The sequence below is a fragment of the Mobula birostris genome, chromosome 5 (genome assembly GCF_030028105.1).
Source record: "Mobula birostris isolate sMobBir1 chromosome 5, sMobBir1.hap1, whole genome shotgun sequence".
NCBI lineage: Eukaryota > Metazoa > Chordata > Chondrichthyes > Myliobatiformes > Myliobatidae > Mobula > Mobula birostris.
The window spans coordinates 102,611,192-102,755,370 of NC_092374.1; the positions used below are offsets into that span (position 1 = coordinate 102,611,192).

Genomic DNA, 144,179 nt, shown 5'->3' on the forward strand with positions numbered 1-144,179 from the left:
AGCATGTGCAACACCACCTTCCTGAAGTCACTGACCAGCTCTTTGGTTTTGCTGACACTGAAGGAAAATTTATTGTCATGACACCATGTCACTAGGCTCTATCACCTTCCTGTATTTGTCATACTGCCTACTACCATGGTAATATCTGCAAATTTACAGATGGAGTTAGGGCAGAACCTGGCCACAGTCATTAGGTACAGGGAGTAGAGGGCTGAGGAAACAACTTTCTGGGACACCAGTGTTGGGAAGATGATGCTGTCTGTCCTTACTGGTCAGGAAGAAGAGGACCAAGTTGCAGAGAGAGGCATTGACCAGGGTCCAAAATTTGGTTGAAATTATAATAGTGAGGCAGAGTTGTAGTCAGTAAATAATAGTCTGATGTAGGTGCCTTTACTGCCCAGGTGATCCAGAGACGAGTGCAGGGCCAGGGAGATGGCATCTGCCAAAGACCTGTTTTAACAGTAGGCAAATTGCAGTGAGCCAGAGTTGTCTGGGAGGCTGGATCTAAAGTGTGTCATGACCAACCTTTTGAAGCACTTCATGATTGAGGAGTGCCATTCAGAGCACCTAGCAGAGGCCACAGCAAGTCCACATTTCACTCATTACTACCTGCCCAATAGTACATGTAGATAAATAGTCACAGATCACTACAGAACAGAAACAGGCCCTTTGGCCCATCTAGTCCATGTCGTCTTTTATTGTGGCAAGTCCTATCATGTATATCTCAACTATATCCTTCCCATCCATGTACTTATCCAAACTTCTCTTAAATGTTGCAATCAAACCCATATCAACCACTTCTACTGGCAGCTCTTTCCACACTCTCACCACCCTCTGAGTGAAGTTCCCCTTAAATATTTCACCTTTCACCATTAACCCACGACTCACCCAACCTCAGTGGCAAAAGCCTATCTTTTACTCTAACAAATTTCCACTCATTTCCTATGCTCCATGAAATAAAGTCCTAATTTATTAAACCTTTCCTTATAACTCAGATCCTTAAATCCCAGCAACATCCTTCAAAACTTTCTCTGTACTTTCAATCTTATGGATCTTTCTCCTATAGAAATGGTTCACCAGCAGGAAGCCTGCCCCACTCAGAACAAAACCCTAGGATTCTTCCCTCCTGGAGGCAGCTGAGGCTCAGTGGGCAGCACCCTTGCCCTAGAGAACTACCATTGTCTCCAAATAGTTTAGACAGAGCTCGACAAGATATCAACAACTGGGAACTCAAACAAAATCTATGGCTCTTAAAATTTCAGACTTTTATCCAGAATGTTCAAATCTGAAGTTCATTTCTCTCTCAAGAACCAAGCAACCTCTTGAAAAAACAGCCTGGTTCAGTATTGATGCCACCGCCACAGCAGGATATTTGGTCATGAGTAGCACACAAAAAACGTTGGAGGAACTCAGCAGGTCAGGCAGCATCTATAGAGGGAAATAAATGGCCAACTTTTCAGGCCTGACTTGCTAAGTTCCACTAGACTTTGTATTGCTAGGCACATTTCCTTGCACTGCAGAGCAAACAAAAACTATCTTTTTCCATTGGTGGTCTTTATCTGTTTTTGCTCTAACTATCCCATACACTCTGCCCCACTTCTGGCTTCTGCCACCTTCCCTTTCCAGTCCTGATGGAGGTCTGGGCCCAAAATGTCAACTGTAGTCGCGGAGGCAGATACAATAGAGGCATTTAGGAGGCTCTTAGAATATGCAGAGAATGGAAGAAATATGGATGTAATTTAGACATAAGAATTAGCTAAACTACACATTTAATTACTCAGTTTAAACACTGGAGATCATGCAGAACCAGAACCGGAGTGAAGGGATTCAGGATAGGGAAATGGTTTTTAAAAAAAAGCAAAGATAGTGTGCAACTAGACTGTCAGGAAGGACAGGCAGATGATAGAACAGAATTGTAGCCAGCAGGGCGAGTATTAGTGCATTAGGGATGGAGAATCAAAAAGGGTCGCAAATATAGTACTCAAAGTGTAATATTTCAACACAGATATCTATAAGAAATAAGGTGGATCTTTCTGCACTATTACAGATTGTTAGGTATGATGTTATGGCCATCACTAAATTCTAGTTGAAGGATGGTTGTATTTGGGAGCTGAATGTCCAATGTTACACGTTGTATTGGAGGGACAGGAAGGTCGGCAGAGAGGGTGGTTTGGCTCTGCAGGTAAAGAATGGCATCAAATCAATGGAAAGATGTGACATAGGATTGAAAGATGTTGAATCCTTGCAGATTGAATTAAGAAACTGCAAAAGGACCCTGATGGCAGTCATATACAGGCCTCCCAAAAGTAGCTGGGATGTTGACGATGGGATGATGTCAAAAGGGCAATGTTATGATAATCATGGGAGGTTTCAACATGCAGGTCAATTGGGGAAAATCAGACTGGTCATGGATCTCAAGAGTGAATTTGTTGAATGCCTACAAGATGGCTTTTTAGAGCAGTTTGTCATTGAGCCTACCTGGGGATCAGCTATACTGGATTGGGTGTTATGTAACGAACCGGAGGCAATTAGGAAGCTTAAGGTTAAGGAAATCTTAGGGGACAGTGATCACAAGGTGACTTGAGTTCAACTTGAAATTTGATTGGGAGAAAGTAAAGTCTGATGTAGCAGTAAGGAAATCATAGAGGTATGAGAGAGGAGTTGGCCAAAGTAAATTGGAAGGAGATGCTGGCAGGGATGACAGCAGAGCTCGAGTTTCTGGGGAAAATGAGGAAGGTGCAGGATTGATGTATTACAAAAACCAAAGAAATACTCAAATGGCAAAATAGTACAACTGTGGCTGACAAAGGAAGTCAAAGCTAATGTAAAAGCAAAAGAGAGAGCATTCACCTAAGCAAAAGTTACCAGAAAAAGAGGATTGGGAAGCTTTTAAAAACAGAAAGCAATTAAAAGAATCATTGGGAGTGAAGACACTAAATATGAAAGCAAGCTAGCAAACAAATATTAAGGTAAATAGAAAAAGGTTTTTCAAGTATATAAAAAATAAAAGTGGATATAGGACCGCAAGAAAATGAGGCCAGAGAAATAATAACAAGGGACAAGGAGATGGCAGATGAACTAAATGAGTATTTTGCATCAGTCTTCACTGTGGAAGACACTAGCAGTATGGCAGATGTTGAAGGGTGTCAGGGAAAAGAAGTGAATGCAGTTACTATTGAAAGGTAGAAGGTGCTCAAAAAACTGAAAGACCTAAGAATACACAAGTCACCCAGACCAGATGAACTACACCCAAGGGTTCTGAAAGAGGTAGCAATAGAGATTGTGAAGGCATTAGTAATGATCTTTCAAGAATCACTAGACCCTGGCATGGTTCTAGAGGACTGAAAAATTGCAAATGTCACTCCACTCTTTAAGAAAGGAGGAAGGCAGCAGAAAGGAAATTATAGACCAGCTAGCCTGATCTCAGTGGTTGGGAAGGTGTTGGATTTAATTGTTAAGGACAAGATTTTGAAGTACTTGGTGACACAGGACAAGATAGGACAAAGTCAGCATGGCTTCCTTAAGGGAAAATCTTGTCTGACAAACCTGTTGGAATTCTTTAAGTAGATTACAAGTAGGATAGATAAAGGGGATGCAGTGAATGTTGTATATTTGGACTTTCAGAAGGCTTTTGACAAGGTGCCACATGAGGCTGCTTACGAAGTTAAGAACTCATGGCATTACAGGAAATTTACTAACATGGTTAGAGCAATGGCTGATTGGTCGGAGACAGTGAATGGGAATAAAACAGCCCTTTTCTAGTTGGCTCCAATGATGTGGTGTTCTGCAGGGGTCAGTTTTGGGACTACTTCTGTTTATCAGTGATTTAGATGATGGAATAGATAGCTTTGTTGCCAAGTTTGCAGATGATACAAAGATTGGAGCAGGGCAGGTAGTGTTGAGGAAAAAGGAAGACTTTAGAAGGACTTAGAATAGGAGAATGAGCAAGAAAATGGCAAATGAAATACAATGTTGGAAAATTATTGTCATGCACTTTGGTAGAAGAAATTGCGAGACAGAGAGGAAATCCAAAAATCTGAGATGCGAAGAAAAAGCATTTCAGGATGTATATTGTATACATTTCTCTGACATTAAATGTACCTTTGAAACTTGGGAGTTGCTGTGCAGAACACCCTAAAGGTTAACTTGCAGGTTAAGTCAGCGGTGAACAAGAGCAGGGATATGATGCCGAGGCTTTATAAGGCACTGGTGAGGCCTCAGCGTGAGTATTGTGAACAGTTTTGGGCTCTTCATCTAAGAAAGCGTGCTGGCCTTGGAGAGGGTTGAGAGGAGGCTCACAAGGGTGAGACTGGGGATGAGAAATGTTTGAAAGCTTTGGACTTGTACTCACCCGAATTTAAAAGGATGGGGGGAGGCATCTCATTGAAACCTTTCGAAAGTTAAAAGGCCCATACCGAGTAGATGTGGAAAGGATGCTTCCCATGTCCGAGAGGGCACAGCCTCAGGACAGAGGGGCGTCCATTCAAAACAGATGTGGAGAAATTTCATCAGCTAGAGGGTGGTGAATTTGTGGAACTTGTTACCACAAGCAGCTGTGGAGGCCAGGTCTTTGGCTGTATTTAAGGCGGGGATTAATAGGTTCTTGATTGGCCATGGTATCAAAGGATACAACGGGAAGGCTGGGGACTGAGAAGGGGAAAAAAAAGGATCAACCATGATTGAATGTGGAGCAGACTTGATGGGCCAAATGGCCTAATTCTGTTCTTATGTCTTATGGTCAGATTTTGAAATCCTGAGCAGCATACACAAAATGCTGGAAGAACTCAGCAGGTCAGGCAGTACCTATGGAGGGAAATAAACAGTTGACATTTTGAAGCAAGACCCTTCATCAGAACGGGAAAGGAAGGGGGTTGAAGCCAGGAAAAGGTAGGGGAGGGGTACAAGCTGGCTGGTGATACATGAGACCAAGTGAGGGAAGTTTCTTTTAAACTCAGTGGATGACAACACGAAGAAAGCTGGGCAACAACAGGATACCGGATGCAATAGCTAGGTGCTAAAACAGAAGGATCAGATTTAGGAAGAATGGGAAGAGAGAAAATATTTCTGATGAAGCACCTTGGTCCAAAACATCGACCGTTTATTCCTCTCTATAGATGCTGCCCGACCTGCCTGCCTGAGTTCCTCCAGCATTTGCTGCTGTTGTTGTTCTTCGTCCTTCATAGTCGAAGATGACCATGGCTTCAAAGTCAAGTGGGATATTGGTGGCTGTGGGTCCAGAGGGGACTGATGAGGCCAATCCGGGCCCTGAAGGCTCGCCCACATGTGAGACACAAGTGGGTGGGTGCTGTCATGGCAGTGGATGCTGCTCAGGCCTTGAGCACAGCACGCTTTCGTTGCACCTGACTTCAGCTGCATGGGCTCCTGTGGTGATCTTGCTGCGCCAAGCTGGACGGTCGAGGGCAAGCGTCTCCCACGTGTTGATGTCGACACCCAGGCCTTTGAGGGACGCTTTCAGGCAGTCTTTGTAACGTTTCTTCTGCCCCCCCGACTGAGCGCTTGCCCTGACACAGTTCTCCGTACAGCAGCTGCTTAGGCAATCAGCTGTCTGGCATTCTGACCACCTGTCCAGCCCACCTGGCTTGGGCTTTCAGCAGGAGGGTGTAGACGCTGCAGAGCCCAGCTCGTTCCAGGATTTCCGTGTCGGAGACTTTGTCCTGCCACCTGATGTGGAGGAGTCTGCGGAGACAGCTCAGGTGATAGTGGTTGAGCTGTTTGGCGTGTCTGCTGTAGACAGTCCAGGTCTCGCTGGCGTAAAGGAGGGTGGTAAGGACCACTGCACATTGGACCTTCAGCTTGGTGGTAAGGCTGAGTCCTCTCCGCTCCCAGACGTTCTCACGGAGTCTCCTAAAGGCGGCGCTGGCTTTGGCAATCCTGTTGTTGACCTCAGCGTCTATGTTCACTGCGCGAGAGAGTATGCTGCCCAGGTAGGTGAAGTTGTTGGCTGCCTGGAGGTTCTGGCCCTTCACCGTGATGCGTGGCTCCTGGTATGGCTTTCCTGGGGCAGGCTGGTAGATAACTTTGGTCTTTTTGGTGCTGATAGTGAGACCGAAGTTGTCGCAGGCTTGTGAGAAGCAGTCCATTTCACGCTGCATCTCCTGCTCTGTGCTTGCATTGAGCGCACAGTCATCAGCAAACAACAAGTCTCTGATGACAGTCTCTCGCACCTTTGTAACTGCCTGCAGGCGCCTAAGGTTGAACAACCTGCCGTCAGTCCAGTATCTGATGTGGATTCCTTCTTCGTAGTTATGGAAGGCATCTGTCAGCATGGCAGAGAATACCATACTGAACAGAGTCGGGGCAAGAACGCAGCCTTGTTTGACGCTATTTGTCACTGGGAAGGCCTCCGACTCGTCGCCATCATCCAGAACTTTCACCATCATACCGTCATGGAACTGCCGGACGATTGTGATGAACTTGCTGGGGCAGCCAAACTTCTCCATGATCTTCCACAAGCCTTCTTTGCTGACCGTATCGAAAGCCTCGGTTAGATCGACAAAGGTCACGAAGAGGTCGCTGTGTTGCTCCTGGCATTTTTCCTGGAGTTGGCGCGCAGCAAAAATCATGTCCGCGGTCCCATGTTCAGCACGGAAGCCGCACTGGCTTTCTGGGAGCAGACCTTGCTCAAGATGTTGGAGAAGGCGGTTGAGCAGGACGCAGGCCAGAATCTTCCCCGCAATGGACAAGAGGGAGATGTCTCAGTGGTTGTCGCAAGACTGGTGGTTGCCTTTCCTCTTGTAGATGTGGACTATGCTGGCATCTTTCAGCTGTTGCGGGACCTGTCCCTTTTTCCACATGGACTGGAAAAGTACAGTCAGCTTTTGCATCATGACAGGGCCTCCTGCTTTGTATACCTCAGCAGGGATTGCATTGGGTCCTGGCGCTTTGCCACAGGAGAGTTGTTTCACTGCCTTCCTGACTTCATCTACTGTGGGGAGGGTGTTGAGGTTCTTGTTGATCTCTACCTGGGGCAGGCGGGCAATGGCCTCGTCGTTGATGTCGGCAGGGTGTTAAAGTGCTCAGCCCACCGATCCAGAATCTGCTTCTCTGTCAGCAGCTGCGTCTCATCTGCATTGAGGAGGGGTGAGCAGCCGGAGGACTGGGGTCCGTATACAGCCTTAAGCGCATCGTAGAAGCGCTTTGTGTCATGGCTGTCTGTACAGCCCTGGATTTCATCGGCCTTCTTGCTGAACCAGCTGTCCTGCATCTCGCGAAGTTTTTTCTGCACCTTTCTCCTTGCGTTGGTAAAGGCATCTTTCTTGGCTAGCGACGTGGGGTCGTTCTGATGCGCTCTGTAATGTTGATGTTTCTCCGTTAGTAGTGCCTGTATTTCTTCATCATTCTCATCGAACCAGTCTTGGTTTCTTCGGGTTGCTGGTCCGAGATGTTCGAGGGTGGTAGTGTAGACAGCGTCTCTGAAGGCCGTCCACTGTTTCTCAACGCTGGTCCCGTCTTCCTGTGGTGTGTCTGGCAGTCTGCCTTCAAGGTCATCGACGAATTCTTCTGCAACCCTGTGCTTTTCAGCTTGGAGACATTCAATCTCTTTGCAGTCTTCTCATGGGCAGAATGCGAAGCCTGAACTTGGACACAATGAGGCGGTGGTCGGTCCAGCAGTCGGCACCACACATGGCTCTCGTCACTCTGACATCCATCCTGTCCCTCTTCCTGGTGATGATGTAGTCAATCAGATGCCAGTGCTTCGAGCGTGGGTGCATCCATGACGTCTTCTTACGGGTGGGTAAGCGGAACAGGGTGTTGGTGATGACCAGGTCATGTGTGGCACACATTTTGAGGAGCAGAAGGCCGTTGCTGTTACATTTGCCAGTGCCATGTCTTCCAATAATCCCTTCCCAGGTTTGGTAGTCTGTCTCTACTCTGCATTGAAGTCCCCGAGAACGATGAGCTTCTCTGACTGTGGGATTGCTGAGATGAGGGCGTTGAGTTCTTCATAGAACTTGTCTTTAATGTCATCTGGGCTGGTCATGGTGGGAGCGTAGGCACTAATCAGCGTAGCACTCTTCTTGTTTGCAAGTGGGAGCTGAAGTGTCATTAGGCGGTCGTTGATGCTCTCTGGGTGCTTGGTGAGTCTACGGGCGAGGTTACAATTGATGGCAAATCCCACGCCTGCTTCTCGTCGTTCAGCACTGCTGCGACTGCTCCAGAAGAACGTGTATCCACCACTACGTTCTGTCAGCTGGCCCTTGTCTGCTAGGCGTGTTTCGCTGGGAGCTGCTATGTCCACGTTGTAGCGAGCTAGCTCTTTTGCAACCAGTGCAGTTCTTCTCTCTGGTCTGTCTACCTTGATGTTATCTCGCAGAGTTCTCACGTTCCATGTGCCAAGGTTGAGCACCATCACTTTCTTCCGCGTTGGGTTTGAAGTCATGACTTGCGCTTGACTTGGATTAAAGTGAGGGAGAGTTGCGCAGGTCGTCAGCCTCACTCTCTCGTCCCGGCCTATCTGGACCCAGTGGCAAGACATAGTCGAGACGGCTGGAGATAGGTCAGGATGCAGTGGATGGCCAGCAGTGTTCTGTGTGTCTCACTGTGCCCTCTTAGCCCTCCACGACGCATTGCTGAGAATCGCCTTTCTGCCCGTTGAACCATTGATGGTTTCTTCCGCGCAGTCCGCCAAATCCAGGCTTCACACGCTAGGTAGACAAGCCCTGAGTGTTGTGGGTCTACGGCAGTTCTTGCGGCATGCTCGCAAGCCTCCCTACCCATTGTTGGACATCCTTATCCGCCTTTGCAGCCGTTGGGAGATGTCTCCTCTTCCGCCTGCTCCGCCGTTGGGATGATCACCTAGTGGTGTGGTAATGACACCACCTCACTTGTTTTCGCCCGTTAGCTGCTCCACCTTCGCTGGGTCCTGCAGCTGCTCCCGACCGCACCAGGCGGTGGCGGTCGCGACGAGTGGCAGGCCAGCTCCAGCATTTAGTGTGTTGCTGCTCTGGATTTCCAGCATCTGCAGAATCTCGTGTTTAAAACAGACTTCACCAGTTTGCTTTCCCAAATGTCTGTTGACCCACTATGGAAAGACACTATCAGTTACTCTATCTGCCATAGTACAGCCAAGCTCTGGTCTGTAACATAGTCACAGCTACACTGCTAATATCTCAGTTGAGCACAGCAGAAACTCTGATTCTTTGCCAACTGGTACTGGGCTGTCTTCATTGTAGAGGAAGTGGATAAATCTATTAAATGCAGGCAGGCTACAACATGCACTTGATTATAACACCTCACATTCACCTCTGGGACTGGACTCATTAGGAGTTCAGAACAAAGGTACAAAATATCACAGCTCTGAACTGCAAAGAGATTTCATCCAGTGCCAATCAAACGGTGCAGTCTAACAGCAAAGTTAGTAAATGGTTCAGTCCAGTTGCAGTTAAACCAGCAGGAACTGGTGGGGAAATGTAAACATTAGCCTCGTGCACTTAGGGATACTTCCTGCAAATCAGGCTGAACAGCTTTCTGTTACATGGTAGAGGAACCCAGACTTGCACCCAGCGGTTCATCAAAGGAACCACCCCCTCAAACAACAGTCAGACTCCCACCTACACCCAGCGGGGAGAGAGATACTGTTCACCCACACCTGACAGAGACATGGAGACAGAGACTCACATTCACCATAACCCTGTGGGAGACTGAGATCCCTCGCTCACACCCAGTGGGGGGGTGGGGGGGAGAGAGACCCCTCGCCCACGCCCAGCGGTGGGACAGAGAGACCCTTCGCCCACACTCAGCGGGGGGGGGGGGGCAGAGAGACTCCTCTCCCACGCCCAGTGGGGGGGGGGGGGAAACAGAGTGACTCCTCTCCCACGCCCAGTGGGGGGGGGGGAACAGAGTGACCCCTCGCCCATGCCCAGCTGGGGGGGGGGGGGCAGAGAGACTCCTCACTCACGCCCAGTGGGGGGTGGGGGGGAGAGAGACCCCTTGCCCACTCTCAGCGGGGGGGGGGGGGGCAGAGAGACTCCTCACACGCCCAGCGGGGGAGCAGAGTGACCCCTCGCCCATGCCCAGCGGGGGGGGGGGGGAGCAGAAAGACCCCTCTCCCACGCCCAGTGGGGGGGGGGAGAACAGAGTGACCCCTCTCCCACGCCCAACGGGGGGGGGGGAACAGAGTGACCCCTCGTCCACACTCAGTGTGGGGTGAGGGGAGAGAGTGACCCCTCACCCACACCCAGTGGGGGGAATAGAGAGACCCCTCGCCCACACCCAGTGGGGGGAACAGAGAGACCCCTCTCACCAGCCAGGGAGGGAAGAGAGAGACCCTGCACTCACACTAGGTGGGGGTGGTAACAGAAAGGAGACATAGATCCCAAGTGGGGGCAGAAGTGTGGGAACTCTCACTGACACCCAGTGGGGAGGGGGGGGATGCAGAGAGACCCCTCACCCACATCCAGTGGGAGGGTCAGGGAGACCCTCACTCATACCCAGTAAGGGGACAGATGGAACTAATCTTCAGCTGGCAGGGACACAGACAGGTCCCCACCTACATCTTTTCAGAGACAAAAGAGAACACCTCCCCACCCTCACCCGGCTGTCCGACAGAGAGACCCTCACCCCTGCAGCTAACTCATATTATAGTTGGGCTGTCCAGCTCACTCCACCACTCAAGCAGGAACTTCTATACTGCCCACCATTTCACACAGACTTTGCGTTTCAATCCCTTGAAATCTGTTCTTAAACTCAGTTCATACCCCAAGACACAAACACGCAAACTACAGGAAAGCAAAATATGATCCGGAATATGCCAATGGTGCAATTATCCTGATGCAGGACTTTGACCCATAATATTGACAATCCCTTCCCCCATCCCCACAACCACTTTTCTACCCACTCAGCTCCTCCAGCAGTTCCTTTGCTGCTGACAATTGTGCAGACCAATGCAACAATTCCCCCTGCCCTCCCCCACAAACCCCAACTGAGCAAAATGTGTCTGAAAGTCAAGACCCGAGGAGGAAACAGGGAAGCGGGTGATTTCCTGTCAGATCCCAGAACATAAAGCTGCTGCTCCAACAGCACAAGGGAGAGTCAATAATCAATGGAAGGATGCTGGGGTGGGGGATGGGGGCTATTCACAAAGTCACCCAGTCAGTTACACTCTTGGGCCCTCAATCCAGGTCACTGAAGCCTGCTAGCCAATACAAAACCCCACAGGATTCCTCCGCCTCCCCCCTCCCTTTCCAAGGCACTTAGTGAAAAGGAAAGAAGCAAGCAGAAATTTCTGCTGCCATTTCTTAGATTTGGCCCTGTGGTCAGACACTGAAGCGCCTCTGGGGAGGCAAGTTTGAGGAAAGGGAAAGCGGGTAAACTAAGGAATTCACCACTTGGAGTAGTGAGGGCAGGAAGGGGGTGAAAATAGTAGGGGTAGAGAGAGAGACAGAGCAAAAGCACAAAGCTTGGAGACAAAACAGATCCCGAGCCAGAATCCCAGACAGAAAGCCAGAAATTCAGATTCCAAGGAAAAGTTACAAGAGAAACCGGAATGTTACTTGTCAGCAAGATAGAAAAACTACAGTTGGAACCCAGGACACACAACTTCAGCTCACATCAGACCTGAAACAATCTCCACAGGGGTAGAGTGGGACTCAACAGCATTCTGCTTTTTTTAATCTTTTGGAGAGGGGTTTGTTGGGAGGGAGGTTTAAGTGGATCCAGCCTGAAAAAGATATTTCACTCAGAGTTTAAATATTTGCAGATTTATGAGAGCTGTTGAGAGCATGAAACCGGGCCACACCAGGCTGGGAATGGGAAAGCTCATTCCCCAAAATGGGCAAGAGAGGGCTGTGGAGGTGACATATCGGTTCACTATTGCCCCAGATTCCTGGATACAGTGAGAAGCTTGTGTTTGCTTTTCAGATCATCCAAAACACAAGTCCGCTAGGTATTAATTAGGAAAATAGCATCTTACAGAGAAAGTGCAGTGCAAGCAGACAAATAAAATACAAGGGCCAAGTTGTTGGAGACTGGGAGATGATTGGGGATGGGGTAAGGGCAGTGGTGGGAGTGGGGGTCTGTGAGCAGGCAGAGGACGATGATCGGGAACCAGGAGGGTGACAGTAAGGCTTCTTGATACAAGCCAGGAAACAGAACCAATGCAAACTGTTAACTTCCCTTTAAAATCCCAATGGGTCAGCGGGAGGGAACCCAAACCAGAAAAGTGGAGGTAGTGAGAGATGGGGATAAGTGCAGACAGGAGACAGCGGGTCGGGTAGAAAGGAGGGAGGACCAATTGGGGGGGGGGGGGTGAGGACACCAAGAAAAGGAGAAAGTGCGTGGGTGTCTGTGAGCGGCTTGGAGGGATGGAGGGAAGGAAAGGAGCTTCTTGAGCTATTTGGTTCTGATGTTGTCTTGCCGCTGCTACAGGTGTTGTTCTACTGACCATGGTGGGAATGCTATGCTGGGGCCAGAATGTGCGTCGACACCTGTGGACTGCTCCAGAAGAGCCCTCAGGCCTGTTGACCATTGGCGCAAACAACACACTTCACTCTATGCTCTGACATACACGTAACAAATAAATGAATGGGAACTCTGAGTGTATCGGATAAGGGAGATAGCCAGCTGACGAGGAAGTGGAGAAATGGGTGGGCCAGAAGGAGAGGGCTTGGGGAGGTGGGGGGGAGTAGGCCAGGGACAGGAGGGTGATTTCAGCAGGGAACTGGAGGTAGTCAGGCAGAACTCCAAATGGTGGGGAGAGAGACCAGTCAGGATGGGCACTGGAACTAGACTGTGGATGCTGGGTTATGGAATTACACACTATCTGCCGGAGGGACAGGCAGTCAAGCAAAATCTTGTGGTGGAAGAACTGTCAACATTCTGGGTCGAGACCCTGCAAGTTTGGCACCTCTCCCCCAGCCCTCACCTACACCACACCCACACATGCTACACCCTCAACAGCCCCTCCCTAGGTGCTCCCTTCGATCCCACTCACTCGCCACCCACTCCAATCCCACTTCATCATCCCTCACTGCCCCCTCCAGTCCCACTCCCTCAAAATCCTCACTTCACTGCCCCTCCAGTCCCACTCCCTTATTCCTCCTCCCTCGCTGCCTCCTTTAGCCCACTCCATCATCTCTCACTGCCTCCTCCAGTCCCACTCCCTCAAAGTCCTTCCCTCACTGTCTTCTCCAGTCCCACTCCCTCAACCCTCAGTATCCCCTCGTCCCACTCCCTCATTCCTCCTTCAGTCCCACTCCATCGTCCCTCATTGCCCCCTCCAGTCCCACTCCCTCATTCCTTGTCCTTTCGAGCATTCCCTCACACCCTCCCCTACCCCACCCCCAGCCCCGCTCCCTACCCGAAGTCCTGGTCCATGGATTTGAAGAAGAATTTGTAGTTGGGCTTGTTGAGCACCAGCTTGAAGTCGGCCAGCGTGACCCTGTCGGCGGGCAGCTGCAGCTTCACCAGGTACGGAGTCTCCTCCTCGTCCATGTGGTAGATGATCTTGGTCTCGGCCATGACGGCAAGCGGCCCGAAATCGCGCTCCAGCTGCTCCTGCGGCGGGCGGGCACTCCGGCTCGGGCTCGAGTGCGACCACCCCCCCCCTCCTCCTCCTTCTCCCCCTCCTCCCCTCCCACCCACCGGCCGCCGCCTGACGTCACCACGCTCCACGTCCTCCGACAGAAAGAGGGGCGCGTGGCGTCATCGCGCACCACGTACACAGCTTGCGGCTTCTCCATGACGTCACGGGAATTCCTGAATATCAAATGAGGGCCGAGCATCCCAGACTATGCGGCGGGGCGGAGTTGTTTCCCTTGCGCGTACACCAAACCGTGCGTTGTTCCAACTCATTTTAGTTTAAGGTGTTGAAAATGAAGCTGTGAACAAGAAGATTTCCAACAACAGCAAATTGACAAAAGATAAGTTATTCCAATGCTTAAAGAAGAATGTGGACTATCAAATCACAAACAAAAGAAAATCTGTAGATGCTGTAAATCAAAGCAATACACAAAATGCAGGAGGAACTCAGCAGGACAGGCAGCATCCATGGAAAAGAGCACAGCTGAAGTTTCTTCTCGCCCCTCCTCCCCCTGGTTTCAACTATCGCCTAGTATTTCTTCTCCCCCCCCTCCCCCACCTTTTACTCCTCATCTTTTTCCTCCAGCCGTGATGAAGGGTCTCGGCCGGAAAAGTCGACTGTACTCTTTTCCATAGAATCTGCCTGGCCTGTGGAGTTCCTTTTGTGTGTGTTATGTGGACAGTCAATGTCATTTTCCCAGGGTCGAAACGTCTAATACTAGAGGTTAAATTGTTAAATTGGAGATGCGCGAGGCGCTTTATTTTTAAAGAGAGAGTTGTGGGTGTGTGGAATCAGCTGCCAAGGGCGGTAGAGGAAAACAAGGGTGTTGAAAGGGACTTAGAGCAGTACAGTACAGGAGCATACACTTCGACCTGCCTGGACCACATTTCGGGAAATGTGATCACTTGCCTGCTCTCCTCACTGCAGACAGGCAGAGGCTAAAGAGCAAGGCCCCAGAGGTGGTTGAGGGAGGCAGAGGACCAGCTATAGGATTGCTTTGAGTCAGTGTGGTCAAAGAGGCATGGGATCCAAGGGAAAATTGCTTTGTGGATCCAGAACTGGTTTGCCCACAGAAGGCAAAGAGTGGTTGTAGATGGGTCATAGTCTGCATGGAGGTTGGTGACCAGTGGTGTGCCTCAGGGATCTGTTCTGGGAACCCTTTCTCTTTGTGATTTTTAGATGACCTGGATGAGGAAGTGGAGGGATGGGTTAGTAAGTTTGCTGATGGCACAAAGGTTGGGGGTATTGTGGATAGTGTGGAGGGCTGTCAGAGGTTACAGTGGGATATCAATAGATTGCAAAGCTGGGCTGAGAAGTGGTAGATGCAGTTCAACCCAAATAAGTGTGAGGTGGTTCATTTTGTTAGGTCAAATATGATGGCAGAATACAGTATTGACAAGTGCATCCCCAGAAAATCATCCAGAGGTTTCCCTAGCTGGATGAACCATCAGCTCCGCAATAAGCCAGATCAGAGGCATTCATCTCTGGCGACCAAGGGATTCAGGTACAATCTCCAGAAAGCCTTCTCACGTACTAAGTGGCAATTCTGGACAAAACTTGAATCGCTGAGGGATGCTCGACAGCTGTGACAGGGTTTGAATGGTGTTACCTCTTATAAAGAGAAACCAAGTGACAAAAGTGATGACTGGGCTTTACTCCCGATGAGCTCAATAACATCTGTGCTTGATTTGAACGTCAAAACATGGAGGAGCCAACACCAACTCCCAGAGCCACCGGTGACCCTGTGATTCCAGTAGCAGCATCCTTAAAGAGGATGAATCCATGGCATGCATCTACCTTCCTGGCCGAGTACTAAAGACCTGTGGTGATCAGCTGGATGCAGTATTCACTGTATCTATAACCTCCACAAAACAACCAATCTCATGAGCAATGCCAGTGAGAGAAAACCCAATTATGAGCATGCGAAGAATGAGGGGGTTGGACAATGTGTAGGTAGAATGTTTAGGTGGACATTCAGTTACTGTTCAGGTTCTGGCTCCTGCTCTGGACTTTCCACTGAGAGGTGGCAGCCTCCTTGTTCTCCACCGATTTTCCTCAGAATGTTACATAATGCACTGAGATTACCTCACTTTGTTTTAAATCTCCAGTAAAAGTGTTGGTCCACATCCACCATATGACAACTGGCTAACACCATGTCCAACAGAAGGCACATCTGGCAGTGGCACATTCCCATGGTGTTGCTACTGGCAGGTAACTCTGTTGTGGAGCAAACATCAGCTGTGTGATAGATATAGCAGAATGATACCCATGTGGAGGGTGGTGACCATGGTGTTCTGGGATCCTGGTTGTTGCGATTTTTATAAATGACTTGGATGAGGAAGTGAAAGGTGGGTTAGTAAGTTTGCAGATGAGATGAAAGTTGGGGTGTTGTGGATAGTGTAGAAGGTTGTCGCAGGTTACAATAGGACATTGACAGGATTCAGAGCTGGGCTGAGAAGTGGCAGATGGAGTTCAACTCAAAATGTGAAGTGATTCATTTGGAAGGTCAAATGTGAAGGCAGAGTAGCGGAGTTAATGGCAGAGTTCTTAGCAGCATGGAGGAACAGAGGGATCTTCAGGTCCTCGTCCATTGATCTTCAAAGGTGTCACACAAGTTGATAGGGTGGTTAATGAAGGTGTATGGTGTGTTGGTCTTCATTAGTTCAAAAGCCGTGAGGTAGTGTTGCAGCTCTATAAAATTCTGGTTAGGCCACACTGGGAGTGTTCTGTTCTGATCTGATCACCTCCTCCTCATTAGAGGAAGGATGTAGAAACTTTAGAGACAGTGCAGAGGAGATTTACCAGGATGCTGCTTTGATTAGAGAGCATGTCTTATGAGGAAAAGTTGAGCTGGGACTTTTTGTCTTTGGAGAGAAGGGGGTTGACAGTTGACTTGATAGAGGTGTACAAGATGATAAGATCAAGTGGACAGAGAGAGACCTTTTCTCAGAGTGGAAATAGATAATGCAAAGCTAGAGATGCTTGGCAGGACACACTGGGTGAACCAGAATCAGAAATAGGTTTAGTATCACTGGCACTGGCATGAAATTTGTTGTTTAGCAGCAACAGGACAGTGGAATACATAATAATAACTATAATTTACAATACGTTTATCTAAAAAAGAAAGTGCTACACATGCCCTTACACTTCTTCCTTCACCACCATTCAGGGCCCCAAACAGTCCTTCCAGGTGAGGCGACACTTCACCTGTAAGTCAGCTGGGGTGATATACTGCGTCCGGTGCTCCCGATGAGGCTTTCGATATATTGGCGAGACCCAGCGCAGACTGGGAGATCATTTTGCTGAACACCTATGCTCTGTCCGCCAGAGAAAGCAGGATCTCCCAGTGGCCACACATTTTAATTCCACGTCCCATTCCCATTCTGACATGTCTATCCATGGCCTTCTCTACTGTAAAGATGAAGCCACACTCAGGTTGGAGGAACAACACCTTATATTCCGTCTGGGTAGCCTCCAACCTGATGGCATAAACATTAACTTCTCTAACTTCTGCTAATGCCCCACCTCCCCCTCATACCCCATCCGGTATTTATTTATTTATATCCACACATTCTTTTTCTCTCTCTCATTTTTCTCCCTCTGTCCCTCTCACTATACTCCTTGCCCATCCTCTGGGCTTCCCCACTTTTCTTTCTCCCTGGGCCTCCTGTCCCATGATCCTCTCATATCCCTTTTGCCAATCACCTGTCCAGCTCTTGGCTCCATCCCTCCCCCTCCTGTCTTCTCCTATCATTTTGGATCTCCCCCTCCCCCTCCCACTTTCAAATCTCGTACTAGCTCTTCTTTCAGTTAGTCCTGACGAAGGGTCTCAGCCCGAAACGTCGACTGTACCTCTTCCTAGAGATTCTGCCTGGCCTGCTGTGTCCACCAGCAATTTTTATGTGTGTTGCTTGAAATTCTAGCATCTGCAGATTTCCTCGTGTTTGCCCTTGTGATATAGATTAGCTTTACTTATCACATGCACATCAAAACATTGAAACATACAGTGAGATGCAATGTTTTTGTGTTGATGACCAACACAGACTGAAGGTGTGCTGGGGGCAGCCTGCAAGTGTCACCATGCTTCTAGTGCCAACATAGCATGCCCACAACTCATCAACCCTAACCTCCATGAGTCTGGATCGTGGGGGAAACGGGAGCACCTGAGGGAAACTGGAGCACCCAGGGGAAATCCACATGGTCTCGTGGTCGTGGGGGAAACTCCTTACAGATAGAGGAGAGAATTGAATCCTAATTACTGATTGCTGCTGCTGATATTCATTCCCTCTTCTCTGCCTATCGAAGAATCTCTATTATATTTGTCTCCACCACTACCCAAGGCAGTGCATTCAGGACACCCACACTGTGTAAAAAACTTGCCTTGTATATCTCCCTTGAACTCAAATGCATACCCTCTGGTATTAGGCATTTCAACCCTGGGATAAAGATACTGGCTGCCTACCATGTCTATACCTCTCATGATTTTGTAAAGCTCCAGCAAGTCTCCGCTACTCCAGAGAGAACCCAAGTTCATCCAACCTTTCCTTTAATCCAGGTTTAGAACCTGGTGAGCATCGTGGTTAGCGTGACGCCATTACAGATCGGAGCATTCCAGAGTTCAAGGTTCAATTCCAGCGCTATGCCATAAGGAGTCCCTGTACATCCTTCTCGTGCAATGCATGGTGCTCTGGTTTCCTCCCACAGTTAAAGGACATACTGGGTAAGTTAACTGTCACTGTGTTTTGGTTAGGGTGAACGGAGCAGTGTGGCTGGAAGGCTGGGAGGACCGACTCTGTGCTGTATTGCTAAATCAGTAATAAAGAAATAAACCTCTGTCTGTACTGTGGGACCTGCCCTTCTCTCACCCCACGCAATCCAGCCTCACCAGAGCAAATGCTCAGAACTGGGATCCGAATGATAGTTTCTATCCCCGGCTCTTAGAAGAATTGGCTGCCGGAGTGGGCATACTTCATAAAAAGGTTTATTTGTCACATGTGAAATACGTTATTTGCATCAATGACCAAAACAGTCTGAGGATGTGGTGGGGCAGCCCACAAGTGTTGTCCTGCCTGTAGCCTACTAACCTATGAACCCATGCATCTCCTGTAGCCTACTAACCTATGACAGCCATGCGTTGCCTGTAGCCTACTAACTCTGGCTAAAGAAATTCCTCCTCATCTTTGTTTTAAATGGACACCACTCCATTCTGAGGCTGTGTCCTCTGGTCCTAGACTCCCCCACCACAGGAAATCCCTTCACATTGAGTCCTTTCAACATTTAATAGGTTTCAATGAGATGCCCCCTCATTCTTCTGAATTCCAGTGTGTGCAGGGCTAGAGCCATCAACTGGTCCTCACATGGTAAACCTTCAGTTCCCAGAATCATTCTCATGAACTTCTCCAAAATCAGCTCTTTCTTTCTGAGATAAGGGGCCCAAAACTGCTCACAATATTCCACGAGACGCCTTACCAGCCTTATTAAGCCTCAGCATTACATCCCTTCTTTTCTTTTCTAGTCCTTTAAAAATGAATGCCAACATTGCATTTGCCTTTCTCATCACCGACTCAACCTGCAAATTTACCTTTAAGGAATCCTGCATGAGGATTCTCAAGTCCCGTTGTGCCTTGGATTTTTGAATTTTCTCTCCATTTAGAAAATAGCTACACTTCTATTTCTTAAACCAAAGTGCATGACCAGACACTTTTAACTGTGGTGTCGTTGCAACTACATATCAATGAAATAAAAGCACGCTTGTGGGAGATGGCTTTAACTGGTGTATTCACATTGCAGCGAGAGAACATGAGAGAGAGAGAGAGTGAGATAGAAAGGGTGAGAGAGAGAAAGAGCGAGAGAGAGAGAGCAAGAGTGTGTGTCTGAGAGGGAGATTAATGCACATGCATAGACAACAGATCATACTTTATGCTAAGGGGAGTCATTGCTCTAAAAGAAATAGATCCATACATTACATTTCCTCCCCCTTTACATTAATATAATATAAAACTCTATATGTACAAAACATTCAATTTCCCCTCCACAAACCATATCCAAATAAACATGCTTTCATAATAACAGCCCATAACTAACTTCACTACACTAAAGGTTCAGTCTTTCGGGTGGCACTCTGTGTCTTTCAGGATAGCACCTCTGGACCTGTGGAGTGGCATCAGGTCATGCAGGTGTCTTGTCTAAGACAACGTTCTCAGTTTCCGGTGTCACTTTGCTGTCAGTGACATGATCATTACTGAGTTGCAAGTCTGGTGGCTGTAGTGGGTCTGTCTTGTTGGACGCAGTCGACTCAGGTCTGTTCTTCGGTTGAGCATCCAGTATCTGGTCCACATGACGTCTCCTTGTCTGATCTCCAACATCCACTGTGTACGTCAGCGGTTCAGTTCTTGGCATCCTGAACAGCTTTTGGCCAAGTCTTCAATCTGTGCATCTATTCTCAGCCACCATAGGCTCCAGGTAAGGCTCTTCATCTTGACTAAACCTAAGTGTCCATCGTGCAGATTTTCTAACACTCTGGTGTGCAGGTTAGAGGGAACCACAACATGAGATCCACACATCAGTGTTCTTTGACATACCGACAGTTAAAACATAGAAACATAGAAAACCTACACCAGAATACAGGCCCTTCAGCCCACAAAGCTGTGCCGAACATGCCCTTACCTGAGAAATTACCTAAGATTACCCATAGCCCTCTATTTTTCTAAGCTCCATGTACCTGTCCAGGAGTCTCTTAAAAGACCCTATCATATCTGCTTCCACTACCGCCACTGGCAGCCCATTCCACTGTGTTGCTGTGTTGTTTGATACCCTTGAACTCTGCATCACAAGAGTGGGCTCCTCGGAACAGTGCCAATGTTATAACTGGATAGCAGACATCACTGCAATTCCCTTCCTGGACTGAAAATGGACGCAAGGGGCTGGTGATCTGTCACTAGCGTAAACTTTTGTCCGTAGAGGTAGTGGTGAAACTTCTTTATTCCTCTTACTAGACTAAGGGCCTCTTGTTGATCTGTGTGTAGTTGCGTTCTGGGCTCATCAGTGATCATGAAGCAAACACAATTGGACATCCAGATCCATCTTTCATAATGTGTGACAAAACCTCTCCAATGCCATAAAAGGACATATTTCACAGTCTGATGCGCAGACATGGGTCATAATGAAATGAGTGAGCAGTTCTTTGGATGTTATTAGCCTCTTTGTTTCCTTGCATGCTCTGTCACATCTGTCTGACCATTCCCGCTTTGCTCTTGCCTGTAACAGTGCATTCGATGGATGCAGTACTGTAGCAATGTTTGGGAGAAACCGGTTGTAGTGGTTTACAAGGCCTAAGAGTGACGTGAATTGTGTCACATTTTCCAGTTTGAGTGTCTGCAGCACTGCTTCAATCTTCTCTGGTGACTTATGTAAGCTGTGCTTGTCAATGACATGTCTACAATATGAGATTTTACTCTTGAGAAGCTCGCATTTCTCTCTCTTTGTGCACAGACCATACTCACTCAGCCTGGTAAGCACTTTACTGAGGTTCTGGAGGTGCTCTTCATCACTCTTGCCATTCGTGATGATGTCATTGTGTTCTTGGGCTGTGTACTTGGTCCATTGATCTTTGCCAAGTTGCTGGAAATGAAAAAATGCCAAAGACGAGACAATTATACTGGAACAGTCCCTTGTGAGTGTTGATTGTGAGGAATTTCCTGCTTGACTCCTCAATCTCCATTTGCAGATAGCCTTGTGACAAGTCAATCTTTGAAAACCTCTCTCTGCCTGCCAAGGTGCAAAAACCTGTTCTGTTTATGGCAGGGATACTGCATGGTAGGCAGCACTGGGTTGATGCTCACCTTGAAATCCCCACATATGCAAATGGCTCCAGCCCTCCCTTTCTTGATCACTGGGACAATGGGCATGGCCCAATCGCTCAACATTGAGAGAATTTCAGATATCTCCAAGCTTTCAAGTTCAGCATCCACTTTAGGAGATAGTGTGTAAGGCTCTAGATGCACTTTATGGAATCTTGGTGGTGCTGTTTCATCCAGTTCAACTCTGGCCTTCATGCCTTTGAGCTTACCAATCCCCTTCTCAAGCACCTTATTAGTGTTAAGCAGCTGTGCCAGTTTCTGGTTATTGCTCCGATTTGGGCTGCCATTGCCTGTTGATGACACATTGAGAGATTTGATTGTGTGCCAGTCTAGTTGCATTTTTCTCAACCATTCAGCTTTCAGTACATAAAGCTCGAACTGCTGTCTTTGGCCTCCATATGTCACATTCACTTTCAGTTTGCCTTTGGGAGATACTTTTTCACTTGTGTAAGTCTTTAGCATCACTGAGGTCTCTGTAACAGAATCTTAGAGAAGTGTGTTGTAGTCAGCCTCTGGAATTATTGACAAAGCTGGCCCTGTATCCAGCTCCATTTTCAGTTTGACACCAGACACACTGATTGTCATCCAGGTGATTTTGTGATCTACTTCAGTAATACTATGCAGTTCTGGGCATGACAGCTCACCTTTGTCAGCATCTGCATTGTCTGACTCTGTTTCACATTCAGTCATTTTGTGCATTTGCTTAGTTTTGTGTTTGAAACTTTTCACTCAGTTGTGCTTTTCATCTGCCATTCTACCTGTATGACCTTGTCTCTGGCACCTTTTGCAAACGTATTCTTTGAACCAACAGTAATTTGCACCATGGGAGGATTTGCCATATCGATAGCATATTTGGCTTTTTGCACCATTCAGGGACATTTTGTGCATTTCCCATTGCAACCCTCTTTCTGTAGTTCTGCTGTCCCCTTTGCTGCAATCTCTAATGATATTACAATTGTCAGTGCCTATTCTAAGGTTAGGTTTCTTTTGGACAGTAGCCTGATTTGAGAGCTTTGACTGTGCATGCCACTTACAAGCCTGTCCCTTAATGCATCAGAAAGTCCATTTCTGAAGCCACAGTACTGGGAAAGTTTGTGTAGTTCTGCAATGTATTAAGAAATGTTTTCATCCTTTGACTGGTTTCTTTTATAAATCTAAATCTCTCAGCTATTACCAGTGGTTTAAGGCTCAAGTGATTTTGTAAAATTGTAACAATCTTGACAAACAATTTGCTTGTTTTTCAGGGAGGGTGGATGGAGGGAGAGGGAGAGGGGGGAGAGAGAGAGAGGGAGAAATAGATAGATATCAATGCACATGCGTACACGATAGATCACACGGAGTGCTAAGGGGAGTCTTTGCTCTAAAAGAAATAGATCCACACATTACATTAACGATCAATCTAACTCTTTCCCTCCAACACAGCCCATAACGCTCCATTTTTCTTTCATCTATTTGCCTATCTAAGAGTCTTTTAAATGTCCCTAATGTACCTGCCTCAAACACCACCCCGGCAGTGTGCTCAGCCACGCACCTTCCTGTGACATCTCCCCTAAATTTTTCTCCACTCAACCTAAACAGATGTCTTTTGGTATTGGCTGGGAAAAAGGTGCTGACTGTCTACCTTTGCCTCTCATATTAAACTATTTACTGTTAAACTTTTTACTATTTACTATCGATTTGTACTCCAGGGAGCGCGAAGCGCAGAATCAAGTATCACTGTGATGATTGTACATTCTAGTATCAATTGTTTTGTGACAATAAAGTAAACAACTCTATCAAGTTATCTTGCATACTGCTTTGCTACAAGGAAAACCCTAACTTGCTCAGCCTTTCCTCAGAAGCCATGCTCTCCTATCCAGGCAGCATCCTGGCAAATCTCCTCTGCACCTTCTTGAAAGGTTCCACATCCTTCCTCTAATAGGTGACCAGAACTGAACACAATAAACCAAGTGTAATCTAACCAGGGTTTATAGAGCTGCAACATTGCCTCATGACTCTTGAACTTAATCCCATGGCTAATGAAGACCAATGCAGCATACACCTTCTTAACCACCCTGACTACTTCTACTGCAACTTTGAAGGATCTATGGTCGTGGAGCCTAAGGTCCCTCTGTTCCTTCACACTATTAAGAATCCCACCCTGTACTCCACCCAGCTTGCCTGATCACTCGCCAGAGCAGGGAGGAAGGAGTTTAATTTTGGGGCTGCAATGAGTAGAACTGCTGCCTACTGTTGCCCTCCCATGCCCACTACTCTAGGCATTTCCCCTGCAGCCTTAAGAGGTATATTACCAGTGTTACGAGTCTTAACATTCAATATTAATGACCAGTTAGGCACAGAGAGAGTCTCTATTTACTGACAAGTGCCTTTATTGTCACAACTAAAAGCATGCAAATTTACAAACTAAGTACCTATGTGCACACCCACCAGGTTTCCTTGACCCTCCATGAGCAGTCAGAGAATAGCAAGGTGATGCCCGGGAATAGGAGTCTATGTTGGCCAGGCATTCTCTTGATCCTAATGTAATTTCCACATTCCGATGTGGGATCATCCACTTCCGTGATGGTTGGTCTCCATAGACATGTTGTTGTTGTTTGTGCTCCCGATGTTCTCCATTCTTATTCTTTTCCTTATCAATCCATGATGTTTCAATTTCATTGGCTGAAGGTCATCTGACTGACCTGTGTTGGCTTCTCATTGGATATGGCCCAAGGCTCTATGGCCCTTTCTTTTAGCCAAGAGCATTGGGTGATTTCTTTCCAATTAAGACTGATTCAAAGCAGTCTAGACAGGTAAGCCAAACACTGGAACTAGACCTGACAATCAGGTAACAGACTGTTCCTTCTGTCAGCCTGCACTTTCCATAATAAAGAGTTTCTTATCTGAAAGCGGTCTCAGTAGAATTCTCATTGTCTCCATGTTCAGTTGCTCTGCTTAAGTTATTTCAGAGCCAGGATCAATTCATCAAGGAGTTCACAAAATAGTGGCTGCAAGCACAGTTTAACAAAATGGCCACCACTATTCTTGCAACCACATGGCAAGAACAAATAATTTTATTTTGTCTGTTTCCACTGCCCTTGCCACATTGCTGTCCATATAGTGTAGTTCTTTATAGCCAACACCAGCCTCTACAACTTCTCCATCACCACCATCCAAGACCGAAACAGCCTTTTTCCTGTTCACCACTGTAGCCTCTAGCCCTTTGCTCCTTCTCATCTCTCAGCTCACCCTTGAGAGATGCAATGTTTACAGATTTCTGGGCTTTCACACTTTCACAGTGTTGCAGTGCAGCAGATGATGCAGTGGGTGTGATCCCAGCTTCCAGGCTGTGCAGTTTTCTCTGTAATTGTGTGGATTTCTTGTCAGTACTTTAGTTTGCATCCCCTCACAAAAGTGTTGATACTCGTAATATGAAGAGTTGGTAAGTTCAGTGGTTCAATGATCCATTTACTATCGGAGAACGTATACGGTATACAACCTGAAACTCTTACTCTTCGCAGACATCCATGAAACAGAAGAGAACCCTAAAGAATGAATGCAGAAAAAAACGTTGGAACCCCAACGCCCTCCCCCTCCCCCACATTTCAGCAGGAAGCATCAGCACCCTTCACCCACCAAACAAGCAATAGCAAATTCCCCAAAGAGAGACCATGATCTGCAATCCAACAAAAACTATTGTTTACCCGACAATTCGTCATGCCACAGGCTCTCTCTTTCTCACTAACAAGTGTCACCTTTTCCACAGGGAGAGGGGAGACCAACACACAAACAGTTGCTGTTTATTGATTGCTGTGGGTCAATGGTAGGAGTGTCAGAGTCTATTTGATGAAAGATAGTGGGTTGCAGGCAAACACACTAAGCCCCACTGTGTACCTGGCTGAAGTGTCCAAGAGCATCTTCAGCCTCTCACAGCTGCACTCTTAAGCTTCCAAGGGCAGCAATTGTACCAGCGTCCAAAAAACAGGCAATTTAAAAAGCAGTGCCTGTCAAGACTTTCTGCTCATTTTCAGGCAGCAGGAGCCTAAAGGAGGCACAACTGTGAAAGTTGTGTAAGTTGTAAGTTGATCAGATAAATAAGTCATTGGTAAGGGCCAATAAAATGAAGTTTGGGTTAAGCAGAGTAGCCATTGTGGAGTGGCTAGGATTACAGTAGAAGACTAAGGGTTTGGCTCAAGAGGCTTCAGCATGAAGAGTTGGAGGCTAGGGTAAAGTTTCTCGTTTCTTTTTTACTACATCATAAGTACAGCAGTTGGAATGGAAACAGCTCCTTTCTGACCATTTTATAGTCTATGTTCTTTCTATTTTTGCACTATTTTTGATCTTTTTAAAATACACATGTATATATACTTACTAACAAGAGAAAATACTGGAAATCCAAGCACCACACACAAAATGCTGGAGGAACTCAGCAGGTCAGGCAGCATCTATGGAAAAAAGTATAATTGGCAGGTTTGGCCTCCTGAGTTCCTCCAGCATTTTGTGTGCGTTGCTATATATACGTACTGTCATTTATTTATTTATTTCTCATTTCTATATTATTATGTCCTGCTGCTGCTAAGATAACAAATTTCATGACTCATGCTGATGATAGTAATTGTGATTCTGGTTCAGACCATGTTTGGGAGCCGGAGCTGGATGGCCTTACGATCATTCGGAATTCACGGGGGTTGGTTGACAAGAGTTACAGTGAGGCAGTTACTCCTAAGTTGCAGGGTTCAGCAGAGGGAAAGCGATCAGGAAGTCAGCGCAGGGTGGCCCTATGGCCACTCCCCTCAATAACAAGTATATTATTTTGGATACATGTGTGGGGAACCAAACAGAGGAATACACTGAGTCTGGTTCTGAATGGAATAGGAGAAGAAGCAAGCAGTAGTGACAGGGGATTGACTGGTTAGGGGAACAGACAGGAGAGTCTGTGGACGACAATGAGACTCATGGATGGTTTGTTGCCTTCCAGGTGCCAGGATCAGAGATGTCTCATATTGAGACTGTACCATTCTTAAGGAGGAGGGTGAGCAGCCAGTCCTTGGTCTGTGTTGCTACCAATGATGTGGGCAGGAAAGGTGACAAGGCCCTGGAAAGTGAGTTCAGGGAGTTGAATGCTAAGAACAGGACCTCCAGGTTGGTGATCTCAGGACTGCTACCGTGTCATGTGCTAGTGAAGCCAGAAGTAAGCAGTTTAATATATGACTAAGGAGTGGTGCAGGAAGGAGGCATTCAGTCTTTTGTATCTCTTCCAGGGAAGGCAGGACCTGTACGCATGAGACAGTTTACACCTGAACTGGAGGGAGAGCAGCATCCTTGCATCCTTGAAGGTTAGCTGTGCTTCTCCAGGGGTTTAAACTTGAGTTGTAGGGGCTTGGAAATGAGAGCGCCAGGTAAGATTGTGGAGTGCTTATGGGGAAAGTTAAACCTACATACAAAGACAGGAATAGAATCATAGAAACATAGGAAACCTACAGCAAAATACAGACCCTTCAGCCCACAATGCTGTGCCGAACATGTCCTTACTTTAGAAATTACCTCGGGTTACCCACAGCCCTCTATTTTTCTAAGCTCCATGTACCTATCCAGGAGTCTATTGTATCCACCTTCACCACCGTCGCCGGCAGCCCATTCCACGCACTCACCAATCTCTGCATAAAAAACTTACCTTGACACCTCCTCTGTACTTACTTCCAAGCACCTTAAAACTGTGCCCTCTCATGCTAGCCATTTCAGCCCTGGGAAAAAGCCTCTGACTATCCACACGATCAATGCCTCTCATCATCTCATACACCTCTATCAGGTCACCTCTCATCCTCCGTCGCTCCAAGGAAAAAAGGACGAGTTTACTCAACCTATTCTCATAAGGCATGCTCCCCAATCCAGGCAACATCCTCGTAAATCTCCTCTGCACCCTTTCTATAGTTTCCACATCCTTCCTGTAGTGAGGAATTGTAGGACAAATATTCTGGGTTGTGTCTATTTCAATGCAAGGAGTGTTGTAGGATATGTGTGTGGAATTACAGTGTTAGAGCCATGAGTGAGACTTGGTTGCAGAAGGGGTAGGGCTGGTAGCTCAATGTTCAAGGGTTCTGTTGTTTCAGACATGCTAGAGGGGGAGGTAATAAAGGTGAGGCATTAGTCATGAGGGAGAATGACACAGCAGTGATCAGAGAGGACATAAGACAAAGGAGCAGAATTAGGCCATTCAGCCCATCGAGTCTGCTCCACTATTCCATCATGGCTGATCCAGATCCCATTCAACCCCATAACCTCCCTTCTCGCCATATCCTTTGATGCCCTGACCAATCAGGAAACAGTAAACTTCCGCCTTAAATATACCCACAGACCTGGTGTTCACCGCAGTCTGTGGCAAAGCATTCCACAGATTTACTACTCTGGCTAAAAAAATTTCTCCTTACCTCTGTTCTAAAAGGTCGCCCCTCAATTTTGAGGCTGTGTTCTCTAGTTCTGAATATCCCCACCAGAGGAAACACCCTCTCCACATACACCCTATCTAGTCCTTTCAACATTCAGTAGGTTTCAATGTGATTTCCCCCCCCCCGCCCATTCTTATAAATTCCAGTGAATACAGGCCCAAAGCTACCAAACACTCCTCATATGTTAACCCTATTCATGCCTGGAATCATCCTTGTGAACCTCTTCCGGACTCTCCCAATAACAACACATCCTTTCTGAGATAAGGGGCCAAAACTGTACTCCAAGTGCTGCCTGACTAGTGTCTTGTAAAGCTTCAGCATTATCTCCTTGCTTTTATATTCTATTCCCCTTGAAGTAAATGTCAACATTGCATTTGCCTTCTTTACCACAGACTCAGCCTGTAAATTAACCTTCTGGGAATCTTGCATGAGGACTCCTAAGTCCCTCTGCGCCTCTGATGTTTCAATCTTCTCCCTATTTAGATAATAGTCTGCACTATTGTTTCTTTTACTTTAGTCCCCTAATGAGTAAGGAAGGATTACTTTAGACAGAGGGTGGTAAATCTGTGGAATTTGCAGCTGTGGAGGCTAAGCCATTGGGTGTATTTAAGGCAGAGATAGATAGGTTCTTGATTAGCCAGAAGGCAGGGGAGTTGGGATGACTGGGAGGATTGGATCAGCCCATGATTGAATGGTGGAGCAGACTTGATGGGCTGAATGGCCGAATTCTGCTTCTATATCTTATGGTCTTTTACCAAAATGCATTATCATAGATTTCCTAACAGTGTGTTCCAGACGGAGATGCATATCAGGCAGGGGAAAAATGAGGTGCTTCGGGAGTATAAAAATGCAAGATAACACTTGAGAGAGAAGTCAGGAGAGCTGGAAGAGGACATGACGTTGCCCTGGCAGAGAAGGTGAAAGAGAATCCTGAAAACCTCTTCAGATGTATTAAGAGCAAATGGATAGGAAGGGACAGAATTCCTGATCAGTGCGCTCACCTATGCATGGAGATAGAGGATACGGGGCAGACCAGCTGCATCACCACCTAATACAGGAATTGCAAGGCACATGGCTGCAGGGATTGTGAGGACTACTGAGAGCATCTCTGGGGTCTCTCTCCCACCCGTTTGAGATACTGATCAGGAGTGCTGCGTGCACAGGGCTCTTAGCATTGTCAAGGATCCCTCCCATTCATTCCACAATCTTTTTGATCCCCTACTATCAGGCAGGAGGTACCATAACATTAGGACAAGGACTTTTAGGATGGGAAACAGCATCTTCCCCCAGCCATAAAACTACTGAACTCCCTGCCACTACCCAGGTCTCATCACTTATGAAGTGCTAATAGTGTTATACTTTTTAACTTGTGTCTTAAATGCATCTTATGCTAATTATCAATCTTCTGGTATGTCTTTTATTATTTGTTAATTTATTTGTGGTAATATTACTTATGTGTAGTGTGTGAGTTATATGTACTGTGTTGTGCACCTTGGTGTGGAGAAATGTTTCGTTTGGTGGTATACATGTGGAGAGATGAATGACAGTAAACTAGAACTAAATTAATATTTTGCATATGTATTTACATGCAAAACAGATATAGGGTCTTTCGAACTCAGGCAAAGAGGTCTCTGGTTTACAGAAGAGGAGGTATTTGATGTCTTGAGGCATATTAGAGTGGATTTTCTCCAGGGTCTCTTGGATCTTGTGGGAGGCTCGTGCAGAAATTGCAGGGGCCCTGGCAGAGACATTTCAAATTTAAAATGCTCTAAGAATGAGCTGGGAAATTAGAGGCCAGTGAGCTTGATGTCAGTAATGGGTAAATTATTGGAAAGTATTCTCAGGGACAAGATACTGTATTGGAATAGACAGGGCCTGATTAGAGATAGTTAATATGGCCTTGTGCATGGTAGGTCGTGTCTATCCAATGTTAGAGGTCTTTGAGGCAGTTACGAGGAAGACTGATGAAGGAAAGGCATGGAAACAGGGGTCACCGGTGCCTTAGCCCTCCTCAGGTCCACCACAAGCTCCTTAGTCTTTTTCACATTAAGCTGCAGATAATTCTGCTCACACCATGTGACAAAGTTTCCTACCGTAGCCATGTACTCAGCCTCATCTCCCTTGCTGATGCATCCAACTATGGCAGAGTCATCAGAAAACTTCTGAAGATGGCAAGACTCTGTGCAGTAGTTGAAGTCCGAGGTGTAAATAGTGAACAGAAAGGGAGACAAGACAGTCCCCTGTGGAGCCTCAGTGCTGCTGATCAAAGGGATAGCAAGGGACAAAATTGTTCCTCTGGACATCAGAGTAATTTCTGATGGTTATCTACTGTATTCATGGAGCCGAAACAGATGGGAGATCTTTAACAAGAGAAAATTTGCAGATGCCGGAAATCCAAGCAATGCACACAAAATGTTGGAGGAACACCTATGAAAAACAGCTCAGTTGACGTTTCAGACCAAGACCCTTCACCAGGACTGGAGAAAAAAGTTGAGCAGTCAGGGTAAGAAAGTGGGGGAGGGGAGGGTGAAGTAAGGAGCTGGGAAGTTGATTGGTGAAAGAGATACAAGACTGGAGAAGGGGGAATCCAGAGAGGGGTAGTAGTTGGCTGTCTCTCTGACTGGAGGCCTGTGACTAGTGGAGTGCCCCAGGGACTGGTGGTGGGTCTGTTGTTGTCTGTCATTTATATCAATGATCCGATAAATAATGTGGTAAACTGGATCAGCTAATTTGCAGATGACAACAAGCTTGAAGGTGTAGTGGGCAGTGAGGTAGACTATCAGAGCTTGCAGTAGGATCAGAACAGCTGGAAAGTGGCAGATGGAATGCAGCAAGTGTGAGGTGTTGCATTTTGGGAGGACCAACCTTACACTGAGGAGTGTGGTAGAACAGAAAGATCTGGGAATTCCTTGAAAGTGGTGTTATGGGTGGATAGTGTTGTAAAGAAAGCTTTTCACACATTGGCCTTCATAAATCAAATTATTCAATACAGAAGTTGGGATGTTAGGTTGAAGTTGTATAAGACCTTGGTGAGGCCTAATTTGGAGTATTGGGAACAGTTTTGGTCACCTACCTACAGCAATGATGTCAATAAGATTGAAAAAGTGCAGCAATAATTTACAAGGATGTTGCAAGGACTTGAGGACCTGTGTTATAGGGAAAAAGTTGAATACGATAGGACTTTATTCCCTGGATTGGAGCAGAACGAGTGGAGATTTGATAGAAGTGTACAAAATTATGAGGAATATAGATAGGGTAAATGCAGGCTTTTCCCAGAGGATGTGTGAGGTGAAGGGTTAAGGGTGAAAGTTGAAATGTTTAAGGGGAACATGAGAGGGGCTTCTTAACTCAGAGAGTGGTGGGGTGTGGAATAAGCTGCCAGTGGTAGTGGATGCAGGCTCTACAGTATTACAAAATTTAAGAGAAGTTTGGATAGGGTAGGGTATAGCAGGTTATGGTCATTGTGCAGGTCAATGGGACTAGGCAGATTAATTATTTGACACATTAGATGGGCTGAATGGCCCTTTTCTGTGCTGTCGTATTCTATGACTGAGTGCAAAATCGCAAATGTCACTCCAATCTTTAAGGAGAGAGGGATGCAAAAGAAAGGAAATTATTGGCTAATTAGCCTGACTTCAGTGATTGGGAAGATGTTGGAGTCCATTATTAAGCAAGAGGTTTCAGAGCACTTGATTGAAATAGGCTAAAGTCAGAGTGATTTCCTTAAGGAGCAATCTTGTCTGACAAATCTGTTGGAATTCTTTAAGGAAATAACTGGCAGGATGGTTAAAGGAGAATCAGTGGATGTTATTTACTTGGATTTTCAGAAGGCCTTTGACAAGGTGCCAAACATGAGGCTGCTTAACAAAGTAAGAGCCCTTGATATTACAGGATATATGAAATTATTTATAACAGGGATTGATAGGTTCTTGATTAGTAAGGGTGTCAAGTGTTATGGGGAGAAGTCAGGAGAATGGGGTTGAGAGGGATAATAAATCAGCCATGACTGAATGGGAAGTAGACTCAAAAGGCCAATAGGCCTAATTTTGTTGCTATGTCTATGTCTATGCAATGACAAAGAAGGCAAACCAACAGTCTTACTTCATGAGGAGTCTGAGGAGATTTGGTATGTCACATAGACTCTTGCAAATTTCTATAGCTGTATAATAGAGGATATTCTGACTGACTTGTGTCGAGGCTCCAGTGCACAGGATGGCAGTAGGCTGCAAAGACTCAGCCGGCTCCATCACAGCACAACCCTCCCCCACCACCGAGGACATGTTGGAGTGCGGCATCCGTGCTTTATACAGCAACAAATTTCACAACAATGATAATAAACCTGATTCAGATTCATGATGATGAATTGGTCTGAGAAGCACTGATGATGATGAAAGGAAATGTTATAAACAATAGAGCCATATGGGAACAGAATGAAGTGAAGCTCCCTTTAATTTCACTGAATTCACTCACATCTTGATAAGTTTCTAACACTGACGTCCTCACCTCTGAGAATGTTTGGATGGAGAGGGAGCAGGGAGCTAGAGACCAGAGATGAATAGGAGTGTGGTCCAGCAGTGGGCAGCATAGAAAATGGCACTTGAGGCTAGAGGACAGAGGATTCTTCTTCTGGGATCTCATTCTCACCTGTACTACGTCACTTCATAAATCTAGACAGGATATTTGTAGATCAGGACTAATGTGTGACCAAAAGTCAATTTGTCTTCAGCAAATTTCCAGTTACATCAGGCTCAGCAGTATATTTCTGCAGAGAATCTGTTTGAAATATTTATAAATAAGTTTAACCATAACAGTGACTCTCGGAAGAAAAATTGTGGCAATTCTTGAACAAGATAAAAGCCTACAGAAAAATTAATGGTAGGCAAAATGGGATTAAATAACCTAATATTTATTTTTAAATTATATTTTTAATAAGCCACTTATGAGATTTTCCTGAACTATCAGCATTACGTCTGCAGAGCCAGGCCGAGGAAATGTAATAGGGTGCATTCCTCATCTGGGACCTCTCACCCTTGGTAACTCCATCAGTTGATGCAGGTGTATATTTTCGCAAAAATAAAATGGCAGAGGCATCTTAAGTTTAAAGGAAACCGTGACAACTCCTTTATTGTCCTCCAAGCACAGAACATAAAGCGCAGTTAAAAAAAACTCCATGTCATTACATCATCACGTCAGACCAGCCTCTTAAAATGAACCCCAACTCGATGTCAGTAGTTGTGAATTATGCATAATTTCCACCTATATTACATTACCCTACACAGGCAATTCCCTCCCCCCCCCGCCCACCAGAATTCATTTAAACCGGCTTTGTGAGCCTTTCCAGACCTCAGACCACTGGGGTCCTATGTTCCATGAGTGGAGGAACAGCAGATCCCTCTGGCTCATTCAGAGGTGTGTTGACATGCTCGTGGTCAAGTTGTGACAGCAGGGATTCAGTAGTGGAAGCCTCCAAATCTTGATGGGCTGGTTTAAGGCAATCTACTGAAATACATTTGTTTACCACCCCCCCCCCCAATAAGTCTTTTTTTCTCCATTCCAAGATGTGGAACGGGCCATCATAAGGGAGCCTAAGAGGATGTTGATGTGTATCATGGTGGACAAAAACAAACGAGGTGGAATGTAGGTTAACAGGAACCAGAGATGTTGTATGTCATGATGGGAGGTAGGAACAACAGGTGAAAAGGAATTCAATTTATGGAGGAGGGTGGAACGCTGTTGAGAGGCCAACTAGGCAGTCAGTCAGGGCGTCAGGAATAAAAATCACCCGGACTTGGGTCCTCTTTTGGAGCTGTTCTGAGCGCCAGCAGGACCCACAGGAGTCGATCATGCCAACACTCATCCATCAAGGAAGCCCTCACAGCAGATATTAAGGAGCAGTGAAACGGCTTGCATAGGCCATGGTGTGATGTAGCCTAAAGTTAAGGTTCTGGGCCATCGCTGCCCATAGGTCTGACATGAATTGGGGTCCGTGGTCAGAGGAAATATCAGATGGGGTGCCAAACCGAGTAACCCAGGATTTGTTGAATGCCCAAGCCACGTCTGCGGCCATCATTGATGCTAGAGGGTCAGCCTCTGGCCTCCTGGTGGTACTGTCCACCATGGTAAGGAGGTGCCTGAAACCACGGGAGGGGGAAGAGGAGCAACCAAGTCCACATTGATGTGGTCAAGCTGATGCTCAGGAACCTCAAAAGATGCCAGTGGCGCTTTGACACGACGGTTAATTTTTTTCCCTCTGGCTGCAGTCCAATCACGCACGTCCTTTCTGAGGCCGTACCACACAAACTTTAATGCAACCAGTTTCTGAAAGGCCTTCTGGCCCAGGTGTGAAAGGCAACAAATGGAGTCAAAAGCAGTCTGCTTCTAGATTGTGGGCACCATGGGGTGAGGACAACCGGTTAAGACATCGCTTCTCCAAACTTAATGTCAGCCAAATGCAAGCCCATGATTGCTGTTTGGTAAACCTGGACCTCTTGGTCAGTAGCTTGGTCAGCCCAGCATAGTCAACCCCTGTACGTATGGCCTCAAGGACTGGCCACGAGAGGCAATCAGCCACAGCATTATTTTTCTGTTGTTATGTTGTACATCAGTTGTGAACTCTGATGTGTAGGTCAGTTGGGGTTGCTGTTGTGCAGACCAAGAGTCTGATATTTTGACCATTGTGTGCACGAGGGGTTTGTGGTCAATGAACGCTGTGAAATGCCGACCCTCTAGAAGAAAACGAAAATGGAGGACAGCCAGACAGATACCAAGAAGATCGCAGACTAATGTGCTGTACTTTGTTTTGGAGGGAATGGAGCTGCTACTGAAGAAGGTGAGTTGGCCTTCGACCAACTGTTCATGCACAGCACCCACAGCATTGTCTGAAGTGTCAGTAGTGATGGCTATAAGTGCATTCGGGAGTCAGTGCGCCATTAGGGTCACGTTGGAAATAGCTCGTTAAATAGTCTGGTTGTGTCTGCTGACCAGTCACTCATCTAATTAAGGGCATTACCTTTAAGAGCACTTACGTGATTAAGGGCATTACCTTTAAGAGCACTCACATGAATAAGGGCATCACCTTTAAGAGCACTCACGTGATTAAGGGCATCACCTTTAAGAGCACTCACGTGAAAGGGTATTACCTTTAAGAGCACTCATGTGATTAAGGGCATCACCTTTAAGGGCACTCACGTGATTAAGGGCATCACCTTTAAGAGCACTCAAGTGATTAAGGGCATTACCTTTAAGAGCACTCACGTGATTAAGGGCATCACCTTTAAGAGCACTCTGAAGGGGGAGCATAAGCTCAGTGATAGAAATTCACCATACCTCAAAAACTCTAGTAGATTTTTAGTATTGTGGTGTGTTGGGAGAGGCAATGATTGCAGAAGTCAGTGGTTGACAACCAAACTGGCATTTAGCAGGGTTAAATAATCAACCCGTTTTGGCTTAAGTGCTCAAAAAGTGTGTGGAGATGAGATATGTGTTTGGATTTAGATGACAAGTATGTCATCCAGCTAAACAGGAAGAAAATCTAAGTCTTTTAATATCAGCTGTTGGAAAGTAAGTGCAACATTTTTCAGCCCAAATGGCACGTGCAGAAACTCAGAGGCCAAATGGGGTTATCACAGCTATTTTGGGAATGTCCTCTGAGAACACAGGAACCTGAGGATAGCCCCTAACTAAGTCATCTTTTGAAAAAATTAACTTTCCGGCTAAACATTATGAAAAATCTTGGATGTGTGGGATGGGTAACGATTGGGGGTGGGGGTGACTTGTTAAGGCATTCGTAATCGCCACAAGGGCAGCAACCACCATTGGACTTGGGGACCATACGAAGGGGTGAAGCCCAGAAGCTATTTGACTGGCATACAGTGCCAAGCCTTTCCATGTTAGCAAACTCAGCCTTCATGGTTGCCAGCTTTGCTGGGTCAAGTTGTGCATGGGCATGGACAGGTAGGCTAGTTGTAGAAATGTGGTGCTTGAGGCTATGTTTTGTGACTGTCATGGAGAATGTGGGCTTGGTGAGGTTTGGGAATTCGCCCATCAGTCAAGTAAACTCACATGTGGTACATTCGCTTGACTGATCCATTGTGGGGAACCTACTGGGGGAGCAGGGTAAGGGCCCAAAGTCCTTGACATCTACAAGTCGGCAGTTCTGAAGATTGACTAGCAGTCCTTGTGCACACAGGAAATCTGCACCGAGCAGAGGTCTAGCCACTTCAGCCAGGACAAAGTCCCATGTATAACGTCACCCACTGAAGCGCCTGTTGTGTCCCGTAGGTCTGGATCCTGCTGCCGTTGGCATCCTCCAGCAAGGTTTCGTCACTCTTTGCCTTCTGACCAATAGGTGATACTGGTGGCACACTCACTGGAGCACCATGTCATACAGGAAGCGTCACCCTGACAGGGTGTCTGCAATAAACAGTAGACGACCCTGGCAGCTGGAACCCATGGTGTTCACAGACCTCTGATGTCCCAATGTGCTGGCACTGTTGAAGTTGCAAGGTGGTCAGCACTTCCTAGCTATGAACCAATGCAAGCATGGTAAAAGCATGCATTGTCTGTTTTGCAGCCACGGTTGTGTGTGTGTTGGAGACCCTGCTTACTGAGTCAGAGAAAAGAGGAGGAATTGTGCACCTCTGCCCAGCTGAGTGTAGGCTATCAGCCATTTTATCAAGCTCCCTGAAGTCCATCAGTGCATTAGCCAGGGCTATGCAAACTGGATCAGGCTTTTGCTGCATGAAGAGTTCTTTAACAATAAAACAAGGATGGTGATTTCCCAGGAGAGACACCTTGTGGTCCATTAGCTCCGATGGCCTAGCACTGCTGAGGCCGGGCAAGGAGAGCAACTGTTTGGTGCGCTCAGACTCCGATAGTCCAAAAGTCTGTAAAAGAAGAGTTTTCAACAATTGATATTTATCGTGTTCAGGCGGGTGTTCAAGCAGACTCACCAGTCTCACCACCATGGAACTACTCAGCAATGCTACCACGTAGTCTAGTGTTGGCTGTGGAGATTTCACGCAGCGCAAATTGGGCCTTAACTTGTACCAACCCAACAACGAATAACTGCAATCGTCCTAGAGCATCGGGATCGTTGATGTAGGTTTTTGTAAATAAAATGGTAGAGGCATTTTAAGTTCAACGGAAACTGTAACAACTCCTTTATTGTCAACCCAACACAGAGCAAAAATGCGGTTTAAAAAAAAACTTCACGTTATTACTTCATCATGTTGGACCAGCCTCTTCAACTGAACCCCAACTCAATGTCGATGATTGTGAATTATGCACGCTTCCACCCTGCACAGGGTCCAGTATCACCCAGCGTCTCAATGCTTTGTGCATGTTGTGCAACTGTTTGAGGTTTGGATGTTTATTGGACCTTAAAATCAATTTATTGAGAGCGATGACTGACAATGTTTCCCCTTCTCATTAGCACACATCTGATTTGATGAAGTGCTTTGGGACTAGGGCAATTCCAGCATACCATGTTGTGCATACATGTGTTGTGTAATATTATAAACTCTCTCAATTGCATTGACAGAATTCCATAGCTTCACTCTGGTGTCCTTGTTGTCTTGCACACATAACATGTGGAGGAATTTTGCTCGGGATGGTAGGGCAAGGAAGGCAAAACCAGCAGCCTTTTGTATCAACCAGCTGTGATGTTTGGCAAGGGTCCTCTGGTAGGAATCAGCACATATATCAGATATTGAATTACTTTGTGAATCATATCTTAACTTATCAAGAAAAAGCTGGAGCCATTGCAGTGCTCGATGGAGACGCAGTAAAGTGCGACAGCCAGACACCAGGCCATCACTGTGAAGCCTACTGTTGTTGACCAAATCACTTCTCAGTTCATAATCAATCATGGACTTTATAGTGGCATATTCCTTCCCATGCACACCCTTTCGATGTTGGATGATTATCTCCATCTTACTGTTCACTTCCTCTGATATAAATCCAAAAACAGTGCCAAGTGCATTGATAATTCTGAAAAGACAAGCCCAGAGTCAGTTACCGAAACAAAGACCTGGCTACCTCTCAGCAAAATCAGGAGCTGTCTGGCTCTAGACCTTCAATAGAACCCAATGTAGAAAAACATCCATTTTGACATTCTGGCCAGCAAACTGCTAAAATATTACCAAATGTGTATCTTTAATCACTGGTTGTTAAACTTGTATTCTATCAAACATTGGCAGGGCATGCAACCAGGGTGAGATTGAGAATAAAATTTTCTCTACATTGTCCAACCAGAAAAATAGAGGGCTATGGGTAACCCTAGGTAATTTCTAAAGTAAGTACATCAGAATCAGAATCAGGTTTATTATCACCGGCACGTGACGTGAAATTAGCAGCAGGCAGTTCAATGCAATACATAATCTAGCAAAGAGAGAAAAAAAATAAATTAAATTAAACATAAGAATAAATAAACAAGTAAATCAATTACATGTATTGAATAGATTTTAAAGAATGTGCAAAAAACAAATACTGTATACTAAAAAAGTGAAGTGGTGTTCATGGGTTCAAAGTCCATTCAGGAATCTGATGGCAGAGGGGAAGAAGCTGTTCCTGAATCGCTGAGTGTGTGCCTTCAGGCTCCTGAGGGTAACAGTGAGAAAAGGGCATGCCTTGGGTGCTGGAGGTCCTTAATAATGGACGCTGCCTTTCTGAGACACTGCTCCCTAAAGATGTCCTGGGTATTTTGTAGGCTAGTGCCCAAGATGGAGCTGACTAGATTTACAACTAGATTTCTGCAGCATGTTTGGCACAGCATTGTGGGCTGAAGGGCCTGTATTTTGCTGTGGCTTTTCTATGTTTTTAGAACTCTTAGGGAGGCTATCCCTGGACAGAATATGAGGTGTTGTTCTCCCCTACTTCAGAGTGGTTTTATTTTGGCAAGAGAGGAGGCCATGGATTGACATGTCAGAATGGGAAGTACAATTAAAATGGGTGTTACTGGGAACTCTTGCCTGTTGTGGCAGATGGAGCAAAGTTGCTTGACTGAAGTCTTTTTTTTTTGCCTGCCATGCATGGATGTCCTAGCATGTAACACCAGGCTCTGTTCCTTTCCTGACTTCTCGTACTCCTTCCTTATCTAGTTAACTATTTCTGTCTAACTCCACTTTCTCTATCAAATGAAGATGATTTGGTCCATGCTTCTGCCTGCTCACTTACTTTTGGAGTTCTGTCCATCCTTCAAGATAACTTTCCAATGAAATATCTTCATCTTTGGTCACACAGGCCTGGAATGCAGCCAATAGCTGAGGGATCTGGAAATTGTTGTTGTCACATCGTTGTCCAGAAATTCTGTCCACAGGATTCATGGTTGCTGAAGCAGCAATGAGCTATTCGCAGGGATGAAAAGGTAGGAGAAAATTATTAAAGTTGAGTCATTTCTTTTGGATGGAAATTCTGAAAACAATGTGCCTATTCTATCACAATCTATTTTCTTTCATATAGCTCCAGTACATTTTTTGAGTGAGATGGAAATAAGTTGCACGTGCAATACTGTCTTTGAGATGGATCAATGTGTCTGGTCCATCACCTCACACAATTGATCATCAAGACAGATCAATGTGTCTGGCCATGACCTCACTCAGTTGGGATTCTAGATAATGTGCCTGATGATTTCCCTCAATTAGTCATTGCGATCGATCAATGTGTCTGGTCCATGACCCCGCTCAATTGGTCATCCAAACAGACCAATGTGTCTGCTTCATGCACTTACTTAATTGGAGATTGCGAAAGATCTATCTGTCTGGACTCAATTGATCACTGAGACAGATCAATGTGTCTGGTCCATGTCCTCTCTCAGCTGGTCATTTGGACAGATCAGTGTGTCTGGTCTATTAACTCACTCAATCGGTCTTTGACACAGATCAATGTGTCTGGTTGATGTCCAATTGAGGGAGGACATCGGGACAGATTGATGTGTCTGTTCCATGACCTCTCCCATTTGGTCGCCAGAATAAATTGATGCATCTGGACCATGAACTCACTCAATGTTTCCGGTCCAGGACCTCTCTCAATTGGTCATCAGGACAGATCATTTTGTCATGTTCATGACCTCAAAAAATTGGTCATCAAGACAGATGGATGTGTCCTGTCTATACTCATACTCAGTTGCTCATCCAGATGAATCAATGTGTCTGGTCTATGAAATCACTCAACTGGTCATCGGGAGAGATCAATGTACCTGATCCATAGTCACTTCTCATTGATATATCCAGATAGATCAATGTGTCTGATCCATAATCGCACTCAGTGGTCATTGTGACAGATCAATGCGTCTCGTCGATGATCGCACTCAATAGTCATTGTGACAGGTCAATGTGTCTGGTCCATAACCGTATTCAATGGTCATTGTGACAGATCAATGTGTCTGGTCCATGTTCGCACTCAATGGTTATTGAGATAGATCTATATGTCTGGTCCATGATCGCACTCAATGGCCATTGTAACAGATCAATGTGTATTGTCCATAATCGTACTCAATGGTCATTGTAACAGATCAGTGTGTCTGGTCCATAATCACACTCAATGGTCTTTATGATAGATCAATGTGTCTGGTTGATGATCGCACTAAATGGTCATTAACAGAGTTCGGTGTGTCTGGTCCATTACTTCACATGATTGGTCATCGAGAGTGTTCAATGTGTCTGGTCCATGATCTCACTCAGTTGGTCATCCGGATAGGTCGATGTGTCTAGTCCATGAACTCTCTCAATTGGTCGATGGAATAAGCTGATGCATTCATTATCGAGAGAGATCATGATCATGCGGCTAGAGTCAAGCTGCTCCTGCCATTGTCTGCACGAATTTTGTATGCTTTCCCTGTGACCACATTGGTTTCTTCTGGGTGCGCTGGTTTCCTCCCACATTCCAAAGACATGGTTAATTGACCACATGGGCAATGTGGCCCTGTTGGTCTGGTAGGGCCAGTTGGCGTGCTGTTTCTCTATGAAATTCTAAGAACTGAATGGGAAAACAGGGTCAGACACCCAAAGTTGCTGAGATGAAGCAGTGTGTATGGCAGTCTTAAGTTGCAGAGACAGTGAGTTGTAAATAGTTGCAAATGTGAATTGGTGTTCACTACACAGAAGTGGAAGATCATTTAGAGCTTGTGGGAAGAGAAATTTTATTTTCTTATTGCTGAGACACTAGGAGCTATGAAGGAGCAACAAGACTTGAAATCAACAATCAACCTGTTGAAATTTAGCATGGGTGTCTGGACTACAAGTTGTTTGGAGTATTAGGAGGAAGAAGGTGGACTCCAGTTATGTAATTATCCAGTTAAATTTCATCAGGAGTAACTGGATTTTGTTCTGGGGCCTGACCCCAATGATTGAGAGAATTGCAGAGAAGCGATTGTACAATAGCTTCAGCAGATTGATACTGGATCTGAAGTGCTGATGTCCAATCAGTTGATTTGAATTTCTTTAAATTTAGATGATTAAGGCAGGAGCTACAAGTTGTCTTCCATTGTATTAGAAGAAAAAGAATTTCAGGATGTATATCATATACATTTCTCTGACATTAAATGTACCTATTGAAACCTATTGTTTGTATGTGTGAAGGAATGCAGGAAGAGGTGAAATGCTTTGGCAGTTCTACAACAAAGTATTCAAGACAGATTTTAAAATATCTTAAAAGTCCTGGGCATCAAATGCATTGATATCATTATTCACAGGCCCCATTCTTTCCTGTGTAGTCTCCACCAATGCCAAAGGGGAGAAGAGGATCAAGAGGAACACCAAAGGTGGGGAGGGAGGATGGAGATGTAAAATGATCCCTGAAAGCCTGAGGAATCCATTGAAGGAGAGATCTAGAACTTCTTTCCATCCAAAGGGTAGTTTTGGTCTGGAACACACACTTGAAGTAATGGTAAATGCAAAAATCCTTAAATGCATATAAAATTATGTAAATGTGATGCAGAATAATCTTTGGGGATGTCAAGTCCCAGGAAGTGTGACTAGGATGGACAGATTGTGCACTTCACATGATGGACTGAATGGGCTCCTCCTTCCATAGTCTTGTCTCCCAAATACCCAATGATTGTTTGAAAATTCTGCACCAGGTTATCATTTCTCTGCTTTTCAATCACATCAATAAACCCCAGTTCTTTGTATGATTTTGTTCAGCTATAAATACAAATTATTTGTTACTGTAACCAACTTAAGGGACTGATTGGCCTTGTAAAAAAATCACCTCCAATGGGGTGGTTCTCCCGAACAGAGACATAGAACAAAATTTAGGGCAGAGCTCTATTACTATTGGGAGGATGATACTGACTGTGGGTAGTTGAGGAGAGTCTTACCTTGATTTTGTGATGACTTTGGTGTATTGATTCCTGAGGGTTTAACTGTTGAAACGGGGCTGTAGAAATAATGAACAACTGAGAGTAGTTGGGCCTTAGTTTAGAATCAGATCCTAGGTACAACTGGAGTGAAGTCCAGTGACACAAAGCAATGCATACTATTGATTCATTAACTTTGCCTCCAACTTTCACCCTGCCCTCAAGTTTACCTGGTCCATTTCCGACACCTCCCTCCCCTTTCTTGATCTTTCTGTCTCTATCTCTTGGAGACAGCTTATCTATTGATGTCTACTATAAGCCTACTGACTCTCACAGATATCTGGATTATTCCTCTTCTCACCCTGTCTCTTGCAAAAATGCCATCCCCTTCTCGCAATTCTTTCGTCTCTGCCGCATCTGCGCTCAGGATGAGGCTTTTCATTCCAGGACAAGGGAGATGTCCTCCTTTTTTAAAGAAAGGGGCTTCCCTTCCTCCACCATCAACTCTGCTCTCAACCGCATCTCCCCCATTTCACGCACATCTGCTCTCACTCCATCTTCCCGTCACCCCACTCGGAATAGGGTTCCCCTGGTCCTCACCTACCACCCCACCAGCCTCCGGGTCCAACATATTATTCTCCGTAACTTCCGTCACCTCCAACGGGATCCCACCACTAAGCACATCTTTCCCTCCCCCGCCCCCCCCCCCCGCTTTCCACAGGGATTGCTCCCTGCGTGACTCCCTTGTCCATTCGTCCCCCCCATCCCTCCCCACTGATCCCCCTCCTGGCACTTATCCTTGTAAGTGGAACAAATGCTACACATGCCCTTACACTTCCTCCCTTACCACCATTCAGGGCCCCAGACAGTCCTTCCAGGTGAGGCGACACTTCACCTGTGAGTCGGCTGGGGTAATATACTGTGTCCGGTGCTCCCGATGAGGCTTTCGATATATTGGCGAGACCCAGCGCAGACTGGGAGATCATTTTGCTGAACACCTATGCTCTGTCCGCCAGAGAAAGCAGGATCTCCCAGTGGCCACACATTTTAATTCCACATCCCATTCCCATTCTGACATGTCTATCCACGGCTTCCTCTACTGTAAGGATGAAGCCACACTCAGGTTGGAGGAACAACATCTTATATTCCGTCTGGGTAGCCTCCAACCTGATGGCATGAACATCGACTTCTCTAACTTCCGCTAATGCCCCACCTCCCCCTCGTACCCTATCTGTTACTTATTTTTATACACACATTCTTTCTCTCACTCTCCTTTTTCTCCCTCTGTCCCTCTAAATATATCCCTTGCCCATCCTCTGGGTTCCCCCCCCCCCCGTCTTTCTTCCCGGACCTCCTGTCCCATGATCCTCTCGTATCCCCTTTGCCAATCAACTGTCCAGCTCTTGGCTCCATCCCTCCCCCTCCTGTTTTCTCCTATCATTTTGGATCTCCCCCTCCCCCTCCAACTTTCAAATCTCTTCCTTCAGTTAGTCCTGACGAAGGGTCTCGGCCTGAAATGTCGACTGCACCTCTTCCTAGAGATGCTGCCTGGCCTGCTGCGTTCACCAGCAACTTTTATGTGTGTTGCCCATTCTGACATGCCTATCCACGGCCTCCTTTACTGCAAAGATGAAGCCACACTCAGTTGGAGGAACAACACCTTATATTCCGTCTGGGTAGCCTCCAACCTGATGGCATGAACATTAACTTCTCTAACTTCCGCTAATGCCCCACCTCCCCCTCGTACCCCATCCATTATTTATTTATATACACACGTTCTTTCTCTCTCTCTCCTTTTTCTCCCTCTGTCCCTCTGACTATACCCCTTGCCCATCCTCTGGGTTCCCCCCCCCTTTTCTTTCTCCCTGGGCCTCCTGTCCCATGATCCTCTCATATCCCTTTTGCCAATCACCTGTCCAGCTCTTGGCTCCATCCCTCCCCCTCCTGTCTTCTCCTATCATTTTGGATCTCCCCCTCCCCCTCCCACTTTCAATCTCTTACTAGCTCTTCCTTCAGTTAGTCTTAACAAAGGGTCTCGGCCCAAAACGTCGACTGTACCTCTTCCTAGAGATGCTGCCTGACCTGCTGCGTTCACCAGCAAATTTGATGTGTCTTGCTTGAATTTCCAGCATCTGCAGAATTCCTCGTGTTTATGGATATGAGTGAACTGTGTTTGTTTAATTGAGCACATATACATGAAATGTTGTCATCATCATCAGGGACCCCCACCACCCAGGACGTGCTCTTTTCTCACTGCTGCCATCAAGAAGGAGGTCCAGGAGCCTCAAGACCCACACCACCAAGTTCAGGAACAGTTATTATCCCTCAACCATCAGGCAGGAGGTGCAGGATCCTCAGGACCCACACTACCAGGTTCAGGAACAGTTATTATCCCTCAACCATCAGGAAGGAGGTACAGAAACCTCAGGACCCACACCACCAGGTTCAGGAACAGTTATTATCCCTCAACCATCAGGCAGGAGGTGCAGGATCCTCAGGACCCACACTACCAGGTTTAGAAACAGCTATTATCCCTCAAACTTCAGGAAGGAGGTCCAGAAGCCTCAGGATCCACACCACCAGGTTCAGGAACGATTATTATCCCTCAACCATCAGGCTCTTGAACTAGAGTGAATACCTTCATCAACTTCACTCACCCCGTCATTGAAATGTTCCCACAACTAATGGACTCACATTCAAGGACTCTTGACCTCATGTTCCCGATATTTATTTATTTATTATTTCTTCCTTTTTGTATTTACACAGTTTGTTGTCGTTCGCACTTTGGTTGAGCACCCAAGTTGGTGCCATCTTTACATTGATTCTGTTATAGTTATTCTATTATGGATTTATTGAGTATGCCCACAAGAAATGAATCTCAGGGTTGTACATACATATACTTTGATAATAAATTTACTCTGAATGTTGAACTTTGTTTTTTAGTGATGCCTAGAAGCTGCCCACTTTCCAAAACGGAGCATCAGATGGAGTAGAGAGTGACCATCTTCTGCCTGGGAAAACCTCTATAGTTTTCATGACTGCCTCAGGTTTCTTCATGCTCTTTGGTAAGCCTTCACGTGGTTTTGCAGATAAACCAAAGTTGTTTACTGAGATAAGTTGATCTCTGTCTCAGGGCTGGTGATCTGGCCTACAGCAATGATTTAATGTGAAGTTTCTATATTCCATTGTAAAACTATCTGAAAATATTGTACTTTGCTGAATAAGGTATTTTTTGAGCTTTTAAACAAAATTTTAACATTTTAATTTCTGCTGAACAATCCCTAATTCCCATAAAATATTAACATGTAATTCTTTAAATAATAAAAAAGATTAATATTTTTACACAACTGTGTGCATGAAATAGTGTCATAAAAGTGATGCTTTTTCCTTGAATTTTTAAAAACTGATTTGCTATTGATTCATTTTGAAGAGCTGACAGTTGTTGCTTTTCACAGAACAAGGGGCACAAATCACTACATTTCAATGTTTTGATGTACATGTGACAAGTAAAGCTTATCTTTCTCACTTTATCCCATCTAAGGGCCCAGTGATGGGTTTGGATGCATTTTTCCCTTAGTTTAGGTTTGGTTTTGCTGGTACACTTGAATTGTTAAGGTTTTTTTTTAACCTGAACCAGAGATTCAGGAAATTCCCATTCCTGTTTGCATAGTAGGGGAATTAAGAATTATGGGGAAAAGGCAGGTAGGTGGAGATGAGTCCATGGCCAGATCAGCCATGGCGGAGCAGGCTCGACGGGCCAGATGGCCTACTCCTGCTCCCATTTCTTATGTTCTTTTAAGGAAGGCAGCCTTATTCACTTACACTCAAGCTCAGACTTACACGTAACTCTTTCTCTGAGATAGAATTGTGGCCCTTCCATGCTGCCTCAGTTCTCACCAATGGGCAGCCAACAGCTTTCATTTCCTGAACTGTGAGACATAACCAAATCAAAGTCTGACTGATAGAGAAAAATAGAGTGAATCATTCTCAGACAAACTTGGAAGGAATTGGAGATGAAAAATCAGTAGCGTACAGTACCAGCGACCGGGGTTCAATTCCCACCGCAGCCTGAAAGGAGTTTGTACGTTTCTTCTGGGTGCTCCAGCTTCCGCCCACTGTCCAAAGACATACCGGTTGGTGGGTTAATTGGTCATTGTAAATTGTCCTGTAATTAGGCTAGAGTTAAATTGGGAGTTGCTGGGTGGTGAGGCTTGAAAAGGCAAAGGGCCTGTTCCACATTGTATCTCAATAAACAGGTAATAAATATAAAGAAAATGCTTACAGACAGGCACTACTTACAGAGGTTAAAGCTCATCAGGTAAATGAGGAGCAGGATGATAATCACTACAGCTGGCAGAAATCTCATGGCTCTCCCCCAGCAGCCCAACAACTTTGCCTTATTCTCTGGTTGCAACTTTCTCTGATACATCCTGAGATTTGCAGGGGTACTGTCCTGGCTGGCGAATCCCAATGACATCCTAATCCAGAGTCTTTGTTTGGTGGTGAAATGTAGACTTAAATGTTTACCAAACACATAAGGGTTACAAAGTCCTCTGGTCTGTTTGTTCCTCCCTTTCTGCTGTCACTGCAGTCTTAAAAGGGAAATATGTTTCGGCATATTGAGAGCGAACAGAATTCTTATTACTTTGGATTTTGTACCAAAATATCTGTATACTCTAGTTATGGATAAATTAAATGGCCTTGGGCAAGGGGGAGAGGAGGGAGAATCCTCAGGAGTGCTTGGTGTGAGTTTGTTATGGAATGGTCAATCCCGAGCCGATGGGAGTCCTCATTCCTTTAGTGTTGTTGCGAGGCAATACCTTGCACTTGTACCCAGCATTAAAATGAAGGAAGAGTGTGCAACTCGGAAGGGTGATATACTCCCCAGGTGGTGGTCCTTGTCCTTCTTAGAAGTAGAGGTTGTGGGCTTAGGAGGTAAATGGGTTTATTGTTTTCACACGTACTGAGGTACAGTGAACAATTTTGTTTTGCAAACAACCCATACAGATCCTCCTATAGATAATCAGCTCTGGTTTAAGAACACAGAAATTTACAGCACATTACAGGCCCTTCGGCCCACAATGTTGTGCCGACCATGTAACCTACTCTAGAAGTGCCTAGAATTTCCCTACCGCATAGGCCTCTATTTTTCTAAGCTCCACGTATCTACCCTAGGGTCTCTTAAAAGACGCGATTGTTTTCTGACATTGAGTGAAAGGTTGTTGTGACAACACTCAACCAGATTTTCAATTTCTCTCTTATATGCTCATTCATCATCACCTTGGATTCCTTAATGTTATTCCTTAATCCATTATCGTTAATCGATGGTCAGGCTCTCCAATTTCATGTGGGCAGGACCACATCCTTCTTTTTCCCTGTATTGATAGTATCAACGTGGATCATGACTTTGGCTGTTTATCCTCCTCATTTTGAACATGTTGAAATCGCACTGCGAAATCCCCGACCCTGGCATAAGTGGCGACGCCAGTTTGAGAATCCCGTTTGCAGCTACCCTTGCGCAATTGAATCCAGCAGTGGAGCTGGTCACGCATGTCTGCCAGCTCTCGCAGTGATTGCCACATCTCCGTGCAGCCAGTGTAGCTGTACAGGCCTGGCCATCGTTGCTTTTCTTGGAAAGCAGCATTCCCAGCAATTTCCAACATTGTTTGAAAGGGGGATGGCCACAGGGATTCCTGCAGTTTTCCTGTGCTGGCAGCCCCACCTGCTGGTCACACATCGCTGCGGACAATAACTGTGGAGGCAAAGCACACTGGGGAGGAATGCAGAGGGTCAGGCAGCATCTGTCGAATGAAATGGATACTCGGTATTTCAGGTCATGACTTTATCTATCCCGATCCACAATATGGCCTGTCTATTTCCCTCCACACAGCTCCCGCAGTATTTTCAAACCCTTGCGCCCCCATTAATCATGGGGTGAAGAGTTTCACTAAACATACTAACCATTGTTTCTCAGCTCCATAGTGAATTCAGCTCCAGCTCCACAAGCTGCTTAGTAAAGTGCGGCAGCTGGTTGCACTTCCTGCACACCTGGTTGCCAGGGACAATAAAATGAGACTATCATTTAAAGGGATTAACCAAGTTCACTGGGGGCTTTATTCCACTCATGCCTTACAGTTAGGGTGAGGGTTAAGTACAACCTACATTTACTTTTACTTTGAGAGCAAAAAGAGGTACGCTCACCTGCGTACGCTCACAGTCACCCTCCTCGCTGAAGCCCAACCATTTGCCCACAGACACACAAAGCTTTGAGAAGAGCGACCTTGAGTTGGGAATGCCGTTGTTAAGGTTAACGTGTGGACACCGGTCTACAGAGAGGACAGTGAGTAGCAACAAGATAGTATTTTTCAAGCAACATATACAAAATGCTGGAGGAACTCAGCAGGCTAGTCAGCATCTAGGAAAAGAATGAACAGTTGACGTTTTGGGCTGAGACCCCTCACTTTCACTTTTCTTAAGGCTGCTAATGTAATAAAGGGGCTGCAATGGTAGTCAGTGGTTGGTTGGCTCCTCCTGTGAGACATAAGATATCCACAGTTTGATGGTGCTTCTTTGGGCTGATTGAGCAATTGGTGCTTTGCTGTACCTCGGTGAGGCTTCAAGCAAAGCCAAGAAGGGGCACGAGCGCATGATCAACTCCATTTCTCACCGATTAAAGCATCGTGCAAGACTGAAATTGACAAGGATGAGAGTAGAAGGTGAGCGGCAGTTGGCGAGAGACGGCTGCCACAGGAAGGGGCCGATGTGTGACCAGTCTCTCTTTTGCTGCTCCTGGAGGAAAGTGTTTGCATCAACCAGTCTCTCTTTCTCCATCTCGCTTGATGTTACCGGAACCTTCAGTCTTGAGAAAGGTTTAATTGACGTGGTGTGTGGATTGGGCCCTGTAGTTCATGTTCTGATGTGTTTCTGGTTTCTGGTCACTCCTTTTTTGTTGCTATTTTGTGCAATTTTGTTCGGGGTGGACCAGCTTGGTGGGCTGCAGTCAACAAACAACACTGCGCTAAATTGAACTGAGCTGAGCTGACACTGAACAGTCCTGGGCTGTTTCAATGACTTTGTGGTTTGATGTTTTATATTCTGTGCTTTTCGCCATTTGCGAGATTTATTCTTTTTTTTGTGCGTTGGAGTTTGATGTTTCTCTTTGAATGGGTTCCATGGTTTAATAAGACCAGAAGACAAAGAAGCAGAAATAGGCCATCTGGCCCATCGAGACTGCACTGCCATTCAATTAATGCTAACATTGCATTTGCCTCCCTCAACCTGCAAGTAAGTCAACCTTCAGGGTGTTCTGCACGACGACCCCCAAGTCCCTTTCCATCTCAGATTTTTTGACTTTCTACCCAGTTAGAAAATAGTCTGCACATTTATTTTTACTACTGAAATGCAACACCATGCATTTTCCAACATTGTATTTCATTTGCCACTCTCTTGCCCATTCTCCTAATCTGTCTGAGTCCTTCTGCAGACTTCCTGTTTCCTCAACACCACCTGCCCCTCCACCAATCATGTTTTATCATCTGCAAACATGGCAACAAAGCCATCTATTCCATCATCTAAATCATTGATATACAGCATAAAAAGAAGCGGTCCCAATACCGACCGATAAGACCATAAGATATAGAACAGAAGGCCATTCGGCCCATTGAGTTTGCTCCACCATTCAGTCATGGGCTGATCCAATTCTTCCAGTCATCCCCACTCCCCACTCATCAATCATCGCTAATGGTGACCCTGGCAAAACACAACTAGTCACTGGCAGCCAACCAGAAAAGGATCCTTTTATTCCCACTCGCTGCCTCCTACCAATCAGCCAATGCTCGAACCATGCCAGTAACTTTCCTGTAATACCATGGGCTCTTAACCTAGTAAGCAGCGTCATGCATAGCACCTTGTCAAAGGCCTTCTGAAACTCCAAATATACAACTTCCACTGCATCCGCTTTATCTGTCCTACTTGCAATCTCCTTAAGGAATTCCCTGAAGGAAACCATGCTGACTTTGTCCTGTCTTGTCCTATGTCACCAAGTGCTCCATAACCTCATCCTTCACAATTGACTCCAACATCCTCTCAACCACTGAGGTCAGGCTAACTGGTCAATAATTTTCTTTCTGCTGCCTTCCTCCTTTTTTAAAGAGTGGAGTGACATTTGCAATTTTCCAGTCCTTTGGAACAATGCCAGGGTCCAGTGATTCTTGAAAGATCATTACTAATGCCTCCACAATCTTGTCCACTACCTCTTTCATAGCCCTAGCGTGCAGTTCTTCTGGTCTGGGTGACTTAGAAACCACAGAAAAACTACAGCACAGAAACAGGCCTTTTGGCCCTTCTTGGCTGTGCCGAACCATTTTCTGCCTAGTCCCACTGACCTGCACACAGACCATATCCCTCCATACACCTCCCATCCATGTATCTGTCCAATTTATTCTTAAATGTTAAAAAAGAACCTGCATTTACCACCTCATCTGGCAGCTCATTCCACACTCCCACCACCCTCTGTGTGAAGAAGCCCCCCTCCCAATGTTCCCTTTAAACTCTTCCCCTTTCACCCTTAACCCATGTCCTCTGGTTTTTTTCTCTCCTTGCCTCAGTGGAAAAAGCTTGCTTGCATTCACTCTATTTACACCCATCATAATTTTATATACCTCTATCAAATCTCCCCTCATTCTTCTATGTTCCAGGGAATAAAGTTCTAACCTATTCAACCTTTCTCTGTAACTGAGTTTCTCAAGTCCCGGCAACATCCTTGTAGACCTCCTCTGCACTCTTTCAACCTTATTAATATCCTTCCTGTAATTTGTTGACCAAAACTGAACACAATACTCCAGATTCGGCCTCACCAATGCCTTATAAAAATAAAATAAATAAATACTCAATACTTTGATTAATAAAGGCCAATGTACCAAAAGCTCTCTTTAAGACCCTATCTACCTGTGACGCCACTTTTAGGGAATTTTGTATCTGTATTCCCAGATCCATCCCTCTGTTCTCCTGCACTCCTCAGTGCCCTACCATTTACCCTGTATGTACTTATGCACCTTTAGGTCTTCCAGCTTTTTGAGCACCTTCTCCATTGTTATAGTAACTGCACTCACTTCTCTTCCCTCACACCCTTCAATATCTGGCACATTGCTGGTGTCTTCCACAGTGAACTCTGATGCAAAGTGCTCATTTAGTTCATCTGCCATTTCCTTGACTCCTGCTACACCAGACTTTGCTTTCTCCCTATCAAATTTCAAATTGAACTTAATCATATTGTGATCATTGTCTCCTAAAGGTTCTTTTACCTTAAGCTCCCTAATCACCTCTGGTTCATTACTTAACACCCAATCCAGTACAGCTGATCCCCTAGTAGGTTCAAGGACAAACGGCTCTAAAAAGCCACCTCGTAGGCATTCAACAAATTCGATCTCTTGGGATCCATTAACATCCATCTGCATGTTAAAATCTCCCATGACTGTCATAACATTGCCCCTTTGACATACCTTTTCTTTTTCCCATTGTAATCTGTAGTCCACATCCCAGGAACATTCAGGGCAGAATGCTCCTGTTAGGGTGGAGGACAGATACACCAAGGTCAGGGAACCTTGGCTAATGAGAAATACCTAGGCTCTGGTCAGGAAAAACAAGATAGTATAAAATGCTTTTATACTTCAGGCAGCTGGGTAGAAATGAATCCCTCGTCGAATATATGAAGTTTATTATCAGGCTGAGAGAGAAATCAGGAGGGTGAAATGAGATGGATGTGGCAGGCAGGGTTGAAGATAATCCCAACAGTGAATGGGTGACTTGGGAGAGAATAGGTCTTTAAAGGTCTTCATGGCTGCCTATGTGTGGAGCCACAGGAGATAGCTGAGATTTTTATAGTTTCTAAGGATAATATCATAGATCCCAAAGTTAAAAGAATGATAGTTATGAGGTCTTGAAACATATGCATATTATGAAGGAAGAGGGAAGTGCATTAACGTCAGCAAATCCACAGAGACATCCCAGCATAGCTCTGCACCTTATGGGCGGTCATGGATGAAATGACAGAGGCCCTTGTAGGTATTTGCTTCGTTGTTAGCGTGAAGTTCCAGAAGAGTGGAGGGCTCCATTGTTCAAGAAGGGTAGAAAGGACACCCACAGGCCAGTGACTCCGACTTTAGGCAAAGGGGACTTGCAGGGAGGACACGGTGGTTGGCGTGGACCAGTTGAGCCAAAAAGCATGTTTCTGTGCTGTATAACTGTGTGACTGTCTGACTGAAGGCCACATCCCTGCTGAGAGCTCAGTCAGGAACTCCAGCCTATGCTCAGTTTGCGTCTTTTGATAAATGATCAATGAGTCGGTGATGATGGGGGATCATTGTTCACTGTTCTCTCTCTGATGAATCTTCCTTATTTCTCTTGCTGATTTAGTCAGGCTGGTTCTTATCAAAAACTTGCTCCCAAATATACATCTCTATATTAATAAATAATCTTGGCTCCACTTTTATTCCATTTGGGACCCCAGTTTCATAACTGCTTTAGAAGTTTGAATAATCTTGGACTCCACTGGACCTGATGTTGTAACTGGTTTCTCACTTTCCAATCTTGCTGAAGGGCTGCTGGCTGGAAACTCTAGGTATGTCCCATAGGTGCTTAATGACTGGCAGAACATTTCCAGCACTACCGTTTAATTTGCCAGGATTCCACCATTTTTTTTAACATCATAGCTCAATGCCTATGATGCCTATGCCAATGTTTACTGCTCTGTATTTTCCTGACAGAGAGCGCGTGCGAGAGTGGGGGCGAGAGGGCGAACGTGCAAGAGTGAGGGGCAAGAGGGGCAGAGTGCCCGACAGTGAGGGGCGAGAGGGCACGACAGTGAGGGGCGAGAGGCCAGAGGGCGAGAGTGAGGGAAGAGAGTGTGCGAGGGGGAGGGGGAGAGGGGGACGAAGGAGATAAAGACAGAAAGAAGAGTGCGTAAGATAGAGAGAGATGGAGAGAGACAAAAAGAGAGGAGAGTGAGGCAGAGGAAAAAGAGAGAAGGGGTGACAGAGATAGAAGAAGTGTGTTAGAGGGAGGGAGAGAAAAGAGAGATAGAGCAGAGAGAGAGAGGGGCAGAGAGAGAGAGAGAGTAAGAGGGAGAGAGAGAGTGGTAGAGCAGAGAGAGAGGAGAGAGATAGATGGAGAGAGTGGGTGAGAGAGAGAGAGATGGGGAAAGAGAGAGACAGAGACAGAGGAGGGAGAGAGAGGGAGAGAGAGGAACAGAGACAGAATGAGATAGAGACACAGATACAGAGAGACAGAGACAGGGAGAGAGGGGAGAAGGAGAGAGGGGGAGAGAATGAGCAAGAGAAAGTGAGAGAGAGAGAGAAAGATAGAGAGAGACACACAGGAGAGAGGAACAGAGAGAGGGAGAGTGTGAGAGAGACAGAGAGATGGAGTGAGAGAGAGAGGAGTGTGAGGAAGAGAGTGGAGAGACAAATAGAGAAGAGGAGAGGGAGGGGAGAGAGTGAGTGTGAGGAGAGAGTGTGAGAGTGCAGAGAAAGAGAGAGTTGGAGAGAGGAGAGAGACAGGAGAGAATGAGTGGGTGAGAGAAATATAGAGTGAGCGAGAGAGAGGAGAGAGAAGGGAGAGGTGAGAGAGGGAGTGAGAGAAGAGGAAGTGTGAGAGAGTGAGCAAGAGAGAGGCACACAGACAGAAAGATAGTGAGAGAGAGAGGAGAGACAATGAGACAGTGAGTGATACAGAGGAGAGGGGACAGAGAGAATTTGAGGGAGAAGGGAGTGAGCGAGGGAGAGGAGAGAGCATGAGAGGGTGAGTTCAGGAGAGGAGAAGGAGAGGGAGTAAGAAAAGGGAGTGAAAGAGTTGAGAGAGAGTGTGAGGAGAGACAGAGAGACAGATCTGTCTGAATTCATACACATTCGCTATCACTACCCTGACTCTGTGTGGAATGGACCCATATTTACTTTGGTGACTTCTCTCTGCAGAGACACAATGGATGAAAATATCCTGATGGTCACTGAGCAGCACTGAGGTTACATGTACACGTCAGCTTTTTATTTCAGTTTAAGTAGAAGATTTACTATCAGTGTTCGATTTCGTGCAGCCATCTGTTTTCACTTGGTCTGAGGGCTTACGTCGTTCTCGTTCCTTTGATGGCTCATTCCCACAGCCTGCACTCAACCGCAGAATCTGGAAAAAATGGGAAAGCCCTGTTGGTATCTGCTGCATTTCACGACAAACATACCAGGAACTCACAGTTACCGTCATTTAACTAATATCGCAGGCAACAAAATAAATTTGGGCAGCATCACCGACAACAGTATAAGACCATAAGACATAGGAGCAGAATTAGGCCACTCAGCCCATCGAGTCTGCTCCACCATTCCATCATGGCTGATCCGGGATCCCATACACCTGCCTTCTTGCCATATTCTTTGATGCCCTGACGGATCAGGAAACTATCAACTTCTGCCTTCTTTCCATGGCCATGCCCTCCACAGCAGTTTGTGGCAGAGCATTCCACAGATTCACTACTCTCTGGCTAAAAAAAAAATCCTTCTTACCTCTGTTCTAAAAGGTCATTCCTCAATTTTGAGGCTGTGCTGTCTAGTTCTGGATACCCAAACCATAGGAAATATCCTCTTCACATCCACCTTATCTAGTAATTTCAACATTCAGTAGGTTTCAATGAGATCCTCCCGCATTCCTTCTGAGATATGGGTTCCAAAACTGTCAGCAATACTCCAAGTCAACTGTCTGACTAGTGTCTTATAAACCTTCAGTATTATTTCCTTGCTTTTATATTCTATTCCCCTTGAAATAAATGCCAACATTGCATCTGTCTTTTTTACCACAGACTCAACCTGTACATTAACCTTCTGGGAGTCTTGCATGAGGACTCCCAAGCCTTTTTGAACCTCTGATGTTTGAACCTTCTCCCCATTTAGATAATAGTCTGCACGATTATGCATTTTGGTAAAAGGAACAATCATGCATTTCCCAACACTGTATTCCACCTGCCACTTTTTTGCCCATTCTTCCAATTTGTCTTAAGTCCTGCTCCAATCACATTGCTTTCTCAGCACTACCATCTATCTTCTTATCATCTGCTGGTTTTGCTACAAAGCCATCAATTCAATTATCCAAATCACTGACAAACAATGTGAAAAGTAGCGGTCCCAATACTGACCCCTGAGGAACACCAATAGTCACCAACTGCCAACCAGAAAAAGCCCATTTTATTCCCACTCACTGCCTCCTGCCTACCAGCCATTCCTCTATCCATGCCAGTGTCTTTCCTGTAACCTCATAGGATTTTATCTTGTTAAGCAGCCTCATGTGAGGCAACATCAAATACCTTCTGAAAATCTTAGTAAATAACATCCACTGCCTCTCCTTTGTCTACCCTATTTGTTACTTCTTCAATGAATTCCAACAGATTTGTCAGGCAAGATTTCCCTTTACAGAAACCATGCTGACTTTGACTTATTTTGTCATTAGTGTCCAAGTACCCCAAAACTTCATTGTTAATAATGGACTCCAACACTTTCCCAACCACTGAGGTTAGGCTAACTGGCCTATAATTTCTTTTCTTTTGTCTTCTTCCCTTCTTAAAGAGTGGAGTAACATTACCAATTTTCCAGTCTTCCGGGACCATGTCAGAATTGAGTGATTCTTAAAAGATCATGACCAATGCATCTGTTATCTCTTCAGCAACCTCTTTTAGGATTCTGGGATGTAGTCTATCTGGTCCAGGTGACTTATCCACCTTATGACCTTTGAGTTTGCCTGGCACTTTTTCCTTTGTGGCAATGGCATCACTCCTGCTCCCTGACACTCATGAACCTCTGGCACACTGCTAGTGTCTTCCACAGTGAAGACTGATGCAAAGTACCCATTAAGTTCATCTGCCATTTCTTTGTCCTCCATTACTACCTCACCAGCATCATTTTCCAGTGGTCCAATATCAACTCTCAGCTCCCTTTTACTCCTTATATAACTGAAAAAAACGTTTGGTATCCTGCCTTATATTTTTGGCTAGTTAACCCTCATATTTAATTTTTTCCCTTCTTAAAGCTTTTTTAGTTGCCTTTTGTTGGATTTTAAAAGCTTCCCAATCATCCAACTTCCCATTCACTTTTGCTAGCTTATATTCCCTTTTCTTGGATTTTATGCAGTCCTTTACTTCCCTTGTCAGCCATGGTTGCCTACCCCTGCCAACTGAGAACTTCTTCCTCTGTGGGACATATCTATCCTGCGCCTTGTGAATGATTCCCAGAAACTTCAACCACCTCTTCTCTGCCGTCATCCCCACCTCTCTCATCGTTTCGTAATTCCCTTTATTCCATTGTGATACTGATACACGTGACTTGTGCTTCTCCCTCTCGAGTTGCAGTGTGAATTCAAAAAGCACATTCCTTCTTGATGAGTTTAACACATAGAAGATAGAAAACTACAGCACAGTACAGGCCATTCAGCCCACTATGTTGTGCCCACCTTTTAACCTCCTCTAAGATCAATCCAACCCTTCCCTCCCGCACAGCCTCCATTTTTCTATCATCCATGTGCCTCTCTAAGAGTTTACAAAATGTCTCTATTAATCCTGGCAGGGCATGTCACACACTGACTACTCTGTGTAAAAAAAACTACCTCTGACATCCCCGTAAACTTTCCTCCAATCACTTGAAAATGGTGCCCCCTCATATTTGCCATAAAAAGTCTCTGGCTGTCCACCTGATCTCTGCCCCTTATCATCTTGTACACCTTCATCAAATTACCTCACATTCTCATTCACTCTAAAGAAAAAGCCTTAGCTCACTCAACCTCTCATAAGATATCCCAATCAAATCAACAGAGGAGGCTCTACACAGGTCAGGTTGGGCAAGTGATTTAAAAAGGAGCGTTTGCAGGCTTTTGGCTTTTTCCAGCAGCCAAATTGAATTGAGATTCGCTAGCAAGGGCAAATAAAAATAAGGTAGGGACAAGCAGAGCAGCCATTATTGGAGTGGCCATTGTGTGAGTGGGTCAATGTTAGAGTGGGAAGGGTTTGGCTCAACATCTTGAGTGAGATGAATTTCTAATAATTTTTTTTTCTGTCATTGATAACTGTCTAGTTAGAGCAGTGAGAATCACTCTGGGACGGTGTTGCATTCGTCATTGGTAACTGTATAGTTAGAGCAGTAAGAATTGCTCTGGGACAGTGTTGTGTTCGTTGTGTGAGATGTGAGAATTCTGGGAGAACTCTGGCCTCCTGGATAACCATGAGGTGCAGCAAGCTATAGCGCTTCAGAGAATGTCTTAAGGGAGTGGAGCTGCAGCTTGATAACTTTCAGCTCATAGGGGAAATTGAGGAGGTGATAGATTGGAACTATGGGGAAGTAGTCACCCCTCATTTGGAGGAGACAGGAACCTGATGATGATCAGGAGATGGAAAGCCAATGTAGAGTATCCTTGTGGCCTTTCCCCTCAATAATAAGTCATTTGGTTTGGATACTATTGAGGGGAACGACCTACCGGGGAGAGCCGCAGCGACTGGCTCTCTGGCACTGAGCCTCACAAAAATGGATGAAGTCCTGATGAGAATATTTAAGGAGTTAGGTAGAAAGTTAAAAAATGGACCTCTCTGGATTGCTGCCTGTGCCAGTGAAAGTAAGAATAGGATGATTTGACAGGTGAACGTACGACTGAGCAATTGGTGCAGGAGGCAGGATTTCAGATTTATGGATCTCTTCTGGGGAAGGGATGACCTGAACTCAAATGCTGAAATGGCTATCACCAGAGGGCACTGTTTTAAGGTGCTTGGAAGTAGGTACAGAGGAGATGTCAGGGGTAAGTTTGTTTGTTTGTTTTTTTTTAAAAAAACGCAGAGAGTGGTGAGTGTGTGGAATGGGCTGTCGGCGATGGTGCTGGAGGCGGATATGACAGGGTCTTTTAAGAGACTCCTGGATAGATACATGGAGCTCAGAAAAATAGAGGGCTATGGGTAACCCTACGTAATTTCCAAAGTAAGTACATGTTCAGCACAGCATTGTGGGCTGAAGGGCTAGTATTGTGCTGTAGATTTTCTATGTTTCTATGACTGGTCGCTGTGGGTGCATGAAAACTATTGGAGGAAGTCTGTCACACCTCAGACATGGGCTGCCTGATCCTGCTGGAAGCTTGTATCCTGTGCTACATTTTAATCCTTCACAGAAAATCCCTGCACATCTGCCCGGCCCAGAAATACTGGAGCTGCCCAGGTAAAGGAAGCTTTGTATCTTGAACTTTGGAATACCAAGAGAGCAAGGAGGACTGGGTGGTTTGAGTCGACCTGTGTGAAATACCTTCCCCAGCTAAAAACACTTCAGAACTGTTACACATTCATCTTAGAGACAAAACCATCATCTTTCTGCTCCCTCTTTCCAAAACCCTTTCATATCTTCTGCTTATTACTTCTTAAGACACAGGAGCAACTCTTGCCCTCTCCAGTGCTGTGCCCTCTCTTGTGCCAAGTTAAAGCCACGCTCAGGGTGGAGGAGCAACACTTTATATTCTGTCTGGATGGCATGAATATTGATTTCTCCTTCCAGTGAAAAAAAATTCCCTCCCACTCCCCTCTTCTTCTATTCCCAACGCTAGCCCCTTATCTCTTCTCACCTTCCTATGGCCTTGGGGCAGCACAGTAGCGTAGTGGTTAGCACAATGCTTTGTAGTACCAGCAACTTGGGTTCACTTCCTGCTACTGTCTGTAAGGAATTTTTATGCTCCTCCCACCCCGTGACTACACAGGTTTCCTTCGGGAGCCCGCAGTCCAAAGACGTATTGGCCGGTAGGTTAATTGGTCATTGTAAATTGTCCCGTGATTAGGCTAGATTCAAATCAAGGGATTGTGCAGTTTGAAGCGCCCGAAGGGCCTACTCCACACTGTATAATAATAATAATAATAAATAAATCAAACCACCCCCACCGGACCCCTTTCCCTTCCCTCTCTCCTGTGATGCACTCTCTTCTCTCACCAGATTCCTTCTTCTCCAGCCCTTTATCTTACAACCCATGTGGCTTCATCTATCACCTTCTAGCTGGTCCTCTTTCCCTCCCCCCTCTTTTTTATTCTGGCATTTTCCCTCCTTCCTTTTCAGTCCCGATGAAGGGTCTTGGTCCAAAACATCAACTGTTCATTCATTTCTATAGATGCTGCCTGACCTGCTGAGTTCCTTCAGCATTTTGTGTGCTGCTCTGGATTTCCAGCATCTGTGTAATCTCTTGTGTTTGTGATGTACCTTTTCATATACAGTAACTGTTTTCCAAGAGCTGTTGTGACCTCCACAATTTGCATCAATCATCATCAGACACAGAGTTAGGAGTTACTCCCATAAAGAATGATCAAAGCTGTGATAAGACAACAATATCAGCCGTCAGCCATTGTTAGAAGGTCTAACACAGGGCGTCCCAACCTTTCTTATGCCATCGATCCCTATCATACACCAAGGGGTCTATAGACCCTGAGCTGGGAATCCTAGCTCTAAAATGTATGGGGGGCTCCATCTTCCTGAGTACTCAAGGACAACGTATTCCTTGCTCTGAAGAAGCAGCTGTGGTTGGGAGGTGGGAGACCTCCAAAAGGTACTGTTTGACAATGAAATGCCATTTATTTCCAGTGAGCTCTTCCCATCCCACCTGGAAGGACGTGGGACAGGGCAGTTGCTACACTAATGGTCACAACCATTCTCTTTGGTTCTCAGCAAAGTGGTCTGGAGACATGCCTTTGGCCACAAGCTTCTTGCATAGATGGCATGGAAGGGGAAATGCAGAGGGCCATGTTACTACAGTTCTACAAGACAGTGTTTTGAATCAATTATGAAGATGTCAAAGCAGGTGGAGAGAGGCCCAGCATGTTGTGCTGAGCCAGTGAGATAAGTAATCAAACGGCCGACTGAACTAATCCCCTCTGCTGACTCAACGTCCATATCCCTCCATTTTCCTCACATTCATGTGCCTATAAGACCATAACAGTAGGAGCAGAATTAGGCCATTCAGCCCATTGAGTCTGCTCCACCATTCCATCATGGCTGCTCCCAGATTCCACTCAACCCCATACATCTGCCTTCTCACCATGTCCTTTGAGGCCCTGACTGATCAGGAAACGAACAACTTCCGCCTTAAATATACCCACAGACTTGGCCTCCACCACAGTCTGTGGCAGGGCATTCCACAGATTCACTACACTTTGGCTAAAAAAAATTCTTCCTTACTTCTGTTCTAAAAGGTCACCCCTCAATTTTGAGGCTGTGCCCTCTCATTCTGGATACCCAAACCATAGAAAACATCCTCTCCCCATCCACCCTATCCAGTCCTTTCAATATTCAGTAGGTTTCAATGAGATCCCCCCCACCCCTCTCCATTCTTCTAAATTCCAGTGAGTTCAGGCCCAAAGCTGCCAAACACTGCTCATACGTTAACCCCTTCATGCCTGGAATTATCCTCATGAACCTCCTCTGGACTCCCTCCAATAAGAGCACATCCTTTCTGAGATAATGGGGCCCAAAACTGTTGATAATACTCTGTGCGGCCTGACTAGTGTCTTATAAAGCTTCAGCATTATCTCTTTGTTTTTATATTCTATTCCCCTTGAAGTAAATGCCAACATTGCATTTGCCTTCTTTACCACAGACTCAACCTGTAAATTAACCTTCTGGGAGTCTTGCACGAGGACTTCAAAGTCCCTTTGCACCTCTGATGCTTGAACCTTCTCCCCATTTAGATAATAGTTCGCGCTATTGTTCCTTTTACCAAATTGCATTATCATACATTTCCCAACACTGTGTTCCATCTACTAATTATTTGTCCATTCTTCCAATTTGTCTAAGTCCTGCTGCAATCTCATTGCTTCCTCAGCACTACCTACCCCTCCACCTATCTTTGTATCATTGTAAATTAGCTAAGATAGACTGGCAAATGACACTTAAAGGGTTGACGGTGGATATGCAATGGCAAGCATTTAAAGATCGCACGGATGAACTACAACAATTATTCATCCCAGTTTGGCAAAAGAATAAATCAAGGAGGGTAGTGCACCCGTGGCTGACAAGGGAAATTAGGGACAGTATCAATTCCAAAGAAGAAGCATACAAATTAGCCAGAAAAAGTGGCTCACCTGAGGACTGGGAGAAATTCAGAGTTCAGCAGAGGAGGATAAAGGGCTTAATTAGGCAGAGGAAAAAAGATTATGAGAGAAAGCTGGCAGGGAACATAAAGACTGACTGTAAAAGCTTTTATAGATATGTGAAAAGAAAAAGATTGATTAAGACAAATATAGGTCCCCTACAGACAGAAACAGGTGAATTGATTATGGGGAGCAAGGACATGGCAGACCAATTGAATAATTACTTTGGTTCTGTCTTCACTAAGGAGGACATAAATAATCTTCCGGAAATAGTAGGGGACAGAGGGTCCAGTGAGATGGAGGAACTGAGGGAAATACATGTTAGTAGGGAAGTGGTGTTAGGTAAATTGAAGGGATTAAAGGCAGATAAATCCCCCGGGCCAGATGGTCTGCATCCCAGAGTGCTTAAGGAAGTAGCCCAAGAAATAGTGGATGCATTAGTGATAATTTTTCAAAACTCTTTAGATTCTGGACTAGTTCCTGAGGATTAGAGGGTGGCTAATGTAACCCCACATTTTAAAAAAGGAGGGAGAGAGAAACCGGGGAATTGTAGGCCAGTTAGCCTAACATTGGTGGTGGGGAAAATGCTAGAGTCAGTTATCAAAGATGTGATAACAGCACATTTGGAAAGCGGTGAAATCATCGGACAAAGTCAGCATGGATTTGTGAAAGGAAAATCATGTCTGACGAATCTCATAGAATTTTTTGAGGATGTAACTAGTAGAGTGGATAGGGGAGAACCAGTGGAGGTGGTATATTTGGATTTTCAGAAGGCTTTTGACAAGGTCCCACACAGGAGATTAGTGTGCAAACTTAAAACACACGGTATTGGGGGTAAGGTATTGGTGTGGATAGAGAATTGGTTGGCAGACAGGAACAAAGAGTGGGAATAAACGGGACCTTTTCAGAATGGCAGGCAGTGACTAGTAGGGTACCGCAAGGCTCAGTGCTGGGACCCCAGTTGTTTACAATATATATTAATGATTTGGATGAGGGAATTAAATGCAGCATCTCCAAGTTTGCGGGTGACACGAAGCTGGGCGGCAGTGTGAGCTGTGAGGAGGATGCTAAGAGGATGCAGGGTGACTTGGATAGGTTAGGTGAGTGGGCAAATTCATGGCAGATGCAATTTAATGTGGATAAATGTGAGGTTATCCACTTTGGTGGCAAGAACAGGAAAACAGATTATTATCTGAATGGTGGCCGATTAGGAAAAGGGGAGGTGCAACGAGACCTGGGTGTCATTATACACCAGTCATTGAAAGTGGGCATGCAGGTACAGCAGGCGGTGAAAAAGGCGAATGGTATGCTGGCATTTACAGCAAGAGGATTCGAGTACATCAGGGAGGTACTACTGCAGTTGTACAAGGCCTTGGTGAGACCACACCTGGAGTATTGTGTGCAGTTTTGGTCCCCTAATCTGAGGAAAGACATCCTTGCCATAGAGGGAGTACAAAGAAGGTTCACCAGATTGATTCCTGGGATGGCAGTGCTTTCATATGAAGAAAGACTGGATCGACTAGGCTTATACTTGTTGGAATTTAGAAGATTGAGGGGGAATCTTATTGAAACGTATGAAATCCTAGAGGGATTGGACAGGCTAGATGTAGGAAGATTGTTCCCGATGTTGGGGAAGTCCAGAACGAGGGGTCACAGTTTGAGGAAGGGGAAGCCTTTTAGGACCGAGATTTGGAAAAACGTCTTCACACAGAGAGTGGTGAATCTGTGGAATTCTCTGCCACAGGAAACAGTTGAGGCCAGTTCATTGGCTATGTTTAAGAGGGAGTTAGATATGGCCCTTGTGGCTAAAGGGATCGGGGGTATGGAGGGAAGGCTGGTACAGAGTTCTGAGTTAGATGATCAGCCATGATCATACTGAATGGTGGTGCAGGCTTGAAGGGCCGAATGGCCTACTCCTGCACCTATTTTCTATGTTAATCTTTGCCACACAGCCATCAATTCCATTATCTAAATCATTGACAAACAATGAAAAGCAGTGGTCCCAATACTGAACCCCAAGGAACACCTCTAGTCTCTGGCAGCCAACCAGAAAAGGCCCCTTTTATTCCTACTCACTGCCTCCTGCCTGTCAGCCGTTCCTCCATCCACGCCAGTATCTTTTCTCACCATAGGATTTTACCTTGTTAAGCAGCCTTATTTGTGGCACTTTATCAAATGCCTTCTGAAAATCCAAGTAAATAACACCCCCTGCCTCTCCTTTGTCCACCCTGTGGGTTACTTCCTCAAAGTACTAACAGATTCCGAGTACCCCGAAAATTCATCCTTAATAATGGACTCCAACACTTTCCCAACCACTGAGGTTAGGCTAACTGTCGTATAATTTCCTTTCTTTTGCCTTCCTTCCTTCTTAAAGAGTGGAGTGTCATTTGCAATTTTCCAGTCCTCTGGGATGTAGTCCATCTGGTCCAGGTGACATATCCTTTGAGTTTGCCTAGCACTTTTTCCTTTGTAATAGCAATGGCACTCACTCCTGCTCCATGACATTCTGTCTCTGACATATTGCTAATGTCTTCCACCGTAAAGGCTAAAGGGAAGTACTTATTAAATTCATCTGCCATTTCTTTGTGCCCCATTGCTACCTCACCTGCATCATTTTCCAGTGGTCCAACATCAGCTCTCATCTCCCTTTTACTCTTTATAGAACTGAAAAAAAAATTTAGTATCCTGCTTTACATTATTGGCTATCTAGATGTCTCTTAAAAATCCCTAATGTATCTGCCTCTACTACCACCACAAGCAGTGCATTCCAGGCACCCACTATTCCTAGTGTAAAAAACTTGCCCCTCACATTTCCTTTGAAATTATTGCCTCTCACCTTAAATGCATGCCCTCTGATGTTAGACATTGCAACCCTGGGAAACAGAGACTGTCTTTCTATAGTACTGTGCAAAAGCCTTAGGTTATGTACTGTGTGTACAGCTAGAGTGCCTCAAACTTTTGCAAAGTACTGTATTTGTCAATGTGGAGCAGGGAGTGGGTTTGTAAATCCGGCTGGAGCAAAGGATGCTGGGAATGGTGAGGGTGGCGTGCCGGGGAGGGGTGTGGGACAGGTGGCTGAGAACGAGTGTCATGGGTGGAGGGGGAGGGCTGGCACAGGTGTAAACACACCCAGCCCTGAGACACTAGTTAAGGTCATTTGATTCCAAACAATTGGTTTATTGATCATTACAGAATGTCTCTTTGGTGCTTCCCACTACCTCCCCTCTCCCTTCCCCTGTTTCCAACCATGATTCCCTTCTCCCTGCCCCCTTCCCACCCAGTCCATAATAAAGACCCTTATCAGAATCAGGTTTATCACTCACATATGTCATGAAATGTGTGCTTTTTGTGGCTGTAGTACATAAAATCACTACAGTACTATATATGTCAAAGACTTTTGCACAGTACTGTATTCTATGTCTCAAGTTTGTTCAAGCTCTTGTTATAGCACAGGCTCTTAAATCCAGGCAGCATCCTCTCGAAAGCCTCAGCATCCTTCCAATAAAAAGGCAACCAGAACTGTATGCAATACTCCAGATGTGGCATAACTACAGCTTTACAAATCTGCAACATAGCTTGCTGACTTTTGAACTCACGGCCTGACTAATAAAGGCAAGCGTGCCACAGGCCTTCTGAACCACTCTATCGACCTGTGTAGCCACTTTCAAGGAGCTATGAACTTGGATCCCAAGATCCCTCTGCTCTTCAGGTTCCTGCCCTTAACAGTGTACTGTCTCTTATCCCTCTATTTACATTTTCATCCAGGTCATTTATGTACATCACAAACAGCGGTCCCAGTACAAATCCCTGTGGAAACTTCTTTTCACAGACCTCCAACTAGACCATCACTTTCTGTCCTCTATGCACGAGCCAGTTCTAAATCCAAATGGACAATTCACGACTGATCCCATGCTTCCCAACCTTCTGGTTGAGACTCCCATGACAGACCTTGTCAAATGCTTTACTAATATCCAGGTGGACAGCATCCACAGCTCTACCTTCATCAATCACCCTCCTCACCTCATCAAAAACTCTGTCAAGTTAGCAAGACATGACTTCTCTAGCACAAAGCTATGCTGGCTCTCCCTAATTAGCGCATGGGTTTCTAAACGCTCATAAATCCTATCCCGAAGAATTCTCTCTAATAACTTCCTTACCATTGACACGAGACTCACCAGTCTATGGTTTCCAGGATAATCCCTAGTTTCCTTCTTCAACTCACCGGTCCTTCAGAACCTTGCCTGTGTCTAGTGAGGATAGAAAGATATTTGTCGAAGGCTGATCAATCTTTTCATTTCCTTCGCTCAATAATCTGGTATATATCCCATCAGGCCCTGACGACTTATCCATCTTCATGCTCTTTAAGAGACTCAATACTACATCCTCTCCCTTGGCAAATTCCGATGTAAGGTACTCATTAAGGACTTGACCCACTTCCTTTGCATCCAAACAAATGTTCCCCCTTTATCTTGAGTGATCCCACCCTCTCCCTAGTTTTTCCTCTTGCTCTTGATGTATGTATAGAATGTCCTGGGATTCACCTTCATCCTACTCACCGAGGACTTTCCATCGGCCCTCCTGGCTTTCCTCATTCCCTTCTTGAGTTCTTCCTGCCTTCCTTATAATTCTCTAAGGCTCTGATTCGAGCTTCCTAACCTCAACATACTTTTTCTTTTTGACTAAATTCATCACCTCCCTCAACATCCAAGGCTCTCTTACCTTGCCATCCTTGTCCTTCCTTCTGACTGGAGCATACCTGTCCTGTACTCTGTTCAGTTGGTCTTTAAACACTCTCCACTTGTCAGATGTGGACTTGCCCAAGAACAGTTGTTCCTGCCTCTCTCTAGTTCCTGCCTAATCTTGTAATTTTCCCTGCTCCAATTTAGCAAGGTCCATACTTACCCTTATCAACAGCAGTCTTAAAACTTAAGTAGCTGTGTTCACTGTGCCCTGACCGTTGGCCCACTGAAAGGCAGACTCATGAACCCAACACCAGGTCTAGTGCAGCCCCTTCTAGTACAATACCTACACATTGATTTAACAAACCCTCCTGAAGCCACATCACAAATTCTGCCCCATCTAAACCGCTTCCACTGAGAAGGTCTCAGTTTATATTCAGGAAGTTGAAATCTGCCATGACAACAACATGGCTTGTTTTTTTTTGCAGCATCTTTAACTGTCTGTATATTTGTTCCTCAATGCCCCCGTGGCTGTTTGGCATTTTGTAATACAATCCTATCAGTGTGATCCCCCACTATGTCTATTATGACTGATATTGTAGTGCAACTCACCCCCCTCTTTATCTTGCTAAAACATTGAAACCCTGGGACATTAAGCACCCAGTCCTGTCCCTCTCTCAACTAATGGCCACAACATTATAATTCCATGCAGTGATCCATTTCATCACCTTTACTTACAATACTCCAAGTATTAAAACACACAAGCTTCAAACTATCTGTCCCATTTTATCTGTTACTTTGCTTCTGCTAGTGCTAATTGGGTTTGATATCTACCTTCCTCTGTACCCTTGCACTTTCTGAGCTGATGCTCTGGTTCCCATCCCCCTACCAAACTAGCTTAAACCCTCCTGAGTCACTCGAGTGAACCTCTGAACCAGGATATTTGTTCCCCTCCAGTTTAGGTACAACTAGTTCCTCTTATACAGGTCACCCCTGGCCTAGAAGAGGTTCCAAAGATCTAAGACGCTGAAACCCTGCCCTTGCAGCAGTCCCTCAGCCACTCATTCATCTGTTCTAGCATCCTATCCCTGCCCTGACTGGCACATGGTGCCGGGATTACTACCTTGGAGGTCCTGCTCTTCAGCCCCTTTTCTAACTCTCTACTTTTCCCTCTTTCTACCCATGTCATTAGTACCAATGTGCACTACAGTCTCTAGCTGAACATTCTCCCCCTTGCGAGTATTCTGCAGTTGCCCCAAGACATCCTGGACCTCAGCATCCGGGAGGCAACACACCATCCTGGTATCTCTTTCTCGGCCACAGAATCTTCTGTCCATCCCCCTAATAATTGAGTCTTCTGTCACTATTGCTCTGCCTCAGAGCTGCCCACGATGTCACTGGGCTGGCTGCTGCTGCTGCTGCTGCTCCTCTGTCCTGACAGACTACCTCTCCCCAGCAGTATCCAGAGGGGTACACTTGTTGCTGAGGGATTCGGTGGTTCAGATTCATAACTTTAAAATCAATCTGTGGCTAAGGCTGTTCAAACACTAGGCTTTATGCAGAGGGATTTTCAATATGTGCCAGGAAAGAATGACAAATCTCCAGACACCCAGAGAGACATTTGTGCTGAAGGATATGGATTGGGCTGCAAATGGAGGCAAAATGTTGTATTATTCTGGATATGGACAACAGTGGTGAGGCAGTATTTAAAATTTCAGGTGGCTTTTGATAAAGGTCCACACAGAAGCTTGGAGAACAAGACAAGAAAGTGAAGGATTTCTATCTGCAACATTCGCAGCTTCTCTCTCCACAGGAAGCTGCCCAATCTGTTGAGTTCAAAAAGTACAAAAGTTCAATATAAATTTATCAAAGTACATTCATGTGACCATAGACAATCTTGAGATTAATTTTCTTGCAGGATTTACAGTAACTACAAAGGAGCAAAATAGAAACAATGAAAGACCATACCCAGCAGGACAAACAACCAATATGCAAATGACAACATACTATGCAAATACAAAAAGAAAAAGATCCTAAAATATTACTAAAAAATAAATAAGCAATACATTTCGAGAATGAGTTGAAGAGTCCTTGAAAGTGAGTGAGGGCACAGTTCAGTGATGGAGCAAGTGAAGATCTGTGAAGTTATCTCCTCTGGTTTAAGCACCTGATGGTTGAGGGGTAATAGTTGTTTTGATGGACCTGGTTCTGGGTTGAGGTGTTATTTGACTCTATGACCCTATGATACTAAGTTGAAGTTCTTGCTCAGTTAGGGAAGTGGTCCAACAACTAACAAAAGAATTTCAACATAGATAAGTGTGAGGTGCTGGTATTTGGAAAGTCAAACCAGCTTTTACTATGAGTCATAGAAAAGTACAGCACAGAAACAGGCTCTTTGGCCCATCTAGTTTGTGCCAAACTATTTCAACTTCCTACTCCCATTTGGATCATAGCCCTCCATACTCCTACTATCCATGCACCTTCAAACTTCTCTTAAATGTTGAAATTGAGCTTGCATGCACCACTTGTGCTGGCAGCTCATTCCACACTCTCACTACCCTCTGAGTGAAGAAACATCCCCTGGTGTTCCCCTTAAACCTTTCGCCCTTAACTCATGACCTCTAATTGTAGTCCCACCCAACCTCAGTAGAAAAGCCTGCTTGCATTTCCCTATCCATAGCCCTCATAATTTTGTATACCTCTGTCAAATCTCCCCTCAATCTTCCCACTTCCTATTCAATCTTCCCTTAGAACTCAAATCCTCCACACCCAGCAAAATCCTTATAATTTTTCTCTGTTCTCGTTCAACTTCATTTACATCTTTCTTGTAGGTAAGTGACCAAAACTGCACACAATACTCCAAATTAGGCCTCACCATTGACTTACACAAAACATCCCAGCTGCTGCACTCAGTACTTTGACTTATGAAGGCCGGTGTGCCAAAAGCTTTCTTTACAACCTTATCTAGGCAGTATAATGGAACAGAGCAGAGCTCCCCAACCTGGGTTCCACCAACCCCTTGCTTAATGGTATTGGCCCACGGCATTAAAAACATGTTGGGAACTCCTGGAATGGAGGGACTTCAGGCTGCAAGTGTTTGTTGAAAGTGACAGCATAGGTAGACAGTGTGGTGAAAAAGGCAGTTAGCATGCTTGGCTTTCTACAGTCAGAACTTTTGAGTATATTGCAGTTGTACAAGTTGTCCATGAGGCCACAGTTGGATTACAGTCTTCGATCACCCTGTTACAGTAAAGACATGTCTCAGCAGGAAAGATTTATGAGGATGTCGCCAAGACTAGAGGACTGGAGTTATAGAGGAGAGATTGGGGAGGCTTGGTCTTTATTCCTTGTAGCCCAGGAGAATGAAGGGCAATATTATAGAAGTTCATAAAATGATAAGTGGCATCGATAAGATGGGCAGAGAAAAAGCAGACTTTTCCTCAGGGTCGAGGAGTCCAAAACTAAGGGCCACAGATTAAGTGCGAGAGGGGAAAGATTTACAAGGAATATGAGGAGTAACTATTCCATAGATTCACCACCCTCTGACTAAAAAAATTTCTTCGCATTTCTGTTCTGAATGGGTTCAATCCTTAAGTCATGCCCTCTTGTACTGGACTCCCCCATCATGGGAAACAACTTTGCCACATCCACTCTGTCCATGCTTTCAACATCCGAAATGTTTCTATGAGGTCTCCCTTCATTCTTCTAAACTCCAAGGAATACAGTCCAAGAGCGGACAAACGTTCCTCATATGTTAACCCTCTCATTCCTGGAATCATTCTAGTGAATCTTCTCTGTACCCTCTCCAACGTCAGCACATCCTTTCTTAAATAAGGAGACCAAAACTGCCAACAGTACTCCAAGTGAGGTCTCACCAGCGCCTTATAGAGCCTCAACATCACATCCCTGCTCCTATACTCTATTCCTCTAGAAATGAATGCCAACATTGCATTCGCCTTCTTCACTACTGACTCAACCTGGAGGTTAACCTTAATGGTATCCTGTATGAGGACTCCCAAGTCCCATTGCATCTCAGAACTTTGAATTCTTTCCCCATTTAAATAATAGTTTGCCAGTTTATTTTTTCTGCCAAAGTGCATAACCATACACTTTCCAACATTGTACTTCATTTGCCACTTCTCTGCCCATTCTTCCAATCTATCCAAGTCTCCCTGCAGACTCTCCGTTTCCTCAGCATTACCGGCCCCTCCACCTATCTTCGTATCGTCAGCAAACTTAGCCACAAAGCCATCTATTCCATAATCCAAATTGTTGATGTACAATGTAAAAAGAAGCGGCCCCAACACAGACCCCTGTGGAACACCACTGGTAACCGGCAGCCAACCAGAATAGGATCCCTTTATTCCCACTCTCTGTTTCCTGCCAATCAGCCAACGTATGTAACTCTTCCGTAATTCCATGGGCTCTTATCTTGTTAAGTAGCCTCATGTGTGGCACCTTGTCAAAGGCCTTCTGAAAATCCAAATATACAACATCCACTGCATCTCCCTTGTCTAGCCTACTGGTAATTTCCTCAAAAAATTGTAATAGGTTTGTCAGGCAGGATTTTCCTTTAAGGAATCCATGCTGAGTTCTGCCTATCTTGCCTCCAGGTACTCTGTAACCTCATCCTTGACAATCGACTCCAACAACTTCCCAACCACTGATGTGAAGCTAACAGGTCTATAATTTCCTTTTTGCTTCCTTGCCCCCTTCTTAAATAGCGGAGTGACATTTGCAATCTTCCAGTCTTCTGGAACCATGCCAGAATCTATCGACTTTTGAAAGATCATCGCTAATGCCTCCACAATCTACCGGGGTGAGAAAGGGACACAAACCCAATCAAGGGACATGGGAAGTGGGCTCTTCCCCTAAACCTCCACAAGGACCATCAACTTGTCGTAGGGTTTGCAGGTTTGCATGCCTCAATGACCTGGAGAGCTCTGAAGGCTGGAGTCAAGGCCTTGTGATTTGGCTCATGGTCAGGTCACCCATGCCAAACAGGTCAGAGGGTAGAGGTAAGACCAAGAGTGACCCACCATTCCTCCAGGTTTGAGGTTTCAGCTCAGGGCAAACCACAAGGCCATGAGATATAGGAGCAGGAATATGCTATGTGGCCCATCAGAATCAGGTTTATTATCACTGGCATTTGATGTGAAATTTATTAACTTAGCAGCAGCAGTTCAATGCAATACATAATCTAGAAGGAAAAAAACAAAATAAAATAATAATAAATACATATATCAATTACAGTATATGTATATTGAAAAGATTAAAAATAGTGCAAAAAACCCAGAAAATATATATTAAAAAAGGATTCAATGTCCATTTAGGAATCGGATGGCAGAGGGGAAGAAGCTGTTCCTGAATCATTGAGTGTGTGCCTTCAGGCTTCTGTACCTCCTAACAGTGAGAAAAGGGCATGCCCTGGGTGCCGGAGGTCCTGAATAATGGACGCTGCCTTTCTGAGACACCGCTCCTTGAAGATGTCCTGGGTACTTCGTAGGCTAGTACCCAAGATGGAACCAACTAAATTTACACCCTCTGCAGCTTCTTTTGGTCCTGTGCAGTAGCACCCCCTCCCCCATACCAGACAGTGATGCAGCCTGTCAGAATGCTCTCCACAGCAGATTTATACAAGTTTTTGAGTCTGCTCCACCATTCAGTTATGACTGATCCTTTTTTCTCCTCCTCAGCCTCATTCCCCTGCCTTCTCCCTATAACCTTTGATACCATGACCAATCAAGAACCTATCAAGCTTTGCCTCAAATACACCCACCAACACCTGCCCTCCACAGCTGATATAGCTGAATGCCTAGTAGGCTTAACGACAAACTGCTTTAAAAGGCCATCTCATAGGCATTCAACAAACTCACTCTCGAGATCCATTACCAACCTAATTTTCCCAATCAATATGCATGTTGAAATCTCCCACAGCTATCATAACATTGCTCTTTTGACACACCTTTTCTATTTCCCATTGTAATCTGCGGTCCACCTCCCAGCTACTGTTGGGTAGCTGGTATATAACTCTCATCAGAGTCCTTTTACCCTTAACTCAACCCACAAGGATTCAATGTCTTCTGATCCTATGTTATACCTTTCTACTGATTTGATGCAATTCTTTACCAGCAAAGCCACGCCATTCATAGAACACAGAATAGTACAGCACAGTACAGGCCCTTTGGCCCACAATGTTGTGCCAACCCTTAAACCCTGCCTCCCATATACCCCCACCTTAAATTCCTCCATATACCTGTCTAGTAGTCTCTTAAATTTCACTAGCATTTCTGCCTCCACCTCTGACTCAGGCAGGGTATTCTACGCACCAACCACTCTGAGCGAAAAACCTTCCTCTAATATCCCCCTTGAACTTCCCACCCCTTACCTTAAAGCCATGTCCTCTTATAATGAGCAGTGGTGCCCTGGGGAATTGGCGCTGGCTGTCCATTCTATCTATTCCTCTTAATATCTTGTATACCTGTATCATGTCTCCTCTCATCCTCCTTCTCTCCAAAGAGTAAAGCCCTAGCTCCCTTAATCTCTGATCATAATGCATACTCTCTAAACCAGGCAGCATCCTGATAAATCTCCTCTGTACCCTTTCCAATGCTTCCACATCCTTCCTATAGTGAGGAGACCAGAACTGGACAAAGTACTCCAAGTGTGGCCTAACCAGAGTTTTATAGAACTGCATCATTACCTCGTGACTCTTAAACTCTATCCCTCGACTTATGAAGGCTAACACCCCATAAGCTTTCTAAACTACCCTATCTACCTGTGAGGCAACTTTCAGGGATCTGTAGACATGCCCTCTGCTCCTGAGGGTACATAGCCAAGTATCCTGCCATTTACTTTGTACTCTGCCTTGGAGTTTGTCCTTCCAAAGTGTACACCTCACACTTCTCCAGGTTGAACTCCATCTGCCACTTCTCAGCCCACTTCTGCATCCTATCAATGTCTCTCTGCAATCTTTGACAATCCTCCACACTATCCACAACACCACCAACCTTTGTGTCGTCTGCAAACTTGCCAACCCACCCTTCTACCCCCACATCCAGGTCGTTATTAAAAGTCACGAAAAGTCGAGGTCCCAGAACCGAATCTTGTGGGATACGACTAGTCACAACCCTCCAATCCGAATGTACTCCGTCCACCACGACCCTCTGCTTTCTGCAGGCAAGCCAATTCTGAATCCACCTGGCCAAACTTCCCTGGATCCCATGCCTTCTGACTTTCTGAATAAGCCTACCGTCTGGAACCTTGTCAAATGCTTTACTAAAATCCATGTAGATCATATCCACTGCACTACCCTCATCTATGTGCCTGGTCACCTCCTCAAAGAACTCTTTCAGGCTTGTTAGACATGATCTGCCCTTCACAAAGCCATGCTGACTGTCCCTGATCAGACCATGATTCTCTAAATGCCCATAGATCCTATCTCTAAGAATCTTTTCCAACAGCTTTCCCACCACAGATGTAAGGTTCACTGGTCTATAATTACCCGGACTATTCCTACTACCTTTTTTGAACAAGGGGACAACCTCCCTCTAATCCTCCAGTACTATTCCTGTAGACAATGAGGACATAAAGATCCTAGTCAGAGGCTCAGCAATATCTTCCCTCGGCTCGTGGAACAGCCTGGGGAATATTCCATCAGGCTCCTCATGTATTTTAACAACTCCAACACCTCCTCTCCTTTAATATCAACATGCTCCAGAACATCAACCTCTGCCTACCTTCCTATCCCCCAGACACAATGTGTAACCCTGGACATTCAGCACCCAACTACAACCATCCTTCAGCCACGACTCAGTGATGGTCAAAACATCATACCTGGCAAGCTGTAATAGTGGAACAAGATCATCCACCTTACTTTGTGCATTGAGATATAACAAGAAAAGGCTCCCTTTATTCCACTGTTTGCCTTCTGCTAGTCACCCGATCTTCTATGCTAGTATCTTTTTTGTAATACCACAGGCTCCTATCTTACTTTGCAGCCTTATGTGTGGCACCTTGTCAAAGGCCTTCTGAAAATCCAAGTATACAACCTTGACTGACTCTCCTCTGTCTGTCCTGCCTGTTATTTCCTCAGAGAATTCTAGCAGATTTCTCAGGCAAGGTTTCCTCTTAAGGAAACCAGGCTGACTTTGGCCTATTTAATTGTGTGCCTCCAAGTACCTCAAAACCTTTTTGTTAATAATGGACTCTCAAATCGTATCAACCACTGAATTCTGGCTAACTGGACTATAATTTCCTGTTAGAGATTGGAGTGACATTTGCGATGTTCCAGCCCTCTAGAACCATTCCCCACTCTAATTATTCTGATTGGATATCTACTAGTGCCTCTACAATCTCTTCAGCTACCTCTTTCAGAATCCTGCTGTGTAGTCCATTCAACCAGATGACTTGTCCACCCTTCAGCTTCTCAAGCACCTTCTCCTTAATATTTGCTTCTACCCCTGACACTCTCGAATTCCTGGTACCGTAATGACTGACAATACCAGGGGTGCTTGATAAGTTCGTGGCCTAAGGTAGACAGAGTCAATTTCAGAAAACCTAGCACATTTATTTTTCCTACATGTACACACTTAGTCCAGCTGTTGTGGAGCATACCAATCCCTTCTTTGTAGAAGTCGGCGTCTTGGACCTCCAGAAAGTGGTCCACAGCAGGGGTGATTGATAAGTTTGTGGCCTAAGGCAACCATATAACAATTACAGCATGGAAACAGGCCATCTCGGCCTTTCTGGTCCGTGCCGAACTCTTACCCTCACCTAGTCCCACCGACCTGCACTCAGCCCATAAGCTTCCATTCCTTTCCTGTCCATATATCTATCCAATTTAACTTCAAATGACAACATCGAACCTGCCTCAAACTTCAAACTTTCTGCATTTTCACTCAAAGTTGAACTGCATGTGCATGTAACAAGAGCGATATAACTCATCTCTTTCTACCTTAGGCCACAATCTTATCAATCGCCGCTGCTATGGACCACCTGAAGGTCCAAGATGCTCTCATTACATGCACATGCAGTTCAACTCTGAGTGATGATGCGGAAAGTTTGAAATTAGTAACTCATCTCCTTCTACCCTAGGCCATGACCTTATCAAACACCCTTGCTGTGGACCACTTCTACAAAGAAGGGATCCGTATGCTCCACGACCGCAGGACTAAGTGTGTACATGTAGGAGGGGACTATGTTGAAAAATAAATGTGCTAGGTTTTCTAAAATTGAATCCTTCTACCTTAGGCCACGAACTTATCAATCACCCCTCATACCTAGTCAGTTCATTCTCCATTTCTTTGCCCCTGTTAATGTTGCTTCAGAATATTTAGCAGTAGCCCAATGTCTACACCTGCTACTCTTTTGCTCTTTATATATTTGAAAAAACACATATGGTTTTTTAAAATATTATTAACTCACTTACATTCATGTTTAATCTTTTCTTCCCTTATTGTTTTTTTGAGTTGCTTCTATTGGTTTTCATAATCCTCTAGCTTTCTGTTAGTTTTTACACTCTGTATATCGTCTGTTTTGCTTTTGTAAGACCAGAAGACCATATGATATAGGAGCAGAATTAGGCCATTTGGCCCATCGAGTCTGCTCTGCCATTTCATCATGGCTGATCCATTTTTCCTCTCAGCCCCAATCTCCTGTCTTCTCCCCATATCCCTTCATGTACTGACTAATCAAGAATCTATCAACCTCCGTCTTAAATATACATAAAGACTCGGCCTCCACAGCTACCTGTGGCAAAGAATTCCACAGATTCACCACTCTCTGGCTAAAGGTATATTTAACTTCCCTTGTCAGCCGCTGTTGCCTGATATATTATAAATAACTTTTGTTAACTCCAAACGTCCTTTTGTTGTACATCAAAATTTGTCCATCTTAGACCATTCCATATAAATGATGTTGCTGCTACCCACTCACATTTCTTCCACTTCCAGAAAATACTGTGGTTAGGCCTGTCGTGTGCTGTGTTGGCCTCAGGACCTTTCCGGCTTTCAGCTCACACAAAAGCTCCTTGTTGCTTGAAGAAGGGGATGTCATATTGAAATAAGCCCGGTCTGCAAGGTCAGGAAAAAGAGTTATTATATCATGGTGTGGAATAACTATTGCCCTAGCCTGGGTGAATGCTCCAACATCACTCTCACTGTCCAGGTTGATTGGTGGTGGCCAAATGAAGGATGGTCATGTAAGGCATTAAACATTCCTTTACAATGAATAGGTGTAGCAGGTCCAATTGAAAGACATAGCCCAGCCCTAGCAACAGTTCACACCATAAGCACATCCTCCAATAGCATGTTGTGCTCCTGTGCAACTCACTAGAAACTCAGCAGGACCCATAGTGACTAAAGAGCATCAGTGAACGTAGCCACAGCACCAGTGTATAGCACTGCGCAAAGGTCTGTATAGAGAGCTAAAATGCCAAGAACTATTACACAGTATTGTACTTGTCAACAGGGATCAGAGAGTGAGTTGTAAATCTGGCAGGAGCAAGGGTGAAGTGCCATGGGAGGGGTGTGGGACAGGTGGCAGAGAAGGAGTGCCAGGGGCAGGGGTGGCATGAGTGTAGACTCACCCAGCCCTGAGACACAGGCAAGATCATTTGATTCCAAACAATTACAGGATGTCTCTCTGGTGCTTCCCACTACCTCCCCTCTCCCTTCCCCCTTTTCCCAACCATGATTCCCCTCTCCCTGCCCCTTTCCCACTCCATAAAATTACTGCACTACCATGCAAAAATCTCAAGCACCCTCGCTACATACATGTTCCCAAAACTTCTGCACAATATTGTATATAAATGACTTGAATGAGTTTGTACAAGGCACAAGTTTGCAGGTGACACTAAAATAGAATTCTTTATCCTCAGGAGGGTAACACAGAGTATCTGAAGAGCAGGGCAGAGGTTGGTATGCTGTGGCAAGCGATTTATAAGATAGCTCCCAATGTTTTTCCATCTGCAAGCCACATTGTTCGAATGAGCAAAGCTGCAGTAATTGTATGGAAGCACATGATTGGCTGACCACATGACAGGTGGTTCATCCGCCACAAACAGTGTGTAACCTAGACAAAAGGCTCTGCAGTTACTCGCCTAGACTATTCTAACTAACCCACAGACAAAGTTAACTGGTGTCTAGGGACCAGCTGAGGGTTACCCTCCAAGGTACACAGCATCACAGCTTAGAAATATATTAACACAATAGATTCTGCAAGTGCTGGAAATCCAGAGCAACATACAGAAAAACATCCGCAGGTCAAGTATCATCTTTGGAGAGGAATAAACAGTCAATGTTTCAGGCCAAGTTCATTCATCAGGACTGGGAGAAGAGAAGGTGCAGAAGCCAGGATAAAAGGTGGGTGAGGAGGAAGTACAAGCTGACAGGTGATAGCTGAGACTAGGTGAGGGGGAAGGTGGGTGGGGGAGGCAGATGAAGTGAGAAGCTGACAGGTGAGACCAGTTGAGGGGGAAGGTGGCTGAGGGTGATTTCACTGACTGTTTTGTTTTGGATGGTGTAATGCTTTGTTTAAAGTCAGCTAAGCGGTGATTGGTAGGTCAAATTTGAAGATAGAATATAATATTAATGATAAGACTCTTGACAGTGTGGAAAACCTGAAAGATCTTGGGGTCCACATCCATAGGACACTCAAAGCTGCTGCGCAGGTAGACAGTGCTGTTAGGAAGGCATATGGTGTGATGGCATTCATCAACTGTGGGATTGAGTTCAAGAGCCGTGAGGTGATGTTGGTCAGGGCCTGTAATGTGCTGTAGATTTCCTTTGTCCTATTTTCCCAGCAGATGGAGTATTTCACCCAAATTATGCCTTGCCAATGATAAAAAGGGTGAGAGTTCAGGACAGTTCCTGACTACAAGCCAATCAAAGCTCATGCCTACTGTTGAGGATACAATATGTATCTGGCTGATTTTAATGTTATAGTTATTTGTGATATTAAGATTCTTGTGAAGACTTGGGCCATTGGTGAGATTTAACAGAATGAGAATCAGAATCATGACTGGTATATGTTGTAAAATTTGTTATCTTAGCAGCAGCAGTAGAATGCAACACATGATAATATAGAAAAAATAATCAATTGTATTAAGTATATATATGTATATTAAATAGTTAAATTAGAATAGTGCAAAAACAGAAATAATAAAACAAATGAAGTAGTGTTTTTGCCTTCTTTATGGCTGCATCAATATGTTGCATCCACGTTAGATCCTCAAAGATATTAATACCCAAGAACTTGAAATTTCTCACTCCCTCCACTTCTGATCCCGAGGATTGGTTCATGTTCCCTTGTCTTACCTTCCTGAAGTCCACCATCAGCTCCTTTAGTCTTACTAATGCTGAATGTCAGGTTGTTACTATATCACCACCCAACTAGCTGGTATATCTCGCTCCTATATGCCCTTTTGTCTCCATCTAAGATTCTACCAACGCTGGTTATATCATCGGCAAATTTATAGATGGCATTTGAGCTATGTTTAGCCACACAGTCCTGGGTATAGAGAGAGTGGAATAGTGGGCTAAGCACACATCCCTGTGGAGCACCAGTGCTAGTTGTCAGCAAGGAGAAGATGTTATTACCAATTCCACACAGTATGTTAGGAGGTTGAGGATCCAGTTGCAGAAGGAGGTACAGAGGCCCAGGGTCTGTAGCTTTTCGATCAGAGCTGTAGGATTGATGGTGTTAAACTCAACTATAGTCAATGAACTACATCTTGACATAGGCGTTTGTATTGTCCAGGTGAGCTAGGGCCGCATAACATAGGATAGTACAGCACAGTACAGGCCCTTAGGCCCACAATGATGTGCCGACCCTTAAACCCTGCCTTCCATATAATCCCCCACCTTAAATTCCTCCATATACCTGTCTAGTAGTCTCTTAAATTTCACTAGTGTATCTGCCTCCACCACTGACTCAGGCAGTGCATTCCACGCACCAACCACTCTGAGTAAAAAACCTTCCTCTAATATCCCCCTTGAACTTCCCACCCCTTACCTTAAAGCCATGTCCTCTTGTACTGAGCCGTGGTGCCCTGGGGAAGTGGCGCTGGCTGTCCACTCTATCTATTCCTCTTAATATCTTGTATACCTGTATCATGTCTCCTCTCATCCTCCTTCTCTCCAAAGAGTAAAGCCCTAGCTCCCTTAATCTCTGATCATAATGCATACTCTCTAAACCAGGCAGCATCCTGGTAAATCTCCTCTGTACCCTTTCCAATGCTTCCACATCCTTCCTATAGTGAGGTGACCAGAAATGGACACAGTACTCCAAGTGTGGCCTAACCAGAGTTTTATAGAGCTGCATCATTACCTCGCGACTCTTAAACTCTATCCCTTGACTTATGAAGGCTAACACCCCATAAGCTTTAACATAAGCTCCGGGAGTATCCCGCAAATTGATAATGCTACCTCTCTGAAATGAGCTTTTGCAGGGTGGGATGTCTGTTAACTTATCTTTATAATGTTCACATTACAACACTTGTAATGTACAACATTCTCCCCCTTTAAATTCCAACATTCCCCAAATGTAAATAACTGGGAAACAATAAAAAAAAGTGGTGTCATTATATTGCGTACCTCTGAAAGTTATACTAGTGTCTCAGTAACAGTTTACCAATACAAAACACCTGAAAAACATGGCAGATTCAACATTCAGTCTAACAAAGGAAACTGTCCATTCGAATATTCAGTCTGTCAGGAGGTTTGCGAGGGTGCTGTGCTGCAACAGATGAAAATTATGAAATCTAAGTGCAGGAGCTGTCTTACTGACAGACACCTCACAGACTGTCTCAGACTGGCTGTCTGTAGTTATGAGCCAAATTTCAGGGAACTAGCGGAAAGTATTCAGCCCCAGTCATCACACTGAGTGCAACAGTCAATTTTTATTCATTTATTTCTTGTGTTGAAATAAAACTAAATAATGAAACATAGAATTAAAGGTGTTGTAATGTGAGCATTATAAAAATAAGTAATGCTAATTAAGATAATGGTTATATAGCGGTGCTCCCACTGCGGAAGGCTATTTGTGGAGAGGGGTTGTTTCCGGGTTGCGGGGTTTTACTTCCAGTCTTTTCTCCATGCACATGCGTGTGACTAAACAATTTAGTAGGTCGATCTTGCCTTTCACTAAGGCTGAGGTAGGGGATCTTGGGCTTAAAAAGGTTGGCAACCACTGCTACAGAGAGAGTGCAGAGGTGATTTACAAGGACGTTGCCTGGATTGGATGTCTTATGACAGGTTGTTGAGTGAATTTGGTCTTTTCTCCTTGGAGCGACGGAGGATGTGAGGTGACCTGATAGAGTGTATAAGACGACGAGAGGCATCGATCATGTGGATAATCAGAGCCTTTTTCCCAGGGCTGAAATGGCTAACATGAGGGGGCACAGTTTTAAGGTGCTTGCAAGTAGGTACAAGGGGGATGTCAGAGGTAAAGTTTTTCCACACACAGAGTGGTGGGTGCGTGGAATGTACTGCCAGCGACAGTACAGCGATACGGTATTTAAGAGACTTTTGGATCTGCTCCTGGAGTACAGGTCTGTTGTCTATGTTCATGTGAAAGCTTAGAAAAGCTGGAACTCAATGATCTTAGCAAAACCCAAAAGGAACATCAGGGAACAAATGCCTGGCAATTGAATGCTTTTTGATAGCACATTCCATTACTTTGCTGTTGATAATGCACATTAATTGGGTAGTCAATTTGATTTGTCCCACTTTCCGATAAGACAACCTGTCAGGTCTGCAGAGGCAGGCACCTCCCAGTCTCCGCCCAACTAACAGGAATCTCCTGTCACTCATTTCCAACTGCACCTATTTAAACTCAGCTGTCATCCACAGCACGTTTATTTTTCAAACCAGCCGGCCTCAGCCAGTCGCTCGTAGCCTTCAGTTACCTCGTTGCCTGTTATGGTTAGTATCTGTTCTCTCTTGTTTTGAGGCCCCTTGTTGCCTGTTATGGTTAGTATCTGTTCTCTCTTGTTGCTTGGTATTTTACAGTTTATTAGTAAAGTATTGTTTACTGCTAAATTGTCTCCATTGCTCTGCTTTTGGGTCAAGCTTCCTATACATTTCCTGACACAAACTTGGGACAATTTCCACATTGTTAATGTAGCAAGTGTACTGAAACAACTTGGTTCAAGAACAGTTAGCTATGACCACAAGTCTTCAGTACTGCAGTGAGTAGTACTGTGTGCATTTTGGTTCACCAAACGATAGCAAAGCTGGTGTGATTGCAGTGTTTTGCACACAATTCGGTGTGCAAAACCAAATGATGCAGTCAGAAAAGCTGCATGGATAAGTCAGTTCTGCTTAGACCATAAGACAAAGGAGCAGAATTAGGCTATTCAGCCCATCGAGTCAACTCTGCTATTCCATCATGGCTGATCCTGGATCCCACTCAACCCCCACACACCTGCCTTCTCACCATATCTTTTGATGCCCTGACCAATCAGGAAACAATCAACTTCCGCCTTAAACATACCCATGGACATGGCCTCCACCACAGTCTGTGGCAAAGCATTCCACAGATTTACCACTCTCCGGCTAAAAAATATTCCTCCTTACTTTCGTTCTAAAAAGGTTGCCCTCCATTTTCAGACTGTGCCCTCTAGTTCTGGATATCCCCACCATAGGAAACATCCTCTCCACATCCACCCCATCTAGTACTTTCAACATTCAGTAGGTTTCAATGAGATTCCCCTCCCGCATTCTTCTAAATTCCAGTGAGTACGAATCTAAAGCTCCTCATATGTTAACTTCTTCGTTCCAGAATCATCCTCATGAACCTCCTCTGGAATCTCTTCAATGGCAGCACATCCTTTGAGATATGGGGCCCAAAACTGTTGACAATACTCCAAGTGCAGCCTGACTAGTGTCTTATAAAGGCTCAGCATTATCTCCTTGCTTTTACGAGGGGTGATTGATAAGTTTGTGGCCTAAGGTAGGCGGAGTCAATTTTAGAAAACCTAGCACATTTATTTTTCCTACATGTACACACTTAGTCCAGCGGTCGTGGAGCATACGGATCCCTTCTTTGTAGAAGTTGGCATCTTGGACCTCCAGAAGTGGTCCACAGCAGGGGTAACTGATAAGTTCGTGGCCTAAGGTAGAAGAAGGTGAGTTATTAACTTCAAAATTTCTTGATTTTCACTCAAACAAGAGCTGTATAACTCATCTCCTTCTACCTTAGGCCACAGTCTTATCAATTACCGCTGCTGTGGACCACCTGGAGGTCCAAGACGCTCTCATTACAGGCACGTGCAGTTCAACTCTGAGTGATGATGCAGAAAGTTTGAAGTTAATAACTCATCTCCTTCTACCCTAGGCCACGAACTTATCAAACACCCCTGCTGTGGACCACTTCTACAAAGAAGGGATCCGTATGCTCCACGACCGCTGGACTAAGTGTGTACATGTAGGAGGGGCCTATGTTGAAAAATAAATGTGCTAGGTTTTCTAAATATGACTCCTTCTACCTTAGGCCGTGAAGCTAGCAATCACCCCTCGTATATTCTATTCCCTTTACAATAAATGCCAACATTGCATTTGTCTTCTTTACCACAGACTCAACTTGTAAGTTAACCTTCTGAGAGTCTTGCACGAGGTCTCCTAAGCCTCTCTGCATCTCTGAAGTTTGAACCTTCTCCTCATTTAGTTAATAGTTAATTGCAATCTTCCAGTCCTCCAGGACCATGGCAGAATCAAGTGGTTCTTGAAAGATTGTGTCCAATGCATCCATTATCTCTTCAGCAACCTCTCTCAAGACTCTGCTTCCACCTGAGGACTCTTCCAGCCATTGTATCGCCCTACACTCATCCCATTTACCCATATTCAATCAATGACCTCTATGTTTTAGCACAGAGGAAGTTCGCCATAATATTGCCAGGATTGGAACATTTCAGTTGTAAGTAGGGAGAAGGTCAGCAGCAGTTTTCCATAGACAGCAGGAGGTTAAAGGTTGCCCTCATAAAATATACAAAATGATGAGGGAGATAGATGAGGTTTGACTCTGCCATGGACAGTCCCAGGCCTGGCTGTAAAAGAAGTGGACATGTGGCTAATGACTGATAATGTTAACATTCATTTCAAGAGGTTGAGAATATAAAAGCAAGGACGTAATGTTGAGGCCTTATAAGGCACTGGCTGCTGAGGCCTCACTTGGAGTATTGAGAGAAGTTTTGGGCCCCTTATCTAAGAAAGGATGTGCTGATACTGGAGAGGGTTCACAGGAGGTTCACAAAAATGATTCCAGATTGAAAGGCTTACCTTGTGATGAGTGTTTAAGAAACATAGAAAACCTACAGCACAATACAGGCCCTTTGGCCCACGGTTGTGCCAAACATGTCCCTACGTTAGAAATTACTAGGCTTACCCATAGCCCTCTATTTTTCTAAGCTCCATGTACCTGTCCAAGAGTCTCTTAAAAGACCCTATCGTATCCACCTCTACCACCGTTGCCGGCAGCCCATTCCACGCACTCACCACTCTGAGTAAAAAACCTTCCCCTGTACCTACTCCCCAGCACCTTAAACCTGTGTCCTCTTGTGGCAACCGTTTCAGCCCTGGGAAAAAGCCTCTGACTATCCACATGACAGGTCACCTCTCATCCTCTGTCGCTCCAAGGAAAAAATGCCAGGTTCACTCAACCTTTTCTCATAAGGCATGCTCCCCAATCCAGGCAACATCCTTGTAAATCTCCTCTGCACCCTTTCTATGGCTTCCACATCCTTCCTGCAGTGAGGCGACCAGAACTGAGCACAGTACTCCAAGTGGGGTTTGATGGCTCTGGACCTGTACTCAGTAGAATTCAGAAGATTGCAGGGGTATCTCATTGAAACCTATTAAATGTTGAAAGGCGTTGATGGAGTGGATGTGGAAAGGATGTTTCTTGATGGTGGGGGAGTCTAAGACTAGACTCACAATTTCGAATGGAGATGAGGAGGAATTTCTTTAGTCAGAGAGTGGTGAATCTATGGAATTTGTTGCCATAGGCAGCTATGGAGACAAGTCATTGGGTATATTTAAGGCAGAGGTTGATAGGTCAGGGTGTGGAGGTATGGGAGAAAACAGAAGATTGGGTCTAATTCTGCTCCTGTATCTTATGGTCCAACCCCATCGTATAAAAACCCAGACCTACAGAAATGCCAACAGAAACTCCAAAGACCTCCTCACTGGGGGAAGAAGGGGAAGATGGACTGCACTGGCGACAACTTGACAGACTGGCCAGGACTCTGGCAAGCTGCTGTCGACAGCCTATGATCCAGCAGGGGTGATGGACTTCACTATAGATGAGGGATAACATTGGAGGATGTCTTAAACTGAGAGCGCATAGATTTAAGTTAAGACGTAGGAAGTTTGGAAGAGATGAAGACTTTCCACAGAAAATGGTTGAAAAATGAATTGTAGCGCTTGAGGGGGTGGTCAAGGAAGATTGTCTCATAATATTTAAGAAACATTTGTATAAGTTCTTGAATTACTAAGATATAGAGGCTATGGATTAAAAAAAAAGGAGGTGGGGAACCAAGGGAGGTGATAGGAAAATAGAGAGGGTGTGGAAGGAGAAGAGAAGTGGTGAGGGGGCTCTCTCTGTTCTGTGGTCCACTCATCAGCTCCTAGCTTTTCTGAGCTCATGCCTTTTCATTCCCCTCCCCCACACTCCTTCACCTTTTATCTGCTAGCTTGAGCTTCTTCCCCTGCCCCACCTTCTTATACTGGCTTCTGCCCTTTTCCTTTCTAGCCCTGATAAAGGGTCCCAGCCCAAAACTTCAACTTTTCATTTCCCTCCATAGATGCTGTCTGACCTGCTGAGATAATTGTGGGACTTTGCCCTTACCATTTTGTGGGATAGCCTTAGTTAGGCACAGTATCAGGCATAAACTCACTCATTTCCTGTACTGCTCCTGCCACACAGGCACCTCCTTTGGTAAGTTTTACATTTTGAAGTAGGTTATGGTTGGATCCCAACATCTTCGATGGAGATAACTCCTTGTATGGGAGTACAGAAACACTCACTCTGTTGCTTTGGGCTGGACTGGCATTCTGAGTTCAGATTCAGACTGGAATATCAGTATCTGACCCCTACTTGTTTGTTCATTATGTACCGTGTCGTATGATGTGGGCGATCATGGTCTTTCCATGACTATGATTGTTCTTGGCGAATTTATCTGCAGAAGTTGTTTGCTATTGCCTTCTCTGGGCAGTGTCTTTACAAGACGGGTGATCCCAGCCATTACCAATACTCTTCAGAGATTGTCTGCCTGGCAACAGTGGTCACATCACCAGGACTTGTGATATGCACTAGCTGCTCATTCGACCATCCACCACCTGCTCCCATGGCTTCACGTGGGGGTGGGGGAGGGATGGGGCTAAGCAGGTGCTACACCTTGCCCAAGGGTGACCTGCAGGCCAACGAAGGGAGGGATCACCTAACACCTCCTTTGGTAGAGCAGCATCTCCACCCTGCCACCCGATTTCTGCACTGCACATACTGACCTTTGTTTGGTGACTGTGGAGAAGGTGTGGTCCTGTCACAAGTCGAAGCATTTGAAAGAGTGGTGGTTAGGGTACTGGACAGGGGAAGTGATGTTGGCACTATTCTGTAGTTGCAAGATGGAGAGGAATCCTGAAACACAAATGACTGTCATTAATTCCACAGCACCAGTCATATGGAAAATCAAATGTAATTTCCAACCAAACAGTACAAAAAATTTGGCATGTCTGTATTGATTATTACTTATTTTTATTGGTGCACCATAGAAAGCATCCTGTCCAGGTGCACCATGGCTTGGTATGGCAATTGTTCTGCACAGAGCTGTGGAGCACATCACAGGAACCATCCTCCCTCAATGGACTCTAGTTATACTCCTTGCTGCCTCAGGATAGCAGACAGCAAAATCAAAGACCCCACCCTCCCAGACATTCTCTCTTGTTCCCTTCCTTCTTCAGGTAAAAGATTCAATAGCCTGAAAGAGTGCACCACCAGTCTCAAGAACAGCGATCCCACTGAACGGACCTCTTGTGAGATAAAATGGTCCTTGGACTTCTGTTATGATGCTGCACCTTACCTGCACTGCACTCTTTCAGTAGATTTTACACTTTATTGATATGGTTTAACCTTCATTTAGCTTAATACACCGTGTAGTGTTTTGATCTACAATGCACTGTTTATGCAAGACAAGCTTTTCACTGTATCTCGGAACATAAGACAATAATAAACCAATTGCAAACATGAGGAATTCTGCAGATACTGGAATTTCAAGCAACACACATCAAAGTTGCTGGTGAACGCAGCAGGCCAGGCAGCATCTCTAGGAGGAGATGCATCTCTTTATAGGGCTTCTGCCCCTTCTCCCTACAGTCCTGACGAAGGGTTCCGGTCCGAAACGTTTCACCTGGAACCTACCATCCTTCCCATCCTCCCCCCATCTTCTTTATAGGGCCTCTGCCCCTTCCCCCTACAGTCCTGACGAAGGGTTCCGGCCCGAAACGTCGACCGATCTTTTCCACGGATGCTGCCCGACCTGCTGAGTTCCTCCAGCGCGTTGTGAGTGTTGCTTTGACCCCAGCATCTGCAGATTATTTTGTGTTTATCTTTAGGCCGAAACCTGACGAAGGGTCTCGGCCTGAAACGTCGACTGTACCTCCGTCTAGAGATTCTGCTTGGCCTGCTGCGTTCACCAGCAACTTTGATGTGTGTCGGTTGAATAAATTAATTGCAATAGTTTGCTCCTTTGCGCACAGGAGACTGGGATGTGTTGAATTGTAGAGGAGTAAAAATCACCATGGGCATGGATAGGGTGAATGCAGATAGCTTTTTCCCTGGGGTCAGGGAATAGGTTTAAAGTGAGACCAGAAAGATTTAAAAGGAACTAAGGAAACTGTATTCATACAGAGGGCCGTGCGTATATGCATGTGTCAGAGAGAGTGAAGCAACAATGATGGCAGTTAAGAGGCATTTGGACAGGTACATGGACAGGAAGGGGTTCCCAGCCTTTTTTTATACCACGGCCCAATGCTGAGAGTCTGTGCATCCCAGTCTGGGAACCCCCTGGGTTAGAGGGAGTTGGACATCTTCGTTGGTATGTACAAGTTTCACTGAATAGCTGCATTTTCATCTGCATTGATCCTGTTTACAGTTACTGTTCTACAGATCTGCTAAGTATGCCTGTTGGAAAAAGAATCTCAGGGTTGTACATGGTGATATGTATGTACTCTGATAATACATATTACTCTGAATTTTGTACTTTGAACTTTGAGCCCTTCTTAGTGTTGTATCACCCTCCAATCCCAAGAACCTATCAGCAGAGATTGGCCTACTGCTCCCTCTACTCTGTCCGAATATTCAATATGATATTGACTGATCTACTGTACGCTGCCCTCAGCTCTTCTATGACCACATAACAATTACAGCATGGAAACAGGCCACCTCGGCCCTCCTAGTCTGTGCCAAACTCTTACTCTCTTCTTCTGTGGCTATTCCCATAAAATTTAGCTAAGTACATGAATAGGAGGGGTATGGAGGGCGATGGTTCAGGAGCAGGTCAGTGAGACTAAGCAGCATAATAGTTTGTCAAGGTAGAGAGGCAGAGGCAGAGATCACTCTAGTACAGGGGCCTTCCTCCAGCAGCAGATAGACCTTTCAAATATTTATCAATCTCTGCCTTAAAGATTTCTAATGATCTAGCTTCCACAGCCCTCTGTAGCAGGAAATTCCAGGGGTTCATTTGAAAATTCCCCATTTTTAAACAGGAGGCATCAGTTTTAAAATGTTTTCCTTCAAACTCCCTTGTTTCTCACATTCATCCAGAGGAGGCGTTCTCAGTGTTGCTATTCCATAAAGTCTCTCTGGATGCAAGTCAAGGACTAAATGACAAGAGTCTTTGGATTTGAGCCAAATATCTTCAGCAGTACTCGAACCAGGAGATATCTGATCTGGTTATCGAGACCTGGTAGAGTAAAGGGCAAAGGAAAGAACATCAGATAGATTTTGTGTAGGAGATTATCATTGGACAGTGCCTCTGCTGGAATAAACACATTGTCTTTTATAATTCAGGGCAGGCATACAAAAGGTGCTGTTGCTAGGGAGTGGCTTCACTGACTGTCCATGCTATTTGACAGAGGTTGTGGGGATGGTTGAACTTTCCCTTTGACCTCTGTAGTCTGGTCCTTTACTTAGGCAGAAAAACTGCTTGGACCTCTGAAAGGGTAATGCTAAATGATTCTGGAGTGGGCTTGGGTCATCTGTAAGAAACAATGACAGCTTCTTTTCTCTGAAGCACTAGATTCAGGATCAGTTCCTGTGGATTGGAGGGTGGCTAATGTTGTCCCTCTCTTCAAGAAGGGAGGAAGAGAGAAAACGGAATTATAGACCGGTTAGCCTGACGTCGGTGGTGGGAAAGATGCTGGAGTCGATTATAAAAGATGAAATTATGACACATCTGGATAGCAGTTACAGGATTGGTCTGAGTCAGCATGGATTTACAAAGGGGAAATCGTGCTTGACTAATCTTCTGGAATTTTTTGAGGATGTAACTATGAAAATGGACAAGGGAGAGCCAGTGGATGTAGTGTACCTGGACTTTCAGAAAGCCTTTGATAAAGTCCCACATAGGAGATTAGTGGGCAAAATTAGGGCACATGGTATTGGGGGCAGAGTACTGACATGGATTGAAAATTGGCTGGCTGACAGAAAACAAAGAGTAACGATTAACAGGTCCCTTTCGAAATGGCAGGCGGTGACCAGTGGGGTACCGCAGGGTTCAGTGCTGGGACCGCAGCTGTTTACAATATATATTAATGATTTAGATAAGGGAATTAAAAGTAACATTAGCAAATTTGCCGATGACACAAAGCTGGGTGGCAGTGTGAAATGTGAGGAGGATGTTATGAGAATGCAGGGTGACTTGGACAGGCTGGGTGAGTGGGCAGATGCAGTTTAATGTGGATAAATGTGAGGTTATCCACTTTGGTGGTAAGAACAGGAAGGCAGATTATTATCTAAATGGAGTCAAGTTAGGAAAAGGGGAAGTACAATGAGATCTAGGTGTTCTTGTACATCAGTCAGTGAAAGCAAGCATGCAAGTACAGCAGGCAGTGAAGAAAGCTAATGGCATGCTGGCCTTCATAACAAGGGGAATTGAGTACAAGAGCAAAGAGGTCCTTCTGCAGCTGTACAGGGCCACACCTGGAGTATTGTGTGCAGTTTTGGTCTCCAAATTTGAGGAAGGACATTCTTGCTATTGAGGGAGTGCAGCGTAGGTCCACAAGGTTAATTCCCGGGATGGCGGGACTGTCATATGTCGAAAGATTGGAGCGGCTGGGCTTGTATACTCTGGAATTTAGAAGGGGATCTTATTGAAACATATAAGATTATTAAGGGATTGGACACGCTGGAGGCAGGAAGCATGTTCCCGCTGATGGGTGAGTCCAGAACCAGCGGCCACAGTTTTAAGAATAAGGGGTAGGCCATTTAGAACGGAGTTGAGGAAAAACTTTTTCACCCAGAGAGTGGTGGATATATGGAATGCTCTGCCCCAGAAGGCTGTGGAGGCCAAGTCTCTGGATGCTTTCAAGAAAGAGATGGATACAGCTCTTAAAGATAGCTGAATCAAAGGTTATGGGGATAAGGCAGGAACTGGATACTGATTGTGGATGATCAGTCATGATCACAGTGAATGGCGGTGCTGGCTCGAAGGGCCAAATGTCCTACTCCTGCACCTATTGTCTATTTCAGAATAACACACATTTACCAATTCCACATACACAAGATACTCTGCAGATGCTGGAAATCTAAAGGAACCCATACAAAATGCTGGAGGAACTCAGCAAGTCAGGCAGCTTCTAGGAAATGAATAGTCAGTCAATGTTTCGGGCTGAGACCTTTCTTCAGGACTGGAAAGGAAAGAAGATGCCAGAATATGAAAGTGGAGGGAGGGGAAGGAGTACAAGATAGAAGGTGATATGTGAAGCACTTGAATGTGTTTTTTTTTAAAAGCGTGTCGTACCAGACATTCAGCCATTCTTGCCTGGCACGTGGTGTCAGGATTATCCGGGTCATGGTATGAACGTTCCTGACTCGACCCTTGTATATTTTTCGAGGCCGAGTGGCTAGCTCGACACTCAACCTGGCACTGATGGAAAGTGTACTCGGGGGTGGCCCGACCTGGATTCGAACTCGGGAACCTTCTCTCCGGAGTGCGGCACTGATCTCACTGCGCCACCAGCTGGTCAGCACTTGAGTTGGAGAGGGGGTATGAAGCAAGCAGCTGGGAGCTGATAGGTGGAAAAAGGTAATGGGCTGGAGAAGAAGGCAGGTACATGGATGGCAATGGTGTGGAAAGCTATGGTCTGGCTACAGGTCGATGCGACTAAGCAGCTTAAGTGGTTTAGCATGGACTAGATGGGCCGATGGGCCTGTTTTGGTGCTGTAGTTTTCTATAACTCTAAGAAGGTAAACCATGGAAGAAAGGGAAGGAGAAGGGACACAGAGGGAGGTGATAGACAGGTGAGCAGAGGTAAAAGGGGGCCAGAGTGGGGAACTGAAGGAGGAAGGGGGAGGGGGAAATTTACCATAAGTCGATGTTCGTGCCATTAGGTTGGATGCTACCCAGATGGAATATGCGGTGTTGCTCCTTCAAGAGGCAGATACTAGAGAGTACCCCTGTGGCTGTCACCCTTAGCAATAAGTACTCCTGTTTGAGTACTGTTGGGGGGGGGGGGATGACCTACCTGGGGGAGGCAACAGTGGCTGCGCCTCTGGCACAGAGTCTGGGCCTGTGACTCAGAAGGGTAGGGAAAGGAAGAGGACGGCAGCAGTGATAGGGGACTCTTATAGTTGGGGGTCAGACAGGAGATTCTGAGATTCACACAGAAAGAAACGTGGATGGTAATTTGCCTCGCAGGTGCCAGGGTTTGGGATGTTTCTGATCATGTCCTGAAGTGGGAAGGGGAACAGCCAGAAGTCATGTACATGTTGGTACCGACGACATAGGTAGGAAAAGGGAGGAGGTCCTGAAAACAGACTACAGCGAGTCAGGAAGGAAGTTGAGAAGCAGGACCTCAAAGATAGTAATCTTGGGATTATTGCCTGTGCCACGCGACAGTGAGCAAAGGAATAGAGTGAGGTGGAGGATAAATGCGTGGCTGAGGGACTGGAGCAGGGGGCAGGGATTCAGATTTCTGGATCATTGGAACCCCTGTTGGGGCAGGTGTGACCTGTACAAAAAGAATGGGTTGCACTTGAATCCCAGGGAGACCAATATCCTGGCGGGGCGGTTTGCTAAGGCTATTGGGAGAGTTTAAACTAGAATTGTTGGAGGGTAGGAATCAAACTGAAGAGACGGAGGAAGGGACTTTTGGCTCACAAATAGAGCAAGCTTGGAGACAGTGCAAGAGGGAGGATAGACAGGTGATAGAGGAGGGATGCGCTCAAACCAATGGTTTGAGATTTTTAATGCAAGAAGCATTATGAACAAAATGGATGAGCTTAAAGCGTGGATCAGTACTTGGATCAATGATGTTGTGGCCATTACAGAGACTTAGATGGCTCAGGGGCAGGAATAGTTATTTAGCTGTTTCAGAAAGGACAGGGAGGGAGGCAAGAGGTGGGGGTGTGGCACTGCTGATCAGAGAGTGTCACGGCTGCAGAAGAGGAGGAAGTCATGGAGGGATTGTCTACTGAGTCTCTGTGGGTGGAAGTTAGGAACAGGAAGGGGGTCAATAACTCTACTGGGTTTTTTTTATATATATATATAGACCACCCAATATAACAGGAACATCAAGGAGCAGCTAGGGAGAGAGACTCTGGAAAGGTGTAATAATAGGGCTGCCATGGTCAGAGATTTTAATTTCCCAAATATTGATTGGCATCTCCCTAGAGCAAGAGGTTAAGATGGGGTGGAGTTTGTTAGGTGTGTTCAGGAAGGTTTCTTGACACAATATGTAAATAAGCCTACAAGAGGAGAGGCTGTACTTGACCTGGTATTTGGAAATGAACCTGGTCAGGTGTCAGTGAGATAGCATTTTGGAGATAGTGATCACAATTCTATCTCCTTTACCATAGCATTGGAGAGGGATAGGAACAGATAAGTTAGGAAAGCATTTAATTGGAGTAAGGGGAAATATGAAGCTACTGGGCAGGAACTTGGAAGCATAAATTGGGCGCAGGTGGTCTCAGGGAAATGTACTGAAGAAATGGGCCAAATGCTCAAAGGATATTTGTGTGGCGTTCTGCACATGTACATTCCAATGAGACAGGGAAAGGATGGTAGGGTATAGAAACCATGGTGTACAAAGGCTGTTGAAAAATCTATGGAACAGGAGGAGATAGCGGAGGTACTTAATGAATACTTTGCTTCAGTATGCACTATGGAAAAGGATCTTGGCGATTGTAGGGATGATTTACAGTGGATTGAAAAGGTTGTGCATATAGATATTAAGAAAGAGGATGTGCTGGAGCTTTTAGAAAGTATCAAGTTGGATAAGTCTCCGGGACTGAATGAAATGTATCCCAGGCGACTGTGGGAGGTGAGGGAGGAGATTGCTGAGCCTCTGGCAATGATCTTTGCATCGTCAACGGCGATGGGAGAGGCTCTGGAGGATTGGAGGGTTGCAGATGTTGTTCCCTTATTCAAGAAAGGGAGTAGAGATAGCCCAAGAAATTATAGACAAGTGAATCTTACTTCAGTGGTTCAGTGATGGAAAAGATCCTGAAAGGCAGGATTTATGAACATTTGAAGAGGCATAATATGATTAGGAATAGTCAGCATGGCTTTGTCAAAGGCAGGTCATGCCTTTCGAACCTGATTGAATTTTTTGAGGATGTGTTTTCATAAACACATTGATGAAGGTTCAGCAGTAAGTGTAGTGTATATGGATTTCAGCAAGGCATTTGACAAGGTGTCCCATGCAAGGCTTATTGGGAAAGTAAGGAGGCATGGGATCCAAGGGGACATTGCTTTGTGGACCCAGAATTAGCTTGCTCACAGAAGGCAAAGAGTGGTTGTAGATGGATCATACTCTGCATGGAGGCTGGTGACCAGTGGTGTGCCTCAGGGATCTGTTCTGGGACCCCTACTCTGTGATTTTCATAAATGACCTGGATGAGGAAGTGGAGGGATGGGTTAGTAAATTTGGTGATGACACAAAGATTGGGGGTGTTGTGGATAGTATGGAGGGCTGTCAGAGGTTACAGCGGGACATTAATAGGATGCAAAACTGGGCTGAGAAGTGGCAGATGGAGTTCAACCCAGATAAGTGTGAAGTGGTTCATTTTGGTAGGTCAAATATGATGGCAGAATATAGGATTAATGGTAAAACTCTTGGCAGTGGGGATCTTGGGGTCTGAGTCCATAGGACACAAAGCTGCTGTGCAGGTTGACTCTATGGTTAAGAAGGCATATGGTGTGTTGACCTTCATCAACTGTGGGATTGAGTTTAAGAGCAAGGATGTAATGTTACAGCTATATAGGACCCTGGTCAGACCCCACTTAGAGTACTGTGCTCAATTCTGGTCACCTCACTACAGGAAGGATGTGGAAACTATAGAAAGGGTGCGGCGGAGATGCACAAGAATGTTGCCTGGATTGAGGAGCATGCCTTATGAGAATAGGTTGAGTGAACCTGGCCTTTTCTTCTTGGAGCAGCGGAGGATGAGAGATGAATTGACAGAGGTGTATAAGATGATAAGAGCCATTGATTGTGTGGATAGTCAGAGGCTTTTTCTCAGGGCTGAAATGGCTAACAAGAGATGGCACAGTTTTAAGGTGCTTGGAAGAAAGTACCGAGGAGATGTCAGGGGTAAGTTTTTTTATGCGAGAGTGGTGAGTGCATGGAATGAGCTGCCGGCAATGGTGGCAGAGGCGGATACGATAGGGTCTTTTAAGAGACTCCTGGATAGGTACATGGAGCTTAGGAAAATAGAGGGTATGGGTAACCCTAGGTAATTTCTAAAGTAAGTACATGTTCGACACATCTTGGGTCAAACGGCCTGTATTGTGCTGCAGGGGTTCTATGTTTCTAACCATCAATCACCAATTTGATATATTTATTTAAGATTTGCTCACCTTTTTTTCCTCCATGTTTCTTCCTGTGAGTTACCGAACTCTGTTCTGAGGTGTGCACGGCAATTGTTGACAAGTGGATGAATGTTCAGAGAAGATTCAGTTGGAACCTCCTCTCAAATAGCAGAAACCACAGCACCAGTGTGATATATCCTAGCCTTGGCCAATTCCACAAAGCAAATGAGAATATTACATAATACGCTCTCCCTTCACAGGCTCAACCATCTACCAAACCTCCCCTCACTGAATAACACAGTATTTCCCTTCCATTTAGAAATTCTCTTAAAGAACATTAAATGGCCGATAAAGTCCCGTAGGAGTATATACTACCAACTACAGAAAAAAATGTGCAAAATAATCATCCTCCTCACAACTCAGCATTGCAGAGTGCATCCCCTGGTTAAATCACTTCTCTCTTCCGCCCATTTGTGTTTCCCTGCCCGGCCCTGTCAGAATCACATTCAGGTGATGTTCTTGCTTCCAGTCACCAGGCTTCAGATTCAACAGCGGCTATACTTCACTGGGAGTCTGAGGAGATGTGATTTGTCACCTAAAACACTGGAAAACAGATGTACCGTGGAGAGCATTCTGACAGGCTGCATCACTGTCTGGTTTGGGGGGGGCGGGCGCTACTGCACAGGATTGAAGTAAGCTGCAAGGAGTTATAAAATTAGTCAGCTCCATCTTGGGCACTGGCCTCCGTAGTATCCAGGACATCTTCAAGGGGTGACGCCTTAAAAGGGTGGCGTCCATCATTAAGGTTGCTCTCCTCTCATTGAAAGAGGTACAGAAGCTTGAAGACACACACTCAGTGATTCAGGAACAGCTTCTTCCCCTCTGCCATCCAGTTCCTGAATGGACATTGAGCCCATGAACACTACCTCATTTGACAACTACTCTTTTACTCCTATCCTCCCATCCAAGTACCTGGGGCTTTAAATGCTCATGTGAAAAATTGCTAATTCTTCTTTTGGCTGATGCTGAAAACGATGTTGTCTTATCTACATAAGGAAGACCAAATATAGACTAGGTGACCATTTTGCATAATAACTCTAATCTGTAAATGTGGCCCAAATTGTCCAAATTTCTGTCACTTTAATTTTCTATTATACACGCGCGAAAGTCTGCAGATGCTGGAAATCCAAAGCAATGCACACAAAATGCTGGAGGAACTCAGCAGGTCAGGCAGCGACTATGGAAATGAGTAAACAGTTGACATTTCAGGCTGAGAAAGGAGCACTGACTTTGATGGAATTAAACTATCAGCCTCTCAACAGTCAGAGAGAATTAAAAGAACAGGTAAATTGGCCAATCGCAGAAGTCTGTCTAAACAATCGGCTAGTAATAGTAAGAGACATTAACTTTCCTAATACTGCCTTATTGCAAGGAGCTTAGATACAGAGATATTTGTAAAATATATTCAAAAATGTGTTTTCTGAAGCAGTATACAGTATAAAGAGTCAAAGTAGGAAGGGGGATGTCGCTGACCTTTTCTTAGGTCAGCTACATCCATAGTTTGGAACAGGACCTGTAGTTTGGAATGGTACCCAGAGATTGGAGTGGTGTCTGTAAATCGGAGCGGTGCCCTTGGATCAGAACAGTGCTCACAGATCAAAATAATGCCCATGTACCAGAAAGCTTCAAGGCAGTCATGGAAAAAGACAAGGTTTGTCCTTAGGAGAGAGCCCTAAAGTGAGGAAAGGCGATTTACAAGATTTACAGTATCATACTGAACCAAGCAGAAAAAGACTGGCAGCAGCTGCTTGAGGGAAAACAACTTCTGAATAGTATGAAGTATTTAAAAATTAGATACTGAGGGTTCAGAATCCCTGTAAGGTTTTGAGGGAAAAGGGAGAAGTATACAGTACTGTGCAAAAGGCTTAGGCATGCTAGATTTTTTTAATATATGGTTCCAGTTGGCATGGCCTCCACAGACCCCAGATCGCAATATCATCGAGGCTGCCTGCGATTACCTGGAGAGATAGAAGCAAGCGAGACAGCCAAAGTCTGCAGAAGAACTGTGGCAAGTTCTCCAAGATGATTGGAACAACCTACCTGCCGATTGTTTTAGAAAGCAAGAGAACAGATGCAGTTTTAAAAGCAAAGGGTGGTCACAGCAAATATTGATTTGGTTTTACTGTTTAATGCTCTTTATCATAACATTTCTGATATTTAGAAATTTTTCAACTCATTATTTTTGAAAGCCTCTTCACTTTACAGAATTTTTTTAAACGTGTTCCAGGGCTCCGATGTTTCAGACGTGATAGAGGCAGAAGAATGAAGGGTTGCGGGGGGGGGGGTGGTAGGGGATTTTAATTTTCCACATGTTGATTGGGACTCCCATACTGTTAAAAGTTAGAGGGTTAGAGTTTGTAAAATGTGTTCAGGAGGGACCAACTAGAGAGGATGCAATATTAGATCTGCTATTAGGAAACGAGTTAGGACAGGTGACAGAAGTGTGTGTAGGGGAACACTTTGGTTCCAGTGATCATAACACCATTAGTTTCAACTTGGTCATGGATAAAGATAGATCTGGTCCTCGGGTTGAGGTTCTAAACTGGAAAAAGGCCAAATTTGAAGAAATGAGAAAGGATCTAAAAAGCGTGAATTGGGACAGGTTGTTCTCTGGCAAGGATGTGATTGGTAAGTGGGAGGCCTTCAAAGGAGAAATTTTGAGAGTGCAGAGCTTGTATGTTCCTGTCAGGATTAAAGGCAAAATGAATAAAGAATAAGGAACCTTGGTTCTCAAGGGATATTGGAACTCTGATAACGAAAAGGGAGATGTATGACATGTATAGGAAACAGGGAGCAAATAAGGTGCTTGAGGAGTATAAAAAGTGCAAAAGATACTTAAGAAAGAAATCAGGAGGGCTAAAAGAAGACATGAGGTTGCTTTGGCAGTCAAGGTGAAGGATAATCCAAAGAGCTTCTACAGGCATATTAAGAGCAAAAGGATAGTAAGGGACAAAATTGGTCCTCTTGAAGATCAGAGTGGTCGGCTATGTATGGAACTAAAAGAAATGGGGGAGATATTAATGGGTTTTTTGCGTCTGTATTTACTAAGGGAACTGGCATAGAGTCTATGAAAATAAGGCAAACAAGTGATGAGGTCATGGAACCTATACAGATTGAAGAGGAGGAGGTGCTTGCTATCTTGAGGCAAATCAGAGTAGATAAATCTCCAGGACCTGACAGGGTATTCCCTTGGACCTTGAAGGAGACTAGTGTTGAAATTGCAGGGGCCCTGGCAGATATATTTAAAATGTTGGTATCTACGAGTGAGGTGCCGGAGGATTGAAGGATAGCTCATGTTGTTCCGTTATTTAAAAAAGGCTCTAAAAATAATCTGGGAAATTATAGGCCGGTAAATTTGACATCAGTAGTAGGTAAATTATTGGAAGGAGTACTAAGAGATAGGATCTACAAGTATTTGGATAGACAGGAACTTATTAGGGAGAGTCAACTTGGCTTTGTGCATGGTAGGTCATATTTAACCAATCTATTAAGAGTTTTTCGAGGAGTTTACCAGGAAAGTGGATGAAGGGAAGGCAGTGGATGTTGTCTACATGGACTTCAGTAAGGCCTTTGACAAGTTCCCACATGGGAGGTTAGTTAGGAAGATTCAGTCGTTAGGGAAACATGGAGAGGTAGTAAATTGGATTGGACACTGGCTCGATGGAAAAAGCCAGAGAGTGGTAGTGGAGGATTGCTTCTCTGAGTGGAGGCCTGTGAATAGTGGTGTGCCACAGGGATCAGTGCTGGGTCCACTGGATCAGCAAATTTGCTGATGATACAAAGATTAGTGGACAGTGAGGAAGGTTTTCAAAGCTTTCAGAGGGATTTAGACCAGCTGGGAAAAATGGGCTGAAAAATGGCAGATGGAGTTTAATACAGACAAGTGTGAGATATTGCACTTTGGAAGGATAAACCAAGGTAGAACATACAAGGTAAATGCTAGGGCACTGAGGAGTGCAGTAGAACAGAGGGATCTGGGAATACAGATACAAAATTCTCTAAAAATGGCATCACAGGTAGATAGGGTCGAAAAGAGAGCTTTTGGTACATTGGCCTTTATAAATCAAAGTATTGAGTATAAGAGTTGGAATGTTATGGTAAGGTTGTATAAGGCATTGGTGAGGCTGAATTTGGAGTATTGTGTGCAGTTTTGGTCACCAAATTACAGGAAGGATATTAGTTAAGGTTGAAAGAGTGCAGAGAAGGTTAACAAGGATGTTGCCAGGACTTGAGAAACTGCGTTACAGAGAAAGGTTGAATAGGCTTGGACTTTATTCCCTGGAGTGTAGAAGAATGAGGGGAGATTTGATAGAGGTATAAAATTATGATGGGTATAGACAGAGTGAATGCAAGCAGGCTTTTTCCACTGAGGCTTGGGGAGAAAAAAAAACAGAGGATATGGGTTAGGGGTGAAGGAGGATAGTTTAAAGGGAACATTGGGGGGGTTTCTTCACACAGGGAGTGGTGGGAGTGTGGATAGAGCTGCCAGATGAAGTGGTAAATGTGGGCTCACTTTTAACATTTAAGAAAAACTTGGACAGGTACATGGATGAGAGGTGTATGGAGGGATATGGTTCAGGTGTAGGTCAGTGGGACTAGGCAGAAAAATGGTTTGGCACAGCCAAGGAGGGCCAAAAGGCCTGTTTCTGTGCTGTAATGTTCTATGGTTCTATGTGCCCAAGTCTGTTGTACAGTACTGTGTGTGCCGGGTATAGGAAACTAATATTAGATAAATCACTCAAGGTTCAAAGGAGACATAATAAAGAACTTGTTTCTTATTTATAATTCATTTCTTCCTTCTTACTAATATCTTACTTAAGTCAGTGAAAACATAGAAAACATACACCACAACACAAGCCCTTCGGCCCACAAACATGTCCCTAACTTAGAATTACCTAGGCTTTACCCATAGCTCTCTATTTTTCTAAACTCCATGTAGCCATCCAGGAGTCTCTTAAAAAACCCTATAGTTTCTGCCTCCAGCACTGCCGCCAGCAGCCCATTCCACGCACTCATCACACTCTGAGTAAAAAACTTACCCCTAATATCTCCTCTGTATCTGCTTCCAAGCACCTTAAAATTATGCCCTCCCATGCTAGCCAATTCAGCCCTGGGGAAAAGCCTCTGACTGTCCACACGATCAATGCCTCTCATCACCTTATAAACCTCTATCAGGTCACCTCTCATCCTCCGTTGCTCCAAGAAGAAAAGTCCGAGTTCACTCAATCTATTCTCATAAGCCATGCTTCCCAATACAGGCAACATCCTTGTAAATCACCTCTGCACCCTTTCTATGGTTTCCACGTCCTTCCTGTAGTGAGACGACCAGAACTGAGCACAGTACTCCAAGTGGGGTCTGACCAGGGTCCTATATAGCTGCAACATTACCTCTTGGTTCTTAAACTCAATCCCACGATTGATGAAGGCCAATACACCGTATACCTTCTTAACCACAGACTCAACCTGCACAGCAGCTTTGAGTGTTCTATGGACTCAGACCCCAAGATCCCTCTGATTCTCCACACTGTCAACAGTCTTGCCATTAATGCTATATTCTGCCATAATATTTGACCTACCAAAATGAAACACCTCACACTTATCTGTGTTGAACTCCATCTGCCACTTCTCAGCCCAGTTTTGCATTCTATCAATGCCCTGCTGTAACCTCTGACAGCCCTCCACACTATCCACAACACCTTTGTGTCATCAGCAAACTTACTAACCCTACCGTTCACTTCCTCATCCAGGTCATTTATAAAAATCACAAAGAGTAAGGGTCCTAGAACAGATGTCTGAGGCACACCACTGGTCACCATGCAGAATATGACCTGTCTACGTCCACTCTTTGCCTTCTGTGGGCAAGCCAGTTCTGGATCAATGAAACAATATCCCCTTGGATCCCATGCCTCCTTACTTTCTCAATAATCCTTGCATGGGGTACCTTACCAAATGCCTTGCTAAAATCTACTGCTCTTCCTTCATCAATGTGTTTAGTCACATCCTCAAAAAATTCAATCAGGCTCGTAAGGCGTGACCTGCCTTTGACAAAGCCATGCTGACTATCCCTAATCATATTATACCTCTCCAAATGTTCATAAATCCTGCCTCTCAGGATCTTCTCCATCAACTTACCAACCACTGAAGTAAGACTCACTGGCCTATAATTTCCTGGGATATCTCTACTCCCTTTCTTGAATAAAGGAACAACATCTGCAACTCTCCAATCCTCTGGAACCTTTGCCGTCCTCATTGATGATGCAAAGATCATTGCCAGAGGCTTAGCAATCTCCTTCCTCGCTTCCCACAGTAGCCTAGGGTATATTCCGTCCGGTCCTGGTGACTTATCCAACTTGATGCTTTCCAAAAGCTCCAGCACATCCTCTTTCTTAATATCTACATTCTCAAGCTTTTCAATCTACTGCAAGTCATCCCTACAATTGCCAAGATCCTTTTCCATAATGAATACTTTGCTTCAGTATTCACTAAGTACCTCAGCTATTTCCTCCGGTTCCATACATACTTTACGATTGTCACACTTGATTGGTCCTATTCTTTCACGTCTTATCCTCTTGCTCTTCACATACTTGTAGAATGCCTTGGGGTTTTCCTTAATCCTGCCAACCAAGGCCTTCTCATGGCCCCTTCTGGCTCTCCTAATTTCATTCTTAAGCTACTTCCTGCAAACCTTATAATCTTCTAGATTCATATCATTACCTAGTTTTCTGAACTTTTCCTAAGCTCTTCATTTCCTCTTGACAAGATTTACAACAGCCTTCGTACACCACGGATCTTGTACTGTACCATCCTTTCCCTGTCTCATTGGAACGTACCTATTCAGAATCCCATGCAAATATCCCCTGAACATTTGACACATTTCTTCGGTACATTTCCCTGAGAACATCTATTTCCAACTTATGCTTTCAAGTTCCTGCCTCATAGTTCCCCTTACTCCAATTAAACATTTCCCTAACTTGTCTGTTCCTATCCCTCTTACTTCAAAAAGAAAACCAGGCACCGTGAAATAAACTTAGTAATTAAGATACAAGTACGTTAGAAGCAAAAGGGGAGCTCAGAAGGGAATAGGTCCCCTCAGAGACCAGTGGGGTAATCTACATGTGGTTCCAGCTCCTAAATGAATACTTGTCACTGTAAGCCTACTGACTCTCACAGCTATCTGGACTCTTCCTCTTCTCACCCTGTCTCTTGCAAAAACGCCATCCCCTTCTCGCAATTCCTCCGTCTCCGCCGCATCTGCTGTCAGGATGAAGCTTTTCATTTCAGGATGAAAGAGATGTCCTCCTTTTTTAAAGAAAGGGGCTTCCCTTCTTCCACCATCAACTCTGCTCTCAAACGCATCTCCCCCATTTCACGCACATCTGCTCTCACTCCATCCTCCCACCACCCCACTAGGAATAGTGTTCCCCTTGTCCTCTCCTCACCAGCCTCCGGGTCCAACATATAATTCTCTGTAACTTCCGCCACCTCCATTGGGATCCCACCACTAAGCGCATCTTTCCCTCCCCCCACCCCCCGCTTTCCGCAGGGATCGCTCCCTACGCGATTCCCTTGTCCATTCATCCCCCCCATCCCTCCCCACCGATCTCCCTCCTGGCAGTAATCCTTGTAAATGGAACAAGTGCTACACATGCCCTTACACCTCCTCCCTCACTACCATTCAGGGCTCCAGACAGTCCTTCCAGGTGAGGCGATACTTCACCTGAGAGTCGGCTGGGGTGATATGTGCGTCCGGTGCTCCCGATGTGGCCTTCTATATATTGGCGAGACCCGACACAGACTGGGAGATCGTTTTGCTGAACACCTATGCTCTGTCTGCCAGAGAAAGCAGGATCTCCCAGAGGCTACACATTTTAATTCCTCGTCCCATTCTGATATGTCTATCCATGGCCTTCTCTACTGTAAAGATGAAGCCACACTCAGGTTGAAGGAACAACACCTTATAGTCCGTCTGGGTAGCCTCCAACCTGATGGCATGAACATTGACTTCTCGAACTTCCGCTAATGCCCCACCTCCCACTCGTACCCCATCTGTTATTTATTTTTATACACACATTCTTTTTCTCTCTCTCTCCTTTTTCTCCCTCTATCCCCCTCACTATACCCCTTGCCCATCCTCTGAGTCCCCCCCCCCCGACTTTTCTTTCTCCCCAGGCCTCTTGTCCCATGATCTTCTCATATCCCTTTTGCCAATTAACTGTCCAGCTCTTGGCTCCATCTCTCCCCCTCCTGTCTTCTCCTATCGTTTCGGATCCCTCCCCCTCCTGTCTGCTCCTACCATTTTGAATCCCTCGCCCTCCTGTCTTCTCCTATCTTTTCGTATCTCCCCCTCCCATTTTCAAATCTCTTACTAGCTCTTCTTTCAGTTAGTCCTGACGAAGGGTTTTGGCCCGAAATGTCAACTGTTCCTCTTCCTAGAGATGCTGCCTGGCCTGCTGCGTTCACCAGCAACTTTGATGTGTGTTACTAGTCATTGGTATTCACAAGATTCACAGGCAGGAGAGGTGGGGGAGGTACACTAATATTGTGGAGGATGTCTGCATGAAGAAAGAAGAAGTATTAGAAATATTGGCTCATGTTAAGGTAGCTAAATCCCTGAGGCATGATGGCATCTATCCTGGGAGGCCAAGGGAAGCAAGAGAGGCGATTTCTGAGATACAGGATGTACTTAACAAAGTGGCCACTGAGTGTAGATGTTAGTTAGTTAGGCTTTTGACAATGTCCAACATGGTAGGCTAGTCTAGAAGTAAAGGGACAGAAGAGTGGAGGCAGGTTGGCCAAAATTAGCTTGGTAATAGAGGCAGAGGGAAATGGTGGGTGGAGCATTTTCCAAAAGGAAATCTGTAGCAATTTGATATATCACAAGGGTTTTTGCTCGAACTTCTGTTGGATGAATTACAGATGGACCTGAAAATTGCTGGGGTAGAAGATTGTCCAAGGACACAGCTTCATATAGATCAACTGGAAAGCTGGGTGGGTTGTTGGCAGATGGAACTTTAGAGATGAGAGGTCATTCCCTCTGAGAAGTAAAACTAACAGGAAAGAGCAGGGATATTAGGAGCACTGATGTGTGGTGAGACGTTGGGGTTCAGGTGTATAATTGCATGATAGTGATGACACAGGTGGATAGGGTATTGAAGATGGCATTTGGTACACTTGCCTTCATAGGCTGGGATATTGAGCATGAGAGACGTGACATGGTGCTGCAGCTACAGAAAACACTGGAGTATAGTGTGCAGTTCTGGTCCCTATACTATAGGAAGAATGTGGCAGAGAGCCTGCAGAAGAGTGTTAGCAACATGTCACCTGGAATGGAGGGCTGTAGCTATAAGGAACGATTAATAGGCTGGTTTTTTCAATGGAACGTAGCAAGTTGAAGGGTGACCCTATGGAGGCTTTTAAAATTATGAAAGACATGGCTATGATAGATAGTCAGAATGTTTTGCCCAGGTCAAAAAAATCTAGAAATAGACAGCAAAGGCTGAAGCAGAAAGGGAGGAAATTTAAAGGAGATTTGAGAGGAACAGTGTATATCTAGAAACAGACATGGAGAAGGTGGCATAAAGGGATGTGAATAAAAGGGATGACGTTGGTGTGGGGTAGGCTGAAAGGATCTGTTTCTGTTCTCTGATGAACTTTAAATGATCCTATAAGCACAAAAACTGTATTCTCATTGTTATAGAGTGGAGAAAGCAGAGAATTTTAATTGAGAAAACTAGACTTTTTTGCACAGATACGTGATAAATGCAAAAGAAATTGCATTGGACCCCATGGATGTGACACTGCACTATTATAAGGTGTATTTAGAAACTGTTCAGACTGCTTGCAGCACTGCCAAGTCACACAGTTCACCAGCAGGAAACTGGGTGCAGTTTGACAAGTTCATTGTGCAGTTTACTATTTGCTCAGCTCCCACAGCTGTGGTTCCTACCTCTATGCTGTAGGAGACCGATAAGGGAAGGTTGACCAATATGTTTCAACTGCTGCATAACCCCCAGCTGGATCAAGAGCCCACACACAGTTCTGGTAATGGGTGGGAGTGTGTTTGGGTTACTGGTGTGCAGAATGTGTAGTGAAGCAAATATGCCTAGAAAGCCATTTCTGGTCCCTATAACCAAAATATACTATGAAAAGAACTATTTTCCAAACCAAAAGGTGATCATTTCGCATTACTATTGAAATCCATCAATGAAAGTGCATTCTCCCAATCCCCATGCAAATGTAACATGTTGTTTAACACTGTCTGTCCCCTACCTCCCGCTCCGTGCATTGATAAATCACTTTCAACTAGTACCTATATTCCAAGGGGCTTCAAAAAGCAGCTGTTATAAACATTTGATGCAGTTTAATTTAAGATATACTGAGGAAAGAACCAGGGGGCTGGAGGAAACATACGTGGGAGGTTGTGAGGGTGGGGGAAGCTGCAAAAGAAGTGATAGAGACAGAGATAGGTAATCTTTCAACATTAGGTACCTAATATGGCAAGTATGGCTTTTGGGCTTGAAAGACACATATCAGAGACTCAAAACTCCCAGACAAAAGATTTACTAACAACACACACAAAATGTTGGTGGACCACAGCAGGCCAGGCTATAGGAAGAAGTACAGTCAAAACGTCCACTGTACTTCTTCCTATAGATGCTGCCTGGCCTGCTGCGTGCCACCAGCATTTTGTGTGTGTTGCTAGAATTTTCAGCATCTGCAGATTTCCTTGTGTTTGCGTTTTTCAAAAGATTTACCAATAATTTTTATTTTGATTTAGTACAGTGCATACACTGATCACAGTGCCTTCCCTTGTTCTCCTGTACATGGTGAAGAAGGACAGACAAGTCAGTACGTGGCTTAGAGCTGGGGTTCCCAATGTCGCCCCACCATTAACCAAAGCATCTGTGGACCCCTTGGCTTCGAGGCAAATCAATCAGCTGAGACAGGTGGCATACAATTACAAGCAAACTGCTAGAAATCTGAAACAGCAATTTTCAATCTATGGCCATATCAAATCAGTAACAATGCTGGCAATAGAAATTATAGATGGGGAGCAGTGAGTGAGAGAAACAAAATCAGAGTTGAAATGAATGAAGAAAAGCCATGAACTGTTAATGCGAACATGAGGAAATCTGCAGACGCTGGAAATTCAAGCAACGCATACAAAATGCTGGTGGAACGCAGCATCTGCAGATTTCCTCGTGTTTGCGTTTTTAAATCCACTGCTGTGAAGCCTCTTCCAGTGATGCCTACACTGAAGAAGTTTAAATCTTCTTTTCGATGGGAGTTTAGTGAAACTCTCTCTCACTGCTCCCCATCTATAATTTCTTCAGCCCTTCAACTTTTTGACATTTTGACCCAGACCCGCTACTACAGCCACATATCCTTCCTTGGAACATACCCGTTTTTCCAATCAACTTTCCAGCTCTTGGCTCCATCCCTTCCCCTCCTGTCTTCTCCTATCATTTCAGATCTCCCCCTCCCACTTTCAAATCTCTTACTATCTCTTCTTTCAGTTAGTCCTGACAAAGGGTCTTGGCCCAAAACGTCGACTGTACCTCTTCCTATAGATGCTGCCTGGCCTGCTGCGTTCGCCAGCATTTTGAGTGTGTTCCATGAACTGTTACTCGATTAACAGATGCTGCCTGACCTACTCAGAGCATTAGTGGCCTTCCACAACAGAGTGAATAGAGAGCTTACAGCAGGCAACAAAAGCACCACTCCACAATCCATATTTCCCAATACTCCTTATCCCATAATCTCCATAGAACTTTTACAAAACAGAAGACTGCCTGTTGATCACATTCCAAAGAGTGTTTGATCTGTATAAGATGTAGGGGTAGTGTAGTGGTTAGCACAACGCTTTACAGTACCAGCGACCCAGCTTTATTGCCTGTGTGTAAGGAATTTGTACATTTTCTCTTTGACCACGTGGGTTTCGTCCCACAGTCCAAAGGCAAACCAGTTGGTAGATTAACTGCTCATTGTAAATTGTCCCCTGATTAGGCTAGGGTTAAATTAGGGGATGCTGGGCAGCGTGGCTCAAAAAGCCAAAGGACTATTCCACACTGTGTCTCAATAAAATAAATAACAAAGTAGAGAAACAGGTCACTGAGCTCCCAACATCGTAGCTCTTCATTCTGCTCTAATCTCATTTACCTGATTAAGTCTGGTGAGTCAAGTGCTTGTTCCCTACTCATATTCAAAGACTGTCAATGATTCAGTAACAGCTCCTTCCCCTCTGTCATCAGATTTCTCAATGGACCATGAACACTACACCTACATCCCTTTATTTATTTCTGTCATTTATAGCTTTTTATGTCTTCTAATTATACTCTTGCAACAAAACAACAAATCTCACGTCATATGTCAGTGCTAAAAAATCTGATTCTGAATCTGTCTAGATGATTCTTAATCGTTCGAGAGTACCAAGTGTCTCCACCTCCTCAGTCAGCACAATCCCACTTCAAACACTTTAGTCAATAATCAGCCTCCTCCAGACTCAGGAGAAACAAACCTTGCCTATCAGTCTATCACTGAAATCTAGGGAATGTCATTGTCAATCTCTTCTGTACCCTCTCTAACACAATCACATCCTTCCTCTAAGAAGAACCCACCCTAATCGCACCTCCTCCTATTTGGCCTATAGCCTGCAGGTGACTGCGTCAGGCTCAGTCGGTCCATGGGTTTACACTGACCGTCTCTGAATGGAGATAAACAGCTGCAGTCTGGGCTGAAATTATTTTTTCTCACTTACAGATTCTGACCCCTTGAACATCTTCGGGTTTGTTCCAACCATTGATGGTGTTGTTCCTGAAACTTCTGCTGTTGTACTTGGAAATTGTGCCCATTTACTAAACAAATTAAGTATCACTGACTCATTGACGTATGTGTCGGGCTCAGTGAGCCACATAGCAAACTCCCATTGTTTAACGGTCCGAGTATCACTAAATGGTGATACCTAGATCCATTTTTCTTCAGTCACTTTTTCTGCAATCTATTTTATTCACATGCTTCACTTCGGCTGATATATTCCTTGTGTTCATGTACCCACGTTCACGATCTCACCGAAGCGGCTCCTCAATCCCTTCCTTGAATCAATCAGACAAGACAGCCGTGCCCCCCTGCTGCCTGGAAATTTGAAGCAACACCTGCCTTGGTATTAGCAGCCTCATACTTCCAAATAAACAGGTTTTTTCTTTGGCATGAAACAAGTCCCGTTTAAAATTCCTTAATAAAGATGATAACTGTACCTCGAAGGTCAGGGCACACACAGAGTTTTATTTACAAAGTGGAAGAACATTTCGGAAATTTTGCCAACGAGTCGACCAAAGAAAGGAGCGCAGGCAAGTTGCTGGCAGATGGTAACTTTGGCTAGAAACTGCACAAGGCTGGCTTCATGCCCAGCTAAAACTGTCCCTAACTACCCAACACACAACATCGACATCAAGTCCAATGCTCACCGTAAGAAACTGGGACAAGTTTCACGTCCACTTCGGCTCCAAGAGTACAAAGATTGGGGCTTGTGTTTAGGAAATTATTAACCTTACCTTGAGAGACTGAAACCATAGCAACACTACCAAGAGCTGGACTTTCAGGACTGGGCGGGATCAATAGATCTTTTAATTGGCTCTCCAGCTTTGTGCTGAATTGACACCCTGTTTTGATGAAACATTTAAAAGGGCAACGCTACTACTCCTAAATTTAGGGTGTTCTGCACAAGGACTCCCAAGTCTCTTTGCATCTTTTGGATTTTCTCCTGTTTAGAAAATAGTCTGCAATTATTTCTACTACCAAAGTGCAGACCATGCATCTTCCGACATCGTATTTCATTTGCCACTTTCTCGCCCATTTTCTAAATCTTTCTAAGTCCTTCTGCAGCCTACCTGTTTCCTCAACACTCCCTTCCCCTCCACCAGTCTTAGTATCATCTGCAAACTTGGCAACAAAGCCATTTATTCCATTATCGAAATCATTGATAGACAGCACAAAAAGAAGTGGTCCCAACACCGACCCCTGTGGGACACCACTAGTCACTGGCAAAGAGAAAAAAATCCTTTTACTGTATTCTCCTCAAACAATTCCAACAGGTTCGTCAGGCAAGAATTTCCTTAAGGAAACCATGCTGACTTTGTCCTGTCTTGTCCTGTGTTACCAAGTACTCTATAACCTCATCCAGAATAATTTGACTCCAATATCTTCCCAACCACTGAGGTCAGGTTAACTGGTCTATAATTCCCTTTCTGCTGCCTTCCTCATTTTCTTAAAATGTGGAGTAACATTTGCAATTTTCCAGTCCTCTAGCACTATGCCAGAGTCCAATAAATTTTGAAAGATCATTACTAATGCCTCCACAATCACTATTGCTACCTCTTTCAGAACCCTAGGGTGTGGTTCATCTGGTTCAGGTGACTTATGTACCCTTAAGTCTTTCAGTTTTTTGAGCACCTTCTCCCTTGTAATAGTGACTACACTCCCTTATCTCTCACTCCTGGCACAGTGCTAGTGTTCTTCACAGTGAAGACTGATGCAAAATACTCATTTAGTTTATCTACCATCTCCTTGTCCCCTGTTATTATTTCTCCAGTTTCATTTTCTTCTGGTCCTCTATCCACTCTCATCTCTCTTTTTTTTACATATTTGAAAAAGCTTTTACTATCCACTTTGATCTTGTTTGATAGCTTGTTTCATATTTCTTCTTTTCCCTTCTAACAATTCTTTTAGTTGAACTCTGCAGGTTTTTAAAAGCTTCCCAATCCCCCGTCTTCCCACTAATTTTTTGCTCCTCCTTCCTGATGGTTGAGGGGTAACAACTGTTCCTGAACCTGGTGGTGTGGGTCCTGAGGATCCTGCACCTCCACTGCAGATGCTGGAATCTGGAAGAACAAACAATCTGCAGAATAGTGAAATAGAAGAAGTACTCAAAAGGGAGGATGAGGCAACAATGACTGACAAGGGAAGTCAAAGACAAGCAGAAAACAATACAGAAGGGAGACAATATAATAAAAAATCATGGGAAGCTTTTAAAAACCAACAAAAGACAACTAAAAAGCAATAATGCGAGAAAAGATTAAATATGCTAAGCTTGCCCATACTATAAAGGAGGTTACTGGATGTTTTTTTCGATATATAAAGAGTATAAGAGAGGTGAGAGTGGATATCAGACTGCTGGAAAATGACTGGAGAGGTAGCCAGAGGGACAAAGAAATGGCAGACAACCTTAGCAGTCATGGTTGCCTAATCATTCCTTTGGAAGGCTTCTCCTTCTACTTAGCTATTCACCAGATTGTTTGTTGCTCTAGATTCCTCCCCCTGGGTCCCCTCCTCCTTCCCTTTCTCCTCTGGTCCAGTCACCTCTCCTATCAGATTCTTTCCTCTCCAGCCCTATACTTTTCTCATCCACCTGGCTTCACCTGTCACCTTCTAGTTATCCTCCTTCTCCGCAACCCTCCCCCACCCACCTTTTTATTCTGGTGTCCAGATAAGTGTGAAGTGGTTCATTTCGGTAGGTCAAATTTGAAGACTGAGTATGAAATTAACAGTAAGACTCTTGGCGGTGTGGAGGATCAGCAAGATCTTGGAGTCTGTGTCGATAGGACACTCAAAGCTGCTACGCAGATTGACAGTGTTGTTAAGAAGGCGTGTGGTGTGTTGGCCTTCATCAACCGTGGGATTGTGTTCAAGAGCCGTGAGGTAATGTTACAGCTAGATAAGACATTATTTAGATGCCACTTAGAGTACTGTGTTCAGTTCTGGTCACCTCACTATGGGAAGGATGTGGATACTATAGAGAGAGTGCAGAGGAGATTTACAAGGATGTTGCCCGGATTGGAGAGCATGTCATTACACCTACGTGGTTGCAGGGTGGAGAGGATTGGGAATTAAATATCAGGTAATACACAAGGATAGGTAGGAAGGTAAGGGAGGTGGGGTAGCGCTCTTAATTAAAGATGAGATTATATTGTTAGATTGTGAGGACACGCAGTCCTCTTTTATTGTCATTTAGTAATGCATGCATTAAGAAATGATACAATATTCCTCTGGTGTGACAGCAAAGGAATGGAGGGTTATGGGCTGAGTGCAGGACGGTAGGACTAGGTGAGAGTAAGAGTTCGGCATGGACTAGAAGGGCTGAGATGGCCTGTTTCCGTGCTGTAATTGTTATATGGTTATCACAGAAACACAGGACAGACCAAGACCGAAAAACTAACAAAAACCACATATAGTTACAACAGTGCAACATATAGTTACAACAGTGCAACAATACCATAACTTGATGAAGAACAGGCCATGGTCGCAGTAAAAAAGTTGAAAGTCTCTCGAAAGTCCCACATCTCACGCAGACAGGAGAAGGAAGAAAACTCTCTCTGCCATGCCCGACCACAGTCCGACTCTGAGTCATCTGAAAACTTCGAGCCCCCATCGGCCCTCCGGCACCAAGTACCGAGCACCATCTCTGCCGAACGCTTCGACCCCAGCCTTGGTCACCAGCAGCAGGCAAAGCTGGGGATTTTGGGGCCTTCCCTCTAGAGATTCTCGATCGCACAGTAGGCGGTAGTGAGAGATGATATAAGATCTAAGGAGCAGAATGTTGAATCCATCTGGGTAGAGATTAGGAACAGTAAAGGAAAAAAATCACTGGTAGGAGTTGTCTATTGGCCACCGAATAATAACATTACAGAGACACAGGCCATAATCAGAGAACTATCTGAGGCATGTAAGAATGGAACAACAGTTACCTTGGGGGAATTTAACTTGCACATAGATTGGGTGAATCAAGTTGGCCGAGGCAGTTTTGAGGAGGACTTCATAGAATGTATCTGTGATGGCTTTCTTGTACAGCATGTTACTGAACCTACAAGGGAATGTGTTATCTTAGATCTGGTCCTATGCAATGAGACAGATTAGATTAGTAATCTTGTAGTTAGGGATCCTCTTGGAAAGAGTGATCACAGTATGATTGAGTTTCTCATACAAATGGAGGGTGCAATAATTCGATCTAAAACCAGTGCATTATGCCTAAACAATGGAGACTACAATAAGATGAGGGAGGATTTGGCCAGTGTTGACAGGGAACACGGGCTATATGGTGGGACAGTTGAGGAACAGTGGAAGACTTTCAAAGAGATTTTTCACAGTGCTCAACAAAAGTATATACCAGTTAAAAGCAAGGACAGTAGGGGTGGGGAGAGCCAGTCTTGGATAACTAAGGAAATAAAGGAAGGCATCAAAGTAAAAGCTTGTGCATACAAAGTCACCAAGAGTAGTGGGAAACTGGAAGATTGGGAAAACTTTAAAAAACAACAAAGAACCTCTAAGCGACAATAAAGAAAAGGAAGCTAGATTGTGAAAATAAACCAGTGTAAAATATAAAAACGGATAATAAAAATTTTTATAATTATATAAAGTGGAAAAGGGTGTCTAAAGTGAATGTAGGTCCCTTGGAGGATGAGAAGGGGGAATTGATATTGGGTAATGAGGAAATGGCCGAGGCCTTGAATGACTATTTTGTGTTGGTCTTCACGGTGAAGGACACATCTAACATGCCAGAGAGATGTTATGGATGTGATGGGAGATAAGGACCTCAATACAATAGCTATCTAAAGAGGTGGGCCTGAAGATAGATAAGTCCTCTGGTCCTGATGGAGTGAATCCCAGGGTACAGGAGCGGTGCTAAGGTGGTGCTAGCTGGGGCTATAGCCCCAGAAGAAATTGCAATAGCACCACCATAGCACCACGAAGAATTTAACTTCAGCTGCTTTGCTTTCTCTGTATAGTTTTGAATACAGCTTGTTTCTCCAGTTGATCTAGTGAAACAGTGCCCCCAATTACCATAGCACCCATGCAGCAATAAAGTTATAAACTCTGTCAGATCCACTCGACACTTCTGCTTATTCGTTCGTTGTCAATGTCTTGCCGTTGCTGTCCTCAGATCAGTTAAGCTGATCTAGGATCCCTTAAGGTGGTGATGTCACTCACTCTCACTCACGCGAGAGATTGATAGTATACATCCAGGTGCAGATCCATGGTCTCGCGAGACTAACGGATGCCACACACGCACATTGTGCTTTTACAAGCTAGCGTGGGCCTGGCACGGGCATTATTTTGGCCGGCGTGAAAAATGGATCGATTTTTAGTCAGAAAACGACCTCATCCAGAGGAATCAGTGGTGTCTCAGTTTGAGCCTGTCTTCATTGAAAGTGACCTGCAGAAAGAAGTAAGTGGGAATGAGGACGACAGCAGTTCATTGAAGGAATGTGAGGGCGAAGTAGAGGAAAAAGAAATGGAACGGGATTCGGAAGAGAACGTGGATGAAGCTGCTCTTAGTGCGAGTGGGAATACTATTAGCGATGTTAGCCAGCAGCCTGAGGAAGGACCCCATCAGCCAGCATTGAAAAAGTACCCTTCGCAACAGTTTGGCAATCAGCAAAGGAGTTTTATTCATGGCTGGTTTGACCTGTACTCCCGGCTGGAATATTTGATCACAAAAGATGCTACATCCTGCTTCGCATGCAGGCATTTCCAGTGTGGTTCCGTTCTGAGTCTACTTTCACTGTCACCGGTTACCGCAACTGGCGGAAAGCTACAACAGCTTTCAAAACCCACCATGTAAGTGCAGCTCATAAGTTTGCTATGGAGGCATGGGCCGAATTCAGATTGAGAAAACAAGACGGTTCAAGATTGGGAAATATGCTTGACAAAGGACATGCAAAGATTGTCCAAGAAAATCATGAGTATATGAGAGCGGGAGAATGACGGATCTGGCAATAGGGGAAACTTTGTTGAGTTGCTCAGTGTAATTGGGAAGTTCGATAAGACTGTAGCTAAAAAAATAGAGGACAATCCTGGAAATGCAAAAAACACCCATCACGATATCCAAAATGAAATTATGGGTATTATGGCAGATATGGTCAGGCGTCAAATAAGTGCAGAAATCAATATTTTGCCATCATGGTGGATGAAAGTAAAGACTTGAGTAAAAAGGAGCAAATATCAGTGGTGGTGCGGTATTTGAATAACGAAACAGTGCTTGAAGAATTCTTGCACTTCGCTCCCGCAGAAGGGTTGGATGCAGAGTCGCTTCTTAAAAGCATTGAGCAGACACTCGCCCAGTGTGTTATTGATAAGAACGTGTGTATGGGTCAGTGTTATGACGGGGCAGCAGTGATGTCCGGATGCAATAACAGGGTACAAGAGAGGTTCAGGAAAGAGGTCCCACAGGCATTATATATACGCTACCATGCTCACAGACTAAACCTTGTTTTAGTGGATGTTGTGAGCAATGTACCACAAGCGGGTGAGTTTTTTGAAACTGTGCAGCTGCTTTACAACTTTTCAAACTCTGTTGCCCACAATCTTTATATGAAGAAACAGAGGGAACTGGAATCAACAGCACAGCCCGTGGAGTTGAAGAAATTGTCAGATGGCAGTATACAGCTTTGTGGGCTATAAGGAAATCACTTCCTGCCATTCTAGCTACGCTACAGGATATTATGGGTCAACCAAACGCACAGAGGAAAATAGAGGCCAGAGCTGTAAATGGACTGATTGACGAGCAGTTTGCTTTACTTCTCACTCTGTTTGAAAATTTATTCCGAGTCACCTAGTTCATGTCAGACCAGCTACAATCTCCCAGTTTGGAGCTTTCATCCGCTGTGGACTTAGCTCAGTCTGTTATCGATGCATTCTCAGCAAAACGGGGAGAGGAATCATGGAGTGAAATTCAGACAGGAGCTCGGGACCTGTGCATCAAGGCTGGTATACAGAACAGACCACATGAAAGGAGACAGGCTCAGCCACCCCGCCGCCTACATGATTTTGTTGTTGAGGCCCAAAGTGAACGCACACCTGTCACATCCTCTGATGACCTTCGCAACCACTGTTTCTATCCAGTTATAGACAGACTTCTGACTGAAATGAAAAGACGCTTCTCAGAGACTGGGAGTGTTCTGACTGGAGTTTCAGCATTGAGTCCCAAACACAAGTTCTTCCTAGACAAGAATTATCTTTGGCTAATGGCCAAATCTTTGGCTATGGAGTGACTGAAGTGAACCTGACTGCAGAGCTGCATCAGGTTCGGCGTCTGCTGGAAACAAAACAAAAGCAAGGACAGACAGTGAATGACACAGTGGAATTTCTAGCTCTAATGAGGCCCTACTGCGATGCATTTATAGATCTATACAAACTAATCTGTATATCACTGACTCTGCCTGTTACATCTGCCTCATGCGAACAGGGTTTCTCTTGCCTCAGACGCATCAAAAACTACTTAAGGAATAGCAGCGGCAATGCTGGGAACAGCAACTGGGCTCTGTTGGCCATAAACAGCTGGAGGACCAAAGCACTTGACATCCAGAAAATCATTGATACTTTCGCAACCAATCACAACAACAGACGGATTGTGCTTCTCTGAAAACATTAATGGTGAGTGCTGTTGATTTTTTAAAAAATTTGGGCCAAGACTAATGCTGATTATTGTTACTATTTTGTGGTGGATACCCCATAGTCCTTATGTTTCCTGCAAATGCTAAAATATTACATTTACTGCTATTAAGCCTACTGGTTTTGCTTAGACTTCCAAGCGGTGATTCTGTTGATTTTTGTTTTAATTTCAATAGCCGAATTAATTAAGGTATTGCATGGTCAGAGTACGATTTGTCCAACTCCTTGTAAAGCCTTGCATCTGTTGTTTGCCTTATTTGACGTTAATAACGGTGTATCTTTTGGCATTGCTGTCTATGTAATGCGAATAGCAGTGGGTTCATTTTGTGTTTTTCAGTCGAAAAGCACACACTTGATGCTGATTGCGGGATTGGTGCATGATTCACGTTGTCCGCTGTTGCTCCGATGCTCTGTTTTTTTTTGTTTATGCTCTGTGTAGCCCAGGTTGTCTCCGATGCTGTTGACACTGTAACAGTTCGCTTCTATATTAGATCTATCAATTGCTGTTGCTTGTGAATCAACAGAGGCATTTATAGTAGGCACATAATGCTTGAAACTGACTTTTTAATGCCTTGCGAATACATATTACCATACAGTGCATCCCTCAGCACCATCACTGAATAATTCAGCCCCTCCGTAGCACCAGCAAGAAAAAATCTCCGGCACCGCCACTGCCAGGGTACTGAAAGAAATGGCAGAAGTTATAGTTTACCAAAATTCTCTGGGCTCAGGGAAGGTCCCAGCGGATTGGAAGATGGTGAATATCACGCTACTGTTCAAAAAAAGGATGTAGGCAAAAGTCAGGGAGCTATAGGCCAGTTAGTTTAATATCTGTAGTTGGGAAAATGCTTGAAGCTATCATTAAAGAAGAAATAGCGAAGCATCTGGAAAGAAATGGATTCATCAGGCGTATGCAACATGAATTCAGCAAAGGTAGGTCCTGTTTGACAAACTTATTGGAGGTTTTTGAGGATATAGCGAGCACAGTGGATAGAGGGGAACAGATAGATGTTATTTATTTGGATCTTCAGAAGGCATTCGATAAGGTGCCACATAAAAGACTGAGGATGCATAGAGTTGGGGGTGATGTATTAGTGTGGATAGAGAATTGGTTAACTAATAGAAAGCAGAGAGTGGGGTACACGGGTGTTACTCTGGTTGGCAATCAGTGGTGAGCAGTGTTCTGCAGGGGTTGGTGCTGGGCCCGCAACTGTTCACAATATACATTAACGATCTGGAAGAAGGAACCGAGTGTAGAGTATCTAAGTTTGCTGATGATACTAAATTGAGTGGAAAAGCAAATTGTGTAGAAGATATGGAGAGTCTGCAGAGAGATATAGATAGGTTAAGTGAATGGACAAGGGTCTGGTAGATGGAGTACAATGTTGGTATTGTGAGGTCATCCACGTTGGAAAGAAAAATGAAAGAGCAGATTATTATTTAAATGGTAAAAATTGCAGCATGCTGCTGTGCAGAGGGACTTTGGAATGCTTGTGCATGAATCACAAAAGGCTGGTTTGCAGAAGGCAAATTAAATATTAGCCTTCATTGCTAGAGGGATTGAATTTAATGCATGCATGGCACCCACCTTTACACCTATAACCGAGCAGACTATTATTTAAATGGGGAAAGAATTGAAAGTTCTGAGATGCAATGGGACTTGGGAGTCCTCGTACAGGATACCCTTAAAGTTAAACTCCAGGTCGAGTCAGTGGTGAAGAAGGCGAATGCAATGTTGGCATTCATTTCTAGAGGAATAGAGTATAGGAGCAGGAATGTGATGTTGAGGCTCTATAAGGCGTTGGTGAGACCTCACTTGGAGTACTGTGGGCAGTTTTAGTCTCCTTATTTAAGAAAGGATGTGCTGACGTTGGAGAGGGTACAGAGAAGATTCACTGGAATGATTCCGGGAATGAGAGGGTTAACATATGAGGAACGTTTGTCTGCTCTTGGACTGTATTCCTTGGAGTTTAGAAGAATGAAGGGAGACCTCATAGAAACATTTCGAATGTTGAAAGGCATGGACAGGGTGGATGTGGCAAAGTTGTTTCCTATGATGGGGGAGTCTAATACGAAAGGGCATGAATTAAGGATTGAAGAGCGCCCATTCAGAACAGAAATGCGAAGAAATTTTTTTAGTCAGAGGGTGGTGAATCTACGGAATTTGTTGCCACGGGCAGCAGTGGAGGCCAAGTCATTGGGTGTATTTAAGGCAGAGATTGATAGGTATCTGAGTAGTCAGGGCATCAAAGGTTATGGTGAGAAGGCAGGGGAGTGGGACTAAATGGGAGATTGGATCAGCTCATGATGAAATGGTGGAGCAGACTTGGTGGGCCGAATGGCCGACTTCTGCTCCTTTGTCTTATGGTCTTATGGTCTAAAATCCTGGAGGAACTCAACAGACCAGGCAGCATCTATGGAAAAAAGTACAGTTGATGTTTTGACCCAAGACCCTCCAGCATCTTGTGTGTGATAGTCTGGTTAGAGTTAGTCAACATAGCTTTGTGAAGAGCAGATCATACCTCATGAGCCTTATTGAAGGTACAGCAGTGGGTGTGATGTTTATGGATTTTAATAAGGTGTTTGATAAGGTTCCCCAAGGTAGTAGATGGAGCATATTCTGCTTGAGGTCAGTGATATTCCACAGTGGTCTGTTCTGGGAGCTGTCTCTTTGTGACTTCCATGAGGAAGTGCAGAGTGTGCTAGTAAGTTAGTCCATAAGATATAGGAATAGCATTAAGTCCTTTGGCCCATGTGCTCCACATTTTGATCATGGCTCATTTTCCTCTCAATGCCTTCTCTCTGTAATCTTTTATACTCTTACTAATAAAGAAATTATCTACTTCCACTTTAAATATATACCCAATGTCTTCGCTCCATGGCCATCTGTGACAATGATTCACTACTCTCTAGCTAAAGAAATTTCTCCTCATCTCTAAAGGGACATCACATTCTGAGGCAGTGCCCTTTGGTCCTGCACTCCCCAAAGAGGAAATATCAATGTCCAGTCTATCTAGGCCAACGATTCCCATTGGAGGTGGTTACATGTTCTAAGGAGGTGTTAAGGGAAATAGAAGTCATTGGGGAATGTTCAAGATTCTTGGGGGAGGCGGTAAGTGGCACCCTAACTTGAGGCATGAGATCTGACTGACTGTTAGTAGAACAGGCACATGCAAAAAAAAAAGGCTGAGGCACCGGAACACAGGAAGGACCATCGCTCTGCAGGCAGTGAGCACCCGTCATCACAAAATGTCTGAAACTCAGCAATCTCATCTGACCTTACCAGCATATCTGGATATATAAATTAGCAACCAGGGTGCCCAACAGTTCCCATTGACTCACGGCACAGAATGAGTTCATGCAACTTAAGAGCTGATTAAGTCAAACAGGTTGTGTAACGACACAGCGCTGGCTGGAACCAAACAGTGAACCTGCCAACCCCAAGGGTACTTCTTGAGGTGCTCAAAGCAACCTCAGTTTCATCTGTGCGGTCAAGAACCATCTTTGGGGATAATGAGACCTTATATGATTGGTCAATTGTGCTAACTGGAATAGTATAAAGGTAACACTCACAACATGCTGGAGGAACTCAGCAGGTCGGGCAGCATCCATGGAAAACATTGACTGATCTTTTCCACGGATGCTGCCCGACCTACTGAGTTCCTCCAGCGTGTTGTGAGTGTTGCTCTGACCCCAGCATCTGCAGTTTATTTTGTGTATAGTATAAAGGTAGCTTGTTGAACACCAGCTCTATCCCAACCAACATTCAGATTCCAGTCTGAAAACTTTTGCTGTTGTGATTGTCTTCACCTTTGCCTTGCTGTTCCTTTGTGTGCCGCTACCATCATTCCATCCATGTCAACTCCCTGCCATCATCAACGTCCGTTAGGTATTCCCAGTTTGTGTTAGTTTTTTATTTTAATTTAACCCCATTAATGATGGATAAATCCACAAGTCTGAAGGCACTGAAACCTTGAATTCTAATCCTGCTAAGAAACAAACTACAAAAGTGTGTCAATACAATGTTACATACCTGCAGTATGTTTTATTCTGTTCCCATCAGATCAGTGACGCCCCGTATGTCTTATATGTAATACTGTACCATCTAATGAAGCCATGAAACCATCGAGATTGCAGGAACACTTTCGTAAAAGACACCCTGAAAAGGCTACTTATGGTATTACCCAGTTCCAGAAGATGAAGGAAGCATTTGAAAAGCGTTACACACTCGAGTCATTTGCCAAGAAAGCTAAAAATTACCTTGATAAAGGTCTCATTGCTTCTGATAACATTTCTAAAATGATAACAAAGTTTGGAAAATCTCATACAATTGATGAAACACTAATAATGTCTGCCGTATCAGAAGTGCTCAGAACTGTCCTCAAAATGGATACCAGTATCTTAAAACTAATTCCTCTGAGTAGTAACTCTGTAGCTTGTTGTGTTGATGAAATGAGTGAAGACATTGAGTATCAACTACACACAGAGCTACAAAAAACTGAATTTGAGATACAACTGGCTGAGTCGACTGTGCGAGATATTGAGTCATTGCTAATGGCGTACCAAACATACAATTTATCAAAAATCGAAAAGTTTATGAAGATATTCTCTTTTGTAAAAAGTTAAAAACAAATTAGATTATGAGGACACTCAGCCCTTGTTTATTGTCATTTGTCATGCATTAAAAAAATGATACAACGTTCCTCCAGAATGATATCACAAGAAAACACAGGACAAACCAAGACTAAAACTGACAAAATCACATAATTATAACATATAGTTACAACAGTGCAAAGCAATACCATAACTTGATAAACAGCAGACCATGGGCATGGTAAAATAAAAGAGTCTCAAAGTCCCGATAGACTCATCATCTCACGCAGGCGGCAGAAGGGAGGAACTCTCATAGAACATAGAACATAGAACATAGAACATAGAACAGTACAGCACATTACAGGCCCTTTGGCCCACAATGTTGTGCCAACCCTCAAACCCTTCCTCCCATATAACCCCCCACCTTAAATTCCTCCATATACCTGTCTGGTAGTCTCTTAAACTTCACTAGTGTATCTGCCTCCACCAATGACTCAGGCAGTGCATTCCACGCACCAACCACTCTCTGAGTAAAAAACCTTCCTCTAATATCCCCCTTGAACTTCCCACCCCTTACCTTAAAGCCATGTCCTCTTGTATTGAGCAGTGGTGCCCTGGGGAAGAGGCGCTGGCTATCCACTCTATCTATTCCTCTTAATATCTTGTATACCTCTATCAAGTCTCCTCTCATCCTCCTTCTCTCCAGAGAGTAAAGCCCTAGCTCCCTTAATCTCTGATCATAATGCATACTCTCTAAACCAGGCAGCATCCTGGTAAATCTCCTCTGTACCCTTTCCGATGCTTCCACATCGTTCCTATAGTGAGGTGACCAGAACTGGACACAGTACTCCAAGTGTGGCCTAACCAGAGTTTTATAGAGCTGCATCATTACATCGTGACTCTTAAACTCTATCCCTCGATTTATGAAAGCTAATACCCCATAAGCTTTCTTATCTACCCTATCCACCTCTGAGGCAACACACTGCCATGAACCTCCAAGCGCCGTCAACTTGCTGATGCAGCACCATTGGAAGCACCCGACTGCAGCAGACTCTGAGTCCATCCGAAAACTTGGAGCCTCCGACCAGCCCCTCCGACACAGCCTTTCCAAGCACCATCCTCTGCTGAGTGTTTCGACCCCACCCCAGCTGCCGAGCAACGAGCAAAGCCGAGGACTCGGGGCCTTCTCCTCCAGAGATTCTGTACCACACCGTAGCAGCAACAATGAAGCAGGCATTTCAGAAGTTTCACCAGAAGTTTCACCATGCTGTCACATCCGTCTCCATCAAATCAGGATTGTGCATGGCACCCTACTTGACAAATAACAGACATCACCACTGGGGAGGCCGCTGGTTTAGTGGCATTTATTTAAAAAGAAATTCCAAGTCTGTTTGCAATCCATTGTGTTATTCATTGTTAACATTTCGCAGCCAAAAACCCCAGACTGCAACTTTTGTCAAGCATTACTGTTGTAATATCTGCTATCAACAAAATTAAAGCTCATCCATTTAATAGCAGAATATTTCACCAGTTATGCCAAGATAATGATGAAGAGTTTGTACGCTTGCTTCTTCACACTGAAGTGCATTGGCTGTCAAAAGGCTGTTGCTTAAAACATTTCTTTGATCTTTTTGACACTGTGGTTGAATTTTTGCTCAAAGCCGACCAGAACTTGAGAAACAAGACTGAACTTTTACGTGGAGATGTGGCATACCTAGCTGATCTGTATGACAAAATGGACATTCTAAATATGAAACTGCAAGGTGAAAATTTCATTTTAATCCAGACAAAAATGCAGTGGAAATATATAAGCGAAACACTGGGAGAAGAATGTTCTCAGTTTCCTTGAATGGAAAGTATGCCACTCCCTTTCACAGATGGTGACTTGCAAGAGTACTGCTTATACTCACAGTCACAGAGGAAGGATTTTCAGAATTGATTCAAGGAATTGAACGATCTGGAGATTCTGGACTGGGTAATTAACCCTTTTCTTTTTAAATTTTTTATTCAAGTTCATCATCAAACAAACATTTCCATAAGCTGTATTTCAGATACTGTACAAATATATAATATAGTGATATTTGTCACAAATCCCCACATGATATTTATCTGAGGTATACACTTACAGAAAGGAGAGGAAAGAAAGAACAATCAAAAGAAGAAAACTATGTACAAAGTAGGGAGTGATCTATTTTTTACAACATATTCATTGACTTGTGAGAATAAAATCAGGCCTATGAGCTGTTATGTAGTTGAACCATTTTTCCCAGCATGAATCAAATTGTTCCAACTTATGATTAACAGATGCTGTTATCTTCTCCATTTTGTAAATGTCCATTGTAATTTCCATCCATATAATTAAAGTTGGGCTCTCCTGTGATAACCATTTCCTGGTAAGGGTCTTTTTACCAGCCGCCAGCAGTATATTCATTAAATATTTATCTCTTTTCAACCATTCTTGAGGTATATACTCAAAATATATGGACTTACTTTCTAAGGGTATTTCACATTTAAAGATGTCTTGTAGGGCATTGTGTATCCCACTCCAATAGTCTTTGATAACAGGGCATTCCCAGAAAATATGATAATGGTTTGCATTTTGATTTCCATGATTTCTCCAGCAAACAGGGAGGTTAATATCATAATGGGATTTCTGAGAGGGTGTAATAAAATATCTTATCAACTTTTTCCACCCAAACTCCCTCCATTTCTATGAGCTGGTACACTTCCATTGATACCTCCATATCATTGTCCAGTCTTCCTCAAATATTATTATCCCTCTTTCCTTCTCCCATTTTGTTTTAATGTATGAAGTTGAATGTGTTTTAAGATTTGACAAACCCTTATACATGCTTGAAATTATTCTACTACTGTTGTCTGAATTAGATGCTTTTCTAAATAGCTCTATCAAACATGTACTTGCCTCAGTTACATTTTTAACCGTCCTTAATTAACCCTTTTCTTTGCAAGGTGGAAGAGCAGGAAGAGAGCACACAAGAAGAAATTATCGAAATTCAGAATGATGAAGAAGCAAAAATGCTTTTCAAAAATGTTGGCTTTTGTGGTATGTGGCTATATTGTTATATGAAGCTTCCTAGTCTTTGGAGAAGAGCCAAACTGCTCTCCATTGCATTTCCATCCTCCTATCTTGTTGAAAGAGGCTTTAGTGCAGTGAACCACATACTCACAAAAATTAGAAATCAGAAACCACTTGGACACTGTTACACGTGGGTACTTAAGGCTTTTACTGTCACAACTTGAACCAGATATTTCAACTCTTGCTAAAAGCCATTAAGCTCAAGGATCACATTGATATTGAAGCTGCTGTACAGCACACAGGTACTGTGTAAGCAAGGTTTAAAGATAAATAAAAATTTAAAGCAGAGTCATTTTTCTCATGTTTGCCTATGATAGGGGCGCTGGAAAGAATATAGTGCCGAACATGGAGTTGGCAAGTATGAAAGTGCTTTATGGGGGTGTTGGGCTAAAAAAAGTTGGAAAACACTGGTTTTCCAGAAAAATGGTGATTAACAAAGTATTTAGTTATTTTCGTTGTTTCATTGGCCACCAGCCAGAGGTCGCAGAGATTCACCAGTGCCATCTGAAACCAGAGGGTCACATCACTGACCCCTGTGGAACACCGGCAGCCAATCAGACAGGGCTCCCTTCATTCTCCCTCTTTGCCTTCTGCCAGTCAGCAAATGCTTTATCCATGCTAGTATCTTTCCTGCTTTTGGGGGGAGGGGGGTTGGGCTGAAAGAGGCTGGGAAACATTGACCTAAGACTTTCAACATTTGATTTGGTTACAATAAGACCCACCCATATTCTTCTACACACCAGTGAGTAAAGGCCCAGAGCCATCAGGCAGTTCCCATATGCTATTCCATTCCATTCCCGTGGTTATTTCCCAGAACCTCCTCTGGACCCATTCCAAGGCCAGCGCTTTCTTTCTTAATAATGGTCATAAATACTCACAATACTTCAAACGTGGTCTGACAAATGCCTTATAAAGTTGTTGTATTAAATCATTAGTTTTATATTCTAGTCCTCTCAAAATGAATGATAACGTTGTAACCACCAACTCAGACTACAAGTTCACTTTTAGGGAATCCTGCACAAGGACTCCCAAATCCCTTTGCACTTCTGATTTCTGAATTTGCTCCCTGTTTAGAATATAGTGCACACCTTTATTCCTTCTACCAAAATGCATGACCATACTGTATTCCATATGCCACCTCTTTGTCCTTTCCCCTAATCTGTCCAAGACCTTCTGCAGACTCCCTGCTTCCTCAACACTACCTGAGACCCTCCACCTGTTTGCTTATAAGCACAGATTTGCGACAAAGCCGTCAATTCTATCATGCAAATCATTGACATATAACATACAGTGCAGCAGTACAAACACTGACCCTACGGCACACCAATCATTACTGACAGCCGATCAGAAAAGGCCCCCTTTATTCTCACTCTTCACCTTCTGCCAGTTGGCCAATCTCTTGTTCAAACCCTGAGACCTGACCCCAGTGTGTGAACCCTGACCCCAACTCAGACTGAGACCTGACCACAGTGTATGAATCCTGACTTCAGTATGTGAACCCTGACCCCATCACACACTGAGACCTGACCCCAGTGTATGAACCCTGACCCCCATGTGTGAACCCTGACCCCATCTCACACTGAGTCCTGACCACAGTGTGTGAACCCTGACCCCATCTCACACTGAGTCCTGACCCCAGTGTGTGAACCCTGACCCCATCTCACAGTGAGTCCTGAGCACAGTGTGTGAACCCTGATCCCAGTGTGTGCACCCCAACCCCATTGCACACTGAGACCTGACCACAGTGTGTGAACCCTGACCCCAGTGTGTGCACTCTGACCACATTGCACACTGAGACCTGACCACAGTGTGTGAACCCTGACCCCAGTGTGTGCACCTCAACCCCATCTCATACTGAGACCTGACCACAGTGTGTGAATCCTGACCTTATTACACCTGGATAGCCGATATCAATGTCTATTATATATATAATCAACATGATACTCTGCCATGTTGCTCTGTTCCCTCCTCTCTTTCTCCCTATTTCTCTAACCCACTTCCCTCTACTTTACTCTCTGCCCCTCTCTTTCCCAGCCTCTCTCCCCTCCTCTCCTTCTACTTTCTCCCCATGCTCATTCCCTTCTCTCTCCTCTCTCCTTTTCTCTTTCCTATCCTCTCTCCTCCGTCTTCACCTTCCACCACTTTCACCACCTCTCATGCCCTATCTCTGGATGCACCCTTCTGTACCCTATTTATCTCACTCTTTCTCTTCTCTCTTTCTTGTTTCTCTCTTTGTGTCTCCCTCTCCCTCTCTCAAAACAACGGCCGAGTTCTAGACTGTATTTTCTTCCACACTGATGCGCAGTGGACATGCTGAGCAGAGTTCTGCTGTTTGTTCTGTCTGTGAGTGAATGCTGACGACAGTCAAGGACCACTAAGGACCAGGGAGGATGAGGCCCTTTCTACATGTGTGTATTGGTGTGTTGGTGTATTGGAGTCTGAGGCTAAGGCCCCCTCCCCCTGCTGAATATGAAGTGGGAGGGGCTGACCCGGGAAAGGGCAGACAGGGAGGAGAGAGGAGGAGTGGAAGGGACAGGGTGAGGGGTGGAGGAGGGGGAAGAAGGTTGGGGAAAGCCCTAGGTATTGAGGCAGAGGAAGCTGATGGGCTGTGGATCCGTGGAGGTGTGGGTCATTGAGGCTATGGGGAGAGAATAGAGGGAGGGAGAGAGAGAGCAAAGGAACAGTGAGGGAGAGGCAGGAGAGAGAAGGAGGGAATGGGGACAGAGAGGGAGGGAGGGGAGAGAGTCATAGACACAGAGTCCCAGAAAAGTACAGCACAGAAACAGGTCATTCCGCCTTACTTCCATTGACTTGCACCAGGACTACAGCCCACCAAACCTCTACTATCCATGTACTTGTCCAAACTACTCTTAAAGGTTGAAATCGAGCTCACATGCACCACTTGCGCTGGCAGCTCATTCCACACTCTCACTACCCTCTGAGTGAAGTTTCCCCTCATGTTCCCCTTAAACTTTTCACCTTTCACTCTTAACCCATGACCTCTTGTTGTCATCCCACCCAACCTCAGTGGAAAAAGCCTGCTTGCATTTACCCTATCTGTACCCTTCGTAATTTTATTTACCTCTATCAAATCTCCCCTCGATATTCTACGTTCCAAGGAATAAAGTCCTAACCTATTCAATCTTTCCCTATAATTCAGGTCGTCCAGACCCGGCGACATTCTTGTAAATGTTCTCTGTTCTCTTTCAACCTTATTTGCATCCTTCCTGCAGGTGTTTGACCAAAACTGCACTCAATACTCCAAACTAGGCCTCACTAACATCTGAGACAACTTCAGCATAACATCCCATCTCCTGTACTCAATACTTGGATTTATGAAGGCCAAAGTGGCAAAAACCTTCATCTGACCCTATCTACTTGTGACTCCACTTTCAACGAATTATGGACCTGTATTCTTAGATCCTTTTACAACACTCCTCAGTGCCCTACCGTTCACTGTGTAAGACCTACCAAAATTCAACACCACACACTTGTCTGCATTCAATTCCATCTGCCATTTTCCAGCTAGTGCAGATCCTGCTAGGAGTTCTGATGCTCTTCTTCACTGTCCACTATACACCCAATCTTGACGTCAAGATTCAGAGATTCAATGTATATTTATTCTCAAAAAAACCCCTCTCCCCAGCTCTAGAAAGGCCAAAGATCACCAGCTTTAACAAGGTTTACTCTCTCTGCTCTTCACTGGAAAGCCCAGTAGGGATTCTTCTTCCCACAGACAGCCAGGAAACAAATAAAACCATGAACCTGTTCAAAGAAATACACGCAAAAGAAAAAAACAAATTGTCCAAACGCGAAAAAGAGCCAAAAAAAACCCCAGAATATAGAATACCAAGCCACAAAGTCATCGAAAGAATCCAGGCATGTTCAATTCAGTACAACCTAAAGTGATGTCATTTTATACCAACAGGTCACAGAGCCAGTCTGCCCCGATTAAAAATCACATCAAACAGCAACCAGAAACCACAAGCTCAATCGGTGAACCTGAGTGAGCTGTCTTCTCATGTTACACATCGCTGATTGGCCGCGCTTCAAAACACCAGACCACCACGAGTCAATGCCTTGTGTATTCAGTTGGTGAAATTGAGTGACTAATGTCTTCTCACTGTTCTCATCTGTGATTGAGGGAGGAAGAGCGGAGTGAGAGGGAGAAACAGAGGGAAGATGAGGGGTTGGAGGGAGGGGGTCTGATTGAGGGAGGAAGAGCGGGGTGAGAGGGAGGGACAGACGGAAGGTGAGCAGTTGGAGGGAGGGGGTCTGATTGAGGGAGGAAGAGTGGGGTGAGAGGGAGGGACAGAGGGAAGGTGAGGGGCTGGAGGGAGGGGGTCTGATTGAGGGAGGAAGAGCTGGGTGAGAGGGAGGGACAGAGGGAAGGTGAGGGGTTGGAGGGAGGGGGTCTGATTGAGGGACGAAGAGTGGGGTGAGAGGAAGGGACAGAGGGAAGGTGAGGGGGATGGAGGGAGGGGAGTCTGATTGAGGGAGGACGAGTGGGGTGAGAGGGAGGGAATAAATGGTGAGAGGGAGTGAGAGAGGGAGCGGTAGAGAGGGAAGGAAGGGGTGAAGACGGGGAAAGAGAGAGAGAGATGGAGTGGACAATTGAGGGGAGAGAGTGAGGGAAGGATGAGAGATACTGAGGGGGAGAATGAGATGGAGGTAGAGGGGAGAGGAAGAGGGATAGGCTGAGGGTAGGGGAGTAGGAGAGGGGATAGAAGATGAAGAAGAGTGTGGATGGAGAGTGGAAAGGGATTTTATGGGGATGGAGAGGAAGAAAGCAGGAGGTGAGGAGAGATAAGACAATGGAGATGGAGAGAGCAGGAGATGAGGAGGAATAAGGGTAGAAATGGAGAGGGAGTTAGCAGGAGGAGAGGAGGGATAAGGAAGTGGAGATGAAGAGAGCAGGAGGGGGTGGAGGGACAAAGCAGTGGAGTGGGAATGAAGAGGGGAAGGGAGATGGAGAGGGAAGAGTGAGAGAGTTGGGATGGGGCATAGGGAGTGGGAGAGAGAAGGAAAGGGAGGGTGGGAGAAGAGAAGGGAATGGGAGAGCATGGGAGGGAGAAGGAGAGGGAGGGGAGGATGGAGAAATGGGAAGAGAAGGTGAAAGGAAATGAGAAGGAGGGTGGGTGTAGATGGGCAAGTGAGAGAGGGAGGAAAGAATGAGGGAGGGTGAGAAGGAGTGGACAGGCCAGAAGTAATGTGAGGGGAAACAGAAGGGGAAAGAAGGAAAAACAAGTGGAAAAAGGAGGAGGGAGGGTGTGAGAGATGGAGGCAAGAGGGTGGTTGGGTGGAAAAGAGGGAGGAGTGAGAGAGGGTGGGTGAGAGAGAGGGGAGGAAATGGGGAGGGAGGAGGAAGAGAGGCAAGTGGGAAGGAGAGGAAGTGGTGATGGAGGGAGTGGGAGGCAGAAAGTGAGAGAGGGAGTCGGGGAGAAAGGATGGAAGGGAGAAGATGGAGGGAGTGAGAGGAAGTGGGGGAAGTGCGGGTGGGGGGGGGAGCCTCTAACCCTATCACCACAAACATGTTGACAAATTCACACCCCTAGTCTGAACCAAAGACCCTCTCCCCCCACCCCCAACCACACACACAATATGTGGGTCTCCTAAACAACAGGAATTCTGCAGATGCTGGAAATTCAAGCAACACATATCAAAGTTGCTGGTGAACGCAGCAGGCCAGGCAGCATCTCTAGGAAGAGGTACAGTCGACGTTTCAGGCCGAGACCCTTCGTCAGGACTAACTGAAGGAAGAGTGAGTAAGGGATTTGAAAGTTGGAGGGGGAGGGGGAGATCCAAAATGATAGGAGAAGACAGGAGGGGGAGGGATGGAGCCAAGAGCTGGACAGGTGATTGGCAAAAGGGGATACAAGAGGATCATGGGACGGGAGGTCCGGGAAGAAAGACAAGGGAGGGGGGGTCTCCTATCCTCCCCAAATGAAATATGCAATAAAGCATGAATCTGAATAACGGAGCAGGGAATGATGGTCAGGGCCCTAGCAAAGTGAAAGGAGCAACAAGTTAAAGAAGGTATATTATTCTTCTGCCCACAAGCTGACAACGACAGTACAGAACAGGACAGACTCTTTGTGAGCAGAGACAACAATGATGTTTCTCGCAGGTCAGTGACGAGGTTTAAAAGGCGAGCTTTGCGGGTGTTCGGACATTCCAGAGGCTCAATCGGCGACAGGAGCAGAGCTTAGTGAATTAAATAGAAGTACAGAAGGGACAGGCGGGTCGGCCACTGTCGGGGCACCCATTGTTGGGGGTAGGCCAGTAGTGAGAGTAGGGGTGTCAGGCTTCAGCTCAAAAGAGGAGTTGGATCTGGGTAAGGTTCCCTCTTTTTCTCTCTCCTGCTGTACTTAGTGTAGTAAATGGCTGTTGTTGGAGTCAGATGTTGGAGTCCGGAGACCCAGAGTCTCCCAGGAAACTACATCTGTGTGAAGTGCATCTGGCTGCAGCTCCTCGAAGACCGTGTTAGGGATCTGGAACAGCAGATGGATGACCTTCAGCTTGTACAGGAGAGCGAAGGTCAGAGTTACAGAGAAGTAATCACCCTGAAGGAGATGAGTAGCTGGTGACTGTCAGGAGAAATGGAAATGTGAAGAGGCAGTTAGTGCAGAGCACCCCTGTGGTCATTCCCCTTAAAAACAAGTATACCATTTTGGATACTTTTGTGGGGGATGACCTCCCAGGGGAATGCCACGGTGACTGGGTTACTGGCACTGAGTGTGGGTCCATGGTGCAGAAGGGAAAGAGGGAGAAGAGGGGAGCGGCAGTGACAGGGGACTCAATAGTGAGGGGAACAGACAGGAGATTCTGTGGGCATGAACGGGACATCCGGATGGTATGTTGCCTCCCAGGTTCCAGGGTCAGGGACGTCTCGGATCCCGTCCACAACATTTTGAAGAGGGAGGGGGAGCAGCCAGATGTCGTGGTACATATTGGTACCAATGACATGGGAAGAAAAAGCAATGAGGTCCTGGAAAGAGAATTTAGAGAACTAGGTAGGAAGCTGAGAAGCAGGACATCCAGGGTAGTAATTTCTGGATTGCTGCCTGTACCATGCACTAGTGAGGGTAGAAACAAGGTGATTTGGCAGGTTAATGCGTGGTTGAGAAGTTGGTGCAGGGAGCAGGACTTCAGGCTCTTGGATCATTGGGATCTCCTCTGGGGAGGTATGACCTGTTCAAAAGTGACAGGTTGCACCTTGAACCTGAAGGGAACCAATATTCTCATGGGCAGGTTTGTTAGAGCTGTTGAGGAGGGTTTAAACAAATTTGGCAGGGGGGTGGGAACCGGCGTGAAGGGACTCAGGATAGGACGGATGGTAAAAAAGCAAAGATCACATGCAGTCAGACTGTCAGGAAGAGCAGACAGATGATAGGACATAATTGCAGCCAGCAGAGTGAGTATCAGTACATTAGGAATTAAAATAGGTAGCAAATACAATACTTGAAGTGTTATATCTCAATGCACAGGTGGATGATCTTGTTGCACTGTTACAGATTGTCAGGTATGATGTTGTGACCATCACTGAATCATGGCTGAAGGATGGTTGCAGTTGGGAGCTGAATGACCAAGGTTACACTAGTGGTTGATATTCTGCATGGGGCTTAGTGACCAGTGGTGTGTCTCAGGGATCTCTTCTGTGACCCATATTCTTTGTGATGTTTATGAGGAAGTGGAGGTGGATATGGGTTAGTAATTTTGCTCATGACATAAAGATTAGAGGTGTCGTGGATAGTGTGGAGGGCTGTCAGAGGTTACAGCGGGACATTGATAGGATGAAAAACTGGGTTGAGAAGTGGCAGATGGGGTTCAACCCAGATAAGTGTCAGGTGGTTCACTTTGGTAGGTCAAATATGATGGCAGAATATAGTATTAATGGTAAGAATCTTGGCAGCGTGGAGAATCAGAGGGATCCTGGGGTCTGAGTCCATAGGACACTCAAAGCTGCTGTGCAGATTGACTGTGTGGTTAAGAAGGCGTACTGTGTATTGGCTTTCATCAACCGTGGGATTGAGTTTAGGAGCGGAGAGGTAATGTTGCAGCTATATAGGACCCTGGTCAGACCCTACTTGGAGTACTGTGCTCAGTTCTGGTCGTCTCACTACAGGAAGGATGCGAAGCCATAGAAAGGGTGCAGAGGAGATTTAGATTAGATGATGAGGACACTCAGTCCTCGTTTATTGTCATTTAGAAATGCATTCATTCAAAAATGATATAATGTTCCTCCAGAATGATATCACAAGAAAACACAGGACAAACCAAGACTAAAACTGACAAAACCACATAATTATAACATACAGTTACAACAGTGCAAAGCAATACCATAATTTGATAAAGAGCAGACCATAGGTATGGTAAAAAAAAGTCTCAAAGTCCCGATAGCCTCATCATCTCACGCAGACGGTAGAAGGGAGAAACTCACCCTGCCATGAACCTCAAAGGTGAGTCAAAAGGGCAATGTTATGGTAGTCATTGGAGATCTTAACATGCAGGTCGATTTGAAAATCAGGCTGGTAATGGATCTCAAGAGAGAGAGTTTGTTGAATGCCTATGAGATGGCTTTTTAGAGCAGTTTGTTGCTGAACCTACTAGGGGATCAGCAATAATGGATTGGGTGATTTGTAATGAACTGGAGGTGATTAGGGAGCCAAAGGTAAAAGAGCCCAGAGAAGCTAGTGATTGAGTGTAACTTGAAATTTGATAGGGAGAAAGCAGAGTCTGATGAAGCAGTATTTCAGTGGAGTAAAGGAAATTACAGTGAGTTACTGCTGGCAACAACAGACTCTGAGCCCTGAAAACATTGAGATACTACTGGCCACGACAGACTCTGAGACCTGAAAACATTGAGATACTGCTGGGCGCAAAACAATCTGAGACCTGAAACAGTTAGTTACTGCTGGCCACAACAGAATCTCAGAAAGGAGAACATTGAGATACTGCTGTCCACAACATACTCTCAGTCCTGAGAACATTGAGATACTGCTGGCAACAACAGACTCTGAGACCTGAAAACATTGAGATACAGCCATCCACAACAGACACGGAGATCCGAGACAGTGAGATACTGCTGACCACAACGGACTCTGAGACCTGAAGCAGTGAGATACTGCTGCCTACAACAGAGTCAGAGCCCTGAGAAGATTGAGATACTGATGTCCACTACAGACTCTGAGCCCTGAGAACATTGAGATATTGCTGGCCACATCACAATCTGAGACCTGAAACTGTGAGATACTGCTGGCAAGAACAGACAAAGAGCCCTGAAAACATTGAGATACTGCTGGCTGCAACAGACTCTGAGCCCTGAGAACATTGAGATACGGCTGACCACAACAGACTCTGAGAACTGAAACAGTGAGAAACTGACTGGCTACGAAACACTCATAGACCTGAGAATATTGAGATACAGCTGGCCACAACAGACTCTGAGGCCTGAGAACATTGAGATACAGCTGGCCACAACAGACTCTGAGGCCTGAAACAGTGAGATACTGCTGGCCACAACAGACTCTGAGACATGAAACAGTGAGATACTGCTGGACACAACTGACTCTGAGACCTGAAACAGTGAGACACTGCTGACCACAACAAACTCTGAGACGTGAAATAGTGAGATACTGATTGCCACAACACACTCTGAGATCTGAGACAGTGAGATATTGCTGGCCGCAGCAACCTCTGAGACATGAAACAGTGAGGTACTGATTGCCACAACAGACTCAGAGCCCTGAGACAGTGAGATACGGCTGGCCACAACAGTCTCCGAGCCATGAGAACATTAAGGCACTGCTGCCCACAACAGACTCTGTGACCTGAAACCTTGAAATACTGATTGCCACAACAGAGTGTGAGACCTGAGACAGTGAGATACTGCTGGCCACAACAGACTCTGAGCCCTGAGAACATTGAGATATTGCTGGCCACATCACAATCTGAGACCTGAAACTGTGAGGTACTGCTGGCAAGAACAGACAAAGAGCCTTGAAAACATTGAGATACTGCTGGCTGCAACAGACTCTGAGCCCTGAGAACATTGAGATACGGCTGACCACAACAGACTCTGAGAACTGAAACAGTGAGAAACTGACTGGCTACGAAACACTCATAGACCTGAGAATATTGAGATACAGCTGGCCACAACAGACTCTGAGGCCTGAGAACATTGAGATACAGCTGGCCACAACAGACTCTGAGGCCTGAAACAGTGAGATACTGCTGGCCACAACAGACTCTGAGACATGAAACAGTGAGATACTGCTGGACACAACTGACTCTGAGACCTGAAACAGTGAGACACTGCTGGCCACAACAAACTCTGAGACGTGAAATAGTGAGATACTGATTGCCACAACACACTCTGAGATCTGAGACAGTGAGATATTGCTGGCCACAGCAACCTCTGAGACATGAAACAGTGAGGTACTGATTGCCACAACAGACTCAGAGCCCTGAGACAGTGAGATACGGCTGGCCACAGCAGTCTCCGAGCCATGAGAACATTAAGGCACTGCTGCCCACGACAGACTCTGAGACCTGAAACCTTGAAATACTGATTGCCACAACAGAGTGTGAGACCTGAGACAGTGAGATACTGCTGGCCACAACAGACTCTGAGCCCTGAGAACATTGAGATACTGCTGGCCAGAACAGACTCTGAGACATGAAACAGTAATATTCTGCTAATAACAACAGACACTGAGCCTTAAAAAGTTTGGGATACAACTGGCCTCAACAGGCTCTGAGCCATGAAAGCATTGAGATACAGCTGGCCTCAACAGCCTCTGAGCCATGAGAGCATTGAGATACTGCTGGCCACAACAGACACAGAGTCCTGAGAAAGTGAGATACTGCTGGACACAACAGACTGTGAGACCTGAAACAGTGAGAAACAAACAGGCCACAAACAACTCATAGACATGAGAACATTGAGATACTGCTGGCCACAGCAGACTCTGAGATCTGAAACAGTGAGGTACCGCTGGCCACAACAGACTTTCAGAAAGGAGAACATTGAGATACTGCTGGCCACAACACAATCTGAGTCCTGAAACTGTGAGATACTGCTGGCCACAACAGACTTTGAGACATGAAACAGTAAGATACTGCTGGCCACAACAAACTCGAAACATCTTACAGTGAGATACTGCTGGCAACAAAAGAGTCTGAGACCTGAAACAGTGAGATACCGCTGGCAAGAACAGACAAAGAGCCCTGAAAACATAGAGATTTAGCTGGCCACAAAATACTCTGAGCACTGAGAACTTCGACATACGGCTGGCCACAATAGACTCTGAGCCATGAGAAACAGAGAGAGATACTGATTGGCCACAACAGACACTGAGCTCTTAGAACGTTGAGATACTGCAGTCCACGACAGACTCTCAGAAGTGAGAACATTGAGATACTGTTGGCCACAACAGACTCAGAGACCTGAAACAGTGAGATACTGCTGGCCACAACAGACTCTGAGACATGAAACAGTGTGGTACTGCAGGCCACAAGAGATTCTGAGACCTCAAACAGTGAGATATTGCTGGACACAACAGATTGTGAGACCTGAAACAGTGAGAAACAAACAGGCCACAAACGACTCATAGACATGAGAACATTGAGATACTGCTGGCCACAACAGACTCTGACACTCGAGAACATTGAGATACTGCTATCCACAACAGACTCTGAGACCTGATACAGTGAGATACTGTTGACAGCAACAGACACTGAGCCATAACTATATTGGGATACTGCTGGCCACAACAGGCTCTGAGACCTGAATTAGTGAGATACTGAGTGACCACAACAGACTGTGAGCTCTTAGAACATTGAGATACTGCTGTCCACAACATACTCTCAGTCCTGAGAACATTGAGATACTGCTGGCAACAACTAACTCTGGGACCTGAAAACATTGAGATACTGCTGGCAACAAAAGACTGCGTGCCGTGAAAACATTGAGATACTGCTGGCCACAACAGACGCTAAGACCAGAGGCAGTGAGATACTGCTGCCAACAACAGAGTCAGAGCCCTGAGAAGATTGAGATACTGCCGTGCACTACAGACTCTGAGCCCTGAGTACATTGAGATATTGCTGGCCACATCACAATCTGAGACCTGAAACTGTGAGATACTGCTGGCCACAACAGACCCTGACACCTGAAACAGTGAGATACTCCTGGCAACAACAGACTCTGAGACCTGAAACATTGAGATACTGCTATCCACAACAGACTCTGAGACCTGATACAGTGAGATACTGTTGACAGCAACAGACACTGAGCCATAAATATATTGGGATACTGCTGGCCACAACAGGCTCTGAGACCTGAATTAGTGAGATACTGAGTGACCACAACAGACTCTGAGCTCTTAGAACATTGAGATACTGCTGTCCACAACATACTCTCAGTCCTGAGGACATTGAGATACTGCTGGCAACATCTAACTCTGAGCCCTGAAAACATTGAGATACTGCCGGCAACAAAAGACTGTGTGCCGTGAAAACACTGAGATACTGCTGGCCACAACAGACCCTGACACCTGAAACAGTGAGATACTGCTGGCTGCAACAGACTCTGAGCCCTGAGAACATTGAGATACGGCTGACCACAACAGACTCTGAGAACTGAAACAGTGAGATACTGCTGGACACAACAGACTGTGAGACCTGAAACAGTGAGAAACTGACTGGCTACGAAACGCTCATAGACCTGAGAATATTGAGATACAGCTGGCCACAACAGACTCTGAGGCCTGAGAGCATTGAGATACAGCTGGCCACAACAGACTCTGAGGCCTGAAACAGTGAGATACTGCTGGCCACAACAGACTCTGAGACATGAAACAGTGAGATACTGCTGGACACAACTGACTCTGAGACCTGAAACAGTGAGACACTGCTGGCCACAACAAACTCTGAGACGTGAAATAGTGAGATACTGATTGCCACAACACACTCTGAGATCTGAGACAGTGAGATATTACTGGCCACAACAGTCTCTGAGCCCTGAAACAGTGAGACTCTGCTGGCCACAACAAACTCTGAGACATGAAACAGTGAAGTACTGATTGCCACTAAACACTCTGAGAACTGAGACAGTGAGATATTGCTGGCCACAACAGTCTCTGAGCCCTGAAACAGTGAGATACTGCGGGCCACAACAGACTCAGAGCCCTGAGAACTTTGAGATGCGGCTGGCCACAACAGTCTCCGAGCCATGAGAACATTGAGGCACTGCTGCCCACAACAGACTCTGAGACCTGAAACCTTGACATACTGATTGCCACAACACAGTGTGAGACCTGAGACAGTGATATACTGCTGGCCACAATAGACGTGGAGACCTGAGACAGTGAGATACTGCTGGCCACAACAGACTCTGAGCCCTGAGAACATTGAGATACTGCTGGCCAGAACAGACTCTGAGACATGAAACAGTGTGGAACTGCAGGCCACAACAGACTCTGTGACCTGTAACAGTAATATTCTGCTGATAACAACAGACACTAAGTCTTAAAAAGTTTGGGATACAGCTGGCCTCAACAGGCTCTGAGCCGTGAGAGCATTGAAATACAGCTGGCCTCAACAGGCTCTGAGCCATGAGAGCATTGAGATACTGCTGGCCACAACAGACGCAGAGTCCTGAGAAAGTGAGATACTGCTGGACACAACGGACTGTGAGACCTGAAACAGTGAGAAACGAGCAGGCCACGAACGACTCATAGACATGAGAACATTGAGATACTGCTGGCTGCAACAGACTCTGAGCCCTGAGAACATTGAGATACGGCTGACCACAACAGACTCTGAGAACTGAAACAGTGAGAAACTGACTGGCTACGAAACACTCATAGACCTGAGAATATTGAGATACAGCTGGCCACAACAGACTCTGAGGCCTGAGAACATTGAGATACAGCTGGCCACAACAGACTCTGAGGCCTGAAACAGTGAGATACTGCTGGCCACAACAGACTCTGAGACATGAAACAGTGAGATACTGCTGGACACAACTGACTCTGAGACCTGAAACAGTGAGACACTGCTGACCACAACAAACTCTGAGACGTGAAATAGTGAGATACTGATTGCCACAACACACTCTGAGATCTGAGACAGTGAGATATTGCTGGCCGCAGCAACCTCTGAGACATGAAACAGTGAGGTACTGATTGCCACAACAGACTCAGAGCCCTGAGACAGTGAGATACGGCTGGCCACAACAGTCTCCGAGCCATGAGAACATTAAGGCACTGCTGCCCACAACAGACTCTGTGACCTGAAACCTTGAAATACTGATTGCCACAACAGAGTGTGAGACCTGAGACAGTGAGATACTGCTGGCCACAACAGACTCTGAGCCCTGAGAACATTGAGATATTGCTGGCCACATCACAATCTGAGACCTGAAACTGTGAGGTACTGCTGGCAAGAACAGACAAAGAGCCTTGAAAACATTGAGATACTGCTGGCTGCAACAGACTCTGAGCCCTGAGAACATTGAGATACGGCTGACCACAACAGACTCTGAGAACTGAAACAGTGAGAAACTGACTGGCTACGAAACACTCATAGACCTGAGAATATTGAGATACAGCTGGCCACAACAGACTCTGAGGCCTGAGAACATTGAGATACAGCTGGCCACAACAGACTCTGAGGCCTGAAACAGTGAGATACTGCTGGCCACAACAGACTCTGAGACATGAAACAGTGAGATACTGCTGGACACAACTGACTCTGAGACCTGAAACAGTGAGACACTGCTGGCCACAACAAACTCTGAGACGTGAAATAGTGAGATACTGATTGCCACAACACACTCTGAGATCTGAGACAGTGAGATATTGCTGGCCACAGCAACCTCTGAGACATGAAACAGTGAGGTACTGATTGCCACAACAGACTCAGAGCCCTGAGACAGTGAGATACGGCTGGCCACAGCAGTCTCCGAGCCATGAGAACATTAAGGCACTGCTGCCCACGACAGACTCTGAGACCTGAAACCTTGAAATACTGATTGCCACAACAGAGTGTGAGACCTGAGACAGTGAGATACTGCTGGCCACAACAGACTCTGAGCCCTGAGAACATTGAGATACTGCTGGCCAGAACAGACTCTGAGACATGAAACAGTAATATTCTGCTAATAACAACAGACACTGAGCCTTAAAAAGTTTGGGATACAACTGGCCTCAACAGGCTCTGAGCCATGAAAGCATTGAGATACAGCTGGCCTCAACAGCCTCTGAGCCATGAGAGCATTGAGATACTGCTGGCCACAACAGACACAGAGTCCTGAGAAAGTGAGATACTGCTGGACACAACAGACTGTGAGACCTGAAACAGTGAGAAACAAACAGGCCACAAACAACTCATAGACATGAGAACATTGAGATACTGCTGGCCACAGCAGACTCTGAGATCTGAAACAGTGAGGTACCGCTGGCCACAACAGACTTTCAGAAAGGAGAACATTGAGATACTGCTGGCCACAACACAATCTGAGTCCTGAAACTGTGAGATACTGCTGGCCACAACAGACTTTGAGACATGAAACAGTAAGATACTGCTGGCCACAACAAACTCGAAACATCTTACAGTGAGATACTGCTGGCAACAAAAGAGTCTGAGACCTGAAACAGTGAGATACCGCTGGCAAGAACAGACAAAGAGCCCTGAAAACATAGAGATTTAGCTGGCCACAAAATACTCTGAGCACTGAGAACTTCGACATACGGCTGGCCACAATAGACTCTGAGCCATGAGAAACAGAGAGAGATACTGATTGGCCACAACAGACACTGAGCTCTTAGAACGTTGAGATACTGCAGTCCACGACAGACTCTCAGAAGTGAGAACATTGAGATACTGTTGGCCACAACAGACTCAGAGACCTGAAACAGTGAGATACTGCTGGCCACAACAGACTCTGAGACATGAAACAGTGTGGTACTGCAGGCCACAAGAGATTCTGAGACCTCAAACAGTGAGATATTGCTGGACACAACAGATTGTGAGACCTGAAACAGTGAGAAACAAACAGGCCACAAACGACTCATAGACATGAGAACATTGAGATACTGCTGGCCACAACAGACTCTGACACTCGAGAACATTGAGATACTGCTATCCACAACAGACTCTGAGACCTGATACAGTGAGATACTGTTGACAGCAACAGACACTGAGCCATAACTATATTGGGATACTGCTGGCCACAACAGGCTCTGAGACCTGAATTAGTGAGATACTGAGTGACCACAACAGACTGTGAGCTCTTAGAACATTGAGATACTGCTGTCCACAACATACTCTCAGTCCTGAGAACATTGAGATACTGCTGGCAACAACTAACTCTGGGACCTGAAAACATTGAGATACTGCTGGCAACAAAAGACTGCGTGCCGTGAAAACATTGAGATACTGCTGGCCACAACAGACGCTAAGACCAGAGGCAGTGAGATACTGCTGCCAACAACAGAGTCAGAGCCCTGAGAAGATTGAGATACTGCCGTGCACTACAGACTCTGAGCCCTGAGTACATTGAGATATTGCTGGCCACATCACAATCTGAGACCTGAAACTGTGAGATACTGCTGGCCACAACAGACCCTGACACCTGAAACAGTGAGATACTCCTGGCAACAACAGACTCTGAGACCTGAAACATTGAGATACTGCTATCCACAACAGACTCTGAGACCTGATACAGTGAGATACTGTTGACAGCAACAGACACTGAGCCATAAATATATTGGGATACTGCTGGCCACAACAGGCTCTGAGACCTGAATTAGTGAGATACTGAGTGACCACAACAGACTCTGAGCTCTTAGAACATTGAGATACTGCTGTCCACAACATACTCTCAGTCCTGAGGACATTGAGATACTGCTGGCAACATCTAACTCTGAGCCCTGAAAACATTGAGATACTGCCGGCAACAAAAGACTGTGTGCCGTGAAAACACTGAGATACTGCTGGCCACAACAGACCCTGACACCTGAAACAGTGAGATACTGCTGGCTGCAACAGACTCTGAGCCCTGAGAACATTGAGATACGGCTGACCACAACAGACTCTGAGAACTGAAACAGTGAGATACTGCTGGACACAACAGACTGTGAGACCTGAAACAGTGAGAAACTGACTGGCTACGAAACGCTCATAGACCTGAGAATATTGAGATACAGCTGGCCACAACAGACTCTGAGGCCTGAGAGCATTGAGATACAGCTGGCCACAACAGACTCTGAGGCCTGAAACAGTGAGATACTGCTGGACACAACTGACTCTGAGACCTGAAACAGTGAGACACTGCTGGCCACAACAAACTCTGAGACGTGAAATAGTGAGATACTGATTGCCACAACACACTCTGAGATCTGAGACAGTGAGATATTACTGGCCACAACAGTCTCTGAGCCCTGAAACAGTGAGACTCTGCTGGCCACAACAAACTCTGAGACATGAAACAGTGAAGTACTGATTGCCACTAAACACTCTGAGAACTGAGACAGTGAGATATTGCTGGCCACAACAGTCTCTGAGCCCTGAAACAGTGAGATACTGCGGGCCACAACAGACTCAGAGCCCTGAGAACTTTGAGATGCGGCTGGCCACAACAGTCTCCGAGCCATGAGAACATTGAGGCACTGCTGCCCACAACAGACTCTGAGACCTGAAACCTTGACATACTGATTGCCACAACACAGTGTGAGACCTGAGACAGTGATATACTGCTGGCCACAATAGACGTGGAGACCTGAGACAGTGAGATACTGCTGGCCACAACAGACTCTGAGCCCTGAGAACATTGAGATACTGCTGGCCAGAACAGACTCTGAGACATGAAACAGTGTGGAACTGCAGGCCACAACAGACTCTGTGACCTGTAACAGTAATATTCTGCTGATAACAACAGACACTAAGTCTTAAAAAGTTTGGGATACAGCTGGCCTCAACAGGCTCTGAGCCGTGAGAGCATTGAAATACAGCTGGCCTCAACAGGCTCTGAGCCATGAGAGCATTGAGATACTGCTGGCCACAACAGACGCAGAGTCCTGAGAAAGTGAGATACTGCTGGACACAACGGACTGTGAGACCTGAAACAGTGAGAAACGAGCAGGCCACGAACGACTCATAGACATGAGAACATTGAGATACTGCTGGCTGCAACAGACTCTGAGCCCTGAGAACATTGAGATATGGCTGACCACAACAGACTCTGAGAACTGAGACTGTGAGATACTGCTGGCCACAACAGACTCTGACACCTGAGAACATTGAGATACTGCTATCCACAACAGACTCTGAGACCTGATACAGTGAGATACTGTTGACAGCAACAGACACTGAGCCATAACTAGATTGGGATATTGCTGGCCACAGCAGCCTTTGAGACCTGAAACTGTGAGATACTGCTGGCCACAACAGACCCTGACACCTGAAATAGTGAGATACTGCTGGCAAGAACATACAAAGAGCCCTGAAAACATTAAGATACTGCTGGCTGCAACAGACTCTGAGTCCTGAGAACATTGAGATACGGCTGACCACAACAGACTCTGAGAACTGAGACAGTGAGATACTGCTGGCCACAACAGACTCTGACACCTGAGAACATTGAGATACTGCTATCCACAACAGACCCTGAGACCTGATACAGTGAGATACTGTTGACTGCAACAGACACTGAGCCATAACTAAAGTGGGATGCTGCTGGCCACAACAGGCTCTGAGACCTGAATTAGTGAGATACTGAGTGGCCACAACAGAATCTCAGAAAGGAGAACATTGAGATACTGCTGTCCACAACAGATGCTGAGACCTGAAGCAGTGAGATACTGCTGCCAACAACAGAGTCAGAGCCCTGAGAAGATTGAAATACTGACGTCCACTACAGGCTCTGAGCCCTGAGAACATTGAGATATTGCTGGCCACATCACAATCTGAGACCTAAAACTGTGAGATACTGCTGGCCACAACAGACCCTGACACCTGACACAGTGAGATACTGCTGGCAAGAACAGACAATGAGCCCTGAAAACATTGAGATACTGCCTGCTGCAACAGACTCTGAGCCCTGAGAACAGTGAGATAATGCTGACTACAACAGACTCTGAGAACTGAAGCAGTGAGATACTGACTGGCTACGAAACACTCATAGACCTGAGAACATTGAGATACAGCTGGCCACAACAGACTCTGAGACATGAAACAGTGAGATACTGCTGGACACAACTGACTTTGAGACCTGCAAACATTGAGATACTGCTGGCCTCAACAGACACTGAGAATTGAAACAATGAGATCCTGCTGCCCACAACAGACTCTGAGCCCTGAAACAGTGAGACACTGCTGACCACAACAAACTCTGAGACATGAAACAGTGAGATACTGCTGCCCACAACAGACTCTGAGGCCTAAGAACATTGAGATACAGCTGGCCACAACACACTCTGAGACCTGAAACAGTCAGATACTGTTGGCCACAACAGACTCTGAGACATGAAACAGTGAGATATGCTGGACACAACTGACTCTGAGACCTGCGAACATTGAGATACTGCTGCCCAGAACAGACTCTGAGACCTGAAACAGTGAGGTACTGCTGGCAACAACAGATGCTGAGACCTGAAGCAGTGAGATACTGCTGAAAACAACAGAGTCAGAGCCCTGAGAAGATTGAGATACTGCCGTCCACTACAGACTCTGAGCCCTGAGAACATTGAGATACTGCTGGCCACCACAGACTCTAAGCCCTGGGTACATTGAGTACTGCTGGCTAAAACACAATCTGAGACCTGAAACTGTGAGATACTGCTGGCCACAACAGACCCTGACACCTGAAACAGTGAGATGCAGCTGGCCACAACACACTCTGAGACCTGAAACAGTGAGATCCTGCTGCCCACAACAGACTCTGAGCCCTGAAACAGTGAGACACTGCTGGCCACAACAAACTCTGAGACGTGAAACAGTGAGATACTGATTGCCACAACACACTCTGAGAACTGAGACAGTGAGATATTGCTGGCCACAACAGTCTGTGAGCCCTGAGACAGTGAGATACTGCTGGCCACAACAGTCTCCGAGCCATGAGAACATTGAGGCACTGCTGCCCACAACAGACTCTGAGACCTGAAACCTTGAAATTCTGATTGCCACAACACAGTGTGAGACCTGAGACTGTGAGATACCCCTGGCCACAACAGACACTGAGAATTGAAGCAGTGAGATTCTGCTGGCTACAACAGACTCTGAGACCAAAAGAGTAAGGTAATGCTGGAAGCAGCAGACTCTGGGCCCTGAAAACATTGAGATATGCTGTCCATAACAGAAGTTGAGACGTGAAATAGTGAGAAACTGCTGAGAACAACAGACACTGAGTTCTAAAAAGATAGGGATACTGCTGGCCACAACAGTCTCTGAGCCCTGAAACAGTGAGACACTGCTGGCCACAACAAACTCTGAGGCGTGAAACAGTGAGATACTGACGTCCACTACAGACTCTGAGCCCTGAGAACATTGAGATACTGCTGGCCAGAACAGACTCTGAGACATGAAACAGTGTGGAACTGCAGGCCACAACAGACTCTGTGACCTGTAACAGTAAGATACTGCTGATAACAACAGACACTAAGTCTTAAAAAGTTTGGGATACAGCTGGCCTCAACAGGCTCTGAGCCGTGAGAGCATTGAAATACAGCTGGCCTCAACAGGCTCTGAGCCATGAGAGCATTGAGATACTGCTGGCCACAACAGACGCAGAGTCCTGAGAAAGTGAGATACTGCTGGACACAACGGACTGTGAGACCTGAAACAGTGAGAAACGAGCAGGCCACAAACGACTCATAGACATGAGAACATTGAGATACTGCTGGTTGCAACAGACTCTGAGCCCTGAGAACATTGAGATATGGCTGACCACAACAGACTCTGAGAACTGAGACTGTGAGATACTGCTGGCCACAACAGACTCTGACACCTGAGAACATTGAGATACTGCTATCCACAACAGACTCTGAGACCTGATACAGTGAGATACTGTTGACAGCAACAGACACTGAGCCATAACTAGATTGGGATATTGCTGGCCACAGCAGCCTTTGAGACCTGAAACTGTGAGATACTGCTGGCCACAACAGACCCTGACACCTGAAATAGTGAGATACTGCTGGCAAGAACATACAAAGAGCCCTGAAAACATTAAGATACTGCTGGCTGCAACAGACTCTGAGTCCTGAGAACATTGAGATACGGCTGACCACAACAGACTCTGAGAACTGAGACAGTGAGATACTGCTGGCCACAACAGACTCTGACACCTGAGAACATTGAGATACTGCTATCCACAACAGACCCTGAGACCTGATACAGTGAGATACTGTTGACAGCAACAGACACTGAGCCATAACTAAAGTGGGATACTGCTGGCCACAACAGGCTCTGAGACTCGAATTAGTGAGATACTGAGTGGCCACAACAGAATCTCAGAAAGGAGAACATTGAGATACTGCTGTCCACAACAGACGCTGAGACCTGAAGCAGTGAGATACTGCTGCCAACAACAGAGTCAGAGCCCTGAGAAGATTGAAATACTGACGTCCACTACAGGCTCTGAGCCCTGAGAACATTGAGATATTGCTGGCCACATCACAATCTGAGACCTAAAACTGTGAGATACTGCTGGCCACAACAGACCCTGACACCTGACACAGTGAGATACTGCTGGCAAGAACAGACAATGAGCCCTGAAAACATTGAGATACTGCTTGCTGCAACAGACTCTGAGCCCTGAGAACAGTGAGATAATGCTGACCACAACAGACTCTGAGAACTGAAGCAGTGAGATACTGACTGGCTACGAAACACTCATAGACCTGAGAACATTGAGATACAGCTGGCCACAACAGACACTGAGAATTGAAACAATGAGATCCTGCTGCCCACAACAGACTCTGAGCCCTGAAACAGTGAGACACTGCTGGCCACAACAAACTCTGAGACATG

The 144,179-nt window shown here is 45.2% G+C and overlaps 3 protein-coding genes across 13 annotated transcripts in view; all 3 read right to left on the minus strand.

Moving 5' to 3' along the window:
- Positions 1-13,570, minus strand: part of dvl2 (dishevelled segment polarity protein 2) — a 77,443-nt gene extending 63,873 nt beyond the window's left edge. The window contains exon 1 of the mRNA XM_072258554.1: positions 13,319-13,570. Coding sequence (XP_072114655.1) covers positions 13,319-13,479 — 161 coding nt within the window. The 5' untranslated portion in view covers positions 13,480-13,570. The remainder of the gene's footprint in view (positions 1-13,318) is intronic.
- A 23,248-nt stretch (positions 13,571-36,818) lies between these two features.
- Positions 36,819-48,018, minus strand: LOC140197314 (ceramide-1-phosphate transfer protein-like). Its single transcript, XM_072257269.1, has 4 exons — positions 46,420-48,018; positions 42,142-42,200; positions 39,000-39,169; positions 36,819-37,814 (listed from the first exon to the last, which is right to left on the minus strand). Exons 1-4 carry the CDS (start codon positions 46,595-46,597, stop codon positions 37,289-37,291), a joined length of 933 nt encoding a protein of 310 aa, XP_072113370.1. The 5' UTR covers positions 46,598-48,018; the 3' UTR covers positions 36,819-37,288.
- Positions 48,019-48,293: 275 nt separating this feature from the next.
- LOC140197313 (uncharacterized) lies at positions 48,294-107,607 on the minus strand. 11 transcript variants are annotated; one of them, XM_072257261.1, is made up of 6 exons: positions 107,476-107,555; positions 94,001-94,155; positions 85,431-85,560; positions 75,862-75,998; positions 65,422-65,493; positions 48,294-54,294 (listed from the first exon to the last, which is right to left on the minus strand). In XM_072257261.1, exon 6 carries the CDS (start codon positions 54,021-54,023, stop codon positions 52,824-52,826), a length of 1,200 nt encoding a protein of 399 aa, XP_072113362.1. In that variant the 5' UTR covers positions 54,024-54,294; positions 65,422-65,493; positions 75,862-75,998; positions 85,431-85,560; positions 94,001-94,155; positions 107,476-107,555; the 3' UTR covers positions 48,294-52,823. The 11 variants fall into 11 exon arrangements, with proteins under 11 accessions (XP_072113362.1, XP_072113360.1, XP_072113357.1 ...); XM_072257259.1 differs by lacking the exons at positions 65,422-65,493; positions 107,476-107,555 and adding an exon at positions 107,563-107,607; XM_072257256.1 differs by lacking the exon at positions 65,422-65,493 and having other exon boundaries at positions 94,001-94,150; positions 107,476-107,557.
- Between the last annotated feature and the right edge of the window lie 36,572 nt (positions 107,608-144,179).

Excerpts from the sequence above, each read along its gene's own strand:
- LOC140197314 (XM_072257269.1), bottom strand. The coding sequence starts at position 46,597 with ATGTCATTGGGATTCGCCAGCCAGGACAGTACCCCTGCAAATCTCAGG. Across the intron at positions 42,201-46,419 it reads CCTGATGAGCTTTAACCTCT|CCCCGTTTCAACAGTTAAAC; the intron begins GTAAGTAGTGCC and ends TTATTTCTACAG. Across the intron at positions 39,170-42,141 it reads AAAGTCATCACAAAATCAAG|CTCATTGCTGCTTCAGCAAC; the intron begins GTAAGACTCTCC and ends CCCTGCGAATAG.
- LOC140197313 (XM_072257259.1), bottom strand. The coding sequence starts at position 54,023 with ATGTGTATGAATTCAGACAGATCTGTCTCTCTGTCTCTCCTCACACTC.